At 36.7% G+C, this 144,179-nt stretch overlaps 1 protein-coding gene and 1 long non-coding RNA gene across 10 annotated transcripts; one reads left to right on the forward strand and one right to left on the reverse strand.

The window, feature by feature from the left end:
• Positions 1 to 11,030: 11,030 nt before the first annotated feature.
• LOC146768664 (uncharacterized) lies at positions 11,031 to 21,769 on the reverse strand. Of its 2 annotated transcripts, XR_014954239.1 has the most exons (5): positions 21,528 to 21,769; positions 16,801 to 16,980; positions 15,618 to 15,773; positions 14,079 to 14,172; positions 11,031 to 11,282 (listed from the first exon to the last, which is right to left on the reverse strand). It is a non-coding gene; the product is annotated as an uncharacterized LOC146768664 (long non-coding RNA). The 2 variants fall into 2 exon arrangements; XR_014954240.1 differs by lacking the exon at positions 16,801 to 16,980.
• An 88-nt stretch (positions 21,770 to 21,857) lies between these two features.
• RBM26 (RNA binding motif protein 26) lies at positions 21,858 to 71,844 on the forward strand. 8 transcript variants are annotated; one of them, XM_021529384.4, is made up of 22 exons: positions 21,858 to 22,017; positions 32,798 to 32,916; positions 33,608 to 33,744; positions 34,650 to 34,738; positions 35,311 to 35,549; positions 37,376 to 37,636; positions 39,550 to 39,789; positions 41,263 to 41,430; positions 41,782 to 41,922; positions 42,944 to 43,055; positions 43,852 to 44,011; positions 45,400 to 45,564; positions 49,049 to 49,180; positions 50,176 to 50,247; positions 53,334 to 53,462; positions 55,601 to 55,675; positions 56,320 to 56,490; positions 60,291 to 60,395; positions 62,883 to 63,092; positions 64,755 to 64,841; positions 67,627 to 67,740; positions 71,026 to 71,844. In XM_021529384.4, exons 1-22 carry the CDS (start codon positions 21,947 to 21,949, stop codon positions 71,113 to 71,115), a joined length of 3,087 nt encoding a protein of 1,028 aa, XP_021385059.3. In that variant the 5' UTR covers positions 21,858 to 21,946; the 3' UTR covers positions 71,116 to 71,844. The 8 variants fall into 8 exon arrangements, with proteins under 8 accessions (XP_021385059.3, XP_021385061.3, XP_021385060.3 ...); XM_021529386.4 differs by having other exon boundaries at positions 41,263 to 41,403; XM_021529385.4 differs by having other exon boundaries at positions 35,311 to 35,522.
• Positions 71,845 to 144,179: the final 72,335 nt, after the last annotated feature.

Raw genomic sequence — 144,179 nt, forward strand, 5'->3', positions numbered from 1 at the left:
TCTTTAAAATGAGTACTGAAATTTTTTTTAATAATCAGATAAAATTTTCAGAATATCACAACTACAGAATAGTTCCACCATCTTTTTAGATACGCTAATTATTTGGTTATGAAATAAGATACATAGATTGTGGGGGGGAAAAAAAGAGTTATTGGAGTTGGACAAAATAATTTGAGATTAATACCAATAACAAGAAGAAACTTATTATTGTAAGTTGACAAATTCTATTAGCCACCAGCCTGCAAACATAAATATTAGTAAGTTAAAGCAATTGAAATAACTACAAGCATTAACTAAGAATTATTTGCGGACAGAGTAAATTAAGGCCTGGGGACAATGACGGAATGCTTATAATTATTTTCAGATAACTTCAGTACTCAAAATTAACTGTGAAATACTTTCTCATATACAAGATTCTTAACAGGGCTTTTTTTGTTGTTGTTTTTCCAGATGGAACATTTGAGTACGAAAGACAATTCAATATATTATAAAATTAAGTACCAATTTATATTTTGGTCAGTGAATTTAATTTTTCATAAATTTATAGAACATAATTTTCCTTTAAATTTTCAATCCCATCTTCAAGAATACCTTGAAAGAATAAATAGGTTCAAAAGGAAGGATACACCCAAGTGTCATTTTCATACAAAATAGGATGGTTTTTTCACTTTCCCTGAAAAGTTTTCCACTTTGAGTTTTTAAAGGATCATCACCTCACAAGGACCACTGAAGATTCTGCGTTCTTTAACAGAATTAATTATTTGAGACAGTCATACCAACAGAAAAAAGAAAGTTGAATCATGTAATGCATTGCTGTACAATACCATGCCACTGTTTTTCTTAGTAAAGCAATCTGAGGACTGATGAACATCAAAATACTGAATTATAAGTTATCCCTTTGATATTTTCATGGTTCATTGAAACCAAAAGAAGCTGTGCACTTCAAAGAATGAAATGTCTGTGCAGTGTTTTTTTCTTCCAACTTTGAGCATTTAACATGAGGATTTATTTTACATATTTGCGGCCTGAAATTTGTTAGTTTATCAATTAGTTTTTAGACATGACTTGTTGGAAGATGCATTGCTGTAGCAAAGAAGGCAAAGGAATATAAGCAAATCAAGTCAAGTCATTAGTATTGCTGTTTTATTCACAAGTATTTGCTGACAATAACCTAAGTCTTTTTGTGTGCTTAAATTATAACAAATGGGTAATGGAGGGAGCATTTCTGGGCATTTACTGAGCAGCCAGAGAAGGGGAAAGCCAAGGAGTGATCCAGCTGGCAAGTGGCATCTGGCATGTCTCCTAGACATCAAGTTTCCTCCCACATTAAGGAAGAACTCTTTGCCCTGTACTCATCCAGTTATTCAGGCCAATGTATTTTTTAAAATAGGTCTATAATTAGGCCCTAAATCCATACATTCAACTTAAGCAATTGAACTTTCTAAATTATCAGGCACCTGGAAATTTCCACATCAGCTGGCTGGGCTATATTAAGAAATCATATGTCCCAAGGACTCTTTGCTGACACTAAAGGCAATTGGCATGGAGCAGCCCTCACCCCTATACCTATGTGACTAGGCTGTCCTGAACAGGGTGGCCTGACCTAAATTGCCTGTTGGGGAAGGTCCCTTACCCATGCTGTTCCCCACACCATGCCTAGGAACCATTAGATAGCTGGGCAAAGCCCAGACTTGTCCCAGAGATCATACTTTCCATTTAATGATACAAAGCTTTACATTAAAGTGCCTGAGGATTCTCTCCAGTATTTTGAAATTGCTAGCACAGTCATGGCTAGTAAGCACTCCTAGATGCTCAGGATTTCTAAAAACAGAGCCTCTCATTTGGTTGGGGTTTTTACTATTTCACTGCTCCTGTTTGCTAAAGATTAGCCTAATCCACTTGGTTCACTTATACTAATATCAGTGAGAAAAGACCTTCCCACTATATCCTTCCCACAATATCTTTCCTGCTAGATTAGGATGTTCTTTCCAGCTTTTCAGTACCTCACTTTCTCAGATATGGTGTTAACATATTAACTTGTGAAAGGCAGGCTTTGATTGTGCAGTCCTTTGTGGATTAAGTCTTTTTCCTTGCACTGTATTTTTTAGGCAGGCAGACTATGATCTTCTTGCTTGTATTAAAAAGTATCTTACTCTGAGTAGTCCACTGCTATCAATGTGATTACCTCTGCTGGAAATAAATAACAATAGTAAAAAACACTGGTATATGTAGTTCTTGGGAGTCAATACCCACCTTATTTTCCAGGAGTTTGTGATTTTTTTTCCTGATCTCTGTCATACAGTAGTTGAAACTTGGAGGTTTCACAAGGTAGTTCATCAATAAATAAAAAGAAAACCAGATTGTGATGATGGTTTAAAAGTAAAAAATTTAAGATGTTCATGGTAAGACCAAACCTATTTTAAAAGGAAGAAAGATCAGACAAGTATTTGCATCTCTTCATGCTTGTTCAAGATTTCCAGGAAAAAAAGAAAAAAAAGTAGTTATTTGGTTTGAAAGGCAGAACATAATGAACTTTTCAAAGACAGCTCTTACAGAGTTACTTCGTGAATTGCTCTGTTTCACTGATAAGCAGAAATATGTCCTTAGTTCCTCAATTATCTTCAGGCATTGCCCAGCACAAATGACTGACATGAAATGTACTGATGGGGCTGTGTCACAGAAAGACAGAAGGACTAATCAGAAGGGAAATGCCATCAGGATTATATGAAAGGAAACTTAGAAAGAAGAACATTCCATTAGCTGATGGGCATTAAAGAATAGTATCAGAGTCTAATCACACGTTTTAAGAAAACAATATTCTTTCAGACCTAAGATTGCTTTGAGATTGCTTCTATTCAATAGTTAGAAAGCCTGAGAAAGAGAAGAGTGGTATACCTTACATAAGTCCACCATGGCCCCAAAGCAGCAATGAGGATATGAGTAATTATGTGATAGCTGACAACTACAATCTGAAAGTCGATTCAAACTGAATTAAATAATTTTAAATCAAAATTTAATTATGGAGATTTCTTATCTTCTATTTGAATGAAAACTACAAGGATTCATAAAATGAGCCACTATTCCTCTTGGTTTACTATTAAAAAATGTATTTTGTAAAAAACGTCTACTTCTGGTATGACTTAAGGAGAGAATTATCTACACATGAGATATTGAAACCATGTTTTTGGGATCTACTATAAAAGAGAGGAGGTTAATAGCAAGAAAAGGTAAGATTAAGGTAACAATTTCCTCCATAAGTAAGTAAAAAGGCACAGCTTCCTGTTGAGAAAGCCTTAGGATCTCTCAGAGAAAGGAAAAAAAATCTTAACAAAACTTTGAGGAGAACCTTTTAAGCATCTGGTACAATTATTAGAGTGGCTGCCTACTGTGCTCATGTCTCAATATATCAGCTGTACAAACACAGATAGAACGGGAAATATTTACTGTATTTTTCTCCATTCTTCAGAGAGGTTTTTAGTTAATTTCTTTTATTTTCTTTTTTTTTTTTCTTTTCCTTTTTTCTTTTTTCTTTTCTCCCTGAGATGACATGCAGGGTAAAATTCATCCCTTCATTATGCCAGTGAAATAAGCAGAATTAAACCAGAGATTATTTTTCCCAAATCATAAAAAGATCTCATTTCTATATTTTATATATGTTATATTTATAATATTGAAAACTTCCTTATTTTTTCATCTTCATGTTCAGGCTGTGCACAGGACTCTACACAGATTTTGAGATTCCAAATTCCATTTGAAATATTACGCAATACTCAAAATGAATTTTACTGCTACTGACAGCAGTAACATATTTACAAAAAGAGTAACACCTAGCAAAGTAGAAAGGCATTATTACAAATAGGGCCTAAAATGTTTACATATTCTCATATAACCATAATATATTATTTTTTAATTAGACTCATCAAAACACAAAATCAAATATTGTGTGGCAAACCCAGTCACTAGCATTTGTTTTTCTAAAAAAATGAAACAAGCAAGAATCTAGTATGGGGTTTTTTTTATTCTTCATGAATACACAAAAAATCTAGCTAATTATTCCAGCTTACTGTTTATCAAGTCTTTAGCAAGTCTGAAATTTGTGTTTTTAAATATCTTTTCTCTCTGAAATAGTCACAGGCATTTAAATGAGTATCTTCATCAAAGGTCACTTTCTATTTTATCATAACATATTTTTTGTGTGTGAGGCATAGGCATACTTGCTTGCATATTTGAGCAATTCCTTATTTAATAATAGACATGAATATCAGTTATAACAATCAGGCCTTTAATGTAAAACATAGAAGGCTTATATGAAAGCACATTTTAATAGCATTTATTTTAATTTCTGACATTAAAGTAGCTGGTTGTTCAGCATATATTCACAAAAAAGTACTGGGTGGTTCAATTTAATGTAATGAGAAACTACAGAGTTCCATATCTAGAGACTGCTCAAACTAGACAATTTGATTGAGTTCAGTAAAAATCATTAATAGATACAACAGAAGGCTGATCTGTAAGTATTGACCTTTTTTCTGCAAATGTCTACTGGAAAGACATTCAGTAATTTAGCCTACCACAGTTGCAAGAAAAATACAAAGGAGGAAGTCTTTTAATCCTAAACAGATAATCATAACAACTCCAGCATGAAAAAAAGTAAACTTAGGTTTGCAAGATCTGTCCTAGGCCACTCATGGTCAATTTGGAAGAAAAATTCTGGTGACATATTGGTAATTAATTTTACTGAGTGATAACTACAGTTCCTAAAGAGAAAAATGTGACTCTTCTGCAGTGGCCTTCAGGCAAATAACTGAAGCATGTTAGCAAAGAAAGATTCCTGTGTACAGCAGATGTTCCAATGAAGACCTTGCAACAGCATTAATGTTGTCAAGTAACAATAATAAAAAATATTAGGTTAAGTTAGAGTTTTCTATAACAGACTAGTACAAAATAAATCTATCAATATGTATGAAGTCTACATTTTGCAATAATTATGGAAGAAAACGTACAAATCTGTGAGTGAGACACCAAAATAAAATAATGGTAGCCAGTCCTTATTTCTGTGCTCAGGAATCCTGACTTGGACCCTGTTGTGAATTAGCAATTCAAACAAACTTCAAAAGAAAGTACACATTCCCGAGGTTCAGTCACACATGTGCCTCAGAGTGATAATGTTTGAAGACAAAATATACCACATAGAAGGGGGAGTTGTGTTAGGAAAATGTACATTTTCAAATGCAGGATCATATTCTTGCTTTGAACTATTACGAACAAAGATGAGGTTGCTTGGATCACGAAGGAAGACAGTAATAACATGCAAAGTGATAGAAGAAAAGCAACACAAAGTGCCTTGGTATAATGAATATACATGAAAAATCAAAGGTCATAAAGCACAGAACACTAAGAAGGCATGAAAAACCATGGGTATTATTAAGCTAAAGGCATGGTTTTGAGAAGACTAGAAATCAGAGGAGTATCAACACTACATGAAATTATGGACTCTTTGTAATAAAAATCGACAAGGATGGCAAGGGTACCCTGATAATTTATTGATGTACATAATTGTATCGTTTGTTGCCAACACATTTTTAGCAACATAAATAAATATGCCACTGTTTTTATGTCTATATAGAGAGGTATGAAATGTATTAAAGAGTTCATGCTGAGTTACTATTACACTGGTAAAAAGAACAAGATGCTATGGTAGCATGAATGTTATTTCTCTAGCCTATTGACAAATTACATGAAGAAAAATATTTTTAAATAATTCAATTTTAAAATCAGACCTTGTTCCTTTGCCATAAATCAAAGTCCCAGCAGAAGCACCTAATTCAGCTATTTATATTTTTTCTGGTGCCAACAGAGCTGGCTCTGTGGCTGGTTCAGGAAGAAGCCATGAATCCATGGAAGAGAGGGGCAGAGAGCACAGCCTTGTGCAAGGTGTAAGGGGCCAGAGATGGAAAAGGGGAAAAATCAGACAGAATTAACAGAAAGATGGAAAATTCCATGCTCTACATATTTATTAGTTTGGTATCAAAGAGGTTTGGATCAAAATATAAGGATTTGAAGAATGCAGTCCAGATTTCTGATATCTTTCTTTTGGAGGAAGTGTTTTAACTGCTCTAACACTATACAGAAATAATTTCTTCCTTCCCTCACTGGAATCTAATTGGGCCCTTCATGGAGCACATACACCCAGATGGGATCCACCTGACCTAGTTTTGGACACTTAATATCTTGATAATTAGATCTGAGTTAGCTGTCTGAACTGTTTTCATGATGAAGAAACAATTGTATAGCACCATCCCTCTCAGTTAAAATAAATACTCATAATAAATAGGTCCAAGTAATAATTTCCTAGAAATGTTGTTAATTATAAGGGGAGACCAAGGTGACTAACAGAGACACAGATCATAAACACACAGCATAATTCCTCAATAAGTCTCCAGACCAACCTCCTGCTCACTGAAGTCAGACCAGGTTGCTCAATGTGTGTCCAGCCAAGTCTTGACCACCTTCAAGGTCAGAGATGGCAAAACCTCGCTGGACAGCCTGCTTCTCTGCCTGACTGCCCTCGTGTGGAAAAAATTCTTTCTTAGTCTAGTCTGTCTCACTTTGTGTTTGTCATCTCTTCTCACCATGCACCATTGGGAAGAACAAAACTTCATCTCCTTGCTCACCTCCCCCAGGCACTGTTAGGTGAGGGCTTCTACTAGGTGTCCCCAAATCCATGATTTCTTCAGGCTGAGCAAGCTCTTGTCCACAGCATCTTCTCACAGGCTGCAACCACTCTGATGATTTTCCACTGAACTCACCGCAATGTCCTCTGTCAGGGGGTCCAAAACGGAATGCAGTATTTTCACAACCATAGAATGTTTTGAGTTGGAAGGGACCTTTAAAGGCCATCTGGATCAACTCCCCCTGCTGTGGTCAGGGACAGCTTTCACTGATCATGTTGCTTCAAGCCCCATCAAGCCTGGCTTTGAACTTTTCTGGGGATGGGGCATCATAAATTTTCTGCGTAGCCCACCAATCAGTGTGCGCAGCAGGAAGGGCCTAAATACAGGGAAAAACAAGGGACTTGAGGACGAAGTGGTGGCAGGAAAAACCTCAAATCAAAAAGTGTTTCTGCTTAGGATAAGATTGAAACAGCCATGCAAGTCCCTGTGTCTATGTCTTGTCTGTCTGACCTGCTGAGGTCATGCTGTGCAGTCTTGAACCCCAGACAGAACTGACATGGAGGCACTGCGGGTCTCCAGTTTTTGTCTAGTCTCAGTACCTCTTTCTTTCCCTCACAAATAAATAAGAAATTGATGCCAAAATCTGCCACAATGCCTTGTAGCTGGCTGTGCAACTTCCCTGAGAAATATGAAAATATTCCTGGGTTTGAGAATACAAACATTATTGTTGTGGTCACACACTGGTCAAGTAGTGAAAATTACTCACCCAGTTTTGTCAGAGGAAAGAAATAGCCTAGTACTGACTCCAATTCTGGCCACTTCCAGCTAGGAATACAGAACAACTAGTCACAGCCAGGGAACCTGGACTACTCATCATCCAAATGATGGACAGAAGACTTGTCTTGCACAGAAATTGTGAAACAAGGGTTTAGGTCTTCTTGTATAATTTTGGCTGAGTACTCCTCAGCTAAATTGGGAAAATGGGGCTAATGTTGCTATTTTCTGTTTAGCTTTTAAACCTTTCTACTACAATCTTTAGCTAAGCATTGACATTCTGACTTCTCAGCATCAGCTGTAATATATAGGTATTTCAAAAAATAGGAACAGTCAAATAGAAAAACAGCAACGTAGCATTTTGCCATGTTGCTGGCAACAACTGTGTTTCAATGCTCGAGATGAAATGCAGACTAAAGCAAAAAAAACCAGCCATGTAGTATATCATTATTTTGAATGGCTGCAAGAATCCTTTTCCGATCTCCTTGTCCATTATACCACAACCATGACCTTGTATTTTCCTCACCACTACAGGCTTGCTTGGAGATCACTGGTGGTAGCTGACCTTGATAGTTTGTCACAAACAGAATCCCCATGCACTTCCCTTGACTTCCCAGACCCCTGCCTCATCCCCATAGACATGTCTAGTCACCCGGATTGCTGGCTGACCTGGTTCCCATCATCACCTCTCCTCTTCTCCCCTTTTTTGTGTGGTGGGAATTGCTGTCCCAGCAGCCCCTCCATCCCTTCCAGCTGCCAGCTACACTGGCCTTGTAGAGTATCCCAGGGCTGCTGCATCCTGACAGAGCCCAGCTGTACAGCAGGCAGCAGACAGCTGCATATTGAGCATTAGGAGATGCAGCTGGAAAATTTTATTATAGGTTGTACTACTGATATTCATGGAAGTGCTTGCAATATTTCGAAACAAATAACTGTTCTTTCTCATCCAAGTCTCTCCTTATAACACTGTCTCTCTTCCCCCACGATGGCCTTGTACTTTACTGCTGTGTGTGTGCCCCAAAATATCAGTAGCTAATGTTATGGATAATGTTTAGGCATGAACACAGCTACTTTCTATGTATTTGCACAAACACAAACATGCATTTGAGGATCAATAAATAACAGAGAAATAGAAAATGCCAGAATTACATTGTAAAAAGGCCAAGCTAAGACATTAACAACTTTTTTATTGTCTAACTATATGAAAGTCCTTTGCCTTCTCTGTATGTTCATTATCCTGTAGTAGAACAATTATCCAATATATATTAGATTATTTTGCCTACATAGATATTGGCCTATCTATAGCCCAAATAATCTTGGGCTATAACCTTGAGAAAATCAATAGAAAATGTCTGCAGGGTTTTTCTTAATGCTAAGATGTTACTTCTTTAATTTCACTTATTAAAATAGTTTCTGTGTGTGTGTATGTGTGGGGAGATTAACTATACTCCACTTAAGTTATAGTTTATTAACTTTATAATTTTTGCCCAAAAAAATTTAGATTATCTCTTCCAAAGTCATTTCATGTATTCAGCTGAAACTGCCCACTGACTCCATATAAAAATTTACTTTAGTGGGGTCATACATGAATTAATTTAATCCACTTAAATATGGCTGGACTTCAAAGCCAGCTGGTATTTTCTTTGCATGGCTTAGCTGAGACCTTCTTAGTCAGCAGAGCTTGGTCCTCCTCTTAACTTCTCCTAATTTGACATGGTATCTATCCACAGGCTTTCAACATCCTCCTGAATAAATAGTGAGGAGCACTGTTTTTTAAACCAACAAGATTGTAATAAATGTTGACTGGAGTCAGATTCTGGAGCTGAAAGATATCTCTTTCTATGTTTCTGTGTCTATGTTTCATTGCAAATAAATTTAAAGGAATTATTTCTGTACAAGTCCTGTCGTAACCTGTGACTGCATTATTATCAATATTTTTAAAACTTCTGATAAAATTTTATGTGTGTATTTTGCCAAAGCTCTTTGAACATTAAGGAAACTTCCCTGTCTGACCATCCAGGAGTCACTCTGGCAGTCACACTCCCACCACTTGAGACTGTCACTGGTGGGACAGAGGTCCCTTCACATCGGGTGGCTTCAGAGGGCTGACAGGTGTTGGAACTGTCTTGACATTCCACTCTCACACATCCCATTCTCATACAGTCAGACCAGGTTTCCATACTGGCTCAACCCTTGGATTTCCACAGCAGAATCTCAGACATCTGGATCCCTAAAATAATTTAATCATGGTTCAATCACAGAATAACAGGCCAAGCTGCTGCCCCTGAGGACAGACCCTGAACAAAGGGCTCCCTAGGCTTTCAAACCCTCACAGTCTGTGCATGGTACAGTCTGGGGTCTTCCAGCTGAGTGCTCGGCTCCTGCCGTGTCCCTGAGTCCCCGGTCACCTGGCTGGGCCACAGGACCCTGTGCCCTCTGTCCTGCAAAGGGACAGCAGCTCATGGCCTCTTGGCTGGGGCTCCCACACCCTGAGCTCAGCCTGCACCTCAAACTGCAGCTGCACCGTGAGCTACCGGCACTGAATGTATCCCTCAACATGAATATCAAAGTGACTTCTAACCATGATTTCCTGATTACAGATCAACATGGAAACAGAAAAAGGATACAGAAAACAAATAAATTACTCTTTTAAAAATGTTTTCATATCTCTAACTCCACGGCCTAAATTTTAAAATGCCATCAGTTATTTTGCATGGTTTTTTGGGAATGTCACCTGAATTATAAATGTGCCTGGTTTAGATAAAATGTCACATTTAGAAAACTAAGCAATCACTCTCAGAATTCCTGTCCCTTTTAAAGTATCTCAGGTGGAAAATTTAAATACTTGAAACCACAGGCTGATATTTGTAGGTGTAAGATAAATATAGAAGAGGTCCCACTACTGTTCAGATTCTTCCTAAAGTTGATTGACTTATGTAGGGGCAGTCATGTGCAAGTTCTTAATGTAATAGTTGCACAACATGCAAGAAACTTTTTTGTTGCTTTTTGTTTTTAAACAAGGCATAATATGAAGGAGTTTATCTATCAGATTCCCTTGAACTTGCTTTTCTTTTCATCCTACTTCCTCCATTGAAAGGAAGCCCTCCATTGGTTTGTTTACATATACTTCATTAGATTAAACTAATCCACGTGTATCTTAGTGTATTTATAGTATATATCATTCCCTCATGGATACCCTTTGCTGGTGACAGTAATTTCTATTTTTAGTTGAACAACATATTTACTGAGTGCTGGTGCAAGTGTTTGGCTTCAGATTTGTAACACAGTCAAGGTTTACCGAGCCAACAATTTCGTGGACATATTAATATAGCTGATAATGAAGATCCAAATACTTGTGTACAAATTCTGTTATTCTAACATTTCCAAGAATTATATGTCTAAAATTCTGTCAGCTTCACTCCTCAGAATGTGCATAGAATTGTTGGGTTTTTTTAAAAAATTAAACCCCATAAAATATAGAAGTACCTAACAAGAAAAAAAAAAAAAAAAAAAAAAAAAAAAGAAAGAAAGAAAAAGAGCAAATACCAATATCCGTTTTTGGTTTGTTTTTTTTTTTTATTTCCCCAAGACCTGACAGAAATTTTACTTCTTTACATGTCATTACATATCATTTCATTGCAGGGTAACCCTTACCACTAGACGCAAATATTCCTAAAAACGTTTGTTTAGAGTAGAAGAGTCAGTCAGCGGAACTGTTTCCCACGAGTATTCTGGGAGAGCTCTCCCTCTAGCGGGAAGAGAGGAGAGTTTTTGGAAGAGGTTTTTCTGTCAGTCCACATGATAGATACACGAGATGTACACTGTGGGTCGATGCTGCAATATGGGAAAAGGTAAGAAAGAGGGCATTTAGCTAAGAATCAGAAGTTGGATGCAGGAAACAAACTGTTGTGGACCAGGTCGGAGCGTTTCATGGAACTGTATAAATAGTGATAAACAGTCATCTTCTGCCTTTTCTAAAGGTTAAAAAAAACCAAACAAAACCAACAAAAAACTCCATACAAAACTAATTTTCTTATATCAGAAGTGTTGCATCTTTTATATAAAAATATATCTGAAAATCCTTCAGAACTTTGCATAAACAGCAGGTAGAAAATCCTTGTATACTTATTGATTATTCTAGGAACTAGTCTAGTTTCAGATTAGCTTCCAAGAAAATTCTGTGTTCTTGTATCATCATTTAATAAAACTGTCTTCCCTCCATACACTGTGATTCATCAATTTTGATAAGCTTCATCCATTTTGATAAACTTTACCTTCCTCAGAGGCTGCAGAAGAAAATGTAAACATACTCTGGAATAGGTGTTAAGAATGGGAAACCTTCATTTACTTTGTATTGCTATACCACCTATTCACTACAACACTTTGAGCCCTTGTCACTCAGGCTGTTCTTCACCAAGTGCACCAGGTATTGCTCATCCCACAATTGGACAACTTGTCCAGAAGGATGCTGTGAGGGACAGTATCCAAAGCCTTACTAAAATCAAGAACTCTACATCCACTGCCTTCTCTTCATCCATGAGGTGGATGACCTTGTCAGAGAACTATATCAAATTATAGTTAAATAGTAATTTCTCTTTGTGAGCCCATATAGGATGTGACTGATGATTACTTTCAGTTGTACCCAGTATAATCTTCTACAGTGTTTTTTACAGAAACTGTGGGTAGAATAAAATGTCTCTAAATTCCTGGGTCTTCCCTTGCTCTTTTTGTGGATGGGAATAGCACCGGCCAATTTCCAGTCACTAGGGACCCTCCAAGACATCCAAGACCTTTGGTAGATGGTCAAGAGAGGTCCTGTCATAATATCCATCAGCACCATCAGAACTCTGGGATGAATCTCATCAGGCCCCATGGATTTGTGAACAGTCTGCTGATATATAATTCTGGTGTCCACAAATAGAGAACCACTATTCCTGAAGCCCTGTGACTCAGTGACTCAGCGCCCCAAGGCTTATCAGTAATACTAAAGACTGACTCAAAAAAAGCATTCAATGCCTGTGCCTTTTCTTCATCACCATTTGTCAGGTGACCAGCTTCATCAGGTATTGGTTCAGTATTTTCCGTAAAATACTGCTTTGATATAAACATACTTTAAAAAGCCATTTTTATTGTCTTGACAAAACACTGACTAGTTTCAACTCTTCACCTTTAGTGTTTTCTCCTTACACATGAGAACTACAGCTCTGTGATCTTCCTGCAAAGTCTGATCTTGCTTCCAGAGAACATATAATTTCTTTTTCAACTCAAGCCGCAAAAGGAGTTCCCAGTTCAGCTAACAATACCATGGTATAATCAGCTCCTGGGCTTGCAGAAGGTGGTTCTTCAAAACTGACCTGCTCTCACAGAAAGCCCTACATCATCAAAAGGCAAGGCACTCTAAACTGGCTCCCTCAGCAACTAAAGGCTTGCTTTCTTCTGGTCCAGAGGAGTGACTTCACTGACATTTTCTCTCACTGCACTGCAAATTTTAAACTCCACCATTTTGTGATCAGTGCGGCCAGGTGATTATCATTTGTATTACTACACCTACCATCACTTCTCCTATGAGTCCTCTATACATAGATGAGAGGTGAACATGGTCTTATCTGTGGAGTATATAAGGAGCCATGGGGAGACACATAGAGCTACGACATGACCTGAAATGTTGCTTCATGCAGTCTGAGTGAGAAGCCAACCTCCTGCTCCCTGAGCACCTGGGATTGAGAGTGTGTGGCCCTGAATGACAGAGGTGGCCATCAGGACAACTGGCAGCCTTCACTCGGGCATTGCCTGACTTGTAAGACGTCATCCTTTTAATGCTGTCTATGCTCTTTGGGCACAGATCTCAAACCAAAGACATGAGTGAATATTTTTTCAGTACTACAAAGCCATCTCACAGATTATACATTTTTATTTTATTCAGGGAATTCTTATAAAAGCTTCATCCAAGTCCTGCTACAGGAAAGCAGTGCAACTCTCCTATATAAATTGATTAAGTAGTAGGATGAAACAAGTTTCAGGATGAAACAAGTCACTTTCAGATGGTTTTCTCTCTAAAGTCAGAAATATCTAAGTCATACAAGAAATTAGAACTGAGAAATCGAGGAAATTATGTCAGAAGTGAGATATGGGAAGTTCTAACAATTGCTATTAAAAAGTTGGAGAGAATTTATACAGCCTTCATGTCTTTAAAATAATTTTTTTAATACCTGAAAATTACTGGGTAAACATATGATCTGAAGTTAAACTATAAAAACATACTGAAAGACACTTTCTGATGCAATGAATCAAGTTTTTCTCCTATATTTGGTTCTGGTAAACTTTACCCTCCTCAGTGTCTGCGGAAGAAAATGCAAAAGTACTCCTTAAAAGTTTCTAAAATGTTTAAATACTATACAAACCATTCATAAAAATTGCAGGGGTTTTTTGTTGTGTTTTATTGGTGGGGTTTTTTTGTGGTTTTTTTTGTTTTTTTTTTTTTTTTTTGCTTTATAAGATGAAAATACCAGTTTTAATTTCCTCTAATTAAATATTATTAAAAAACTTGGGAGAATAAAAAAGCAGAAAAAGAGTATACCACAATGCCTCCTCTTAAAGCAAGTTTAGTCCTCTGGAAATAATCCAAGTTACCTCTAAAAGTATGATCAAGAAGCAGCAATGTCTGTGCTCCCTCTCCTGGCTCTGCAGCAACATTGACCTGGGCAAATCCTAAAGAGGACAACATCTGTGCAAATAGAATGAAAAAAAATGTGAAGCACTGCACTGTTTCAGCTTCCTCAATGAGAAAAACTAAAAGTTAATTCAAATGTAAACTAAAATTATTTTTAAAATATTTTAGTTCCAAGCTTCTTGAAAGTTTTCCCTAAGATCTGACAATTAAAAAATATAAAAATGCCACAAGGGACAACAGGAATTTTCTTAGTATTTGTAATACTGCAGGTAATCTTTAAGAATAATTAGTTACAGACATCCTTATCTCCATGGTGGGCAATCTGAAATATTTAAAATAACAGCTTATCTAATGAATTGTTCACATGGAAGATTTAAATATTCTTTTTAATGCTAAAATTAGATCCTTTTAAATTGTGTAATTGTAAACCCAGTAGCTCCCAAAAACCAACAGTACCAGAAACAAAAAGACAGCTTCATGCTCTCAGGAGCAATTTATTTGTTCTTTCTATAGGAAGAACTCATAGAACCAAGATTTTATTGCATCACCATACATGATTATGTATACTCTACTATGAAGAAGAACAGGTGGTGTGAACCATACAACTTCCACCTCAAATATGACAGAGGGTATCCTTTAAAATTCTTTGCAGTGGTTCTACTACATTCAACACAGTGCTCTTTCATCTGCAGGATGAAGCCATCCTTGCTGGATTAGTCATGTGGCTTCTCAGCAGCCTTTAATAATAGCAGGTTATTTCAGTCTTAACTAAGAAAATATATTCATTTATAATTAAAAATAAATTAGTGGTTTCACAATAAATGGATAAAGTACATTCTGGAACTTGAGATTACTTTTTCTAGTTTTATTATGCTCTTAGATAGCTGAGACATCTCAGTGGCAATAAGGCTCATACTGTGACTCAGGAATGCCTTCTCTACAGTGTGGTATACCCCACACAAAAACTAGGGAAAATTTCCTTCTACTCTTGCTCAATTTAATTGGAAAGTGAACTGGGCATGAGGGGTAGCAGGAAGGACAAAATAAAGATCCTGCTTTATTTAATTTATTTAATCCTGCTTTATTTAATCCTGCTTATTAAAAAATAATAAATTTTTTGTATTATTAGTATTTAAAATGGAAAGGATACCTTTTTTTTCCCCACAAGATTTGGGAAGCAAAATAGACTAGACAGCACAAAGTGAAAATCTGCTACTCCAGGAATCAACAGTCCACATACTGTGTAGTGTGACTCAAAACTGGGGCAGAACATTTGACACTGTAGACAGGATTTTGATAATAACATCTAGATGGCCAAGTTAATTACTAGGGAGGCAGCATCTCTTCCCTAGCAGTAAATCCCAGACACAGCATATATTCTTCATGACATGACAGCTGAGACCGCAGCACCATCAGCAGCGTCACAGTTGCCTTCAGTCTCAACCCTTCCTTCACAGCAGTTTGCCCGAGGGAACTGGAGAATGTGGGCAGCCTCTTACCCCACATGCAGGCATAAGTTCAGGTGTGGCTCGTGCAAGCCAGAATGACACAGTAGCTTGAGACTCCATTAACAGGATTTCTGGAAGAAGTTCTGCTGGTTGGTGTCATAGGGGCAGAGTTATGAGCTATGTCTTTCCTTTCCTGCTACTCTGCAACTTGGGAAGAAAATGAAGGCAGTATTAATTACACCCAAGCCCCTTTTTCAGTCAACCTTCCCATAGGCACAAGCAGGGGCTAAGGTTAATTTTGCTGCCATTGACAAAGTGGAGCAATCATGCCTCTGTGCTGGTACAAGTTAATGAGCAAGTCCACAGCAAGTTATCTCTGCATTAGTACAAATAATGAAGCTCTAAACACCAGCATCATGACAACAAAACCAACACTTCCTATGTTTCAAAACACAAGACCATTTAGAGATATACAATACACACTTAGCATAATGTGACTTCAGAAGTGTGATGTATTAACTAAATATCCCACTTCTGGGATATCAACTAAATATCCCACTTATGGTCTCTGTATTTAAACAATAATTAAAACCACAACATTTGTAGGTTTGACTTCTGACAGTAGCAATTTACTGCAACCTTGGCTTTCAAGAAGACCTGTCAAACAACTGTTAGGTCAGTTCAAAAAAGCAATGCTCTATTCTACAACTTGCAATTTCATGTAGCTAAATGCTACATGCACCAGCTATGAATACTTCAAACACTTGTGGCTTTGGGACATTTTGTAAAAAGCCTTTCATAAAATTGTAGGGTGGTTTAGGTTGGAAGGCACCTCTGGAGTCCTCCCCTGCTCAGCAGGGCCATGTAGATCCCTTCTCTCCAGCTATGTCATGTATCTGCTTCCTGCAGCAAGAGAAAGCAGGAGAGATAAATAATCCCAAAGTTTAGGGCTGTTGTATAGAAAGACTATGGACAAGGAAGTTGTCTAATGTCTGGAGCTTATTTAATAATTAAAATTTTGGTTTAAAGGTTAGAGGAAGACATTCTCTTCTTACAGACCATCTGCTCTGAGAACTTCTACAGAGAAGTTCTACTTCTACTTTTTAAGTAGCAATGCCTCCATTTGGTTAAATTCACTATGCAGGAGTCAATAGTAAAAAAGCAAAGGACTAAACATTCCTATAAACATTGATCTTTTTGGACCACAATCAAGTAAAAGTATTACAAAGCTGACCTGCTTTGTTATACTTGTGGAAGCACAAGTAGGTGTATTCATAGGGAAAGGCAAAAGGGCCTCAGATTTCAGATGCTCAAGAGCGAAGAATCATTTTCTGTTTGTGAAGGATGGAAGTGGGGAGTCTTCAGGTCTGGATCAATTCTGTGACTTGATTCTCAAAATTCATATTGATGCCTCCTGAAATGAAACTCACCATAGACAAGGAGCATAGACAAGGAGCATCAGGAGGAATATCATTTGATCCTTTTACAGAGAGTAGTGCATGTACAGATACATATCTAGATAGCAACCAGTGGCAAGCCCCAAAACTCAAGGACAGTACAAACTAAAAATCTGAACAACATACAAAATGGTTTAGTTCCATCAACCCATTTTGGTGCCATCCAGTTTCAGCAGCCCTACTTTTTAGCCTGTGTGTTGATGCTAGGGGTTGTGATAAATTTCAGGGACAAGGAACCCTTTATCTCAGGTCTGATATACCTCAGGTCTATAATGCTGAAATGCTTCTCCTGGGAAAAAACAGGAACCCCTGCTTTCTCACAGAAAAGCTTTTCCTGGGAGAAAACAGACACTAGGAGCCTGAAGTCTGGCATGTTACACCTGCTATGCAAAACCAGAATCACTTTTAACACTAAAAGAAAACCTCCAGTCAGAGATAAATGTTTAAATACAATTGCAAATGCAATTGCATTTTCCTAAATATAAAGGTGAAGTGTTAGAAGCATAGATAGAGGAATTTTTAATGACATAGACCCAACTGGCTTGTCTTCAAAAGAAAATTAATCTCAACTAATAAAGAAAAAAACCCAAGCCAAACCAAAACAACCAAACCATAGCCAAACAAATACAGAAGAAGGTTTGGCAAAAAGATGGATGATGTGCCTAAAAGTTATTTTCTTCTACAGCTACTTTTTTATTTAAACAAAATGGGACAAATCTGAGTTTAAAAGACATCTATGAATAGTTAAGAAAATGTCAGCTTTCAAAAAAAAAATTTAACACTTAAAAATTGCAGCTTTACACACTGACAGAGATTGCTTATGAGCACAAGTTCAATGACTTTGGAGAGGAGTCAGTGAAAATGAAATCTCAAGAAATGTCAGGAAGGATCGATCTCAACTTCACTGGCCAAATTTGGCTCTCACGTTAGCAGGTGATCCAATAAAAATGAGAATAAACATAACCCATTGTTTTTAGACATCAAAGGTCACTACATTGCGTTAGATAAGATTACTGCAAACTAAGTGCACACCAAGCCTATGAACTTTGGGAGTTATTACACATGAAAGCATCTGAAAAACTTAACAAAATTTTCATAAGCCAAAAGGGCTGCTAGGAGTCTATGATGCATGAATTAAGAGAATTAGACTTGTATTACTTTATTTTCACGACAGTTTATTTATATGTAAGGTTTATTGATGTTAAAATGCAACATTAATCCACAGAATATATATATCAATTTTCAAATTTTTGAAATTATTATTTAGTTACTTAGTTCCTAATAAATGTTTGGTATCCATAGGTCATATACATGATAAGGAATATCACTATCATGTATCAGCTGAAACTTATTTCTTAAATGAAAGTGTTAAATTGTTGAAACTAAGGATAGCTGTTCAGCCTGTTCCTTTTTCCTTGTTATCCTCATTCAGAGCTTCTTTTTACAGGTAGGGATGAAATTCAGGTGATTTTTTTTTTTTTTTTTTGCTTAAACAGTTTGTGAATTTTCTATTGAACAGCTACATAAGAAATAAAAACTTATTTGTCTTACAGAATTATGACACTGTAGTAGTTAATTATTACTTTGACCCTTTGTACAGATACTTATGTTGCCTTAAATGAAACATGATCTTTATGATTTTTGTTTTAGTTAATGTACTGATTTTATATGTGAATGAAGTTTGAGTTAAATAAAAACTATTCCTTTTTTGTGTTTGTTTTAAAAACTGCTATTAAGAACCTAAAGGTATTACATCTTAAATAGAAACCACCTTATTATATAGAAGACACTATATTTCAAAGGAAATTATTTCCTCAGATCTAATAAATAATTTTATTTTGTACTCCTGTAATTCCAGCTGTGAGATTAAATGAATATTTCCCAAAAGAAGCTACAAAACATTGCAGTCACTTCTGAAGATGTGGGATGTAAATATTTATAAGGCTTTTAAGATTTCAAGTCACAAACTCTAGAATTGGGAATGTCAGCAGCATTTATTTATTTATTTATTTCAGTTACTCTGAATATTATCACAGAATTGTGACAACATCACACTTTTATAAACACAGAAATGTTCAAAAACTGCCACATGCAGACAAGTCTTATCCAGTGCATAAAATGTATTTGTGAAAACCTTTTTGTGATCATTAATTTCATTTACTTACAGCATTGTGTGCCCAAATGGCTGAAAAAGCAGTTTAGAAAGTGAAGCATCTAAAAAAAAGGAAAGTTGCTACCGTGATTACATCCATAGATTTATGTAGGGATGCCTTAGAGGCTGTGGTTTTTTGATAGCTGTTGTATACCCAAGGATCAAAGGTAGTTGCAGTGAATGCAACTTGAATGCAGTGCTTGTCTAAATTATTTTCACTAGACACTGGCTTTTGCAAAGGATTGAGGGGACAGTTCCAAAACCAAATTAAGATTTTTATCACAATGTCTAATTTCTGTGTGCCTGTCCCTTCAGAGGCCCATCAGAATCCCAAGGTTAGTGATCTTTTTTACAAGTTCATGGGGAGCAAACCTACAAGTCAGTGACTGTCAGTCGAGGACTTTTTACATGTTTATAGAACAGTCTCCAGAAAATTTCAGTCTCTGGCAATTTCCTGTCTACTGACAGGATGTGAGGTTCATTCTTTACTATGCAGGGAGACTGAAGTGTATCTTATAATTGGGAAGTCCTCACCAGAGCACTAACTATGCTGGCAGCTTATTTGGTTGGTTTGCCACACTCTCCAGTCTTCAACAAACTTCCAAGGATGATAATCAAGTCACAAATAATTGTGTGCAGGCAGCCTTAGCCTCCTCCAGCTCTCATTTAGCTGTCTTGGCGAGAGTGAATTACTGAAGTTCCTCTCTCTCTGAGAGCACCAGGCAGGCAGCTCAGGCGTCACCCCAAGAAAGGCAGAGTGAATGATTTCCATGAAACACTTGCCGTTGTGCGCTGCCTGTGCAGAACGCCTGGCATGGGAGCTCAGGCGGGATGCAGATCTTTGAAAAGTGCAGCTCAATCTGACTGAGGGACATCGAGCGGGAGCATTTTCTTTCAGTGCTCGGTTAACTCCAGGTACCAGAGAAAGCAGCACATAACTTTCCACGGGAAGGTGCCACCCTGGTGGGCACAGGTGTGCAGGGGGCCATCCTACGTGCTCCCACCACCGCTGTCCACGGGGTGTCCGAGCAGTGGTGTGGGCTGGGCTCTCACCAGGTGCACCCTGAGGAGGTGGGACTCCCCGTGTCTTCCTCTGCTGCCAGCTCCCATGTTTTCAAACACTTTTTTTTGCTCCTACCTCTTCTTTTAAAAAAAAAAAAGAAAGCCTTAAAAAAATTATATATATATATATATATATATATATATTTGGGTGTTTTCCCTTTTCCTCTTGCAATCATTTATGGGAGTTTGCGTGTGGGGAGCTGAAGGACTACCGGCTGTGCCTCCCTTCCTGCTTGTCCAGGGTACGGTTCTTTATTGCAGCAACTCCTGGCTGCCTGGGACTGGGGAACTGCTCTCTGCTGGGCAGGAGACAACTGTGTCCAGCTGTGGGTTTATTACAAGGAATGATCCCGAGTACCAGTACAGATTGATGGTGATCTGCTGCAAAGCGGCTGTGCTCAGGAAGACCTGGGGTTCCTGATGGACAAGTTCTCCATGAGCCAGCAGTGTGCCCTGGTGGCGAAGAAGGCCAATGGTATCCTTGGGTACATCACTGCCAGTAGGTTGTGGGAGATGATTCTGCTCAGGCCTGGTGAGGCCACATCTGAAGTGCTGAGTCCAGTTCTGGGCTCCCCAGTCAGAGACATGGAGCTCCTGGAGCAGGTCCAGGTGCTGTGGATTAAGGGGCTGGAGCATTTCTCTTACAAAAAAAGGCTGAGAGAGCTGGGCCTGTTCAATCTCAAGATGAGACAACTGAGAGGGGTCTCATCAATGATTATCTGAAGGAAAAGTGCCAAGAGAACGAACCAGGTTCTGCAGTGGTGATGAGCAATAGGACAAGAGGCAACGGGCAGAAACTGATGCACAGGAAGTTGCACCTGAATCTGAGGAAGAACTTCTTGACTGTGCAGGTGACTGTGCTCAAGAACAGAAAGTCCAGAGAGGTTACGTTCCTTAAAGGAGTTTCAAGAACGATCTGGAAGAAACCCTGTTCCGTGCGCTCTAGGATGACCCTGCCAGAGCAGGGGGGCTGGGCCAGGCGACACAATGTGGTCCCTTCCAACCTCACCCGTTCTGTGATCGTGTTAGGTAGGGAAACAGCGTTTCTAAGAAACCAAACAAGTACACGCGCATTTCAAACACCAGTCGGGAACACACAATGGTATTTCCTTCGCCCTGGAGCACCGCTCCGTCCGGCCACCGCGGCACAGGACCCGCGGGCTCTGAAGGGTCCGGGCCCCAGCCCCACACCGCGCCCGCCCCGCCCGGCCCCGCCTCCCGGCAGCCCCCGCGCCCGCCCGGCCTCGCGAGACTCTGCGCTCTCGCGACAGCGGGGCGCCGCCATCTTACCCGCTCACTCGGGCGCTCGCTGTGTCGGGCGCTGCGGCTCAGGGCGGCGGGGGGGCCGCCGGTCCCGCACCGCACCGCACCGCACCGCACCGCACCGCATCTCATCTCATCTCCGCCGCGCTCGGCTGCGCCGCCCTCCGGCGGGGGACACCCGCGCAGCGCCCGGACGCGCTCCCCGGCAGAGGAGCGGCGAGAGCGGGGCCCGCGGGAAGCAGCCGCTGCTCGGCTGGTTCCGCCCCCTCGGTGTCGCTGGGCCTCCGGCCCCTGCCGGGCGGCCTCGGCCGAGCCGGGAGGCGGCGGAGAGTGCGGGGAAGCGCGGCGGGAGCCGGGGCGCCGGCCGGCCGGCCGGCGGGCGGCGCGGACCCCGCCGCCGGGGCTTCTGCTGCTGGCGGGGAGGCGGGGGGCCCGGGCCGCTCTGGATGGTGGTTAAAATGATCATAGAAAACTTCGAGGCGCTGAAATCCTGGCTCAGCAAAACCTTGGAGCCCATGTGAGTAACCGCGACCCCTCCTCGCCCTCTCGCTACCAGAAATAAACCTTCCCCTCGTAGAAGATGGGGATCCGCAGGGGCGGGAAGCGCGGTGCCGCCGAGTCCCGGGAGGGCATCCCGGGAGATGCCCTCTCGGCTCCCACCCTCCTTTCCCGGCCGCCGTGTGTGAGGGGCTGCGCCGTTCTTGCGTTCTCCCGCTCTCCCGTCGCCGTCCTCGGCCGGGAGGTAGGACCATTTTCCTCCGGAGGATGCAGCTTCCCCCCCCTAGCGACCGCTTACCTCTTCCCTTTGTAGCCCAGGGAGAGCGGGAGACGCTGTGTGTGCGTGCGCGGCTCGCGGTGCCCCCGGAGAGGCCGCGTTAGGGAGCACGGCCCGCCGCCCTGTGCAGGGACCTTCTCCGAGAGACCCCGGTGCACTGGGACGTCTTAAGGCATCCTGGGATCTTCCCAGTAGCATTTGCTACAGACTCGTTGCACATCATTCTTGGTTATTTTGGGTATTTGATGCCTTCTGGTTTCCCTTCCCCCAAATAAAAATTACATCAGTAGAGGACTTGGGAGTAGGAGCCCCAGAGAATAATTTGCCTGTTTGTGAATACGTGTGTGCCCTCCGAGGACAGCATCCGCGTGAGTAAAGTGGGGCTCTTCTGCAAGTGCGTCTTCCTTCTCTGAATGATATTTTAGTGGAACTAGAGTGTGAATTTAGTTTTAAAGGTTTATCTTCTGGAAGTAAGGGGTCTACAGGTGAAGGCATGTACTCTTTTTGTCATTCTGAACTACTATTTTGACATGTCTGAATTAAATTTGCTGGAGTTGGATTTGAGTTAAATGAACTAGAACTTCTGAATTCAGCCTGGTGTTAACTTTTGCGCTGAGGTGTTTGCTCACTGTACATTTATCTCTTGACGAGTTCGGATGGGGAAGCAAAATTTGCATTATTGCTTCCATAGCCATTAGTTAAGTATTTGTAGGTACAGATAGAGTTTGTAGGGCTTATGCCAAAATAAATTGAAAAAATTATAAAATGCTGAGACATTTTTAGGAGACCTCCACCTGGGTTGTTCTTTTATTTGTTTGAGGCTTTTTTGTTGTTTTGTTTTGTTTTGGTTTTTTTTTTGAGGTAGTGGGGGGGGGTGGTGGCTCTCCTTTTATTGCATAGGGTCTCATCCAGACTACATTGAAATAGATATGAACTATGAATTTACTTTCAGTGGTCTTTGAATTAGACCTGCAACAAATTACACTGAGTGACTTTGTTAGAAAAGAGGTTTGACATTTAAGAATTTTATTTTCAGGGAAAAAAGGGCATAATCTTGTAAAACTGTAGTTTGGAGGAGGTGAATTACTTTTTATCTTGGGTCATTATAATGCAATATGTTGTGTTCTGGGGTAATAGATTTCCCTAGTCCTCTGCTGCATAATGCTCACTATTAGTTTCTGGGTACTTGTATGTATATTTTGTTAATGGCAATCAGGAGTTTGATGACAGTATTTTAGAGTGTGCTGGTTAAGGGTCTTGGAACAGACTCGGGTTGTTCCACGTTTCTTTGTTTGAATATTAAACCATGAGCTTTCTTAGCAATAGTCAGCCATTAAAGGGTGAAATTGAGATTTTCAGCTTTTTTGATCAGTGCAATTTTCTGCCTTTTTCCACTAAGGAGACCAGCATGTATCTGTTAGGTTAAATGTGGTGTGTGAGCAGATCAAATGTGGTTGTTGTTTAGGAAAACTGTGGAGAGCTAGGAAGATGCTGGTCTGGAGGATGATGAGTTCTCTGCATTTTTAGCTTTGGAGGAAACAAACCGGCAGTTATTCAGTTTCTGCAGTGTCCTGTGTAACCACATTGTTGAGTAGATGTTAGAATTGGTGGAGTTGTATTGTCCTTTCGTAGCAGTCACATACTGGAGGTGCTTTTGGTGTCAGCTATCTGAAGTGTGTGACTACAGCCGTAGCTTCTGGCTGTATGAAAATTTCAGTGTGCAGCTGCTTCTGAAGAAGTAACTGGTGCTCTACTGGTGCAGTGAGGTGCTAACTGCTGATCCTCTGAAGGTTTTGCTGTACCCAAAAATGATTTTTGACTTGTCTTTTCCTGTTAATGAAACAAAAGTGCCAAGTGTTGTCTTGCGGCTCTTTCAGAAACCTTTAGCTGCAAGATACGTGGCTTAACCTCCTAAGTACACTAAGAAAGACACCACTGTATTAGGTAATTTTGGAGGTGGTGTCTTGGTGGTTTTAGGGGGAGAAGTGCATTTAAGAAGAAACATAAATAAATTTTATAAAAACATGTCTAGATTTGTATTTATGTGCTAGTTACCTGGAGCTGAGTAGTTAGAACATGCTGCACTTTCCAAGTTGCTTTTTTCAAGGAGCTAACATTTTTTAATCAGGATGTGTAGCTTGTTCCGAAGGCTATAATGCATATACTTCTAAAACATAATGTTTCAGAATTAATATAGCAATAGCCACAAAAATTGTCTCATTTTATCTTTAAACAGTTCTAAAAATGCTGACTTCTTAATATAATGAAACAAGTGTGTTACATATTATATGGACTGGACAAGATTTAGTTGTTGCACTGTTTTCCAATGGAGTCTCTGGGAAACACTGTTCATAGACAAGAATGTTTGAAGGGGAGAGATGGTGGAGGATTTAAGATTTGGAATTTTGTTAGTGGTAGGTTGTTGGGTTTGTTTGTTTGTTTTGGGCTACTCTAATGCCTTTGGCAAAGCCTTGGTGATCATCCGTACAAAAAGGCCTTATGTGAGTTTTGTCTTGTTGCAGTGAGGCAGAAACTGCAAATGCTGCCATGCTAGAGCATTTGCACAGTCGGGCTCCATTTGAGGGGTAACAGGTCTGTAGGAGCTTTCTACAGCTCAAGAAGAGGCTTGTTTTGGAAATAACTCTTTGTGCAGAATTGCTAAATATACACACAGAATCATTGCAGATAGAGCCATGAAAATGTAATACCAATACAAATAAAGCGGCAAGAGGCTTTTTGTGCTGTGGCTACTGTGTGTTTGACTAGAATGATCTTGTATCTTCAACTCCAGTCAGCCCTGCAAAGAAGGCGTTTTGTTACCAGTCATCCTCCTTGCTTGCGGACAGCAATGAACTGAGTTGCTGGCGTTAACCACTTTCTTGTTCGTGGCATGGTTTCTGTCAAGTGTTGGAAAATGTTAAACTTGGAATATAACCTTCTGCCTGTCACTTCTGATTTCTGTACTAGTGAGGCACTCACTGGGCCTGTCAATTGTGATGGGTTTCTTTCCTGCAAGCCCATTCCTGATACTCCATAAACTGCGTATATAGTCCATGCTGGAATATCCTGATATCTGGCTTGGTGAAGTTCCAAGTAGGGATTTCTGTAACTTTTTTTAAATTTGTTTGCATCTCTACTTGTGAAAAAAATAGCTTTTTGTACTAATGCTACACTCACAATTTTGCTTTTAAGACATTGTAATGTTCTCCCCCTTGCCCTAATTCTCTTCACTGGAAAGTTTCCTTGGTTTTAATTACTTTGTGTAAAATAAATTGAAATATTTGTGGCCTGCTGAATTCTACTTTCAATTTGATTAAGGCTCCCATACCTATTTTTTTTTCCATGTCACTGTATTTACATTTTTGTGAAGGTTTATTCCTGTACCAAATCAAACTTGAAAAAAAGATGAAATGCCTACCACAGCATTTGTGCAGTATTTAGGCATACCTCATTGAAATGGAAAAGTATTTTGCATTGGTGAATTCTGTAAGTGAATGTGGCATTGTAACAGCTTGCATCAGATGGAATAAAATGAAAATTGTTTAAAAAAATATTTTGAGTATATTTATCGTTGGAATGTTTTTTGGCAAGTGACCTGTGTCCTCTGGTGTTATGATATCACTATTCTTTTTGTTTGTCAAGTTTGTCAAGCTTTTTAGCCCTTTTTTTTTTGGCTTTACAGGTTACTGGTACTGACTGGTACTACTGAAAGGTTGCGAATAAAAACAGTTTAACAGTGGTGTAAGCAATATGCTAATAAGCCAGGACATTGAAAGCAGAAATAAGTTAAAATGAAAAACCTTTTTCATTTCATGTGGCACATCATCCTATCAATAACACTCATTGGGCCACCATGAAATTTCCATGAAACTTCCTAAGAAGTTCAGAAGCAATGAGCATTTCTCTTCATTTCACTTACTTTGTTAACACCTTTTGTGAAGCTATTTGTAACTAGGATAAATAAAGCACAAATGCATGTCACTGGTATGTAATGTTTAACACTAGTTATTTTATACACCTGCTATGAAACTTGATAGTGTGTTCACCTGACTCACAGAGAGCGACTGTATTTGAGAAATCAAGGTTCCTATCTTACTTACTGCTAAGCTTCTGTGTAAAAGTATTATGTTAGTATTAAAAAATTGTTATTATTAGGTATAGTTGAAAGCAGAAAATGAAAATAAGAAAATTACTCCTGTTACAGGAAACCTTTTTGGTTGTTGCAGTGAATATCAGCAGTGAAGTGAAACCCCTTTGACTACACTGCAAGTCACAGAGACACTATGATGAGTTTTGCTTTCTGCATTGAATGGGTGTTGGAGAGCCAGCAAGCTGACAGCTGTTCTTCCTCATGAGAGCTGTCTTGAATCTAGGGATGGTATTCTAGGCTGCCAATTACTGGTTGCAGCTGTATGAACATGTCAGATCTGGGTATCAGAATAATTTAGAACTGATTTAATGCCATCATTAGCTTGAATAGCAGCTTTGGAGGCTGCAGCGTTCCTCAATGTGTTTCTATTGCTTTAAGTACTGTTAGAGAGTTAATTAAAGTGAGTAACATAAGAGTGGTCCTTCTCAGCCACGATAGTGTCTCAAGATAAAAGTTGGATCTTGCTGAATGAGTTTGTCATTCATTTTACTTACTGAAGTAAGTTTACACCATAGCTTTTTATAGATTTTTTTTTTCTTAAGTAACAACAGAGTGGTGCAACTGCCTGAATTAGGCTGCCCAGTATGCTGTGCACATCTTTCTGCAACCACTCAGCTCTTCAAGTAGAAAGCATTTCTCTAAGCCTTCAAATACAGCCATGTCCACCTTGCTTAATGTCAAGAGCTGAGCAGTATTTTAGCAGTCGGTCTTCAGGCAACAAAACCAGACTCTGAAATTTAGGTTATTAACTCTCAGGATCAGAGCACAACAAATAGCATGCACCTACATGTTATTTCCTTTACAGCAACACCATTTGCTGCCTGGAGGACTACAGACATGCTTCTGAGGTTTCAGTGTGTTGTGGTAGTTCAAATTTGTCAAGGAACTAGTTTCAGGATTTGCAGCATCATTTTGGTTTGTACATTAATTTTAAAACTGAAGAAGAAAATCCCCTTGTAGTTCCTTTACATCTTAAAAAAGTAGTGTGTGCGTACAGTGTAAGCTGTGTTAATAATGACTTTTGAACATACAGCTACACGACTAATGTGTTCTTGTAAACACCTTTAATATCTATTCCACCTATACTGCATTTCTCAGTTAAGGCTAAACTCTGCAGTTGCCTGGTGATTAAAAAAGTCAAAGTGGGTTCTCAGAGCATATTTTATATTACAAAAATGTGAGTATTGCAAACAGACATGTTAAAAAGTGTTTAATAAATTGCAGAGTATTCAAATAAGAAGAAAATACTGTACTGAGAGGTGGCTCAGCCAGATTACTTTTCCTTTTTCAAATATTATTTACAGCAAAAAAAATTAAGACTTAAATTTACCCTGATAGTTTCAGCTTTTCTGGTTTATCTTTATTTGAAATAGTAATTTCAAATAATGACTGCAAAACAACATGAGGTCAGAAACATGAGGTTTTGAACTTTCCTATGACTTTATTGAACTGTTCCTTCTGTGACTGAGCAGTATATTAGGGAATTGCTTTCCTTTTTGAAGCTTCTATCTGTTGCATAGCAATTGGAGGTATCCGTATAATTCTCGTAAAAACAGGTAGAGATCTAGCAAGAGAATTCTTCCATTGATGCCTGTATATTCAATACTGTTTATTAAAGCAGGATTATATGAGCAATCTCCCTTGTTTAAGAGAGAAAAATAGGTACTATGTATTTTCTGACTTCGAGAGTACAGACTGCAAAAGAGTATTACTAGAGGTAAAAACATTTTTAAAAACATACCATTGCTAGGAACAATGATATATATATATTTCTGAATATATGGTATATATTCAGAACTTGGGTGTAAGAAAACATGGTATGGTGTTTAGTGGTAGCACACACTGGGATGTACTTGCAGCGGTGGAAATTAATTTAGATTACTTATGCCAGCTATTGTTGGTTTGTTTGTTAGAGAAAACACAAAAATGAAAACAGGAGGAGAAATTTGTGATTACAGGTGTGTATTAGTGCTTGCAGCACATGCCTACAAGATGTTGAGGGGATGAAGATAGGGAAATCAGAGTTGAGAAATGTTTTTCAACATGCCTTGATGAATGTGACCATTTTTCTAGTAGCCAGGTGTTATCATAATGAAGTTATGTATAAAATTCTGTCACACTTGTAATGCACAAATTGTATTTATGGTAAGGACTGATGTACCACAGTATATTTGAGTTTAGCTAAGGTTTCAAACCTGTATTTAATAATTGAAAATATATATAATTCAATGAGCAGTAGAATCAAAATATAAACTTTTTGTTTATTTTTAGAGCAAGTTAGAGTATTTGAAATGTGTTGGTGGTATTCTCATTTTTTGAGATGCTAGTTAAAGATCTTTCTCTATTATCTTTCAATCTGCAAGAATATAGCAGGATGCATATGTAGTATGATAAATCCTTGTGCTACACTGTATATTTGCTACCATCAGCATGGATGCCTTTACTGTTTGCTTTATTCTCACATTACTTGTTAACAAAACAAAGTAGATTATAAAAGCGTAAAATGCAAGACAAAGAGGTTTAGAAAAACTGACAAATCTAGCTCAAAATCAGTGAAAAATCCATGTATGCACAATAGAGACAGAGCAAGCATATTGCGTATTATTCGCACACAAAGGCTGCTATTCTCTAAGAAAATACTGTTAAACTAGAGAACATAAGATCTTCTTTATCAGAAAAACTCAAGGCCCCATAATCCAAACCAGCAGATTTTGACTAAACTAGTAGATGGAGAATTTACACAGAACATTTCAGAATTACGTTTGAGTGAAAAAGTAGAAAGGATTTGCTTTTTAAAAACTCTCCCCCCAAACAAAATTATTAAAGATTATGTCTAGAACTCTTGATAGCTATGAAGAAATTTTCAGGCAGACTTCCTTTATTCACAGTTTTGTAAACTTTAATTTTTTGAGACCAGTTAGTCCTCTATTCCACCACTTGAGGTTGCTAGCAATTTAATTTTAGCATAATCTTAAAAAAAGCATTTTATAAGAGTTTGAAAAGCCATAAGAGATCATATTATAGACTTGTTAGATTTATTTAAGATACTATCTGCAGAAACAGTCTTCACCTTAGCATGGAAAAAACAGATCAATTGTGGGTTTTTTCAATCTTTGAAGAAGAGATATAGAAGGGACTTGTGTTTCAAGTCAGTAGCTAAAAAAGGATGTCAGCCTCTATCTGTGTAGAGATCATTTGCAGTTTAATTTTAAGAAATTATGAGAAAGCCCATAAAATCCTAGTGTTGATTTAAAAAAGCATCTTCATCTCTGCCACAAAACTCACTGTATTCATTATTGCTTGATTAGCGTTAATTTGAAATAATTTGCCTGTCAGTATTTTTTTAAAAATAATATTTGTTAAGTAGCCAAAATTGAAAGCATGTAAATTCTTATTGTTGTAGAAATTCCCCTGTACACACTGAATGATAATAATGGTAGAATTCAGTATGATTATTTTGCATTGTTCATATGTGGCCTTACAGGGTGACAAATGTTGAAACGTGCATGAGTGGTGATCCTGTGTTTTGCAAATTATAGTACATTTTCATTGAGAATATTTTCATAAGCATATCTTGGAGTTGGGTGGATGACTTCAAGTCCTTGGGTGGACAGGATTGCTAAGACTTCTGAAGTCATCATGGCAGGGAGAATGAAAGCGTTAACTGTTTATTATTTTTAAACATCATCTGTTTGTTTGGGTTTTGAGGTTTTGTTTATTGGTTTTGTGTGGTTTTGTGGGTTTTTTGGTATTTTTTTTTGGGGGGGATAGTTTATGGTTTGTTGATTTTGTTACAGTCTAGATGGCTTTCCAGAGAAGATTTTCTGGTTTGTATCCTGCTCCTGAAAGGGGAATTGCTTTAAACTGAATATGAGGTTGTATAGTCAGTGCTGTAGGAGCTGGAGAATTAAAACACATTGTAGTAGTTAAGAGCACTAAGTTTTTACCTTCTAGACTGCCTTGGGGCTTTTTTCCCATCCTTTTTCTCCTCCCTACCCCCCCGCCCCCCCCCCCCCACCCCCCCCCCACCCCCCCAAATTTTGAGTCCACATGTCATTTAAATAAGTTGTAGCAGATTTGGAACGACAGCTGACTGTATTATCGAATGAGAACCAAATTTATGGAAACTGAAATTAAAAAGGGAAAACTTTTGAGGATAACCATGTGAAAATTGTCTGCTCCCCACCTGTCATGATGAAAACAGCACATTAATTTTCCATTACACAATTCAACTTGAAACTGGGAAAGTATTGAAAATCTGAAGTGCCTTTGAGGTTGCATGAAGAAACAGTAAAAAAAGCTAATAACTTTTCAATTCAATGTTTGAGAGATTATAAAATGCTGGTCTTTGAGCCTGCTGAAGGCTGTGTGAAAACGCTCAATACAGCCTGTGATGAATACTGTTCCACAGTGGGCTTTTAGAGAATCTGCTTGGCTGATGTGCTCAAGTGCTTTCAGCATTAAAGAGTCCTACTGCTCTCACTGTATGAGGTTGTGTCAAGTTGTACACTGACTTGGTGTTTGGACTTACAGTTTCTTCTGGAAAAAGAATTGCTAGACCTGAATGGGGCAAACTAGATGTGAAACATTTCTGAAGAATTTTAAGTCACTGTGCAGTCTGGTTTTTCATTAGCAGTATATATTCTCATTTTGTTAATTTAGTGTCCGTGGGTCCTTTTTCAATGATTATGAACTCCTGTTTCCTGTATCCATAAATTATGCAGACTAACATGGAATACAGTGGTACATGTACTAGCAGCCCAAGTTGCTTTTTCAGCATGAAATTCTAGTATTGCCTGCTTTTTAAAGGATGCTGGGTTATGTTTGAAGCTCTGACCTTTAACTTCAGGGCTCTCTGTGCTGGGCCCAGCCTCTCCATGAGTGATGCTGACAGATAGGCTTCCTTTGCTCAGCAGATATGTTTGCATGAGGGATGTTGCTTGCTGTGCAGGAGATAAGTTTCTCTGGTGAGAGCAATTAGGTGTTGTGATGTGTTTGTTTAGGGAATTAGGTTCTTTTGCCCAATGTCCAAAATAATGTAAATTCAATTATCAACACTTAGATTAATAATTAAGCTTCAATATTTGTATCTTACTCATTGTAGAAGGGATTTCAAACTTCTTATTCCTTTATTATGACTATTAGACCTCTATGCTAGGGCAGTATTTGTGTAGTGTTCATATTTGGTGCAACTCCCTGACCATGGATTTATTTTTCTTATTGGTCATTTTTTGCTAGACAGAATGTACAGTTAGGATGCACTAATGCAATATTTTCTTCATGTTATTCTTTAAAACATTACCAACTTTGATGACCACCCAAATAAGTTGTCTTTATCACATGATTGGTATGCATCCATTCAGTCTTGTGGTGTTTTGTGGGGCCTGAAGTGTTCCTTTGGTATATGGTAAATAAGGAGATTAAGTTGTTTAAGAAAGTGTCTCACTATTTCATTAGTTACTCTTTTTGAAACATGAATGGTTTTATGCAGTACTCTCACTTGATTTGGCAGGCTTTACAATGCCACCACCAAGTTCATTGTAGATTCCTGTTTGTGAAACATTGTAGGAAAAAAAAAAGATGCCACTTATATTAAATTATGTTCTACTGAATGTGGATACATGGCTTTCTTCATTCTAAGCTCCTTGTTAATGTGCATAAGACCATCAATTTCTACACTAAGGTGCTCTGTATTTAATTGTAGGTTGAATTCTGAATTCAGATGCCAAATGGATAACGATCCCCTAAATTTCCCTCCTTTTTTCAGTTTATCTCTTACAGAAGTCTTTGTTAAAATATATGAATTTAGGCTTTTGAAACTAAATTTGAAAGTGAAAAAATCAGTTTCTGTTTCCATGGTGTTCATATGTAAGTAGTAATAAGAATGTTCAATAGTGTATTTAAGAGAATACTTGAGAGTCTGATTTTTTTCTGTAGCATAGATCACTTCTACTGTATCACTGTATTAATTTGTAATTGGCTAGACTGACTTTTCCCAGATAACAGTTACTCAGTGTTACATTCAGAATTACTGATTCCACCTTTGAGGAGTTAGGGAAGTATTCATTCCGTTTGTTTTTAATACAAACCAGGCAATTGAGGCTGTTTCTTATAAAACAGTTTGTTGTAGTTAGCTCTGATGTTCTCTGGGCAGCGTTGTTCGGAAATATTCTAGGCAATTGTTCTCTTGAAAAGGAAAATAATACTTAGAAATGTTATCTATATGGACTCTATTTTGAAAAATACACCCGAGTATTTTTCAATTGCTTTGGTAGGAAATTATTATGCCCCATATATGTATTGGTCATACTAGTTTCAGACGTTAATTTCTGTAATTAAATTGTTTTTTTTTCCTAACTGATCTATTTGCAGATGTGATGCAGATCCATCTGCCCTAGCTAAATATGTTCTGGCTTTGGTAAAGAAGGATAAAAGTGAAAAGGAGCTGAAGGCATTGTGTGTTGATCAGCTGGATGTATTTCTTCAGAAAGGTATGGACTTTGTCATAACAATTAAGATTGAGTGAAAATTCTGTCTTGTTCAATTTATTCAAGCAGTCATTTACCATAGAATCGGTCTTTGATCTCTTTATTAGCTTTGTTACTTTGTAGAATGTAATTCAATTTTCATAACATAATTTTAAAAGGCCCAGGTGTATAGGTTAGCACGCATATATTAGGTATATGTTTTGTTAGTACTTGCAGAGGCACAGAACGATAGAATGGTTTGGGTTGAAAGGGACTGTAAAAGTCCTGTAGTTCCAGCTCTCTATCCTGGGCAGGGACATCTTGCACTAGACAGGGTTCATCAGGGCCTTGTCTAACCTGGTCTTGAATGCTTCCAGGGCTGGGGCATCCACAACTTCCCTGGGCAAGTATTGAACCTCTGTGTGTATATGACGGAAATATTTTTTCCAGATGCTTTATTAAGAGACATTAAATAATTCAAGAATTGAAAAATTTTGTGAAACATTGCTCATTATTGACATGTCTTTTGACTCTGTAAATGTCCTTTGAAAATATAAATTAGGAACACAGTATTTAAAGAAAATACTCTTTGTTGTTTTGCTGAATGCAGGTTTTGGTTGCTTGTCTGGGTTTATTTGAGTTATTTACTATTTATTTAAAGTAAATGTTAACCATGGTTTTGTATAATGGATATTTGTACACTCTTTACTTTCAGAAACTCAGATATTTGTGGAAAAACTATTTGATGCTGTGAATACAAAAAGCTACCTACCTCCACCAGAACAGCCATCATCAGGAAGCCTGAAAGTAGAATTTTTTCAGCACCAAGAAAAAGAGACAAAAAAGGAAGAGGTGGGAATTGATTTTAATTTACATGTACATATTTTTCGTCATTCATGTAATTTGCTTAGGTGTCCAACGTCATAGTGTTTATTAGTAATAGTTATTGGCAATTTATTATAGTCTATAGCAATAATAGTTTATATTTATTAATAATATTATTAATAACTATACAACAGCATTAAAATAAATAAGATTTGTGCTTGGCATGTTGAGCACTGCTGCACAGTTTTTCTAACACAAGTGGGTGTTTCAAACGTAAACCAAGGTGGTTTTGCCAAGGCAAAGGTAAATGAGATTATTTAGTAGTGTAGGAGCTGCAGTACAACCTGCATTAGTTCTCTGGTCAAGATTTCTGTTGCAGTTGTGCTGCACTTTAATTCTCCATAAATCCAGGCTGCCATTCTAAATTGCAATTCTCATTCCTTCAGCCACTTGGTACAGATAACATCCTTTTGTCACAAGTGTTTATGTTGTTGATTGAGCCAGAAGAGTAAGTTTGTGCTTTTCAGTAGCAGCCCAAGTTTGCTTGCATGAAGGTGTTTTAAGTGTGAACTGAACTAAATAACCTGCAGATGTAAAAAAGACTTTGGTGTTGGTTGTTGAATATCCATGCCTTCTCAAATCCTCCCAAAGCCTTAATATGGTTTTTTTCTACCTACAGTAAAAGTACTATATTTTCAGTGCAGCACTACAAAGATTATTTTATTTTCTCTCAAACAGGGCTTTGAATATTCCTAGAGATAAATAAACATTTTATGAATTTTCTCTTACTATGTTAGAGACTAAAATATTTAATTTCAGTGTTACTGCTAATTGCTCAGTGTTCAGAGTTTTTGGTTTTATTTGGTTATTCAGAAGTCTGCATTTTTAGTGCACTCATGTTTTGATCTACTTTATATATGCTTTGAATTCAGATAGTTAAAGAGGAAGAGCGAGAGAAAAAGTTCTCTAGAAGATTAAATCACAGCCCTCCTCAGTCAAGTTCTCGCTACAGAGACACCAGGTAAAAAATTTTGTTTAACCCCTTGTATTATATCAGTAATCAGATGGATTTGGATTTTTTAGTGAATTAAATACTTTGTTTCTGTGTTGTCATTTAGTAAGCCTAAAATGAAGGCTTCTATTGCTTTTACGCATATGTAGTTAAGTGGTGTGTGTAAGTGTAACCCATCTCTTGAGTTGTACAGACCTATTATCCATAGAGTTTTAGGAGTAATTCTGCTGTTTGATTTGTGGTTTATATTGCAATAGTTATTTTGCTTGATGCTGAGTTTGAATTTTGATTTAGAAGTATTCCCTTCAATAAGTCTTAGTGTTTCCCACTTGGGAAATACGTAGTATCGGTCAGAGACAGAAATTTATATATCTTTTAAAATCTTAGGTATGGTAAAAATAAAACGAATAAGCAAAATTAATTTTAAAATCCTTCTGAGAAGAAAGAAGTAGCCTTAAGCTGCGTACAATTTGTAGCTCTTCTCTAGTTTTCCACTGACATTTCTTTAAGTTTTAAGTAGTTAAGATTTCAAATTATGGTTTAATAATTCTTGTAATTAACCTCTAATATTGCATGTTTAGAAGCCGTGATGAAAGGAAAAAAGATGAACGTTCTCGGAAGAGGGATTATGACCGAAATCCTCCCAGAAGAGATTCCTATAGGGATCGATACAACAGACGGAGAGGGAGGAGTCGGAGCTACAGCAGGAGTCGAAGTAGGAGCTGGAGCAAAGAGAGGTTGAGGGACCGTGATCGAGACCGGAGCAGAAGCCGGAGCAGAACACGAAGCAGAGGTACCAACAGTTGGTCTCTAAAATACGGTGAATGTTTTCTACAAAATTTAGAAATTTTACGTGAAAACTGTGTTCTAAATGTACTAGAATTTCAGCTATTGTTCTTGTTCCTTTGTTCAAATTTATCTTTGTTTTCTGGGGAAATGAGGCTTCTGTGATTGTGTTCTCAGTGCCAGTTTTCTTCTCTTACCCTCTGTTCTTCTTTAATATCTTTGTATTGAGGTGCCTATGCCAGCCACTTTTAAGCATTGTTGCAAGAGAGACAGAAAAATAGTTATTTCCATTTCATTAAGTTTTAGGAAACTCAGAATCTGGTTTAGGGGGATACAGAAATTAATACTGTATTTAATAAAGGTGGAACTGGCAGAGAAATTGCCTGTTTGACAGTAAATGACTTGCCAAGCAGAACAGTACAGCTCAGTTCTTTTGGTCTTGCCCCCTCTTTAGTGTCATAGGTGAAGGGCTGAAATCCTTACAATAAATATTTGCATTTGTGCATCTATCTGTAGGACTTAAAGCTTTAGTACTGTAGTTTGTGGAATTAAACTTCTTTGAAAAGAGGATTGCTTTTTCAGCTGAAAAGAGTGCTTTTTCCCCTCAATACTTTTTAATGGTAAATTGGAAAAGAGCAGTGAAAGTAATTTTATATCTTTGTCCTGTCTTAGACAATGTATGGGTAAAAAACAGTCTGGTAGAACTCTCCTGTGTATTACTTTTCTTTCTGTAAAACAGGCCTTAGTAACCCAGCCTTAAAACTAGGAATGCATATTTCTGAAAATATGAGAGTAAATATTTTCCAGACAACTTATTAACAAGCAAATTAAATAACATACAGCAGTTTAACTAAAAGATTACAACATGATTAAATCTTAATTTAAGGATTATTTGCACAAACTGAAATGACAGTACCTTATGGACAATATTTTACAGTGAAAGCTTTCTTTCTTTTTCTCAGAACATGAAGAAAAGCCTGTTTTACCCACACTGATGAGGCATCTTTAAGATATTTCATAATGTTCCTTTAATGTGGAGTGAAGTCTATTAACCTATGTCAAGACATAACTAGTCTGTCTTAATTGGGACACTTACATTTTATTTGGTGGTAATAGTAGAAAACAGAGAGAATCGTTTGTATGTATTCAGAATAAAAGGTCATTTTACTTACGGTATCTGCCCAGGAGTGTTCCACACCTGTCAAGCATTATTATTTCACCTATTAAGCCAAAGCTTTGCATGGAATAAATACATGCATTTGAGTGCAATAGAAAATGAAGATCAACAAAATGAAGATACAACAATAGCATTGTCTTGAAACATTAAAGATTTGTAACTTTTATAATATTTTCAAGCCATGGTTGCCCTTTTCTTGCTATTGCTTCCCTCTATTCAAAAAAACTTTCCATCTGAAGTTCTTACAGTACATGCTTTACTAAAGAAGATGTACTCTGCCTGAAGTTAAATAGGGTATCTGCTCTACTGTGGATATATGTTATTAAAATAGCCCAGGGCCTGACTATGTACTTCACAGATTATTATTTTTCTGGTTAAACCTTCAAAACATAGAATAATGGAATAGTTGAGGTTAATGAAGACCTCTGGAGGTGGTGTAGTCTAACACCCTTTATCAAAACAAATAAACTGGAGCAGGTTGCTTAGGACCAGCTGGGTTATAAATAACTCCAAGGGTGGAGACTCCACAGGCACTTAGGGCAACCTGTAAAACATTTCAATTATTGTGCATATATATTGAGTTGATGTGGAGTAAAGATATTTAGAGGGTAATGGCTGCTTCTGGTAAAAAGGTGGATAAGGAATGATCCAGTATAATGTTTATTTTTATATTTTTGTTACAGAAAGGGATTTAGGAAAGCCAAAATATGACATGGATAGAACAGATCCATTAGAGAACAATTATACTCCAGTTTCTTCTGTGACAAATATTTCGTCTGGCCACTACCCTGTCCCTACACTGAGCAGTACTATTACTGTTATTGCTCCTGCTCATCATGGAAATAACACTACTGAAAGTTGGTCAGAGTTCCATGAAGAGCAGCTGGACCACAACTCCTATGGACGACCTCCGCTGCCAAAGAAACGCTGTAGAGATTATGATGGTAAGTACATTTTTATTTTTCAATTGCTTCCTGCAGCTATGATTGTCCCCTTTCTGAAAAGACTGAGGTAATTCACCCTTCTTTCTCTGATTTTCCCTAGTATAATGGGGTTTTTCTATTGCACACTTCTTGATTGCAAATTTTACCATGTTACCACTTCTTACTAACTTCAGACATCTTGCTGTTTTAGTGTTTGTCTATTTTTTTTACTTGCTAGGACTATTTTGTATAAATTAAAAATAGTATATTAAAAATTTGTTTAAAAAATCCAGTTTTACCCAGTTTTTTTGTGTTAGGTCATGTTCTAACCAAATACTGTATTTGGTGGTTTTAACAATAGTTAGCACCTTACTGATCTCATCCTATTTTGTTCTATCTTATCTAATAGACAGTTTTTAACTAGAAAGGTCTAGAGCTAAAACTTCCCAGGTTCATTTCATTCTGTATAGGTGTTTCTTAAAACAGGCTAGGTTTTCACTTATCTCTGTCTTATGCTTTTGTTTTAAATGTCTTGTGCCAAAATACGCACAAGAGGCTGTTGCAGCTGGCAGTGCGTTAACTAAACTCAGCCAGTCAACCTGTGAGCTTAGGAGAGTTTAGATCTTCCTGTAAAGTTGCTTCTGAGGGATTTTGTTGTTGTTATTATTGTGTACCACAATGAGGAGTTTAAGTTCTGGGCCAGTTTACATTCAGAACTCTGATTAGAATGTTCTTTAAGTAAAAAAATGGGAAACTGAGCTTCCAAGTGTTGGCAGAGTTGTACTTATGAAGATAGCTTTGCCAGTGTACATCACATCAGTATGGAGTAATTGGAATTGTGAATGTGTCATTTTGTTCTGAAGTTTTCTCTCTTCAGGGGCTATACGTTTCCATCATACTGCTCTTTCAAATTTGACTTTACCCTCTACTGAATTTTTGTTCTTGTTTAACATTTCAATTTAATATTCTCTATAGCTCTTCATGAAGATTAGGCAGTACATACTGTTTCTCCACATCATGACTTGAGGAAGTGGGCACTCCTCTTTCTTCCTATTTTACCAGAGGGTGTTTCAGCCTTTTCCCTGTATTGCACTGACTGGTATTTTGGTGGTGTTTCTGTGGACACTGTTGCTAAATAATAGAACAGTCTAGGATAGAAAGGCCCTATTAAAGTCATCTAGTCTAGCATCCCTACAGTAAGCATGGTTATCTTCAAGGAGATCTTGTTGCTCAGTGCCCAGTCCAATATGACCATGAATGTTTCCAAGGATGGGGCATCCACCACTTTTCTGGCCAACCTCTTCCACTGTTTAATCGCCCTCATTATAGTAATTAATTTTTCTTATATTTGCTTTGAATCTACCATGTTTTACTTTAAAACTATGACCCCTGTCCTATCACTTCAGGTTCCACCAAAAAGTTTGAAATATAAAGGCTGCAGTGAGTACTTAAATTCACTGCTCTGAGCTTTCTTTTCTCCAGTCTGAACAGACCCAACTCTCAGCCCTTCCTCCTAAGACAGGTGGTTCTGATAGTTTTTGTGGCCTGCCTCTGACCTCCTTCTGTGTTTGACTGGTTGTAAAAGAAAAGAAGTGAATGTGTATTCATTTTTATTTATATATATTTAATATTTACAAATGTGTCTGTTATATGTAAACATTAAACTATGGCAAATGGTTATAGTGTTTCCTGAAATAATTGCAAAAGAGGAAAAAATTGAGTGAATTTGCTCATGTTGGAATTTCATAATATTAACTTCTAACTTTTAATAGGGGCTTCTCAAACCTTGCGTCTGTACTTTTTGCTTAGAAACAAATTGATTTTGTTAATGTGGTGACATCTAGACTTCATTTTTTGTTTTCACCACTTGTTATGATACAGTGCAGAATTAGCTCTTCAAGAATAACTAACATCAGTTCTTTTTGATATTTCAGAGAAGGGTTTCTGTATGAGAGGAGACATGTGTCCTTTTGATCATGGAAGCGATCCAGTAGTGGTAGAAGATGTGAATCTTCCTGGCATTCTGCCTTTTCCAGCACAACCCCCTGTTGTCGAAGGACCACCTCCTCCTGGACTTCCTCCCCCTCCTCCAATTCTCAGTCCTCCTCCTGTTAACCTTAGACCTCCAGTACCGCCACCAGGCCCCCTACCACCTAGCCTTCCACCAGTAACAGGTAATTTAAAAAGATAAGCCCCATTTTTTTTAATATAAAAGTCTGGATCTTACTTGAATTATACGCAATGCAAAACGCTGTTTTGAAGAATTACAGCTGTATTATGAAAGTTGAACTGTGCTCTACTGTGGCATAGCTTACCTCAAAATTATTCTGTCTGATGATAATTGTTGCAGAGTTGGTTGTTCTAAAATGCTGCATGCTAAATATGACTCTTTAATATGGAATAATATTTTCATTGTATTTAAGCAAAAGCATGACATGGCAAAATTCAATTCCTTCAGTATTATAGGAGAGGTTGTCCAAAATTGACTACTGTCAAAGAAGGGAAAATCCTGGAAACAACTGATCCTTACTGTTTCATTCATGGTAATAGAAGTAAAGATAATTCATGACCACATCAAATTTATGCCTGAAAATATCATTTGGAATTAATTTTAAAACTAAACTTGTAAAGTAACTAAGAAATAGTCTCAGCTTTGATTACTGTTTCACTGGAAAGTACTTCAGCTGAAGCACTAAAAATTACATGAAAACTTATAAATGACAGCCTGGCTGTCATTTATAAAGTAGTTGAAGTTTAGTGCTCAGTTGCCTTGTGTGTTATGTTAGTTTTATGGGATTATTCCTTTCTCTCTTTTTTTTCTAACTTAGGTGTCCCACTTGGTAAAATTATTCCAGAGTAATTGATATTTGATATTGCTTGGAAGTTTCTTAAACTATTTTAATTTCTATTGATAATATATTTAAGAAATATATGAATGAATGTATTTATTTCAGTTAACATAGAATGTAACTTCCTCTGGTTTGGTCAGTTCTGCGTTACATGCTGTTTTCAAATCCGGTTCACAAGTTCAGATATATCACTTTATAACTTTTTCCAAAACCTGCTCTTGACAATGATTAAACTGAAGATCAGGCTTGACTGCTTAGCTTCGAAAGAGTCGCATTACCTGTTTTAAAAAAAGTCAAACCAACCAAACAAAAAAACTCCCTCAATTTTAAGAACCGTTCCATTGGAGCTGAAGATTTCTTCTTGAGTGTTTGGAAACATAATTTCAGTCAAGTTAGTTATTGTCATCATAGCATATTTTTGTAATATTAAAAAATACTTTTCTACTTCAAAAATAGAATTTGTTTATTTGATCAGCTTTCATTGAGCTTTAAAATGCTTCATTTGGTAAAGATGAATACTGGTCTAGCAATTAAATTTTACTTGTAGAAAGAAGGTGTTTGGTGAAATGTTAAATGATTCAAATGCTTTTCTGTCTAATCCAAGTTCTGAGTCATTTGCTGTTGGGGGTGGTTTTGTGTGATTTTACGGTACAGCATCAAGTCTGCAGCTGTGCCCTCTCAGCCCTTTTTTTCTTAAATGACCTTAAAAGCGTTTCAGATCAGTTTCCTTACGAAGGGAGTATAATGAAAGTGTAGTGGATAATAAATGAATGCAGGATTTTCCTTTGTTTTTGACAGGACCACCCCCTCCCCTTCCACCATTGCAGCCTGCTGGCATGGATGCCCCCCCAAACTCAGCAACCAGCTCAGTTCCCACTGTTGTTACCACGGGTATTCATCACCAGCCGCCTCCTGCTCCACCCTCTCTTTTTACAGCAGGTGTAGTACTGAGGCTTTGCCCACAAGGTTTGCTAAATAGAATAACATTGATTCATATTATACTGTACTTTATAGAGATTATAATGGTCATAGATTGGGAGAATGTTTGTATCTTATAGATTGTGACAGTAAATTAACATCCTTATTTTCAGACTTAGTTCAAGACTGAAGTAAAATTTGCATTTAAATGTGAATTTTGACTGGAGAGTAATATTTTCTCTGTGTTTAACAGAAAACTTGGCATGACCATTTTTATGATAGTGGTTATACAACTTTTTTATTGTAACTCTATCTTGTAATTAAATTAAATTATTATATCTGAAACCTTAAGGGTTTTAACTGCAATTTATTTTAATTAGACAATTTCTTTGTTACCAGAAACGTATGACACAGATGGCTATAATCCAGAAGCTCCAAGTATAACAAATACTTCAAGACCTATGTATAGACATAGAGTACATGCCCAAAGACCAAATTTGATAGGACTCACATCAGGTGATATGGATCTACCACCCAGAGGTATGCTCTCAAAGCTATACTTAGTTAGTTTAGTTGATTTTCTTACATTAATGCAGGTTGAGGAACTTTCCAGAAAATACTGGAAAATACAGCATTTTCCTAAAATCTCCTGGAATTAAGAGATGTTTAGTTGAATAGGGAACTATGTCTATAATTTCTTAGTGTGTGCATTTTTACAGGTAGAATGCAATCTCTCGCTAGAGTATTGCACAGTTTACTGTTAGCTGTAGTAACTGGTCACTTTGTATATCTTTTGGACAGAAAAATGTTAATGTTTCTATAGTAGAATCTCAGGATGATTTTTGCTACAGAGAGGAGGGAGTAATTTTTATCTCTTAGCAGTTTTATGCACGAATAATCTTAACCTCACAGTTCCTGTGGTCCTGAGAAGAAGCAGCAGCACACAAAATAAGAATGGAAAAGGGATAAAACCATTTTAAATGTGGTTTTTATTTGCATTTGTATGTATTTCTATTTAATCTTACTATGTTTTTGTTGGTGTATTTTCAGTGAGGAGTCCCCCAGTGTGATTCCTGTTCTTCAGCAAAAGTGACTCCTTTCCCAGTCCATCCATAAATCTTGCTCCTAGGTGTTACTGCCCTGGAGTACTGTGCATTTCCTATCATGGCCATTTTTGTGTGTGTCATCTAATAGTAGAATGGAGGTGTTAGCTGGAATGGTGTGAGCCTCAGAGTATTGCATGGGACATTGTGAATCATTGTGAATCAGAGCGCAGTCATCTCAAAGCAGATGCCTTCTGTCACACCTCTTTTGTTTTCTGTATGTGTGATGTTACTGTGACAAAATGAGTGCTATTAGCTATTTTGATCTCTCAGAACATCTGTTGATAATTAAGAAGTCTGTGACCAGGGTTTGATTCAGTCAGAACAAGAATCATAGTAATTTCAAAATAAACAATTGTGCTTTTCAGTGCAAATTCAGTGTGAGCAGAATACTTTTTTACAATCAAATGGGCAGAAAATAAATTTTAAAAAAGTAAAATCTTCTCATCTATTTACAGAAAAACCTCCTAATAAAAGTAGTATGAGAATAGTGGTAGATGCTGAATCCAGGAAAAGAACAATTGGTGCAGGGGATGGTGGAGTTCCTACAAAGAAGACTTGGTTTGACAAGTGAGTGACTGTTAACACAGTATTGGCTTAAGGGCTAGAATTTCATTAATTGCTTTACTGTGATCTGAAACATATATATATATATATATATATATATATATATATATATAAAAATTGCAAACAAGTGAAACCGTGAGTGCACTAATGGTACTAAAGTAAATCATAATATAGTGTGAGCTGTATTTATTTGACTGTCTTCTATCAAAGGTAGGATACAGATAGGTGAAATTGCTTTGGATGATGTGAAGATCTCTTCTTTGAAAGTTGGCATGATATAAGAAACAGGGAAGCTGCAGTGTGATAGTTGTTAGAGATGACTGATTTTAGTTGTGAAATGTGAATTTTATTACTGCTATTTTGATTTGAGTTGCCAGGTATGTTACTGAGAAAAAACAGAGTGCAAGCTTGGAAGGGATTTTGAGAAATTGCTGGGAGTGAGGAGAGCCTTGAAGTGATAGTTATTTGAAACACTAGTGGGGAAGTTTCATGGAATAGCTAAGAAACAGGTTTTGGAGAGAAGCAATTAAAAGTTAGGAATTTCCCTGACATGAGCAAATAAATATGAATTATCCCACAGATTTATGTTCTGGGGTATACTGAGAATATAAGTGGGGAAGATAGCAGTTGTATGGGTGTGTGACCTGTACTCACCTTCACTTTTAGAAAATGGTATTATTTTTTAAGTCTGCAGATCTTTGTGTCTCAAACACATATGATTCTGTGTAAGCATATACAATTTAACATTGTGTTTGCTAGTTTTCTATGGATTTCTGGCTTGATTTTTTATTTGTTGCAGGCAAAATTTTAACAGAACAAATAGTCCAGGTTTCCAGAAGAAGGTGCCGTTTGGAAACGAAAATACAAAACTTGAATTGAGAAAAGTTCCCCCAGAACTTAACAACATCAGCAAACTTAATGAGCACTTCAGTAAGTTTGGAAACCTAGTCAATTTGCAGGTAAGAGTCAACAAAGAGAAAGCAGTATGCTTTGATGTAAAGGTAGTGGTAGTTGCTAAAAGAAGAATGGCAATTTTTTTCCTAGTTCCCTGAGACTCTTTATTATTTTCCTAACTTATTTCTTAAAAAAGATCTCATTGTTTCTAATGATTCTGCCATTGAAGAGGCAGAAATGAAATGTTCTAGACTGCTTTTAGATTTTGAACAAACGTGTTCCTCAGTGATAAGACTTTTAAGAGACATTGTTTAAAACATGTAAAATTGATTGCATGTGGATTTTTCTCACCCATTTTATCGAGTTTGGATCTGCTATCATAAACGCTTTGTATATTCAGAGACAAATTGTAAATACAAAAAACCTGCATTTCTTATGCAAAAAGCAGTCCCTGTGACATAATTGGTTTCCATTGTAATGATGATTTGTCCCTTAAAATTACTTTGTGATTTCTTGGAATTACCTAATAAGCAATTGAAGAGAGGGGAAAGCAGTGAAATAACTAGGGGCTGACTTAGGCTGATGTTACATGTTGCAGACTGCACATGTAGTATCAGTATTTCATACTCGGTCTCTAAGCTACTCAATGTGACCTTTCACCATGCTTCATTATCAACAAGTTTCAGATGCTGTCATGCATTTTTCTAAACCCTTTCTTGTTTGCACTGAGGGCTGGAATGAAGTGCAACAATATTATTGTACATACTGATACCATACAGAATAAACACTCTGTGCCTGTCTGAACACCTGAGGGATTTTAAACCTCTCCTAATTGCTATTAAATATTTCTTTAGCTTTTCTGTAGTTTACCTAAGACTATGGGTGTATTAGCAGGCAGTATTATTCATTAAGGCAAGTAAGATGTGGATGTGTATGGAGAGACAGATACGTACACAAAGACTGGAAGCGATGCTCTTCTTGCAAAATGTATAGTCTTGGCTTTTGAAGCAAAAATATTGTGTTAATGCTCAAAGCAGGAAAATCAAAATGAGCTTTGCTGTCTAGCTCTGATATTACATAGGATATTTACTATCTGACCTCTGCATTTTCCATAGTAATTTTCTTTACTTTGCTGATGCTTCCTTTTGTCTTTCAAACCAACTACCAACTGCTCATATTTGCAAACAAAAATACTGGTTGACTGGGGGTTTTGCTTTACTTTGTTTGTGTGAGACTTTTTTAACTATTCTTAAAATTTATTAGCGTAAACTCAAGGTTAATTTTGACAACAGGCCTTTCAAAGGGGCTCATGAATGGAAAGTATTTATCTAATGACACATACTGGGTGTAAACTGTAAGCTTCTAAGCCTAAAAGCTAATGATTTAATGCTAATGTAGACACAAATGAGAATCCTTTGTGTGATAAGTTTTGTTCTTCTGTTTTAAATCTTAGGTTGCATATCAGGGTGATCCAGAAGGTGCCCTGATTCAGTTTGCCACACATGAAGAAGCAAAGAAAGCTATATCAAGTACAGAAGCAGTATTAAATAATCGTTTTATTAAAGTTTATTGGCATCGAGAAGGCAGCACACCACAAATCCAGACTACCACACAGAAGGTAGAGGATCTAAGTCTGTTTTAGTATATTATGTAAAAAAGAATCTTCAAAGCATTTTTGAGATTGTTTATATCAAATAAACTAAGTCCCTTTGAAATAATGACTAGTTACTTCATGTCATTAATTTCCAAAAGTCACTCTTCAGTTGTAAATTCTTTGACCTGATATACGATGTTCAGAAGTTGATTAGCAAAATGAGACCGAAGATATTTAAGGAAAGCCCGCCTGTGATTTTTGGTGTAGTCCACTCTGTTATCATGTCAAGCAAGATTTGATGCAGCTCTCTGCTGAATAATAATTATTTTGATTTAGTTAATATAGGCTTTTTTAATTTCTTCTGGTGAACATAAGAAAGGAAGCAGAGTTATATTTCTTTTCATGAAATATAATGTCCATTTTCTTCCATGAGGTTCTGGTTTTCCCCTTCCCCTCCCCCTTCCCCTCCCCCTTCCCCTCCCCCTTCCCCTCCCCCTTCCCCTTCCCCTTCCTCTCCCCCTCCCCCTTCCCCTCCCCCTTCCCCTTCCCCTTCCCTTTCCCTTCCCTGTTGAGCATACGTACTATATGAAGTAACAGAAGAATTTGTTTTACACATAGGTGCCTCTGTGTATAGACATCTAAGGACTTGCAAACAACAGTGGAAGAAAAGAACTGCATTACAGAGACTAATTTTCTAGGAAGGGATCTGGGATGTTTTTAAGTAGGGGGATAGATGCTGATCTCTATGATATCCAGGGATAGAATGTCTGGGAATGGATTGGAGGTGTATCACAAGAGGTCCAGAGTGGGCATGATGCATTTCATTGCTGAGAGAGTGGTCAGACAGTGAAACTAGTTTTCTAGAGAGGTGGCTGATGGCCCCAAGCCTGTCCCTCTTTAAGAGGTATTTGGACAGTATCCTTAGCAATGTGCTTTATCGTTTGGTCAGCCCTGAAGTGACCAGACAGTTGGACTAGATTATTGTTGCAGGTCCCTTACAACTGAAATGCTCTAATCTACAGTTTTTTTATTGAATTGCAGAGGAACATTTGGAAGTTGTCATGTTTGTAGCAGCATTGGCAACATTTTAAAAAATAAAACAGCAATTACTGTTGTGAAGGGTAGGTCTGTAACCTGTGTCAAGCCAAATCAGAGTTGTCAGCAGTACAGTAGTGGCTGTACTCAAGCAGAAGAGGAATCTTGAGTTCACCATGGCTCTCTGGGTTATTGAGTTGAGTCTTCTCAGTTAGTGGCTGGTGTAGCAAGTCCTTCAAAATATCTGTGTCCTGCTCTATTGGATTTGCCATCAGTGTGGAGCAGTACATTCTGCACTTCAAAAATATGAGACAGACTCTGTAGAAGAAATGGTCACTTAATTATGTATGCTGATGTAATATGTGAATGACTTGTTAGAAGATTCTTTCGGTTGCTGCTCTGAGTTGGGAATTCCTACTTTCTCTTGATAGTGTGTGTTGTCATCAAGTGACCTGGTTTTCCATGGCAATCCTGCTGTACAGCATTTTAACAGTTTTCTTTCTCTCCTTCTTTGTAAGAACTGCCCTGAGCTTTATCTTCAAAAATTCGGTTGTAATGACATCTCACTGTCTTCCCTGTTTTTATCCTTTAGATTTTATCAATATCTTTAGTGCTTTGTCTAAAGTAGTGCTGCTCAAAATGGGTTTTTATTTTCTAAGCTTGATTTTCATCTCAGCCAGAAGAGGGCAGTGGAATACATCATTTACATTCCTACAGCGATTCCCCCTTACTCAAAGGATAGCTTGGAGTATGCTGTCAGCTTGTTTGCCAGTTATGCTATTCAGAGTATTATTGGAGTATTAACTCTATATTTCCAAACAAACATGCAATCTATATATTTGATATTTTTGTATTCCCATAATTTTCAGTGATGTCAACAGCTTCCAATCACACCACCTTTAGCAAGTTAACTTTGCTGGTTTGAGAATGAATTCCCCTTAGTCCTGGGGACAGTTTCAGATCCATTCAGCACATGTCAGCAGACTGCATTTTTAAGTCTGTTATCAGCAACAGAAGGCACACAGTAACAAGAAAAACTTTGAACAGGAAATTAAAATTTTAAGTACAATGCTTCTATGTTCTTCTACTCCAAGACATAACATTTAACAAATTGTTGAGTCAGTAAACAGGTATTTTTTGTTCATAAGTCTTTCAGGAGCATGAATATTTACTTCTCTTTTTGTTGAAATTAATATTTGGTATCATATCTGAGTAGTATGGAAACTTTATACTTCTTCATATACTATAAATATTTGTATTTTTGTCAAGATTTCTGTTATGTTAATTAATTTCACCCATATTTGTAATGGCTTCCAAACAGATTTTGTCTATCAGGCACCAGGACAGGCTTTTGAATTTTCTTTAGTGTAAAGTCAGTTGACTTTAAGTTGTCCCTTCAGTAGTATCTGGTCCAGCACAATTGCTTCACCATTGCTATTTTATCAGCAGGATTACTTTGGAAATTTTCTGCTGTAGAATTTCCAAGAGCGGTGGAAGTACTTAGATAAAGATGTAGGAGCCAACTATAATAAATCACCAAATAAAAGACTTCTGCCAAGAAGCAGAAAATAATAAGCTTTCTACATCTGAGGCAGGAAGTTCTGGGCCTAAAAGGCAGCACAAAGAGATTTAGGTTAAATACTAAGAAAACATTTTCTAATGCCGAAGCATACTGAAGCACTTTTGCCTAGGGAGGTGACAGGACCTGTTTCAACTGAAATCTGTAAGAACGAGATAGATAGATACTGTCAGTAATGGCATAACTGACTTTGCCCTACAGTGGAGAGAAATGGATTAGGTGACCTTCTGAGAGCTATAAATATGACAATAAGCTTGCTTGGAAGCATATTTTTTGGTCTTAACTGTTGAATGTTTTTGTCGAAGGAAAAAAAGGAAAGGTGTTAACTCTCAGGGTATATCTATTGTAGATTCAAAGATTATCTGCTCTCTTTTCTTCAGTCCCATGACTGTATGTTTCTATATCCTTTTTTTTTCTATTTTGACCAAGTAAAACACATAGGAGATAAAAAGTAGGACGTATCACTGTAAAAAGTGAGAGTCTTTGTGGTACAAGTTTGTATTGTCTTTTCATAACTAAATGGTTGATGGTGAAAGAGTTGATGATGTAAGAGAAATCAGAAGACCAATTTATTACATTTTATTTTGTTCTAACAGGCAGAATTAAAGTTAGGCTGAGTAAATGTAATTAATAGAAATAAATCAGTTTTTTGGTCACTTCTGTAAGCTGTAAGTGCAAAATGAATGTTATTGCTACTTGCGCTACACAAATACTCAGTATAACATAATAAATCTCATTAAGTGGTTGTTTATCCCATCAGGTGAATAGTAGAAGGGAAGAAGTGTAAACATAAATTCTGTTGTAATTTCATTGTGTACAACAAAATGACACGTGTGGCAGCCTTCTGTTGTTAATCTTGCTCTGTGCCTTTTGGGGGATGGGGTGGTGTTGCAGGTGATCCAGCCCTTAGTCCAGCAGCCCACTTTGCCTGTAGTGAAGCAGTCAGTGAAGGAGCGGCTCGGCCCCGTACCTGCGAGTAATATTGAACCTGCAGAAGCACAGGGTGCCAACACAGAAGTCGCTCAGGTTTGTATTGTGGTGAGAAATTCAGTTGCCTGTTCTTTCTGAAATAGGTTTTGTAGTGTATGAAGGTACCAGTTAGTTCTGTGGTGCAAGTACACATTTACTACTTCAAAGTGCTTCTGCTTACATTGTTAGTGATGCTTTCCTATTAAAGTGTTCCTCAGTGCAATGATATTTGGCTTTTCTACCTAAGCCTGGTACTTAATTTTTTAGTATTTTAGCTTTTTACATAGTTTAAAAAGAAAAACTGAAAGGATTTCAGACTGTTTCAGGATTGTTGTGTCATATTGCTGGTGATAGATTTCAAAATAAAGTCAGTCTCTATCCAGAGAACTAAAAGCTAATTTTTTTAATGTGTATGTATTTTATCTGTTAAACACCTAAAACCATTAGATAATGAAGCTCTATATCTAGAAGAATTTTTAGAATTTGTTCATCTCCCCTAATAGAAGGAAGAATGTAACCACAGTACCATGTGAATAGTGACAGAACCTGGTGTGTTACTCCCATTAGAAATAGTCTTTAATGTTTTATTATATTTGCAACATTTCCTTATTAGTATTATACTGCTGCTTTGGTTTTACCTCTGGAAAGAAAGACCAGCACAAATCAGAACACATTTCTAGTTTAAATTCCAACAACTTCCAGTATTTGATGCAGATGTAATCTGGAAGTAGCGGATTATAGAACACAAGATCTGTAGTGTATTTAAAAGGGCCTGTGCAGATAATCCTCTGCCAGCTAGCATGTCTTGAACTTCCTGCAAAAAATATGTAGGATAATCTTTGATTCCAAATTTGGCTTTGTAGTTGTCTTACCCAATTATAGACTTATATAAATTACAAAATCAAGTATCTAAAATGAATTTTATCAATTGTTTGACTATTTTTATCTTCTTGTTGCTTAAAAGTCTATGATTTTATTAGTTAAATATTTTTTTCTAAATTGCTAGTGCTTGTAGTGTACATTTGAATTATAATTTTGCTTTGTTTTCTCAGAATGTGACTAAATTATCTGTGAAGGATAGACTGGGTTTTGTGTCAAAGCCAGTTACTCCAACAACTGAAAAGGTAAGAAAATTGTCTCATATTCTCTCCTCTCATATTTATTTTCAGTAGAATTAATTTTTTTATCAAACCCCTTGTGTCAATATTGTTTCATAACTATGAATAAAACAATTTGTGAAGGACTGGTTTTAGGAAGCATAATAAGTCAAAACTCAGTAGATGGGTAAATGATTATAAGAAGGATAAAAGCTGCTATTTTGTGGATTTTGTTTAATCTGTCAGGTTCCTTTTATTCAGTCATAAAAGAAATATGTTCCATAATCCTCACTTGTTTAGATGTATGCAAAAATAAATTTTACAAATAAATAAATTTTGACATTACATATGACACTATAGAAGGCAGTTCTGTAAAATGTTTCTGGTTTTCTGTGCCCCTTAAAAGATGATGCTGTAAACATTTACTGTTTTATTTGGTTTTACAATTTGCAGTACTTGTGAAAAGATAATGGTGAAAATTAATCAGTATAGAAAGGTAAGGGGGAAAAGGTGCATCTGAATTGCAGTTATGAGCTATATATTTTGGCCAATGGTTCCAATTTTCAGAATACAAAGTGGTTGATATGCTTACTATAGTAGCAAAGTTTGTAATGGATGTTTCCAGATCTATTTAGCACTTCAGGGGATAGGCTTCCCCAATGTTTTTAACATTCATTTGAGAAAACTTGTAGAAACACAGAAAGTTTTACCTCATAACAGGATTCCTTTGTCTAGGTATATATCTTTTCTGTAGGGAATTAGCTTGACCTGAAATAAATGAAGCATCTACTGTATTTCCCCACACACATTCCTCTCCCACCCCTTTTCAATATGACAGTTGATGGATTAAGTGGCATCTAACAGGTAAAATTCACTCCAGAGATACTTAACACAGAAAGGCAACAATACTTGAAGTTGGTAATATTAGTTGTCATATTAGAGAATGTGTCTTTGATTCATTTCAAGCCCAGCAGTCCACCTGAATGCACTGATCAAGGTGTCTTGCCTGTATTTTGTTGTTAGTTTGATTAGTTCCATTCTTGGTACTCTAAATTAGTTGCAGATAAATACCTTGCTGTGTATTCCTGATCTACATTTTACATACATAACACGTGCTTACTTTAGAAATAGGAAGTCTGCTTCAGCTTGCTGCTTGAATGGAAATACTTTCTTTTCCTCATTCTGGAAGAGTAGAGTTACCCTGAAATACTTTCCTACAAAGAGTAAATTTTATGCTAGGATGTTTTTCTGTTCTGTTGTCTTACAGTACAGATGTGATTTTGCTGAGTGGCTGGGCTCCTCACTGGATGAGTTGTGGAGCAGCAGTTTCCTTTGGCATTTTTAGTAGGATTCTAAAACCTGATTTGACTTATTTTTACCTACTACTGCCTCTTTACAAGGAAATACCTTGCAGTCATTATATTCTATAACCATTAGAAGTAAAATGATTGACATCCATCAAAAACAGAGGTGTCATGTCCTAGATGTTTTTTTTTTTCACCTGATGGAGTGCATGGTTTGACAAGAACTTTGCAGTGAGAAAGCAGGTAGCTATTCTTCTCAAAGAGCAGGAGGAAAAGGTGCTAAAACAATCATTGTGTATAGGGACTTAAAATTTGTGGGCTTGTGAAGAGATTAATGCTATTCACGCTATTGCTTCTCTTGAATAGTATTAAGCGATTTAGAAGACCTTAGTGTTGCTTTTGACTTGTCTGTGTTGGTGCTGTGGCTTCTCTCCTTACATCTACATAAAAGACATGAGGAGATGTGGTTCACTCTGCCCTGAAGACAGTTCAGGGTGAAAGGAATGTGTTGGTATTTTTTGTCTTTGCTTGATCCTCTGTTTGTTTGTCTTGTAGCCTGTCCTAAAGCTACTTTGTAATAGAAACTGTATGAGTCAGATATGCATACTTAAATGTTCTTTAATAGATTTAGAAAAAAATCCTTCATCTTTGTAATGACCTGCTTAGGGCATTTTGTATCACCTCCTGTAGTACCTCATAACATGTTGATTTCTTTTTGCTGTTGTTTTCTATGCGCTGCATACTCTTGGAAACACTTTACTGTGGGAAGAAATAGTATAAAATACCACACTGAAGTGCAAAGGGTTTATATGAGCCATTCCTGTTGTAAATTCTTCGAAGCTCTTGGTCTTTTCTGCCTTTCTGTTTCTTGTCTGTCTCTTTCTTTCCCTTTCTGTTGGTGGGCATTTTGCTATTGTATGGAGTGCATGGTGACCAATAGAATCTGCATGCATCTTTTAATTTTCCACATAGATAGAAAGTATTTTTAAACTCCTGGAAATCATTCCAATTACATAAATTCTTGTATTTGCTAACAAGGTGGACAAGATCATACCTGTATTATCTCTAGGACTTAGCCATGGATTTTTCAATATTACCATGCCAAATAACACTTTAAGGAACAGGCTAAGAAAACAGAATAGTTGAAATCTTCAGGTATTGTGGAGAGGGAGATTGTAAAGCAGTCCTCAGTGTTCTCAGTAAGTCATGGAGAAATTTCAGACCTCGTTACAAATGTAGGAAAGAGAACAGGGAGACATAGGAGTCTATTCCTGTGCTGTATAATGTTGAAGACTTCCTTGTACTTCAGTTACTTCTTGCTGATTGTGCAAGCTCTACTTTGCACCAACTGCATATGAAAAGAAACTGTTGTCTCTATGTTGGACCTTAGTCTCTAAAATTATGTTGAACTTTTGCTCAGAAAATTCATGCAGACATGAAATACTGTATTTTAGACTTCAAAACACAAAACCAAAAGTTAGTCTTGCAAAAATCTCAATCTTCTGTTTCCTTAGTTATGCTCAAATACATAAATATTTATGTATTTGAAACTTGGAAGTGCATATGAAATCTCAGTGGAGAGGATTTATTATAGCTGATGTTGATAGCTTACATATCTGATGTGGTGCTGCCTCCTCAGAAATTGTTTAACTTCAACAACTCCAAATATAATGGTTACACCAAATTTTTATATTCCATATCATCAAAGGAGACAAAAGAAAAGACAATTACATATTTTGAAGCACTTATGCGGGTTTTTTAAAAGATTGAAATTCACTGGCAAAAAAATAAAATGATTTCCTCCTATAGGTTTTATCTACTTCTACTGGCTTGACAAAAACTGTGTACAACCCTGCTGCTTTGAAGGCAGCACAGAAATCTTTGCCTGTTGTTTCCACTTCCGTGCTAGACTCTAATGAAGCACAGAAGAAAAAACAGGTAAATTAAATATGCTTCTTTTTAAAACGGACCTAAGTTGGGAACTTGTGGCCTAGAGATAGAGCACTATGTATATTCATCTCAAGAACATAGATGAAACTTGTTGCAAGATTAAATTCGCTATAATGTTTTGGTTTTTTTTCCCCCACATATTACAAGACAATTCAGCGTTGTTTTGTTATTTTTCAGTGTATGTTCAGGCAGTGTAAGCAGGTTTAAAACTGTAGAAATTCAAAATGTGAAACACTTTTTCCTGGAATCAGAATCTACACATTGAGGTATGAATTGTCTGTTGTGAGTGAAAGGGAGTATATAGTATAGTTACTGTTCTTCTCTCTTAAACTATTCTGGAACTGGCCTCTATTCTCAGTGCATTTTGTACCTGTGACCAAAATGCTTTCTTCAAGAGAACTGAGAATTTTGCCACTTTGCATTTTGTTGTTTCTAAGCTATAGTTCTTCTGCACCCGCTTTTATTTTTACATAGTGCTAGGCTTTCTCTTTTTTATATATGTTAGAAAGGAAATGTAACAAAAATGTATTTGAACTTATTAGGTCACTCAGTTATAGTTTAGCTTGCCTAGAATTTTCAGGAGAGCACAGCAGAGCTCCTTCTTCAGGTTTATTCTTATCATTTAGAGAAACTAAATACACGACATTATTTGCCTTACTATTTAACCACAAATTATGAATACAATACTAAGGTTATGTCCAAACGTAAGTGTGGAAATCAGTATAATGGTTAAAGATTTTGGTCAAGTACTGCTAAATTTCAGTAATTTATGTCTGATGTAATTTGAACTAGCAATTTGTATCTGCATGTGAGTTTTGCCATTAGTCCAGAATTTATAGAAAGCAGTTCTGATTTTGAGGTTTCATTTCATGTTTGTCCCCTAACACATGTTTTTAGAATTAGAGCCTTTACCTTTCAAGCTAAGATTCTAAATGCCTGTAAAATGGCAGAAAACTTGTAATTAAATTGTTGACTCATCATAACAGCTGTAGAGGTTTTTTGAGAGAAGACACTAACGTTGTCTTCTCTCAGAAGTGATGGGCTCTTTTTCCATGTGATCTTGTGCTCCTTCCTGCCTTCAGAGATTTCTGTTACAATATACTAGTACTTGTGGAAAAACATTTTGTGGGACTGACTCCCTTCTTTTCCTCTTGTCTCCCTAGCTTTTTTTCACATTCATCCCCTTATCTTACTTTTCCTTTCCCTTCAGAAAAATGATTGCACACTGTATTGAAAAACTAACATTCCATGCAACAGAATTTGTCAGTATTTGGGAAGACATACAGAAACTTGACTACTGTTTCTTTTTCTATGGCTGCTGTGCATTTACACTCTTTGTATAGGATATTCCACTTGAAATTGATCCCATTTGATCATCTTCTGCCTCTCCTCTACTATTTCATTAGATATGTTGATATCAAAGTTCTTAAGAATTTTCTGTTGTAGAAGTCTTCTGTATTTGAGAAAAAGAAGCAACTGCTTTCTTACAAGCACCTTTAGTAGGCACTGAGCACAGCAGGGATGGCATCTCCTCCTGCTTCTCCTTTGGAGTGCAATATTGTCACTTACTGATCAGTTTCAGTTCATTTCTATTTGCCTGGTCAAGATTCTGTTGTTGGCAGATGGAGTAGCTGTACTGTTGGTTCCCAGTTAGAGTGCTCAGACACAAAAGAGGTGCTTTTCTTTGAGTGACACTTCAAGTTTAGGGAAAAAAAATCTTTTTACTTGTAACAGTTCTGGAGACTGTTTTAATTGATGGGCTTGATTACAGTTGGTTTCAAAAGTAATTGTGCTCACACATTTAAACTTGCATGCTGTATCTCTTGAGGTAGTGTAATATGTTGCCTTTCAGCTTTCAGTGGAGTTGTGTAAGGTGTTACTTTATATGTGAGCAATAATAAAGTCTTCACAGATCTAACTAAAAAAGATAATTAGATCATTCTTTAATTTGGTGATGTATTATATTCTAAAACATAGTTGGAAATATCAGTACCTCGCATTTCCTGTTACTGATTTTTTTCCCTGTTATTGTAAGTTACTGCTGTGTAGTTGTCAGGTATAGTATATTATTCTGGCATTAATGCTTCAAAGTCTAGAAACTTTCTGTAATCTTTTTATGCTTCTAGGAAGCATTGCGACTTCAGCAAGATGTAAGAAAAAAGAAGCAAGAAATCTTGGAGAAGCACATTGAAACACAGAAGGTAAAATGCTAGCATCAAAGACAGTCATCAATTCAGTTATAAAATCTTACTTCAGTTCAAAATATTTCAGAATTTGTAAGAATGAACAAAAAAAAAGCCTATAAAATAAGCATTCTCTTAGAATGGCATTATCATGCTATTTCAAGTTTATAATTTTAATCTGACTTTTCCTGTTAGTTCAGTTAAATAAAACCCTACAAGCTTATGCAATTTATGTCCAATTTTAATTGATATTGCCTAATTTGGGAGTAATATGCCTGTGTTTGGGAGAAGGGAATGCCTAAGTTCTATGTGACAAGAGCAGGAGAGAATGATGTAGAAAACGATGCATGACTGCACTTACGCTTAGGAAGAGGAAAAAAGCCAAAACTTCATTTAAATTGAATAAAATTTTGAAATAATTCAAGTGTGTTAAGCAAATCTGTCCAAATGAATTGGAAATATCAGATCTTCATTTGTAAACAAGTCAGAGATTCAGACAAATATTTTAATTTATACGTGTTAAAAGTCCTATATGTTGGTTTGTAGGTTAGAGCAAAAGAAATGCAGTATGTTTTTTCCATTAGTTATAAAGACCACAGGAAAACAGATCTGTATCAGTAGTTGCTGAGTAAAAAAGTCTCTTCTTTTTCTGAACTGGACAGATGCTGATTTCAAAGCTGGAGAAGAATAAAGCCATGAAGTCAGAAGACAAAGCAGAAATCATGAAAACACTGGAAATTTTGACTAATAGCATTACCAAGTTAAAGGATGAATTAAAAGGTGTATCACCAGGAGGAGGGGCTCCTTTAAAAAGCATGAAAACTAAAACTCAGGTACTCAAGTTTTGGTCAGCTTTTTAATAGATGAATTCACGTTTGTTTCAGAAGAATAAAAATAAATAATCCCACCAGTAGTATTTAAAACTCAAACTGGCTTAGTTTTTAAGTCCTCTTTGAAGTGAGATTTATTTTGCCTTCTTATCAAAGGAGCATAGTTAATTTTAAAACCATGCTGTTGTCTCAAAGCTGTATCTGCTATTACACAGATACTGCATCATGCAGAAGATGAAAAAAAAACAAATCAAGTCTTAATGATTCTTTCTTTTACTTTGCCCAGTGCTTTGTGTATAGTCTATTGCTTTCATAAATTCTTAATAGAAATTATGAAAACAATATTTCTTAAGCGAAATGATTGTAGTTAGGCACCACAAATATCTTCTGGTCAGGCTTTACAGAATGTACTGGTATGTAATTTCCTGTGACTCTTTGTGTCATGGAAATTTGTCAATATATTAATCTTTTAAGATTGAAGCTTATACTGGTCAGTTTTCCTTTGATCTGTGTGCCTGTATTTGGATTTTACCTGTGAGAAATACTTTTTCCTCTGCTACCATTCTTGTTGATACCTGGATGTTACCGGTTTCCCAGCTGCATAAAGATGCAATTATATTAACTTTTTAAAATGCAGTATTTTGCTTTTTATAGAAGTATTTGTTCCTAAACAGATCACAGCCTTGAAAAGAAATACCAAGAAGGAATACCGAAATTACTTCTATATACTCAAATGTAGCTTCTTATATAGTTTGTCAGGAAGAAGTTGAAGCAACATGTATTTATCCTGAAAATGGGCATAGATTATTAGGGTGGTCAGACAATAGAATAGGTTGCTGAGTGGGGTGGAGGAGTCACCCTCCCTGTGGTGTTTAAGGTGCTTCAGGTGTCTGCATCAGGTGCTGGGTGATGTGGTTTACAGGTTACACTGGTAGTGCTGGGTTGTTGGTTGGTCTTGATGATCTTAAAGATCTCTTCCAACCTCAATGATTCTATGGTTCTTGCTCCAGGCTTTTCCAGTCTCAGGATATGGGATTGATGAAGGCAAGTTTTTCAGTAAGGACTGAGTAGTAGGAAGTATTGAGTACCTCCACTGTTCTCATGTCCTTTGTCAGGTCCTCTTTAATGTCCAGCAATAAGACCACATTTTTCACAGCATGGTGTTCCTCTTGCTGCTGATTGACACATTGAAGCCCTTCTTTTTTCTCACCCCCCCCCTTGCCTGATTCAAAGCCCTCAGTGGGCTTTAGCTTTCCAAACTAGTACCTGCATGCTTAGATAATTTCACTGTGTTCCTTTTGTGCTCCAACTCTTGTACACCTTGGTTTTGGATGTAAGTTTTAGTAAAATCGTCGTGTTCATCCTGGCAATCATCCTGCCAAATTTTTTCCTGCATCTTCTGGAATTTGGGAGGATGCAATTCTTCTTCAAAGGCTAGAAATCATCCTGCCTTTCCAGCAATTACCCAGACCCATGGTATTCAAACAGGTTTTTTCCAGGTGTTTGGAGAAGGCCACATCTACTTTTACATGACTAGATAGTGGTAGTACACACACACACTGCAGTATCACCTGCATGGGTCTGCCATTGGTCCCGACTCAAACTTTCAGCTGGCTCATAATCTCTCCCCAGGCAGAGCTCTCTGTGTTCATACTGTACTCTATAATGCAGAACAGCTCCTACTCCTTCCCATCCTGGCTTATCCTTCCTTAAGAGGCTGTCTGTCCACTGTACCACTCCACTGTGTTTCTTTATGATGTTTCTGTAGTCCCAGGGAGATTGTAGCCCTGTAACTGCACACAGACATCCAGTGTCTTCTCTTTGTTTCACAAGTTTAGTGTATGAATGTAGGCTCTTTAGAGAGGCACTGATTTCCCAGAAAAGGAAGGAGAGCTTGTCCCTGTGATGCTGTTGTGTAGAACCCCCTCATCTGTATGATTGTTAAGTTTATGTTTTAAATGGTTCTTCAACCTAGTTTTGTTTATCTGCAGATCTGCACACATCACCCTTTGCTTGGTAACCTGGTCCACCACTTCTTTGTGTGGTAGTTGTTTTTAGTAAGAAAAAGTGAGGCAATATGCTAATGTTGAAGTTTTAATGAAGTTTTTGAGCTGCTTTTCCATTTCCTTTGTAATACGGAAAATGAAGAAACATTTCAAGTAAACCCACTTCATAGTGGACAAAGTATCCATTATCTGTGTGCAGTTTTGTCAACGTTTGAAATAGCAAAAACAGTCAGCCCCATCTGACTTTCATAGAAGTAAGGATTTTACAGAGCCTTTGGTTAAAATTTACAACTTTGAAAATTTTCTGAAAGGCTTTGATCTTGGCTCTCTTGTATTTTTTAAGTGTTTAAGATCTGGACAGCTCTGAGGAAGATGGTGAAGATCTGGAAGATCAGGCTTACATGACTGTGCCATTATCTTCGCCTATTTTTACTTCTTCCAGTTCATTGAGATTACAAAAAGCTCTTCCCCCTTAAGTGAAAAACCTTTGCTGCCTCTTGGTGTGTCCTGGAGGAGGTATTTTCTTCTTCAGGCTTGGCACAGCTCTGTAACAGAGAAGTCTTCATTAAGACGACTAACAATAAATCTCAAAAGTCTTCATTACACCAGTGTCACTGGCTGCTCTGTGAGTGCTAGCTGCTGGTCATCATTAAATTTCAGAAGCGCTTCTTTTGTCATGTCATTGATGTAGTGCAGCACAGTGGGATTTCAGAGACATTGGTTCCAATTTCAAAAATTTGGAAAAATACTATACAGATAATGGATTTTTTCACCTGGTTGCAGTAGATAATCAGTAAATGGGGATGAATAAACTCAAGGTTGATGTTGCCAGTTGAGTAATCCAGTTTTTTTTTTTCTTTTAAAGATTCCAGGAAAAAAATCAAAAAAATCACCATTCTTTATCAGTGGTGATAGTTGACTTTCAGCTGTTACAAGCACAAAACCTTAATCTTATTATATCCAGCCTTTGCAAACATTTCATGCTGTTGTTTTGAATCAACACATGTAAATGTAAACGGTTTCACAATCCTGTGTAGTTTTTTTTATAGTTAGCCTACATTTGTGATGTCACTGAAATGTTTGAGTCCTACTTCTTCCATTAGAAAAGTTTCACTTTGAATCGGAACTTCAAATTAAATTTTAATCATTCCATAAATCTTTCTCTGCATCTCAGTAGTTGCAGTAACCATGTCCTAATTGGGATTCAGAGAAACTTTTCTGTATTGTATATATTTTATGGTCATTCAGTAATTTTTTTAAGACTTCAATAATTTCAACAATCTGTGTCCTGGAAGGCAACTTTGAGTGCCTCAGAAACGAGTCTTTTGTTAGCATAGGTCTTGTTACTTCCTGTTTTTTCATTGTGGCCTGAACAGAGCTACCATATTTGTGTTTTTGCATTCCAACTTTGTAATAAACTTAGATGCTTTTTCTCAGTACTGATCATAGATTTTGTATTCATTCATAGCTGTACTGCCTTTTTCATCTTTTTTTAGTTCATCTCATCACCATAACATCTTGAATTTTTATTGTATGTATCTTTAGAAAAAATTCCATTAGATTTGGCTTTGCTTGGTAGTCTAAAAGGTTTAACATCACTCAGATGTCAGATAAAGCGCAGATGGAAGCTTTATCTTGACATGAAGGCTCCAAAGCTTGCACATTGTTTGTTTTTGGAGGTGAAAGCCCAGTGTAACAAGCAGTATACCTGCAAAGTTACAGCTTTTTACTGAACAATTGTTTCCTTGTAGAGAATGTGAACTGTAGAACTAATAATTTGCCATAACAATTTTGTAGATGCAGAAGGAATTACTAGATACTGAACTGGATTTATACAAGAAGATGCAAGCTGGGGAAGAAGTTACTGAATTAAGACGAAAATACACAGAACTGCAGCTGGAAGTATGTTTGTGTCTTCTTTTGTAGCAATTAACTTTTAATCAATTATTTTCCTTTATGTTTATTAGCTTGCGTATTGTATAATGAACTATTTTTACCCAGAATGCAGTATCAAGTTGCGTGTAGATGAAGACATTTCGCAATAATGTTTTAAAAAAATCACTTCCTCTACTGCAGTGGAATTGAGAAATAGCATTATCTCTATTTGCAATTGCTAATCTGTTTAAATTCTGTAACTATTTAGATGATATGATATTTTATAGATTTTTGGGTATTAATGCTTTCTTGAAAATCTGGAGTGGTTTTAAATTGTTGCCTGAATGTCATTTTGTGTTTGACACAGAAAAGTTAAGAAATAATGCTTAATCTTTTGTTCTTAAATGTTAACATGCTTTTAATGAGATTAATCAACAAGCCTGAGGATGCCAAAAGTGATATTACTACAGTGTTGGTTTCAAGAGTAGAACTTAAGAAAAGCAAATACAGTGTTTGAAGAAGTATTCAATGTGTAAAAACACAATTTTTTATTCCAGGTACTTGATCTGAAAAAAATTGGGATGGCTGTACAAAATTCTTCATATGTGTGTCTAATTTTGAGAAACTTTGAATACTGTGGATGTTATTCTGTGTTGTGTTGCACTTTCTTGTCTATATGATTGTGTAATATCTACTTGAATTACTTGATAATCTTATTTCTTTTTACTGTTAAGCAGGGCTGCTGTGTCACTTAAATTTCTCTTGTCTTAATGAAGTTTGGTCATGTCTTACATATTACTGCATATTAATACAGCGCACATATGTGTGGCCAAGTTGCATTGTATTCTTACTTTAAAACTAAATTGTTATGCAGCTTTGGTAATTATGAAAATAATTCTGATAATAAATCAAGTCAATTGAATAGAGATGGTACAAAAGCTTATGTTGTTTCTGATAGTGAGTAATACTGTATAAGTGTGCTGAAAGCTTGTTTATAAATTCTGCATCTCAGAAAATAAGTGAATCAAATGAAATGTCAAATAGGAAAAGTAGGTGCACATAAAATTACATCATAGCTGAGTGCACTAATCCTACTCCATTTCTGTTTGTACTTTGAGTTAGGTAAAAAGAGCTCTTTCAGGATGGTAATATTTAAATAAATTTTTTGAAGCCTTTAGCAGATACCAACAGAAGTAGATGGAGAAAAACAGGATCATCAGTAATGCACACTTACATCTTTCAGGGAGCAGCCGCTTGCACAGATTACAAGAGGGATATGCGGTTTATTGCCCTTGATGTTTGTTTGATTCTTCAGTATTCTTAAAAATTCTTTTAAAAATCTTTATTCACACACTGTGTTTGTGACATTAACTTCCACAATATTTAATGTGTTGTTTCTTTGACTCATGACCTGTTTTTCTGTTCCAGGTGAACCTGACTTTACTGAAAGAAAACCCAAATAGTTTACAGCTTGTTTGTTGAGTCAGCATGCCCTGAATTACTCATTTGAACATTTTAAAATGTTTAAAAAACCCCAAAGAAAGAACAAAATTGAAAAAAACCAAAGGTCTCAGGATTATGTTTATAAAACTAAAAAGCAAACTAGATACTATGGTAAAATTATCTGAATAATTTAATGAATAAAGCCATAAGAAAATTATCTCCTCATGGGTGGTATCACTGACATAGATTAAAGTAGTGCCATCACTGCTTGAGTTTGTGAACACTGTAGGATTTATTAAAAGTGTGGTGATTTCATTTAACATTTGATTCCTATGGCAGATATATGTGGGTTCAAAAAGATGTTTTCTTCTTGCTATAAACATTGAAATTTGATACCTGAAAATGGTCTTTCAAAGCTTAAAGTAGCTTTTTGAAATTAGTTTTTAAATGACTGTCATTGTCATCAGCCTTTTAATTGTTTTTGAAAAGCATATGCTAGTTCTTTAGAAGGGATACACAGGTACTGTGGAAATGGAAATTTTTGAGTACCTAGAGCCAAGTGTTCATTGAATATTTTGTCCTTGGAGGTGCCCCTTAGAAGCCTTTGTGTCGCATCTCACAATTCTGTGGCCAAAAGCTCTTAAGCTGCAATAATTCTGGTCAGAATAAAAGCCTTGCCTAGACTTCAGAGGCAAGCAGGTAAAGTAAGGAAACTAATTAACTAGTTAGACACCATATCAAGAAATTTTGATAATGAAATTTCAGTTATGCAGCAGCTTTTTTTCCTATGAGGAGTTAATCTTCACAGATAAGGGGTCTTTTGATACCTGGTTCTTATTTCCTTTTTCTGTCCTATTACTGGTCTGGTAATAATTGACCTCTAGATAATAAGCTTTTGAATATTACTTAACTGTTCACCTTCTGTTATTTTAAAACCTGCAAACTGCTCTGTCTAGGGCTTTCTTGGGGATGTGTTTTTAGGAAACATCAGAATATGTGTTTGTTTATTCTATCTAAATACTTAAGAGTGTGAATTTTAACCTATCAATATGTTATGTGTAAACATCTTAGGCTGCCAAGCGAGGGATTCTCTCTTCAGTTCGCGGCAGAGGGGTTCACGCGAGAGGCCGGGGTGCAGCGCGTAGCAGAGGCAGAGGAATACGGGGCCGGGGGAGAGGCAGAGGAGTTCCTGTGCACGCGGTGGTGGATCATCGGCCCAGGGCACTGGAGATCTCTGCCTTCACCGAAAGTGACAGAGAAGATCTGCTGCCTCATTTTGCGGTATGTCGCAATTGCACACTTTTTTTTCTCTTTGGGTAACAGCCTTCCGCTGAATGATTTGTTTTCTCCTGATTCAGTTAATCTGGAAATATTATGTAGGAATGAATCTAGCATGATATGCAGAGGATGCATTAGGAAAAGATAAAACAGGAAAAATACACTATTGCTTCAGCTAGTTATAGCTGTGATCACATAGCATTTACAAAGCTTTTTTTTTCTTCCAAAGACAAACGGCTTGTAATATTAATTTGCTCAGGACATATGTAAATTTTTTACAGTTTTTTAGGTACAAAAAGATAAAATAACTGAAGGGATGGTGAGAACAAAGATTGATTTACTGCTAACTTTTCAGTACCTGAATTCAGTCTGTCTTTGTTGAAGTACTTTAACAAGTGCTTAATGAAAATTTTCTTCAAATATTTTCAGTGCTTTTGCCTAACTTTATGAATTTAAAAGTCAGAGTGAAAATTATGCAATTATATGTAGATCTTGAAAAGCCATCCAGACATTTCTGTCTAATCATATACTTAAGAATTCAGATATTTTTCTACTTTTTTTCCTATTTTCAGTCTAAAAAATGATAATTCGACATACATAATTTTTAGCAAATTTTTCTTTGCAAATAGTGAAAAATCAACATAAATTTATAAAAACCACTTATATTCCAAATAAAAAAAGAATAGTACAATAAAAGCAAATTTGTTTATTTTGTGGAATAAATGCTAAGAATATCATGTAAATCTCCATCTGTGCAACCCTCCTCTTTATTTGTTTGGGGTTTTTTCCCCAGCATTTAATTGCAGTGGTCCTCTCTGAAGGGAGAAGTCCAGGAGCCAGTTAGTCCACTGAATTCTGCTCCAGTCAGTGTACTTAATATTTTCTGTCAGGCAGTCATACAAGAAGGTTAAAAAGAAAAATAAAAACAACAAAAAAACAAGGACCTGTATCTCTTTTTATAGGAAACTTATATCTTTAACAAGCCAAATATTAATCAAAAATATCTTTAGTAACATGAACAAATACAATTCCATTCACAGTGTCAGTTGGATAACACTGAGAAAAAAAATAAGTAAGTTTGCTGTTTTAAACTTGCTTCAGATTCCATTGGAAATACTCTGAGCTGTATTTCTGGTTTTGTGATGTGATACCACAACTCTGTGCACATCAGTAGTGCAGTCCACTTGCACAGATGTGGTTTTTTATTGGCCTTTGTGGCTTACAGTGATGGCAGCATCAAAGGTAGCAGTACCATCGTGGCCGTTACAGGAATAGATAGGTCATGTTGTTAAGATGCTGAAAAACAGAACCCAGTTGTTTTCAAACTTTTTCTACAGCTCCCGTAGAAATATTTCTGTGGAAGAGTTTTGTAATAGATCCCTTCTTTCTAATCAGAAGAGAAATACTGAAGCAGAACCACCTATTTCTATCATAGTTTTACCTCATACCTGTAGGAATTGGGAAATCCAGAGATGAGAGCACTTCGATGGTTTAGAAATGCAAGTACAAGTAACTGTATTCTTGTCTAGGACAAGTACTCTGGCATTAAGATTGTGATGTATACACTGTTCTAGTTTTCTACTTTTTTTGAGGCTGTTTGATTTAGGACTGCATTTTACTAAACTATTTTACTAAACTTCTTTGTTGTTGTTTATTTATCAAAAGCAATATGGTGAAATTGAAGATTGCCAAATTGATGACTCTTCTCTCCATGCGGTGATTACTTTTAAAACAAGAGCAGAAGCTGAAGCTGTGAGTATAGTCTTTCTTGAAAATACACTGCAGCATTCAAATACTTTGTTTACGTGACACTTTTGTATTTGATTAAATGTAATATTGTTAACTATTTTAAAACTGTTGCCACAAAAGTGTCAATTAAACAAAAATGTCAGAACTGTAGGAAATACTTAGGAAATCCTTAGGAAATTAAGTTTGTAGTAAAGCAAGGTGCAGGATATAAGAGAGAAATTAAGGTAAATACTTTGGAATTGATATTTAGATGTCTTGGGTTATCTTAATTTAATTGCCAGGTTTTTTCACCTGAAGACTTGGTACCCTCATAGTCTACCTGGAACTTCACTGACATCCTGCAGTCAACCTATATATTTACTTGGGGATCAATTTGGTTTACCTTTGTCTGAAAACCTGCGGTAGTGTAAATGGGATTTGATTCTTTTTTTCCACCTTTTTAGCATATTTTTTAAAATTTATGGAATTACAGAAGCATAGAGTTGCAGAAGTAACTTTTAGAAACTAAAATCTGGAGATGACTTACATTATAATTCAGTATCGTTACATATGGATCATTAGAACTTAATACATTTGGCTCAGCAGGACTCCTGCCTTACTTTGTCCATGGTATAGGCATATAATATAGGCTTATTATGTGATACTGAACAAATTCATGAACATAATTGTTCTACAAATGATTTTTACTTTAAAATCATTGTGTCACTGTTGGGATGGAGTATTCCTGAAAATAGTAGGGACTACAGAAAGAATGGATTCGTATTTGCAGTATGGTTGTATGGAGAAATTTCAGTTTGTTTTTATATTTTGCACAAATTTTATCTTGTGGAGTTTACCTGAACACAGTTTTCATACCTGGCCAGACTCTTCTGTTGTTCATCTTGAGACACCAGTGAGGTAATTGACAGAAAAAAACTGCTATTTACAGTGCAAATTAACCGCTGGGGACAATAGTTTTGAACACTTAGAATATAATTTATGGTTAGATATTTTGATAATCCAGCCAAAGATGCTTTACAAAAACACAGAATTCTGTTTTATTTGTGAAACTCTTAGCTATAGTAATGATGAGCACTAACTGTATGGAGATAGTATTTATTCTGTAAAAAAGGAGGTACATGGTATACTGACTGATAGGGGAAAACAGTATTATACAGGTGTATTGAAGGAACACAGTTCAACAGTGAACAAAAGTTCTGTTCAAAGATAAAAGCTGCTGTAATTAGTATACTCATAAATGAATTGAAGTTGGGATTTTAGATCAGGTGCTTCCTTGTATTGGGTACTTCCTTTTGCAGTTTCATATTCTTTGACATTGTGGTTTACATAAGAAATACTCTCAAGTGTGGAGAAAGTTCTGCTTCCCTGTAAAGAAATACAGATCCCCTAGAACAATAATCTGTTTTTCTGGACTATCCAAATAAAGTCTTTACTTCTTCCAGATGGAGTATGATTCTCACTGCAAGAATCAGGATTCATGATCAGTGTTTGAGATGTCCATGTTCTAGTGAGCATTAAACCATTTAATTGTCAACTTTATGTTTTATTAGATTTTGTGTCTAATTTCACCTTCATTTTTAAATGAAGATTTTATGAAAACTGGGTTCAATCAAATCTAGGAAAATTTTTATTTTCTTTCGGATACTCTTATATATTAAGTGTATCACAATATATTTCCATTGGAGTGTCTGTGTTTGCAACCAAAGCATTACGGCTGGCAATTTGAGAAACTGTAGAAGGTAATCATTAAAAGCCTCTGCTGAGGCAAATAGTGAAGTAAATGCTACTAATATTTTACCTTCCTAAATGAAAATAGGCCTAGGCTTTATGATCATATATGTTCTAGCCTAGAAGGAAGAGAAAGATTCCCTGTTGTAAAATGTTCCATTTTTATGTAGTAGTAATTTCTTCCAAAGATTACAAGTTATTTCTGGACCTAGATGTCACTTATAAGTACTTTTAAAAATTCTAGTTGTGTGACATTGTGATGAGACCATGAACAAAAAGCTCCTGAGCTGCATTTTAATAAGCATAGAATCTTTTAAATTTATCATAAATTTATATGTACAGATTTAAAATTTATACCTGGGGACTTTAATATCACACAATTCATGTTCAGATGTCATTGAACATGTAATTGTTTCTACATTTCACATTATGCCGTACTTTCAGATTGTACTATAAATCTTTTGTGACCATGACGGTTATTTCGGAATGTTGCTAACACTGATTTATGTTCATTCATGTTACTTTAATTTGAACATACTATTTCTGAAGTAGCCACTTAATGCAGCTGCTACTTAGAAAGACATGAATATCCCATAAGTTAAAAATTTTTACATTTCAATTACAACAGCTTTACAGGAAGTGGAACGTTTTCCAGTAGACTAAATTGTGATCACAAAAGGGCTTTTTTTCAGTTGTTTGGTTGTTGGGTTTTTAAAAATACGTTAAATCATATGTAGGGATGTCTTACTTCTTCAGTAGGTTATGCATTAACAGTTTTGTGTCTGTCTTGGAAAGGTGACGAGCCCAGAAAAATAATACTTAAAACCAGAAAGGTGTTGGTTCAGTATGTTACCCACATTGCCAAATGATATATGGTTTTCCAAACTTACTTTCTTCTAAACGTATTTTCATCATTTTCCTCAAAGGATGTATGAATTGCATGTGCAGTGAATGAAGTTGTTTCGTTTAACCTAGTAACAGTACTTTAGTATGAATGTATTGCAACTTTGACTTTCTTTTGTAAAGTCATGTGTAACTGAGATAGTCAAACTTGTTTTAGGCTGCAATTCATGGATCTCGTTTCAAAGGACAAGAGCTAAAGCTGGCATGGAACAAGCCTGTTGCTAGTATGTCAGCTGTTGAAACAGAAGAAGCTGAACCTGATGAAGAAGAAGTAAGCTTGCTTTTTCTTTATTTTTTTTTTCTTTTTAAAAATTAAATAATACAGTTTTTTAAAAAAAGATCTATCTGTGAATTCATATTTGTATTTTTTAATCTAACTCACATTTTGATATCAGAAAGTAGATTTCTGTATATTTTTTGGGTTTAGGGTGTTGAAAGTTGAAGTTGCTTTTGCTCGCAGAAATATTTAATTTCTTACATAACAAAAAAATTTAGAGGATTTATCTAGAAAATGGAAGGCAGAGGTTTGAACTTGCATAAGAGAGATTGATGATTTTGTCCAAAACATGGTTTGTGCCATCTAATTTTGGCACTAATTTCTTAGAGGAACATATTTCAGACTCTAATTTTCCTTTATAGATATGGCTCAGAGGATACAGGTGAAGGAGTAATTTAGAGCATTTTCTGACTTCACTCACATATCAAAAGTACCCTTGCTGGGTGTTCGCCATGGTCCATGAGAGATACTAAAGCCTTGTCCAAATAATCTTAATTGGTTAATGTAGGAATAGTGAGACAATATGTATTGATGCAATCTCACTCATTACACTCAAAATACCTATGTTTGTGAATTCAGAAAAATAAATGTCACCTGGGGATAAAGCTAGGCAATCTTTTTCCAAATTTATTTACTAATTGGCATAGAAAAGTTGACATGGAAGTGCACTTCGACTTACTCAATGACAGTATTTTGTTTTCATTATTTTCTTGCGGCATTTTGGTGGATCTACCACAGAAGCAGCTTCACAAGTTTGCTTTGATACAATCAAATTTGGTTAGTTTTCTTACATTGGTGATGTTTGCTTTCTGTTTTTTTCCTGAAGAAAGCCACTTTGTCTGCTGGCTTCCTGTCTCCAAAAATGCCAATTCGTTTTTTGTGTGCCATTTGAAGATAGGTACCTCTCATATTAGACATTTTTGCATTCCAGTTTACTGGGTGCTACTTTCCTCATGTACACAGACCTCAAGTGTTGTCAGATGGTCATGAGCTGTGAGTGAACAAGAGACTATATTATAGAATCTAGAGAGCATCTTAGGTATTTTGTCACATCTCCTCAGGGAAGCATTGTATTGGAAGATCAACAGCAGTGTGTTGATGCAAGGAGTCTGTATTGTGGAGAGGTCTCCTTGAGTAACCACTTCACTGGGACTTCTTGTGTAGTGAAGGAAGGGCATGCAGGGATAGGCAAATATTTCAGCAGAGTAAAGGAAGGAGTCTACAGATTCATTGATAAGTGAACTACAGAGAGATCTATCTTTTAACTGCCTTAGCTAATTACTCCTGTGGAAAATATCTAAGAGTTGAACTTGGATCAAAACCCTTAGCTGTTCATTGGTTTTGTCTGCTTGCCACTTACTTAATTTGTTTTATAGCAGCAGTTGTAAGCACATGAAAAATGTTTTCTTAATTATTCCTTATCTATAATGCCATGCTAGTTCAGCTGAATACGATGCTAGAGAAGGTAGCAGGCTTAAGATTTGAATGAAAGTGAGTACTTTGTCTCAAAAAAAAAAAAAAAAGTGCTATGTAATTCAGCTGAGATTCTTGATAACAAAACTGGGTTCCCAGTCCATTATGCAAATAAGAATCTTTTGGACTTAAGCACTTTAGAAAATCCCTGGTGAGTAGGCAGCTAATTATAAAAGCATCTGGTCTTCCTAGATGTGTTATGTTCTACACCTGGGTGCCTAACAAAAGAGCTGACTCTGCTGAGTCAGCAACTGATCCCTAAGAAGAGTATAAAATGTGTAAGTAGAGACAAGCTTTTAATCATCAGGGATTTGCAGTTGAGGGACTTCTTGAGTCAGAGATGTGGTGTCTTTGTAGTTGAAAGGCCTTGACATGTGTTTATTGTATTAATTTTTCTGGTTTCCTTGGATTCTGAATAGCATCTGTAATGTCTTGTAACAAGGAATGCTACTGTTCAACTATGTCTACTCTGAATAAGTATTGTTCTGTTGGATCTGCCACCTACATGTTCTCTCCACTTTCATTAAGATACTTAATATGCAGGGACACTGTCATAGTTCCCCTCAGTTATTTTCTCTCCGTATAGTTGTGCTCCTGTATGGAAGCCTGTCTTTTTGATCATCTCTGCTACCACTCAGTCTTGTGCTCTGTAGAGTTCTGCATTGTGCACTGCCCAGGACACCTCCTCTTTGACTGTTGCACTGTTGTATTTTAGATCCCTGAACATCAGGGAATACCAGGAATGAATCTTAAGTCCTCAGAAAGCTTCTGTGTTTTAGTCAGGGTCAGACTATGCAGGCATACGTTGATAGGTCAGGTGTCAGCAGAGCTCCTTTTGAAACTCTGCTTCCCATATGCAAGAGTAATAAAGATGGTTTCTCCCTCTTATAAAAGAGTCTGCTGGAAAGAGAGAAGGCTTAGTTCTAGGCTTTGTTCAGCCTAGAGCCCCTTCTCCCTTAGAAGACTTCATATTTTTGCAAATCAACCTTCACACCTCTTGCTGAATTTGGAAATACTGTAGCAAAAAACCTACAATTCCTTTGACACAAAGAATAAGCAAGAAAGAACAAAGCTGCTATCTAACAGCTGGGCAGTTTTGCTAAGAAACTACATCCTTACATTTTAGTCCTTTCTTTAGCTATGACAGAGTTTGCCGTGTTAGGTGTGATCATCAAAAAATTTCCAAGATAGGATAGTTTATATAGATAAACTATATATAGATAGAAATTAAAGCAACTTATATTCAAAGGCTTTGAAGTCTGTCAAGTTACTATGTTGTTATGGAACAGAATTGAAAATATACTAATACAGTTTGTTTGAATTTCTCTAAATACCTGTCTCCCTACCTCATTTAAATTTTTATATTGATTTAAATCCTGATTAAGCTGTCAAAATCAAAAATTCCTAGATTTAGCCTTTTTGATACTGTGGAACATATGGATTAAGATCTTGGATGAAAACAGACATAGATACTGTGAAAATGCAAAAAACCATTAGTTTTCAGTATAGCATGTTAAGTTTCATGGGAATATAGCAGCTTGGACATGAATGATATGCTGTAGAATCAGAAGAGTGGTGCATGTGTCATGGTCATCTTGAAGTCTTAAAAATGTTTCATTTGCCATTTAGTAATATATGTATATAGGAAATACACATCTCCAGTGTACTTTCTTGAAAGCATTAATATTTACCTCTTCACAACCAAATTTTCTTCTTTATTAAAGTTCAAGTGCTAGAAATTTGTATTTTGCCTTTTGATTTTTAACATTTTTTTGATTTAACAGTTACCACATTTTTCTCTTGAAGTTTCAGGAAGAATCTTTGGTGGATGACTCACTGCTCCAAGATGATGATGAAGAGGAAGAAGAGAATGAATCTCGTTCATGGAGAAGATGATTCAACTGATCAACAAAAATGCTAGAACTGCACCTGTGTTGCATTAGTATTACCTAATGTACTTCTGCATCTTTGTATTAAAAGGGGTTTTGTGATGAAATTGGATTCTGATATAGATTAAAAAGCAGCTGGTGGGTTATACATTTTGAGAGATTGATGTTTGAGTTACATTTCAAATGATTGCTGAAGACATCATACTAGGAACATATGCAATGTTTTTATTACATAGTTCTACAGAAAGTTACAGAATTCTTTGGGTTCTTTGTAATTTACTGAATTGGTCAAACACAAATGACCAAAACTTGTTATAACATAGATAATTTTTGTTCTATTCCAGATACGGAATGAAAATTTGCATTTAAAATCTTTGTGAATGTTTTCAGAAATGAATAGATAACAGTACTAAACTGAAGTCTCTAAAGTTATGTATTCATAATATTGCATAGTAGTATGCTTAGGCTTTACTATGTACTAGCCTTTTGTTGGATTTGTGTACGTATTTTACCTATGGGTTTTAATGATAAAAGTGTATGACTGCTTTGCATATAAGTCCTTATGACTTTAAGATGTTAAAAAAATAAAGAAATGGAATGGTCTTAAAAAAAAAAAGAAAAGAAAAAAAAAGCAATAACCAAAAAAGCTAAGGCAATGGTCCTTCATGATAAAAAAAAAAAAAAAAGAAAAAAAAAAAAAAGAGAAAAGACCATTCCAGATGGCAACCCCCACCCCCATGTTCACAAAAGGAGCTTGAATCACTATCACACTAAAATAATACTGAATATAAAAAAACCAATCTCAATCGTGTTTTATCTACATTAATACATGTTGTACTCTTCATAAAAACTTTTGGATGTTCTGAATTTAAAGTGATGCAAGTCAAATCCTAAATAGAATAATACTCTAAACACTAAGGAATTTTTTAATGTATCTTGCACTGTGTCAACTCTAGAAGAAAGTTTGGTGCCACAAAAATAACATATAGTACTGAAATATAATTTAGAAAAATATGTGAGGAGAATCTGAATACTTAGTTAATAGTCTAAAAATCTGAGTACACAAGTAATGCATTTTTTTATATTTCTGTGTTTTTATGATTATATTTTTTCATTTAAAAAGTAACACCTGGAAAAACCTGTGTTCACACTATAGCACATACTAGGCATTCAAAAATATATGAAATGTTAGTGTACTCTACAGAAAATCTTCATTGGCTCTTTCTAGCTGGTCTTTCTGGTTTATGGCGTCTAAAGTTGCTTCTTAGGAAGGGGAACTGCCTACTCTTTTGCAGTAAAGTCTCAGAAAGACTTGGTTTTATTTCTACTTAGTGGCATTTTGCTGGACTGGTTTCAAAAGGAAACCCATTTGTTAAGTATTAAATTATTGATTTTTGTTTTTGTTCTGAAGGGAGTGGGTGGGGTGTTGTTTTAATTTCCTCCTCATTAATTCATTTATGAGTGCATCATAAAACCACTGTCTTACTTACCAAATAGATGGATAGGAGCCTGTACCACCATTCACTTAAGTGTTGGACTCAATGATCTTTGTGGGTCCCTTCCGACTTGGAATATTCTGTGATTTTGTGATAGTACTTCAGTAAATAGGGTGTTTTCTTTAGTCCATGGTTTTGTCTTTTGCTGAAAAGATGGGGAGAACTAGTATAAGTCATATCCCTGTATTTTTTTTTTTTTTTGTTTTTTTCAATTCCAACGTAGAAATGGAGGAAAGTAGAAGTAGTAGCATTCTAGAGAGAAGAGCTCCTGTTGTAGAATTTTTGCTTGTGCTTTTCAATTATTTGAAGGGATTTCAAGAACTGGATCCTGAGTTTTTTTTGTAAAGCTTTTGATTTGGTTAAGCTTTTGCCTCTGTCCTGATGAGTATGTGTATCTTGATGCAAAAAACATGCACTTAAATTTTTGTACAGTCCTAGTTTCACATTGAAATGTCACAATTGACTGCCATGCTTGTTACACTAAGTTCTAAATTTTGCCGTAAGAAATTGTATTTGGGAAATTTATTTCCTTTTACACTGAATTTCAGGCAAAATAAAATATTTTAAGAACCTTTTTATCCAGTGCTCTGAATGAGCTGTTCTAATTCACTGAATTATTTACAAGCTTTCCTACTTTTTAAATTAATTTAGTACATTTGAAGGGTGCCAAATTGATGTGGAGATTTTTTGTGTGTTGTCTTACAGAACAGGTACAGCACAGGAAAACACTGTCCATGCTCCATAAAGTGTGTGACATGCTTTTCTGCTCAAACCTGCCTTTTCATTGCAGTCACTCAACAGAAGCTAACAGCAACTATAAGTGTATTTTTTACATGGATGCTTCTTACAAACCATCTGAAATTGCTGTATCATATAATTTGAAAACTTGGGTTCCAAGTTTGCCTGCTTGTTTTGAATTCAGCCTGGTAATGCATCCGTCCAAGATTCATTTGATTGAAACTTTGCATCCTGCAAAGGAGGCAACCTTTTAAAATTCTTTATTATCACCTTCCTTCTGCAAACTTCCTACTGGTGTGTATTTTATTCCCTGCTATTACCTTGTGACATTCTGAATGGTTGAAAAACACCTGCATCAGAATGGCTTGGTTTATTCTCACTTTAAAACCAACCTCAGTCAAAACCAATCTCTGGTTGTATGTCATTCAACATAAGCAAACAGTGTCCCAGTTTCAGTCTGAATGGATTCAATACAGATTTCTGTCATTATCAAATTATTTTCTTCATATGATTTCTTGTTGGCTTGCTCTGTCTTCCTTGTCTAGCTCTGCTCTCCATCTTTTTGCTACTACCTTAGCCAATGCTTGTCCCTGCAATTCAGTCAGATCCTTATTAACATAGCTTACAGTGAAATCTTTTGTCATCTGGAGCAGCATTCTTGTTTCAGTCAACCAAACATCCTGCTGGCTTGGTTTTCCTCCAGACAGCTTTTCAAAATTTCCATGGAATAAAAGGTAACATTTAAGAAGGTATTTTATTTTCTACTTGGATGTTAAAGGACATGAAGATGTTAGCTGACATGCTGTTCAATGGCAATACTGTTTAAAACTACATTTGGTTCGACTACAAAACATTTGAAGTAAAGAGAATCAGTAATTCAGATTATATTACTATCTCTACAAAACAGTAAATTAACCAGAATGTCTCTTTTAAGGCAATGCTTATGGCCAGTACTATTCATATTTTTCCTTCTCTTAAGACCCGTCATACACTACAGTTGTACAAATGCACAAAGTAATATAAAGGGGTAGAGACTTTCAGTGAAACACCTCATTTTCTCTAATTCAGCTTTAGTTTTTTTTATGTTGCAACTAATGAAGATATAGTCAGATTTAATCCTACATTACTTATCTTTTATTACAACTAAGACAGTAAGTTACAATGAAAAAAAAAATTTAGAACAACTGGAGCAAATAACAGAAATTTGAGGGGTTTCTGGGAAACCAAGTGAAATTTGAAAAAATGTTATTCATCATATTGTCCTGAGTGGAGTTGTATCTTACTGTATTGGTGTTACAGCACTTAGTTACTTTAAAATTAATCTGTTAAGTCAGACAAAGTAAAAGTTCTTGATCAAGATAAAAGAAGAAAGCTTCATCTTTTTCAAATGAGCCAATATAGCTGTAAACTTATCCTTGGGGAAGATGGACCTTTAGTTTTTGTGGACTCTGTAAAGAGGTCATTGTAGACCTTTATAAATGCACTAGTGTGTTTGTTACACAGGTACCTAAATACTGCAGTCTTACAAAATAATTTTTTAAATTTAAATATGCCTCTGCATGTTTTAATCTGAACCATATTTTAACTTGGAGTATATAAAAAATACAACAAAAATAGATTCCAGTGATTCCAGTCTTTATTTGAATTCTCTTGAAATCTAATGGGAGCTCTGATGAGAAGGATTTCAAGAACATACCCCCTATACCACACATACCATCTAATTTTCCTAATAGATAGTTATTTTTTAAATCCTTCTATATGTGTTAATGCTAAAACATATCTGAATAATTGTACTTTGTTGTTGGTTTGAGTGAAGATTAACATTTTTTTCTTCTTCTTGCAGTAAGCTTGTAATCCTGAGACCAGTTGATGTCTTTGAAACTCGCCTCATCTGACCCTCTGGTATAGTGTAGTAATTTTTATATTGTAGTTTTAATTCTTGAATTCCAATATTATTCCTGATTTGTTAGCAGAACAGATTAATTTCGTTTCTCACCTCTCTTTGCCAAAGACTGGAATACTATATTTAGCAAATCTGTCTGGTCTAGTTGATGAACTGGATTTTAATATTTCCTTATTAGCAAATAGAAGAAAAAATTTTGAGTCATATACTCTTCAAAATTCATTTTTCTGAAAAACATCTACAGTAGACCTGTTTGTTTCATTTTGACCTCTTGGGTGCAGAGAGGATAGAATAGCCTTTTTACTCTTTTACACTATTTTATTTTTCTGTAGTGCAGATGCACATAAAATTTTTATGTAGTAACTTGATGGTTAAAATTTTTCTTTAAAAAATCAAATCTTCTAATATCATCTAGTGTGTACTCTTTACCTGCAAAGACAAGGGAGAAAAGTAATTATGTTAGAGTTCCTCCTGACAAGCTGAGATTATTGGAAATCAGAAATGTTGTTTACACGCCCCAAAACTTGAACAGTACAGATGTTCTTTTCCTAGTTGCTGAGGACTGACTTCCATTTCTTAAACCTAGTGTTCTTTTAAATACAAAAGGAAAAGAAATACTAACTTTCAAAAATGTTTATGTGATAATCTGCAGCCAGACAGGATATGTCCCAGCTCTAAGGTGTATAAACTCTTCTCTAACCAATAATTTGCTCTCTAAGGAAATGTCAAAAGTTTCTTAGCTTTTAAAGATCATAATTTATTCTTTGTCTTGCACAAAATTTTGTGCAGTAAAGATACTTGAGCCAAAGAGAAAAGATTTCACAGAAATGTGTGTTGATCTATGCATATCCTTTTGCTAAAGTCACGTGCATGTATAGTGTGGCTGAGATCTCCTGAAGCACAGAAATACCTTTAGGTTAAAGCCTTTCATTTTTATAGAGCTTTCCAGTTCTGCAGAGCTCTGCTGCATAAGAGAAGTGTCCTTTCCATTAAAGTACCTTGTTTTAACACGAAGAAATGGTCTTCCTCTCATTTGCAAACTGTCCTTTCTCTGCCTAAAAACAAAACAGAACAAAACAAAACAAACTACCACAAAACAAAAGAAACCAAAAACCACTTCTGATTTCATGTGTGGGTTTTTTGGGAGTTTTTTTGGGTTTGTTTTCTCGAGAAAAGCCTTGTATTTTCTCTTTCAGCTACCAGAGGGCACTATGGCTACACAAGTGAAACAAAAGCTGTGAAGTGCTCCCATTTTAATGCTTCAGTGATATTTCTCCTGTTTCAGTTCTCATGCTAATATTTGCATTTCTTGCAAAAACCTGTATACATCCCTACTATGTCAGCAGAAATCCTGTGTGTGTGAACTGAAACAAAGTATCTCTCTGGATTTAGGTACCAGTGACAAAACATGACTCCAGGTGTTTAAATCTGAATAAAACAGAAGAATGTTTCTGTGTTGCAAGAGGCATGTATCTGTTGCCTTTTCTGCTTTGGGAGTTGAATTAGGTTTGATAGACTACACTTGAACTTACAGAAAATTTTGGGCATCTTCATCCTGTTTGTCAAAGCTTTTTGTAAGAACTAATCTTTTAAATATGTTCGTGGTCTGGAATAGGAAAAGCTAAAACTTATTGCTGGAAAGTGGAGGTGGACAGAAATGTCACACAACATTGGATTTTCATACAAACTACAACAGAAATCACCAGCCTAACATAGTTTGAATAAATTTGACCACTGTAGCCAGTTATATTTGCTTTATGGCAGACTCGTCTTAAGTACATCAAATAATTACTACTGTAGCTTCTCTAACTGGTGCACTGTAATTACAGAAAACAATTTTTCAGCTATGATGTAGAAATATTTGTTTATCCTTGTACATCCCTTCACTGTCTCTTACTGTCTTGTCTGGGTGGACCAGGAAGCTGCTGGTAGCCCATGCATTGGAACACTGAGTGTGCAGTGGACCACTTGGAACTCTGAGAGTGCAATGCCCATGCACACAAATCATATATAGGCCAACATCATGCAGGACATGTATGTAATTCATTCTGTGTTGTTTTCCCTTTCAGTCATTAGTGCAGTGTCAAAAAGTGCTGAGACACTACAGATTCTTTTTATACTCCTCCTAACTCACAAAATCAGCTATGTGGAGATTATTATATGCTCTCCTTTTTTTTTGAAGGGGGCCGCTGTATCAGTACCTGTGGATAAACATCGCAAAATGCTGCAAGACTTCCAAGGAGTCAGTGTCTTTGAATTCACCTAAAGAAGGAAACTTTACTTGCTGGAAGTGATTGTAAGAAGAGGAATTCTGCTTGTAAAAATGACTTGGTTTTATTTATCGTGATTATTTCTTTGCATTCTGATCTGATAGATTATTAACATTTATCCACTGCTGCTCTCACAGAGGTATTAGGTAATGTTTAAAATTATACATCCCCTGTGTGGTCTTTCTACTCATTAAATAGGAAATCAAAGAGTATTTTTTATGCCGTTTTTAATTATGTTTTTCTATCTACTTTCTCTGTGGTAGTGTTTGGATACTGTTTATTTATTTGCATAGTTCTACAATCTTCAGCTTTTTAATTGGTGCTGTTTTCAAAACTCGCCTATTGGTTGTACCGTCCTTCACATATTAGGCAAAAAAAATGTTGTGTAAGGTTAAGTAGAATTAGAATTTTTATCAAGAACACAGAAATATCCAGTAAGCAGCCAGTGAGCAGGTGTGGAAAACTTCCTGCAGCATAGAATTTTGTACAGATGTTCAGAAAGGTGAACTTCCTATACCCAAGTAATTGAAGTCTTGACCATCTTTCAAACAAGTTCTTACATCGAAGGCAAATGATACCTGCTCATACTTGAAAACTTTGCTTCCATGCATTGCTCTAGTAATGGATTGGACCTGGATATGGAATCATAACTGCTTATGTACTTTAACACATTTTGAATGGGTTAATCTTTCTCTAGAGAGATTAAGAATCTGATTTTGCAGCTACATCCAAAAGTGTATATTCAGTATCTGTGGGGTCATCTGCCTCTTTTTAAAATACTAAGTCAATAATTGGTGAATATTTGTTTCCAATATTCAGAATTTGGACTCTGGTGGTCCTTCAAGTTACTTCTGTTGGATTTTTTCTTTCTTTCTTTTTTTTTTGTTTGTTTGTTTGTTTGTTTGTTTCATTGGAGTTTTGTTTTTTTTTTTTTTGTTGTTGTTGTTGTTGTTGTTGTTTGGGATTTGGACTTCTTTGTTCCCAGAAGCGACATTCTTTGTATTATGTATATAGATGTATTAATGTAATGTAGCCAAATTTATCTTTGAGAATATTCTGTTACTGAAAAATATGAGATTAAAGAGCAAAAAGCATTAGCTGTAAGTCTTTATGGTGGAATAAGCAAAGTGCTGCTCAGCAGACGTACTGCCTGACCTGAATTACAAAATAGGTTTTCTATTAGAAATATTGTATGGATGTTGACAGTACAACAGAATGATATAGAACACTTTTTGCTGTCGATATATAATGAACAATTAAAGAATGTAACTCATATTAGGCTTTGTTAAATTTCAATAGGTTAGTTCTCTCTGTTTCTGCAGTTTTCTCTTGGTGAATTCCCACAACATTATTTGCATGTCTTCACTAAATTTGTGTTCTAATAATGAGAATATAAAAATAATTTAAAATATATTTATTTCTTCAGTTTCTGTGTTGAACAGTCTCCAAACATCCTTTCAAAGGAATTTAAAGTAAGTACTGTTTCTCTTTCATCCTTCTTTTCTATAATCCTTTACTAAAAATACTGAGGTCTTTGCTCCTTACTGGCTCTTCTCTGCAAATCTACTATGTATTGTTTTTTGAAGATAGCTTACCAGGAGAATACAGAATAAATAGAGAGTAAGTTACAGAAATTTGAATCTGAAATAACTAAAAGATTTACCAGGAGAATTCAGTACACTACTATTTTTAAGATGCTACAATATCTGTAGATAAGCTTTTGTTAAAGTTTTAAAGTCATTTGAGTAGGTAATTGCTAATGTTAGTACTCTAAGTCAAGATTGATGGCACCTTGATTGGCTGTAGCAGTTACTAAAGTTCACATTTTATGACCTTCTTAAAAATATTAATTTAGAAGCTTATGAATTACACTCTGGAGTCACCCTGAATTAACAAGTACTGCGCTAGTTTTTAGCATTTGAATCTTTCTGTGAAAGAATTTCTGCCCACTGTTGAACTTCATACTGTTTTTCAAGAATTCATTTTCTAGATAAAGCAGTATTAATGCTTTGATGGCCAGGACTAAGTTGTGAAAAATGTTCTCATAAATAGTCTTGTTATGTGCCAGGATCAGAGAGGACTGTGGCTGGTGACTCCTGCCCATCCCATGTGCTTGACACAGCAGGTATTTGAGTGCTAATGTAGTAATTGAGGAACTGGGCTATGCTTAAAAATGGATAGTACAAATGAACTACCTTCCTAATCTACCAGATGACTGAAAAGATGTTACTGGTGGGGAATGTTGGAACAGGAGTGAGTAGGTGGTATCAATAGAGCTCTTCATCCCATGATTCTGTTTCAAGCCATGCTACATTCACTGAAAAAACCCACACCACTGTGCTTACATGTGTTAGGCTTTAACTCTTGGTTTGTCTCCTCTCTTCCCCTGATTTACAGGAGCCCAGGACAAAATACTTAATAAAACCTTTAGTGAGAAGAATGTGGAAGCTGAAGTGCTTCCACAGAAGATCAGAAGAGCAGTTGAGAACAGAAGCCTTGAACTTTGCACAGGACTCAGGACAAGCACAGAACATGTTGTGCTTCAGCTGTGACCCACTAAATTGAAAGTTGCATGGCCCTGCATTTGAGCTGATTCTCTGGACCCATTTGTGTTCTTAATAGCCTTACAAAGAGGGACTTTGCTGCAGGAGCTTGGACTTGTTTTGGCATATCCTTCAGTGGTTCTGTTGGGGGGAAGGCAGACTCGGATCAGTCAACCATTACCTCCAAAAGAGGTGTGAAAAACCTTGATTTTTGTCTGACTTTTAGGACCTTCGTTTAGCTTATTGTGAGTATGGTAGCTTTGTGTCAAGGGCTGTGTGACTTATACGTTAGTGCAGTGCTAATGCAGCAGCAGCAGGGTTTCCTCCTCTACTTACCATTGTGCAGCAGAACAATTGTGTTTGCACTTGCTTATGCTTGCACTTGCACTTCCTAGAGCTCAGGTTTGCCAGCTGGGTGAAGCAGCCCTGAGGCTAGGTTGGAGCAGGTTGGAGCAGGATGTATTTTCTCTAATGGATCTGTGTAGAAAAGTTAAATCATTGTCAGGGAGCAGAGGCAATTTTGACAGCATTTAGGGACCTTAGTCAGGGAACACAGCAGGTGGGAGGAAAATAGAGTAGGTGTAGGGATGTACTAAGCACTGTAGGACTTGAAATTAGGTTAGATGGTAGAAAGGCTGGCTTTGTTTAAATTTGTTGGGTGTTAGTGAAATAAACTACCAATATTAAAATTCTAGAAGGAGGTGCTGAGGCAGGTGGAAGCTGAAGTTTCAAGTTCTTGGCCAAACAATTATTTACATGCAAGTTTCCTTTTCTGCGGTCTACCCTCTCTCTGCCACACCTGTGGGTAGCCTAGTTCGTTGCAGACAAGCCATGCTGTAAAAGATTCAGGAAATACTGCTAAATCCAGAGAATAGGGCCATGAAATACTGATTCTGACTAGTACTTTCACAGAAGCTTCCATTCGGAACTTTAGAGTATCATCCAAGATACCTAGAAGTAAAGAGAAGCCTCACTTTAGTGATTACTTCTTCATTGCATAGTAATTGCAGAATTTAGTGTTCCTTGTTATGAGTCTCTGTGGAGTATGTTGTGTCAACAGTTTCTCTTTTGAAAGACTACTTGTCCAGTCAATGGGTGTTTGTGTGCTCAAACCTGTTCATCCAAGTTAGGTAGGATAACATAAACTAGTCAGTTAATGGGACTTACTTGTGTATTAAACTGTTTAACGTGTTGGCTGAGTGAACAAATTGTAGGGTGTTGAGTTATTGTCTTGGAACAAGGGAATCCTCTTCCATTATCCTGGCTGTAGAGTACAATGAAAGGTACTGGTCTAAATTCTTGTGGTTACATTAACAGGAGCTTGTGTCAGTTCAACCTTCGAAATGGACACTTTCACAGTGCAAAGACTGCACAAAGAATCAATGGTCTTGTCATGAGGCTGAACTGATTTGTAACTGTTCTGAACCTTAAAACTGTTAGGAGCCATCCCTAGTACTGTCTTATCTGAGAGAGGTTGTGTATGCTTTCATGTCTGCTTTCTAAAATCAGATAATCAAAACCATTTAAAATTAAAATATTTATGTGAAAGGAAAGGTAGACTGTAATCTTTAGTCTTAATCAGAGTCCAAAAATCACTATGAAAAATAATTATCTACTTTTATCTCCATGAATCCACATTCAAATCTCTAAAATATCCCCAAATACTGTATATACTGTTACTTGCAAAAATACCCATTGGCTTTTGAAGAACTCAGTATTTTGTTTGTTTTCCTCCAAATGTCTGAACAAAGAATAGTCTTCTCTAACCATTCTGTTTAGTATTGGTTAGTGGTTATAGGAACAATGGGTTAGGAACCCTCTACATGAATCTTAAATGGTATTTTAGATTGATGATGTGGTATTCTAGGACCTTCTGAACAACCCCAACAACCACATGAATGGTGAGAAAAGCCCATTGATGTACTTGCAACACCAACTTCTGCCTATAGCAACTTGCCTGAAGATCTTGCAAAGTAGTAGACTGTGGTGGCTTCCAAATAATTTCATGTCATACAGTAATGCTGTGGTTTAGTTGCTGCATATCCAGCACTATCACATTTCAGTATGTCTTCATAGCTTTTGCTTTTAGTAGAACTCACTAGAGACATAGGTTATTTCAATGTCTTGTTCCCTGTCAGAATGCTGGTACTCAGACTCCTGGTCTGCATAAATACTAGTAAATTAAACACGGCTGGGATGTTCTCTGATGCTGAGACCAACTGGCATGGAACAAGCCTCACACACACTATTGGGCTTCAAAACAGGACAAATATATCCACGTTCTATACTGGAAATGGTCTGTCTTGGGATAGCTGAGCTGGGTCTCTGAGATGCTATGGCCTAACAGCATAATAGTTGTGGAACCCACAGCAGGGTTCTGGTGCCTGTGATGTATTCTGGACCTGTTCGTTTCACTAATTCAGATGTGTCAAGATTCAGATGTCTGAGTTACCAAGCTTAGTCTAACAGTAGGTACTATGATTTGTTTCTGCTGGTAGATTAAGGGGCCTTAAGGAAAATCGGTTCTTTTCAAAAGCAGTGAAAATTGTCAACAATGTTCTGCAAAGAATTCATCCTCCTCAGAGATAAATGTCATTAAGTGAAAGAGGGAATGGGTACTAAAAAAATAAAAATCCTAGTAGTTCAGCTAATGGACAAATGCAATTAACAATTAATTTTTTTTAGACCACAGTAACTACTTGATTTAATGAAAGGTGTAAAATACATGGTGGTCTTGTGAGATACAGAGTTAGAAGAAACTGTATTAAGGAAAATTAATAGTTATCTTCAAGCTGAAATTTACATAGGTGATTTTATGCAAACTATCCTATCATTAGTAAGGTTTGAAGGTTTCTTGAACAATCTCTGAATACTACCAACAGTCTTGAAAATTAACCTAACAGTAATGCAGTAGTGTAGTTGAAAGGGCAAGTTGCAATACTTTTCTGGCACGCCTTCATCTAGAATTTCCTATATACTGGCAGAGGGGGAGCTCTACAGAGATAATTCATCCTTTACGCCTTCATATGTAAATATGCTTTTGGCACAATACATCACCTTAAGTATTAAACCTTCTGCAGTAGGATAGAGTTCTCTGACCTGATGATTTCTGCTGCCAAATTACTTACAAGTACATTGTGAAAATATTTTCTGTGTCTATGAATGTATTTCATCAGCCATGCTCTCATTTGTCAAAGTAGATTGAATGATTTAATTGCCTAATCAGCTTTCCAAGTCTCCCATGCAAACACAAAAACATCACAGTGAGTTGTAGAGTTACAAGGTTGGTGTATAAGCAATTATTAGAGATACCTATTAGAGTTTTCCCAAGTTCCTTATTGTAGTAGGCAATAAGCATGTTGGATTTAGCTAGATTATAAGTATGGTTATTTACTAGCAGAAGCTGATGTTTTTCTCTTCTCTATTTTTACATTTGAGAATAAAATGCAATTTATATTCTGGGCATCATCTTGTGGAAGTTCTAAATCACTTCATGAGGCTTGCAGCCTGGGTTATGTCATTTATCCATCAGCACTCAGTCCATTTAATCCAGACCTCTCAGCTGTACAGACCTAGCTCCTGTTGTGAGTGATCGGCCTGCTTGAGTGCTCCCAGCTTCTCCTGTCACATCACATTTGCATAAAAGAGGACGGATAACCAAATTTGAGCACACAAATGAAAATGCTAAGCGCTGAACCTGTCACAGTTGTTGTTCAACTAATTGTGAAAAATTTGATTTGCTGGCTTTTCACTGTTTATCATGTGGACCCCCTTCTCAAATTTGCCTTGGCTTCTGCTTCTGTACATGTAGCTTTTAAACTCTCTACACAAGCAGCCCACCCTGGGGATTACTTACCTCTCCTACCAGCTTTTAATGTTGGCTCATCTACTTGACTAAATTAGGCCACCATGGCAAACAAACACATAATTAAAAACCTAGGAAAGACAACTGCAGTTGCACTTCTTAAATTGATTTTGCAGTCTATTACTGGTATATGCCTTTGCATTTTGCCATTTTTATCTTGTCCTTCTGTAAACCTGGAAAATGTCTTTGCTTTTGATTGTATAGAGGAGGGAGATATATTATTTCAAAATGAAAGCTAATATTTTCTCCTGAAATGGAAATAGTTAATAAAAACACATTCTTATTTCTGGGCACTTTGTGGCAGCTTATTACAGAGGTGCTGTATTCATTTGAAATTAAGACCCATTTTTGCACTGCCATTGAAAAATCATGGATGAAGTATTGTTCAAATTATTGTGATTTTTCAAAATTCTGGGGTTTGAGGTTGCTTTCCAAATATACCTACAACTGCTGTATTTCTAATTCAGAATTTATTTTTACTTAGCTGTAAACGCTTCTTTTGATTTATACCAAGGAATCACCAATTAAAACAGTTGAATATCACATTGCTTTTTTGTGAGGGGAGAGGAGGTTCAGCCAAACAATTATCTATTAAAAAATAGAATCATCTACAAAACCATTGGTATTGTTATTAGTTGGTTATACCCTGAATGCCCGTAGCTGTAATAATTTAAGAAGGTGGTTGATAATATGGGCATAGTAAATATAAATTTATCAGGACCATTGAAGGTTTCTAAAAACAACTTGATAAGAAAAACTGATATTTAGATGTAAAACAAAAATCTGTATTTTTCTAGAAGTTCTAAAATATAAAAATAATTGTTTTCAATTGAAAAAAGTATTCATCAGCAGCCATGGCTGAAATACTGTTGAAGAAAATAAAATTGAATGTTTTTATTTTGCTTAAAATCCTTTTTAATTTAATTTAATTGTGTCTGCGAAGGGGTAGGAGTCCCTACAGTGACTTTCACGTGAAGTAAATTTCACTGAAAACAGTTGTAGTAGTAGGATGTAATCTATAACTGATCAAGGATATATCTTAAAACTGTAAAATATTCCCAACTCTCTGGTAAGTTTGTAACTAAACCGATTTTCATCCAGGTTATCTGCAGTTAGGTGTCCTTTGTTTTAAATGGCCTTTCTCCCTTCCTAGTGTTTACTTCCTTGATATGTTCATCAAAAGTTGTCACATTGTCACAGGCTTCATTTCACAAGCCTAAATGGACTGAACTCTTAAAGACCTTTGATGTAGCCTGGTATATTTACCTGCAGCAATATCACATTGTAACATTCATAAGTCAGTATATTGGAGAACACTGTCCTCCTCATTTTTGAGACTGAATTCTATTGTAATTAAAAATGTACCTGGAGAAATAACTTGTGCTGTAGTCTGTGCTCCTACATTTGGCTTATGATCACTAGAATACTGTCAGTTTCCTTTTTCTCAGCTTTCCTCCACATCATACTACTTTATTTCCTTCCTCATTAACAGCTTTTTAAAGTTGACCTCCTTTCCTGCCCTCTTTCTCAAGTTTGCCAATACAAAAATCATATTTGCAAAATAAAATGTTTGGAAAAGAGGGATACAGATGTTTGGAAGACGATATTCATTTGCATGTCAAGCCCACAGCATCAAACTGAGAAACAGCAAAAATTCAAGAAATTAATTTAAATAACAAAAAACTTCATTCTGTACTTGAAAAACTGCAACTATGCAACCAACAGGTTTGATTCTGAAAATCAATGAAGTAACAGTTCCTGATCCAAAACAAAAAGATTACTGGCAAATTTCTAGAATATTGTTGCATCTTTTAAGTTACTCTGAGTAACCTTCAAAAAGATAATTCCAGAGTGAATCTAATATTCCATCCCAGTTTCTCCCATTTACAAAATACATCCCAATAGCTGAAATATCCTGAGATATCTTTGTGACCAAAGAGGCAGATGATTTATCTACTCAAGGGAATAGGTTGTGTTTTCAAAATCAATTTTCTTCATATAAAAAGAATAAAAAATTTTGTTCCCCTATTCCTCAGCAGCGGGGTTAGTGTTTATTGCCAAACTGCTATCTCATGTTACCATACAATTATTTGATCTGAAAATCCCATAGATATGTTAAAACTGGTAGAACTGAATTAAGTATTAAAAAGTATGCATATGGATAAGACTATTTTCTCAGATTTTAACCATAAAACAATACAAAATAATGTCTTGCTTTGTTTCTGATGTAACTTCTTGAAGCATGAAAATTTTATTGCTAAACCCTGTAACTTTTGTGTTCATTTAAAAAATAATCCTCATCTCTTATTTTACCTCCTCTGCCTTTCTCTGAACTTAGTTATGTTTATTATTATATTTATTCTGAAGTAGTGTGAGAATCAGAGAATGGAAGGGAGCAAATGAAACAGCCAGAAAACAAATATCAGCTCTGCGGATGAGTTTTATGGTCAAAAGACCTATGACGGGCTTAAAGGCAGTTTCTGAAAAGGGAAGTTAGGTTCTGAACTTCCTTTATTAAGTTAATCTTCTTCAAAGTAAATGGAAATATGCAGGTCTCCAAACTTGGTTCTTGATGCAAATGTCTGATTTGTCATTTCAGAAACTAATTTACAGAATTTCTTTTAAGTTCTATATCCATCAATATCCTTATTCATACAATGTTTTGCTAGGCAAGTGAGAGAAATGTGAAAGAGTGAGGGAAATAAATGTATTTAAAATTTTGAACAAGTACTAGTGAAAAATGTTTTTCCATATTCCCTCAGCTGTAATAAAATGTGCACTTTTCATTTTTCCTTCTGCTAGGTAGCTATCGTTACTTGATTAAAAACTCTCCCCTTCTCTAAATACCTTCATGTAATTCATGGGCATTTTCTCATTTTTCAGGTCTGCTTGGGTAAATAAAGGTTTCTCCTTGGCTCAGTCTCTTCAGTTGAATGTTAGAGTATACAAACTTCTATTAATTTGCTTTTTGTTTTGTTTTAGATTGCAAGTAACTTAATCAGCATGTAAGAGAAACAACTGATCCATCTTTCCCTATATATCTTATATACAAGTATGACCTCCCTCCTATGAGCTCAGCTCCTGACCATAGTTAAATGCAAAAGAATAAACACACACAGACATGATTAGCAAGTTACACGTCTGTGTGGTCTGGGGTACATACAAGGAAAGACATACATTAAATTGCCATTTCTTTTTATATAAAGAAGTAAACTTATTACCCTATGGCTAAAGTGTGTGTTGACCTACTGCATTACAGAATAAGCATGAACAAGGTTACTTTTTCCCCCTTTCTGCTAAATAATAAGGCAACTCATGCTGAGGGTGCACTTAAACTAGACCTATAACTCTTGGAAATTCATAGATCGTAAGGCCAAATGGGACCATTATGATCATCTTGCCTGACCTCCTCTATAGCACAAGCCATAGGGTTTCGACAACATAACAGTATTTGTAATTTCATATCCATTAGAGTGCTATTTATAGAATATATATTGTATTGAAATGGCAGAATATTCATTGCTCTGAAATTCTGCTGGATAATTTTCCTTCTGTAGTGTTATCTACAGAGTTCTCTGTTGGTACATAGTAAGAACAAAAAAAATCATACAAAATTTTGAGCAATTTGCTAAAAATATGACCTCATCCAATAAGAAAATTGCTTGTGACAATGGCTGCAAAACCATATATTTAATGTAAAAACGAAGCTGATATAAGTTAATTGCCAAGTACTGTAAAATCTGAAGTCTAACATTAAGAAAAGAAAAATAATGACTGACTGGTCCATTGCACAAACAGGAGTATTTTAGCAAAAATAGAGAAAACGAGGCCTAAATCTGTGTAGCTTTCACCAGGCTTCTCTTGTCTTTTGTTGAAAATCTTTTTTCTTTGGAATGATATCAAGAACTCTAGTGCATAATTTTAATTTTCATGGAACACCTTTTATAAAATGTCTGTTACAAATTAAATATGATTTTAAATGGTGAGTAGGGCAGAAGTAGGCACTGTATGTAAAGAAAACTGAACTAAATTCTCTGCCTTGCTTTGTAAAGCTATCATTATTAGCTCTCAGTTTCATTTCCTATCTATCTGAAAAATGAGAAAATTTCTCTGCCTTTTCTATAGGAGTCAGTAACGAAATATACTATATTGAGCAGTTCTAGAGGTCCTCAACAAACTAAACCAGCTTCACTGCTCAAATCTTTGAAACAGCAAATAGGCCTTCTTTTTAAAGATAAGAATCCAGATATCACACAGACTTGTATTTGCTGCTGGGAAGAGAGTAATGAAAAAGCAATTAGCGTTTCTACTGATCATTGGTAAAAATGATTTAGCCAATCTTTTGGCAAACTAGTAAAGGTTCTCGAAGTAAATATCATTTTGTTAAATGCTAAGAATGATGAGATAAAACAGCTTGAATGCTGTTGGTCAAAGATGTTTATCTTGTGTGTATTAAAGGATTTTAAACATTATCTTCTAGAAAAGCCTGTGCCATTCAGATCAATCCCTTCCTCTTCCAGTCTTCTCTAAAACTATACAGATTTAAAGGCATGCAAACAAGTATGCCTTAGAAAACCGAGTAGATCACTAAATGTATCTAATGTAACAGAAACCTCCAGAAATTCAGTAAAATAATCAGTAAAATAACCAGATTTTGTAAAGTCTGAAATGCTTTGTTCAAAGAGTCTCCTTGCTATGCAGGAGCTTTGAAAGTCTTGTGACAAGTGCAGAAAGGCTGTCTCTCAATGTTTGCATTGTGATTGTGATCCGTTCACTAGTAAATTCTACAAAAGCATAAATAATGACAATATTTAGCTAACAAAGGTTAGTTTAAAAGCAATTTTAAAATATATTTCAATGGAGGAAAAAAGAGAAAGGATGAAGAGACCAATTAACCAATTTTTCTTGGCCTTTCTCTCACATGCAGACACATTCTGTACAAACCCCAGTTTTGATATATTATTTTAATTAATCCCAGGCTTTTGATTTTTACAAAAAAGAAGGTTAGCAAATGTAACAATGCTCGAGAGTTTCTTTATCGTAAAAGACACATAATTTCAAGCATTTAATAAGGTAGATTTATTCTGGGTAGTTTAGTTTGCACATTCACTCAAACAGCCCTCCCCAAAGACAACATTAAAAATGTGATTAGTTAGCTGCCATCAATAACACAAAATAGGAAAACACTCTCTGAAGGGACAGCTTTGTGGAGGGCACTGCACAGTGTGTAGTAAAAATATATGGCCTAATAAGTTTACATTTGCAGGCTCATTTGTTAAAACTCTTGAATTTCTAATTTGTGTCGGAAAGATAAATGGATGGGGCCTCAGTAAAGTGTGAGATTAATACTGATGGATGGGGGATTCAGATTTTTGCTAGCCTCTTACTTCTGTACAACCCAGTAGGCAGTTTATGGGGAAAACCAAATGTAAATAAAAAAAGAGGACATTATTTACCTTGGTCAAGGCCAATTACCAGTTATATTGTTCTTTTCAACTTTATTGTTTGGATGTAAATTATCCTTATCTAATTATTGTTTAATGCATTTTGGTAATCAAGACCTTACAAAGTGTAATTAGATGCTAAAAAGGACAGGCACCCCATGGTTACTTTGAAACACTGCAAATAGTCAAATGGTAGAAATTGAGGCCTCTGGGACCTTTCAGGGTGTAAGGTAGAAGAATAATAATAAAACATATTATATAATAAAAAATTTCTTTATACCTGAATCAAAACTCTCACATAAAATTAAAATGAACTGAGGTTAATATGAATAATAAAATAGGTGGGATCTGCGTATGCTGTACACAGCTGATTTCAACAGCTTTCCTTCCACATGCAGTGCCACCACCGTGCTGTGAAGACACCAGCAGTGACAGTGGAATTTCTTACCTGTCTGGCAAAAGATACCTCTGAACTTGGATGAGCTTTACCAACATAGAGAAAGAAGTTCCTCTACTCTTAGACAGTAAATTGAGTAAGATAACTTTTCAAAGTAAAATACATAGATATGGCAGAAGGGTATGCATTAGTAAAGGAATAAATTAAAAGGAACCCTAACATGAACAAAACAAAGGTGACTGCTCCTATGCTTCTGTATGTGTAGTATCTTTAAATCAAAGTTAATCCAGAAGTTTTCATATTTCTAAAACGCACATCAAAATGTCAGTAGAGGTTCATAGAGGTTGCCAGATCTGAGGTTCCCAAAGAGACACAACTTCAGGAGCCCAGCTCTGACCAGTGATGAGGCTGGAATATATTCCCAGTAGGCAGATGCACAAATGTGTGTGTACAATACACGTGTATAAATAAACATATCTCTCCTACCACACAGATCAACACAGGCAGACACACATGAATACAAATGGCACTTATGACTTCATCCTGTTCTCTGGCTGATCAAGTTGAAGGCTTGGTTATGGGAAAAATAGATATGTATGTAACATGCATGTCTCCAGTAGCTGGGCTTGAACATACCAGTAAATTGCCCTTGGATCCTCTTTTCTCCAGGCATCCACACTCTCAGCCAACCCACAAGATCTGTCCAGCAGTTGGATAGGATTTTTGTGGTGCTTCCAGTAGCCAGCTTTTCCTATGGTCTTATCCTTAGATACCCCCTGGCTCCTGGGCCATTTTGCCTACTCACCAGCACCCTGACCATCCCACAGCAGGTCATGTGAAAGAAATCCCAAACCACTCTTCTTTTGCATCCCATAACATACCCCATGTCCCTAGGAAGTGATCTCCCTTAGTCCACAAGATGTTCTGGAGATCTGCTTCTCTTGACTGGTTGTGATGGGCTTCATCCCTGGGGCCAACATCTTTTCTGTGATGGGGCTGGAGGTTGTTAGGCAAGGCTTTAGTCTTGTTACCCCAGTTTACCATTGCTCATTTGTGTACCTTTGTGTCTGTAGAGATGAGATTTTTATCACATAACCTAGCACAGACTAGTACCTTGATAAGCCGTATAGTTAATTAACGGACATTTTTAAGGAAGCGGGCAGAGATAGAGACAGTAATTCACTGTTATATGGCATTCTTAAATTAATATTTGATGTCTTCTTAAGAACAAGGCTGAGCCAGCTCTCTGTTGAGTGAATGTCTGTGTCCATGCTCCTCTCTTCCACACAGGCATTTTCAGCTCCTTAGCCTGCAGCTTTGGAATAACCTGCCTCATTTCCTGTTTTGCATTGAGAACATAAAGGGGCAGGATGCATCCTCTTCCTGCAACTCTTTCCTAAGTGCTGCACTCCAATTCAACCATAAATTACTATACATGATGCAGAAACTACTGACTGAAATTCTACAGCTGGTGTTAATATAGAGGTCAGAATAGATACACTCATGCCACTCCTTACTAGCTTTGCAAACTCTGAATTTTTAAAAATGGATACTTATGTCTCATACTTAAATAATAACTGAAGAAAACTGATGGCTGTTATTACTATACAAGTTTAGCTCTAGTTTCTCTATTACTCATGCATTGATATGAGTGCATACTTAAACATGTGTTTATTTGAAAAGGTCACACAATAATCATAGCACTAATGCCAGAACAACCCTTTTGCTGTGAATAAAGATATTGCCTTATTTGTAACTGGCTGCAACTCTATATTCTGACTAGATAAAGAATCCATTTGTATACAGAAGCTCACAGCCTGAAATTTGAATTTCATCACTGGAAGCAATTACAGTATCAGTGCAGTCTCTGCACGTAATCCCTTATTTAGTAATTTAATTAAAAACAAGTAGTACCATAAGTACCAGAACTAATGAAGCTTAATTTCCAATAGAACTGTGTTATGTGGTTGATTGACTTTCAGCTGAGCTGTGAGGAAGGTTCTGTGTGAGTGCTTCTGTTTCCGTAATTCAGGAAAAATTCGTTTTTCTAGTTTAACAGCATTAAACGTTTTTTATGTCTATTGCTCCTGACATAATTCAGCATTGCAGAAAGGAGGCAAGTTTGGCTGGGGCAGCTATAGCAATAAAAGGATTGTGAACTGAGCATACAAAACCCAAACAACCACTGCTTCAAGTATAACAAGCTTGCTTCCTTCTTGCAACTCTGAACCATGGGTTCTGTACAGCATGAGCCTGGGCAAGAAAACCCGTAACAATCAGTCGTTCAAAAAATTACATTTAGAAGTAACAGTTTCTACAGAGCTCATATGCTGGGCTGCATATTCCCAGAGTTCATTAGTTTCCCAGCACTTGTGTACACAGAACTGGTGAGCATGCTTGCCTTATTTGTAAGGTTCTCTGGCTGCAGAAGCTCAGCTCTTTTAGGGAACTCAAATGTAGCTCTAGAAAACCCAGTTTAGGCCCCTGCTTTAAAAATGTATTACCATGCAAAGCTTCAGAAATGTAACATAAAAAAATTGACCTGCTAAAATGAGTCCAGAAAAGGCTGCTAAGTTGATTAGAGGGCTGGAGCACTTCAGCTATGAAGACAGGCTGAGAGACTTGGGGCTTTTAAGCCTGGAGAAGAGTAGTCTCCAGGAAGACCTTGGAGCACATTCCAGTACCTGAATGTGGCTTACAAGAAGGCCACAGAGGGTCTTTTCACAAGGGCATGTAGTGTCATGACAAGAGGGAATGGAAAGTAAAAGAGAGCAAGTTTAGATTAGATATTGGGAAGAAATTCTTCACTGTGAGGGTGCTGAGATACTAAAACAAGTTTTCCAGAGAAGCTGTAGATGCCCCATCCCTGGAGATGTTCAAGGCCAAGTTGGATGGGGCTTGGAGCAGTCTGGTCTAGTGGGAAGGTATACCTGCCTATGTCAAGGGGATTGAACTAGATGACCTTTAGAGTCCCTTCCAATACAAAACTTTTTATGATTCTATGATTCTAAATGTGAGATGAGGGAAGTATGCTCAAAAGTTTTAGCAACAAAAGGGTCAGGAGGGGGCAGGTACAATGATCTTGCCTTTACTGCATACCTGAATCAATGTTACCTAAAAAGTGTGTATTCTTCTCAGAAGTTAAACAATTAAATAGCAGATCTGGGCCTGGTTGGTTACATTGTTCTTCATGAATTTTATGCAGAACAGGTATAAGTTCTGTAGTGAATCCATGTGCAATTGCTTTCAACTCTTCTCCAGGTGCATGACAGTGCTGTGTATGTTCATCTACAATTGCAGCTTAGATAGATCACTATGTTTGACATTTCAAAGACTAAAAATGATCTTAAAAATAAACACACTGCAATAATTTTGAAGGCTGATCAGCCTTTTAATGTGGTGTCAGTTGACTGTATTTTGTAAATTAGAAAGTGATTTGATTTGTTATCAATTTTAGTGGTGTTTAACATCCCCTAACTCATGAACAAGGCAGCACTGGTAGCCTGAAATGTAATGATGCTTTAATCTACTTGAAAAACAATGACAAGTCTTTGAAAAATTTGGGATGACTTAAGAACTCATGAAAGAGATGCTAACACAGATACCATGCCAGGGTGCCTTGTGAGCTTCCAGGCAGTGCTCTGACAAGTCCCCCTCCATCTGCCAGCAGCAGTTTTAGAAAGGGGTATCTGCTTCAGCAGTGAATCTTGTTGAAAGAGGGGGAATTCAAACCCAAAAAGGTGATAGTTCGTTCTCCTGGATTTAGCACTTACTTGTTTCATGTCTCCAGCAATGGAAAGTAAGCACACTCCCAAAACCACTTAACAGAGAACTTTGGTGGTTTCAGTAGAGGGGAACTCCTTAAACCTCAGTTTTGAGAAATGAATATAGTTTTATTAATGTGATTCAGCCAACATTACTGGTAATCAGAATTGAAAGAGGTATTTTTTAATTGGGTTGAGGTTGTTTTGGGTTTTTTTTTTTTTTTTTTTATGATTTACATATGCCACAGATTTTTAAGAGGATTTTTAATTTAATTTTTGAGGGATTCCAGATCCTAACACAAAAATATAAGAGGCATCATGCTGTAGGATGTATCTACAGAAAGGAATTTTGCTTAAAAGAGATGTCTGAATCATATAATCATAGGATATTCCGAGTATAAAGGGATCTACAAGGATCACCAAGTCTAGCTCCTAGCCCTGCAAATGACCACCCCAAGAATCACACCATGTGCCTGAAAACATTGGCCAAACACTTATGGAACTCTGTCAAGTTTGTGATCTGACCACTTTCCCAGGAAGTTATTCTAGAATCTTTTCCTGATGGCCAGCCTAAACCTCTCCTGACAAAACTTCAGGCCATTCCTTTGTGTCCTGTCACTGCTCACCACAGAGAAGTTAACAGTGCCTCCTCCCCCTCTTCCCCTCACAAGGTAGTTATAACTTCAATGAGGTCTCCCCTTGGTCTCATTTTCTCCAGGCTGAACAGACCAAGTGACCTCAAGCATTCCTCATATGGCTTCACCTCTAGGCCCTTCACCATCTCTGTAGCCCTCCTTTGGATGTGATTACTAAACAAATAAGATATTGTAAAAACTTCTGCAGAAGACCATTGCTCACAGAGATATTGAATGCTCCAGTCAAGGCCACCCTTGAAATTACCTTGTTTACTTCTAAGTGATTTTGTCAGAGACAAAAACAACTTCCTGAATAGCTTTCAGGACAGTACATTAACAGTGAAATTGCTGTCTAGGTATTTTTCTTTCCAGTCTTGCCTTCATGGAGGTAAAGAGTGTGTTTTGGATTAATTTATTTACTGTTAAATTTGTCATTTAAATGACTTGACTGCAAGAGAAGAGTTCTGTATGTGCAGACAGATCTGTGGTAGTGTGGAAAGAATTTGAGTTGCCTGGATTGACTATAATCTGAAAGAGAAGCAGTGGATTTGAGGTCTCTGAAGTGGAAAAGTAAATAGAATATGGATTTGATTAGAAATAAAATGCAGTCTACTCTGCATGTAGGTTTTAGGTGATGATGTGGTTAGTTATGATCCAGTAAAATTATTAACACCAGCCATCACCAAGTGAGTTAGGCTTTTCTAAAAAAGCAAGTTGACAAGCCTCCTTTTTTTTTTTTACAATATTTTCCAAAAAATAGGGAGTTTAAACTCTTTATACGTGTGCCATCAAAATGGCTTCATGACCTGTCATTCAATCTCTGAGTTCTACTTTAAGACAGAAAATTTTGTCTTGTGTGAGTTCTTAACATATCAAGGAAGAGAGACAGTCTGACTGAAGAAGTCAGCTGCGCCAGAACAGATTTTATGAACCAAAAACCTCACAGATGTTTAATGGAGACATAGGTGCACTTAGGACAAAAATTCTGGCCTTTCTTACACCTACCTGTGTGAACCCAGAGTAAATGGAATGAGATACATCAGGGATGAGGAAGCAATGCCATGCGGGTAAGGATTCTTCTAGATTGCAATGCTGGGACAATGGCTTGCTCATTGTGTGTACTGCTCCTAAAAGTGATAGCTAATAGCTTCAAATCTACTGTCTCTTTGAAATGGTGAAATAATTACCTGTGGGTAGTGACTATTAGGAAGTATATGAGCAGCAAATAATTTACTGCAGGCATTATCTAATAATTGTCTCTAGATGAAATTGCAAGACTGCAGTGGGTTTAGAGCCCATTTGTGACCCATAAAATATGGGTTAAAACCTCACATTCCAACACTTGCTTTTGCAATTATTACTGCAAATGGTGGGAAAGTACAAAGCAATCACCAGTAGAAGAGCTCTTTTAACTGCTATAATTTCAAACTATTAAAAAAGATAGAACTTACTCAAAAATTTGATAGCTGATCTCATTATACTAACTAGTGAGACAACATAAATGTAACTTGTATTAGTTTAGATAACTTTCCATATTAATCTTCTTCTAAGTGATAATATAATTTTTTCTTTCATAAGGGACAATTAGGCAGTCTAAGCCAACATTTAGAATGGAAATTAAGGTAGTAAAGCAAGGTCCAGAAGCCTATCAGGCCACTTATGGGGGAAATCAGAGAGTTTCAGCCATGTCATAAATTAAGTTTTTCTCATAATAAATGTATGTGACAGATGACAATAGTTTTTTCTATTGATTACAACAACAGTAAGAAAGCTTTCCCACATGAAAAAATGGGAACAAAACTCCTGAAGGAGCAGTTTTAATGCAGAGTTTGTCAAATTCATGAGAAGAGACAATATATTCTATCCAGTCATCATCAGTAATATTGAATTGGAGTTCTAAATTTTTGTAATGAAAATAAAACCTATAGTCAGGGAATATTATGCAAGGAAAACCTATCACAAGCAGTGCCTCCTACAAGGCATATTCATGCTCTTGGAAAGCTCACAAAATGTAAAGTTTAGAGAATGTATCTTGGGACTCAAGATACAATCAAGAAAAATTTAGGAGCCCAGTTCTTGTGCCCTAGTTCTGAGGCTAATTTTCACTTTATTAGATCAGATTCAACAAGCTACATCTCACGTCCAAAGACAACTTTAAACACAAAATAGGCTGCAGGCAAAGCATGAGAGAGAGATGTCTGAAACGTTGTAGAGGATGTGTAATTATACAAGTGAAATGCTTTAACCTTAGAGGCATGTTGACTTCAACCAGTAATAACCTTATAAACTCTGATGACTAGAAGCAAAAAGTTATTTCCAAACTATCTGTGCAAAAAGACAAACTAAATCCAGTTGAAACCAAAACAAACCCCCACCCCCAGCAGAGAGAAAATAAAGGAGCAGGTTTATGGCAGATGTCTGCCCTTTCATGGAATCTGGGTTCCTCTCCCTCGCCATGCTGCATCCCTATCACTGAGTGGCACTGTGTTAAAGCAGATCCACGGGCACGCCACAAGTGTGTGCTTGCAAAGATCCATAATCCAAAATGGTTACATGCCAAGGTCAACTTTCCCTGACTCTACAGAAAAATACTGACCTATAGATGTAAGAAAAAGTTTCCCATGTCTCCACCTCTTGAGATCAAAAGTATTTAGAAGAAACTGGCTAAGAAGCACAGTGACTTCGCAAATGGATTCATGCTTATTTCAAAGGAAATTTTGGAAGAGGTGTCACTGGGAAGTACTGAAACAGTAGAAGTGTTGAAATTACTTCTTGGAAGTAACTGCTACTGACCTCACTGGGAGCATATTTTATGATAGCATCCCAAGCTACTCAGGTAGGATAAGCCAAGCAGACTCAGCAGGGACCAACATAATCTGTGTGGCTGTGCAAGAGTCTTCTGCCAACCCATGGTAGAGACTATCTCCTCCAGACTCAAAGGAAAACATGTTAGCACACAGCCAGTGTTTCACTGGTGAAATGTACTGGGATAGATACAAGCTGAGTCACACACTGTGGATTTGGACTTTTATATATTTTTTGAAAGGTACCTGACCCTCTCTATTAAGAAAGGAGCCCAGTTCTAATTGAGACATCCTTGAGTTTTCCACAATTTCTCATTTGATCATTATTGCTACATCTTTTCTTGAACCTCTTTGACTTGAGTCATAGCTCAAAAGAAAAGGACTTTTGTTATACAGTTTAGCGCATGAAAGTTTGACAGAGTAATGACCACCTGCAGCATAGATACCAGAAACAGTGGATACAGTGTTTTCAACAAGGAATTTTGCTAGGCAGCAAGGAAGAGGGAGGTAGGAAGGAGAAGGAAGGAATTGGGTGGGATCCCACAGTTTTGTCTAAGCCATTGATGAATCATGAGCAGGAATCTCAGGCATGTCACCTGTAGCATCACACATGCTTTACGAAGACCCGTGTTGGTATAGACCTGTCCAAAATACATTACAATAGATGCTGTCTCTAGTGTCATCAATTACTCCATTTCTCTTAAAAACATGAAAGGACTGTGAGTGATATGAGGTCAGGTATCCCTTATCTCTGACACTGTTATGATGAGTGCAATGATAACACAATATCACCATCCATGCATCATATTCCTTGACTGATGATTCTCAAAAGACAATTTCTGGTGCCTCATGCTTTAAAAATTACTTCATAGTGTCAATTTGCTATAATTTTTGAACTTTCCCATCTATAGGTTCAATAAGATAGGAAAAACTCCCATTTAAGCTATGTGAATAAAATACAAACCTTTAAATGCAACATAACCCAAGCACTGCTGAAACCTGAAACAGTGCAACACAAGAGAAAACTGATGCTCTCTCTTTGCAAGTGAAAGTGACACTTGACTAAACATATTTCCATGGAGGAGAGAGGAAAGGTAGAACTGACCCTGACATATATGACAGGTGCTTAGTAGTCTCCTATTCCATCCTCATATCCTGCAATGCTTTTTTGTCTTTCCCTGTCCAGTCTAGCTCTCACAGAAGAGTGCGTTCTAGGATCTGTGTAACAGTTTCAAGAGCTCCCACAGCTATTGGGCACAAATTCCCACAGATGCTGTTTGTCTCCACACTCACTTTGGGGAAGGGAAATGGGGAAAATCCTTTCTCCAGAAATGATGCTGCCTTGTCCATCTAATTGAGAGGATATTGGAAGGCTGCATCATCCATTTTACCTCTCAACAGAAAGACATCCTGATCTCCCAGAGAATCTAAGTGCCACAGCTTAGAATGGGAAAGAGAAAATATTGTCTGGAAACCTGCATCCATAAGGTTCTTTTGCTTTTTTCCTTTTTTTCACTAGGGAGGGTTTGGGGTGTGTGTTTTTTCAGATTCACATTTAATTTTTACACTAGAATTTTGGAATGGACTGAGAATACAAAGTTGGCAATCCTAAGGTAATCTTGCGAATACTTTGGAGCAAAAAGAAAGTCTGAAAATATTAAAATATCTAGTTAATTTCCAAAATTCTTCATTTATTACAATTTTATTGCTACTTTTCGAACAGCTAGAACTCTCAGCCTTTCAAATCAACATACATCATTATTTCTTTGGAATGAAATACTATAATTCATCTGATGTCTCAAGGATATGAAACTCACATGATTGTGCTCTGTTATCATTTGTGTATGTTCACATTGTCAGGCATGTGTGCATACTTATCTGCACTCTTCATGATAATAGTTTACAAATATGTTACCCAATTTTAATGCTATTTGATAAGTTGCTATATTTTTGTAAGTGTTGTAGAATGAAATGGTTATAGAAATTGGCAGGAGTTCTATTCCTTCCTGAGAGGGCTGAAAGGCTGCAATGCAAGTACTAATACTACAGGTAATTCACACAGGACCTGAACTTGAAGATGTAAATTCTTAGCAAATGAGATATCATCTACTCTGCTGGTGTTGGAATGACAAGAAAACCAGTTGATAACTTCTTTGAGAAACAAGTCTCTGCTATAAAGTGTCTTGAGACCATTTTGTCTTTCCTGAATCTGATTATCTTTTCCATCCAGAATCCTGAAAGGCACTTGGGTTTGGCTTCCTTTTAGAGCTAGTAACACATCCTTTAACATAGGACAAAAAAATCCCATTAGTAATGCTGAAGGGCTCACTCCTTCCATATTCCCCCAAAACCCTGTCCCTTATTCCAGTTCAACCCCGAGATGAACTTCTTGTGGGGCAGGGTTACTACTTTGCCAAATGGTAGCATCAAAGCATATTAGCTCCTGGTGGAGTTCTAGGTTGAAGCTCTGCCTCCTACTTTGGTTCCCCCTTTATCTGTAGCATTGGTTTAAATATGCTTGCTCAATAGCAATATTTTCACACTGTGCACGTGCATGAACATCACAACATTGACTGCATTTTCCTTTGGCCACATCTCAGAAGAAAGCAGCTAATGCTCCAGACTAAGGAGTCCTTGAGGGGAGAAAGTTGATTTGTGGTACTGAAATAAGCAGTTTATCTGGGGTACAAGGGTTAGTGTTGACTACAGATCTCTGTCTGAAAGGTTTCAGCACATTGTCTAGAGAGAGAAATTTTCTACCCTTGTATTTCTGAGATTTCTACCAATTCCAATACTTCACATGCTGTTCTCACCTTCTAACAGTTGACCTTTTCCTATTCACCTCCCTATTTAACAAGTCTCTCTCCCTCCCTCTTGCCATCGAAGGATGTACTGCCGCTTGGCAAACTGCCTGACATCAAAGCTGTGTGTGTGACTTAGGGAGGTCTGATTTCTGGCTCCGTTAGGTCAGCCCAGACCCCTTCAGTATTCTTCAGATACCGAGCTGGCTCACTCTTCTGCACAGAGCTGGCAAAGAAATGTTCCCTCCCTCTCCTCTTCATTTTATGTGCACATTAAAAGTATCCATGACCAAATCAAAAATTGTGCAGCTGTTTCAATAGCTGCAAAACTGCTTAGAACAGAGAGCCCAGAGTATAGAGAAAGAGACCTTTGTGAATTGAACACTCTCTGAACTAACTTGTTTGTGAAAACCCATGTATAATTAAAGCCTCTCTTGTTAGTGAAACTGAGCCATACTTAAATACACACAATGTATATCTTTATTTCCAGCTCAAATTTTTTTATGGGACATTTTCCAGCAATGTGTATTATGTGGCTTTGGCAACTGCAGTGCATCATCATCATCATCATTCAAACAGTGGAGCTCCCTGCTTCATTATGAGCATCTTTCCCCTAAAATACTTTTTGATGGACTGCAGTATAGGCAGTCTAGACCTGAACTGCATAATAAATGGATCCTATGATTCCTCTAATGGCAAGGTCCTTTTTCCCACTGCAAATGGAGATGTAATTCAGATGCACACTATCTCACCCTTTGCATGCTGAGAGACAAAATAAACAGCAACATTCATTTGTCTGTTTCCATTTCCCTTACCAAAAAGTCAACTTCCAAAGAAAATGTTTACCAAAACATTTCCCTGAACAATCTGAATAATATTTTAATGGACCACTTACTTAGTTAGTATCTAATTAAATTTTGCTTCATGAAGAGCATAGTGAAGTCACTGTGGTATTGTGAATAAGGTTTCAATAAAAAATACAGAATAAAAGAAATCTGCAAAATAACCACCATTAAACTAATGAGTAAAAATTCAGCAGCTATAATAAAATCCACCAGAGAGCAAATAAACTGCAAACAACCATATTACCAAACAATATTAGTCAGGTTTCATCTTGTTCCCTCATGCATCCCAGCACAGAACAGGGAAAAAAAGAAATACTCGGAGGAGAACATTTTGATGGAAGGGCCAAACACACATACACAGGGAGAAGCAGTAAACCCTAGCAGCTGCATGGCTTAAGGTACAAAATAGTATAACATCTCTTAATTAAAAAATGAATTAATTGTTGTGAGTATATTTCTCTTGACAAAGCACAATTTCTCTTTTGTAGAATGCAATTGTTAACACATTAAAAAAATAAACTCATTTATTTAGACAGTTGTAATGCAAGGGCATAAAATTAAGGAAGAAAGCAATCAGTCTTCCTCTTGCACTTGAACTTGGACTTTATCACACCCCACCTGGATCTTATAAATATTTTCCTAAAGGTTGCTCGGTTTCTGCACCTCTCCACAACCCAATTCAGCAATAGACATCCATAATACTAAGCTTGAGCTGCAACACTGAAATCGATCCTCTCGTGCCTTAGTGCTTTGCTGTGAAGGGGACTGCTATAAGACCATTGCCCTGTCACTCCATGTAGAGTGATTTCCCTGCTGTGCAGTATAACTCTGTAAATGTAATCTGTTCAGTGCTCCAAATAAATACCTCCATTGGAACATTCACCTAGGGCTTATTTGTGATGTGTGTGGATGTTATTTATTAGAAAATGTAAACATTATTGCAGCCAATTAGAAAAACACTTTTTATTACTTTCAGCCTTTGCTGCTGCCAGCGCCCCACGTCCTCCCCCTTGACACAACCATTATATACTGGCTCACTTAAAAGGCACAGCCAGCAAGTGTGCCCAGCTCTGCAAAGGACTTCTGTCACCTGAGCCCCAGGCGTGCTGGTGGGCTGATTTCAGTGGTGCTGCTGGCACTCAAAATCAAGAAGGCAAGAGAAAAAGTGTTTGCAGGATCCAAATTTCTACAGATTTGTAAATTAGGAGTTCAACCAGCATAAGGGTGGCGTTGCCTCCTCTGATCTGTAGTTCCAAATACAGAACATATTTCTGAAAGAGTTATGTCCTATACTCCATGTTCCAAATTTTTGGGATGCTTTCCAGTCCACTTCCTCTTGGTCCATGTTTGGGCAAAATCCAAACTACAGATATCAGAAACACTGGATATCAGATATATTGGTTTTCTGCAGATAAAGAAGTACTTGCAGGTAAAGCAGTACTTCCTGAAGAATTTCACTTTTATTGCTGTTTGCCTGAACTTTTTTTAGATGTCTGCTCATTGAGGAGGTAGGGGATGCTGCCAGTTTGTAAAATCACTGTTGCAAAGTCCTATAAAGAATGGCAGATCATCCCTAAAATTTAAATACACAAAGCGTATATTTTCTTCTTCTATAACATCCTTAGTTGAATAAACAAAAAAGTGGATTTACATGGTAGATTTCTGAGAACAAAATCTCAAAATCAAGTAATTTGGATGAATGTTTGACCTAAAGAAGATAATTTTCATGCCATCTTCATGCATACTTATGGTCTTCTCTGAAAGGTATCATGATAGCAAAATGCAGACAGCTTTAACTTCAGCTGTCAGCCCACAAAATCAAAAGTAATTATGTGGTAAAATTGTGTATATTTGTATACCAGACTCTACCTGTAGAAGCTGTAGAGACAAAACATTAAAAAGAATCTGCTTAACATAGATACTTTGCCTGAAACCTTAGTATGAGTGGCTTAATTCTATAGCCAAGGCAGCTTCATTTCTCAGTAATGTCAGTGGAAGGCTGGAGATATTTTCAAAGGATTCCAAAGGAAGGAACCCTAAATTTATCCAAATTTGGACATAATCTCCTGCTCTTTGAGACCTTGCAATACATCCACTGTTTTCCACTGAGTAAACAGTGCACCTAACTGCTTCAACAGGCTGGGAATTTCTACCTAACTTAAGGGGACTGCTGTCTCTGCACCTTACAATTAAGTCAAGGCTGGGTGATTTCTGCCTCAGGATCTGAGTGAGGTTCTGCGCAGGTTTATCCTGTTTGGTTTTGAAGTCTCTGTCTAGAATTGACCAAGCAGTCAAATTTAGTTTAGGGAGGTAGAAAGTAGGAAAAGGATTGCTGTGGATACACAAACCAATCGATCATGTCTGTTTGTTTGTAACTCTAAATATGTACATTAATTTGTTGTTCATTAACAATTCTGCTTGATAATACAGAATATGCTGCATATAAGAGAAAGACATTGGTGAAAAACTTAATGGAAAAAGGAAAATAAGCATAGCTAAAAGCATATATATGCCATAAAATGCATATAAATATATACATATAGGTACTATTTATACAAATGAATGGATGAATACTTATCATTCTTAAATTATGAATTAATACTGTCCTTGGTTATTTTGCCTGTATTCTGTCTAGCTGGGTTTTTTAAAGAGATTTATTTAAATTTAACTGAGAGCTTTCCAACTCTTTCAACTCATTTTCCATGAAACATACAGTAATAACTTGAATCCTAATGGTGTTATTTTTGTTATAATATGTCTACACACCTCTGAAACCACTCCCTAGCTTTACTGAGCAATGGCATAAGCAATGTTATAAAGCTTGTATATTATTTTCCGTTAATTCTTTGTCAGATGTGTAGGTCTCATTCTTCAAGCATTCTCCTGACCTGTTACCTTGCAGTAAACAAGGGTGAAGAAAGAAAGGAGAGTTGATAAACTTTGGTGGGATATATCAGCAGAAAAGATGTTCCTCCTTTACTCAGTAACCTGACATTTAGGACCTGCCAGGGTATAAGAGCCCTAGGTTCAACTCACTCTTCTGTGTGGCAATATTGGTCTGTCAGTCTCCCATTGCCCCAGGGTCTGTCTTGCCGCTGCAATCGTGCCAGGTTCTTAATTTCTCTTTAGCTGCTTTTTCCTTCTGTATAATTATTAAATATTAATGGGAGAAGGAGCTGGTGTCCAGATCTCTCACACTCTGGATGCATGCCCTAATCAATAGGTTACCACAAAAAAGGACAGACTCTTTCTCTGCAAATGTATCTTTTCATGTCCTTGTTTTACTCCTAAGCTCCTAAAATCAAGGTATTTTATTGTATTCAGCATAAAATCAAGTTCTTACACTATTCTTTAATAGAAAACTTAAACTTCAAGCTTAGTTTAATTTAAACTTTTATTCTTGCCACCACAAAGTACCTCACCTTCCCCCATACCTCAAGTCAAGGTCAACTCAACACGAGAGAGTAAACACAAACAGAATGGGAAATGAGGGGCAGCAGCATAAACGAAGCAGCCATGAACAGAGCTCCTGCCCAGACTTGTGTCTGCATGTATGATATTTCCTAATTAAAAAGTACAGTTTCTATCATCTCTGCCAGTCACAGTAAGAGAAATGTTATTCTGCAATTGGCTAACAGGAACTGACAGAAGGATTGCTGTCACTGTCACAAGAGTGAGACATCCTTTGAGGAGCTCTACAGCCTCAGCTGAATACTCTTCTCAAGTAAACTCTGCTCCCAGGCTGGAATATATCCCTTTGACAACATGGCTGTTCCAATTTAACAAAACAACCCATTTACTCTTTAAACCAAAAATCAAGCACAAATAGTATCTGCCACAAGCAGGTGGAAAGACTCCTGGACAACAGTAAAAGCGGCAGAACTGCCACCAAACTAACTTTGCCATTAGCATGTTAGATTTTTTATATGCATATATAACTGTTAGATTAGTGATTCTTTCTGGGTTATTTCTTTATTTGCTGTTCCATTGCTTTATGTTTTCGTGTATTCAGCTAAAGAATTTTTCCACAAGGTATGCCCTTGAGCATGTCACCCATCTTTACTGGATAGTAATCCCTGCAAAGACAAAATGATAATTACAATATGGATGGTGGAATCTAAGTCTTATAGAAAATCTGAAATTTTTGGAATGCCAAAGCAGGTGAGTGGTAACAAGGTGTCTTAAATAGAAATCACTCTTACTGTACAACCGCCATTAGAAATTCAACTCTAATTAGCTGTTTGAGATATAAGCTATTGAGAGGAGGATGCCACACAGTCCAACACAGTTTCAAAGTTCTATTTATTATCTTTGTGAGGGAGAGAAAACAGAATTTTCAGACTCTCTCAGATTTGACTACACTAGCCCCAGCTGAAATCTTTTCCCTATTCTGGGTAAAACTCTGCCAGTGTCTTTAAGGCCTGGGTCGTTTCTCCTCATCCATTCTGTCCCCAGTAGCTACACAGTCCAATCCAGTAGTAGAAACCCTGTACCTCAACAATACTGAAACTGGCAAGAAAGGTATTTGGGGTCTTTTTCTGCCCTAATAATGGCTTAAAGTGTATTCACTCATGGCTGAAGATATTTTGGCATTTATTCCAAATCATATAAAGTTTAATTTGCAATATAAATTGATATAATACACAAGCAGCAGAAAAACTGAAGAGTTAACATAATTTTTGCTCAATACAATTTTTTAGGGACAAGTGTATGGATTGTTTCCTCAGAAAGGTGTTTCAGTGGGAAGACATAAAATGTAGTGGATCTATATGAGCCCTTACAGTTTCTCTCATGCAAAAAAAGAGAGTATCAGCTTTAATGTGTATCAACACAAGATCCTACTTTTTACTTCCACTTAGCAACCATATTGTAATTAGAATGATGTAAATTCCTAATAAAGATAAAAAAGAGAGCTTGCCATTTTCACATAGTAGCAGATAAAACCTTTTTGGAATATGGTTAGTTTATATCAGGGTACTCAAAGACCAGAGAAGCTAACATCTTGTCCTGAACCAATAATGTATTTTATAAATAAAAGCATATATTCTACTAGAGTTGAAAATAAATTGTGTTGATCAGTCATGGATTTGCATTGCTTCACACAGAAGGAAAGAGCACTAAGAATTTTTTTCCCCACTTGGGACATTTTCTATCCTAGTCACTGAAGGGAGCTAGTACCACTCGGTAAGCAAAACTGTATTAAGAGCAATTGATGAAAATGCTTGCTCTCCATTTTCAAAGATGTACTAATATCCATCAAAAATAAACCCAGTTTTATGCTATATATGCTCAACTGATGCATTTTTGTAGCCAGATGACATGTATATGCTTTGCAGCATTAAATTTAAAATATTCTCACCCTAATGGTGGGAAGAAGGCCCTAATTTATAGAAGGACCTCCAGGGGGTACTTGATTGTTCAGCTAAAGAAGTGAATTCAACTACCGACTGCTTTAGAAGGAACCTCAAAATATTGAATTGATTAGAAAAAAATGGAACCACCTATAAAATAGTATTTAGCTATGTGAAGAAAAATTCTGGCAACTGACAAAGAAATATTGAAATACTCATGAGTTAAAACATTTTATTTTAAAATGGCTCTTCAGAAGATTTCATATTGCATCAGAATATTTTGTTCTACAATTATTTTAACACAAAAATATACATATACACACACACAAATCAGCCATCACAGTAAACCGCTGAATTATTGCTTACTTGGTAAGATCTAATTCTTCTTCCTTCCTAGCCACCCCAGTGGATAAAGGTAACTTTTCCTTGGTTCTTTATAAGCATTAGAAAGATTGGAAAATTATTTTCAAATGGAGCATTTTCAAGAACAACTTGTCATAACGGCCTGGCTTTGGAACTTGCCTCACCCTTTTAACATCACTTTATATGACAATTTGCACAGAGGTTTGCTTCCTCCCTTTAATATGTCCATGCTTTTACTAACCATGTAAAAGCTGTAATAATTATTCATGCTGCCATCACACCTTCTCTTCTCTTACTGCACAAGGAGAGACCTAAGGAATCCAGCTTAGAAAATTGCTTCTGCGGTTCATGATAATCAAAGGGACCAGCTCATGTGTCAAGATGAATTATCTACAATGAAAAAAACCCCCTCAAACTCAGAAAAATCCTCCCCCAATGTATATAGGTGGCAATAATAGTATGAAATTAGAAAATAATAATGTGCAGGATATTTAAAATAAGGTGGTAAAACTTGCTTTGATAAACTTCCACCACCCAGTCTTCATCATGAATTTGCTAGGTTGGGATCCATTTTGTCTAAAAACTGAAAACTTATAAAGTAATACTAATGTACTCCAACCCAGATTGATATTTTTAAACACTGAAAGGAGTTCAAAGCTATTGAAAAACAAATAACAGTTCAGGAGCTGAGAAGATGCTTGGTTTTCTGCAGAAATAGGTCTCTTTTGAAATGGGTAAAAACCTTATAGACAAGATTGACTTTGCAGTACTTAACAGTGTGCATATTCCAAGAAAAGAAAGAATTTAAAGAATTTTTATGATTTATTAGTTACTTTGTGAACACTATAATGAAAATGTATCCAGTGAGATCTTTTGAATCTTATCAATCTTTGTTACAAATTATTAGATTTTTTAGAATAACATATATGCCTCACATAATCTATAATTAAATGAATTCCATTAGTTAAATGAAATTTCATGCATAAATTGAATTTGAAAAATTATGAGCCAATTATAATGAAACAGTTACTAATACCCACTCTATTAAGTGGTTACAATCACCAGATTCAGGTAAGTCAAAAGTGAATCTTTTGAGACATGAACAGTAGAACAATAAAATATTGTCTTCACTTGTAATTAACATAGAATTATTTTACTAAACTCAGTCAGCACAGACTCAACTTATTTACTCAGTAGCTTCATTTTCTCTCCTCTTTCTGCTCTTGAAATGATCTGTTTACAGGGCTACTGGCAATTAAAGACACATTTAGGGCACCTGTGGGCTCTCTGGTTGTTTTTTCCCAGGAAACAGCACAGGTGGGCGAAAAGAGAAAGAGCCAAAAACAGTCAATGTGAAAAAAATAGCATTTTTTCAGCCTCTCCTTTCTAAGACTATAGGGTTTGGAATGTTTTCTCCCAGAAAAAAAGTAGTACAGTGAAAAGTGAAGCCTAGAGGTTTTACTTTTTTTGGCAGATTGCACCAATGCAGTGTAACAGGTGCTTTTTAACTCCAGATGCTCATTGATGATATTTTGAGATCCAAAAGTATCCTTTAAAGCACTTCTTGTTTCCCAGACCTCTGAGTTCTCAAGCTAAAGTGTGAGGTGTAATTTTTGTTGTGATCTCTCAGAAAAATCCAACTGCAAAAAAAGGTCTTGCAACCAGAAATAGGAAGACACTGCTGTACATTCAGGAATTACCAAAATCATGAGGCAATAATTTCAGAAAATGCTTCCTTAACACTGTATGGTGTGCCTCACTCACACTGTCACTGTCACTATCTCACGGTGCTCCTATGCATTAACTGTACACTCATCCTCTATATTTAGGAAAAGTTCTCTAGGAGTTTTCCTCACATATATTTTTGGCTGCTTTTCCCACAGTTCTTAGATTCACCTATATAACTACAGTAGAGTCAAGATTAAAAGTTATGTGCAAGGCTTCCCTGATGAAAGGTTGTCATTTCCCCCACATCTCTGAACCCACAGTGTGAAAGGTCCTTCCTTCCATTCCGAAATTTATACAGATCCTCACCAGAGACCCTGGCTCAAAAGCATCAATAGTGCATTCAGATAGGAAGGGGGAACTTAGTTCACTAATTTTGATCAAGTGGATCATAATCTTTTCTTCCTTCAGAAGAGTTTTTGATCGCTGTGGAAACTCCCACAGCAACTTTCAACACTTGATTGTGATCCACTGACTGCAGTGGATAGGTTTGCAAGGAAAAGAAAATTCACTAGTTATTTATTTCCAAACTTAAAGGGGAGTTTTCCTTTTGCATTTTACTTTCTGTAAGGTGAGGACTCATGTAGTAGTGAGCTGTGCAGGCTCACAGAGTTGAAACGCCTCGCAAGGATGGAGGGGGAACCTGCACACGTCTGTCTCTTCCTCCTGTTGCTGCTGCAGCCAGGCGTGTGCTGATTTATTCAAATTACAGCAGACGATCAGCAGTGAGCCACTAATGGAGTAATTTACGTCTCCCTTCATTCCCCTGATGTTTGTAGCAGGAAAAAGCATTGAGACAGTGCAACAAAAAAGAAAAGAAAAGAAGAAAAGCAAGGCAGAAGGAGAAAAGCAAATGAAAAGTGAAATCCTGACTGAGGAACAGACTGACTCCTCTAGTATGTGTACCAAAACTTCTGATATATTTGCTGGGCTTCTGAGAGGAACAGAATGGTATGTTGTTCCTAATGCAAACATCATTCCGAGGCTGTTCGTTTTCATATTTAGTCATATCACAGCAAAGCTAAGGGGGTGTCAATCACACTCGGTACATCTGACTGGGAGAGCGCTCCCTTCACAGCTGCATCTGGCAGAATACACTCCATATTTATTATATTTTTAGTAAGGCATGCTATCTTGTTCATGTGTGAGAAACTGTAATGCATCTTTCACATTTAAAGTGCCCTCTGAAGCTTTCTGCCTCACAACCTCCTGCCTACTTTCACTGTTACCACTAAATTTTTTATATTGTCTTGAGCATCTCTGAAAGAATTGCAAATTCCAGCTACAACATGATTAATTTAGTGCTATCGTCTCCTACAATATAGTGTACAGCCGTCCATCCTGCTTCTGTGCGGCTGTGTCTTATCTCGGCTCTTAGTGAGAAACTAAATTAAGGCAAAGGCTGAAGTCACTCATGTGTACTACTTTTAAAATTAATTTTTGCTGACAGCACCACAGAGTCAAAAGCATGTAGTTGCATTATGAAAGCCAGAAGAGAGATTAAAATATATGTGTATTTTTGTTATTCCAGGAAAGAGAGTCTTTTGCTCCTTCTACATTAGTTGTTTTCCCAAAGGACTCTACATCCTTCCTTATTTGGGGAGTAAAAGTTGAAACATCACTCTTCTTTCCATTTGCTAAAGATTTTGCTTTTTATTGTGTTTAACTCCTTATACTTGCTATGTTCTTTGTAAGATGTGAGTGAAGTTTTATGATGGGCAATTTGGGTGAGGGGGATGAAGGACAATTTGAAGATACTAACATTGTTTGCAATGTGGCTCATTTTCAAAAAATGATTTAATTTGAGAGGAATCCTCCTTGGTCTCTAAAAGCTTAAAATGTTCAGTTCAGTGCACTTGAAACCATTTTCTCCCTAAAATTGACTTTTATTTTAACTTTAAAGTTGTAAAATGTTCCAAAATGAAACATTGACTTTCTAACTGAACATTACATTTTCTCAACTTTTTGACTATCTGGGAATACAATAGTCTCTCTTATCTTGTCCTAAAGAAAGTCCAGCATTGTAGTTTGCAAAACTATGTCAAACCCCAAATCTGTATTTATCTAGATTTATTCCTTTTTCTTCCCTGATATTATTTTTCCCCACTGTGGAGCCACTTTTCACCTCTGTGATGCAGAGATGAAACTGAAAGAAAAGCAATGGGGAAGCTAATATGTTTTCTATGCTGCATCTGCTTCCCCGAGCCTACATCATCCCTGTTGCAGCTGATACAAAGTGCAGCACAGGCAGACTCTGCTGTTCCTTGTTTACTGCCCTCTGAAGCACGTATGTTCACTATTTTCCAGATTACCAGTGAGGTTTAGTTGATGCTTCTTACTCAGATCAAAGATGGAGAGAATTGAGACAAGCTCAGCAGCAGCCTTGCTCATCCAGCACTCCCTTTCAACACAGCTAACGTCAGGCAACAGTGTGGCTTTTCTCACGGTGACCACACTTACAAGAAGCCTTTGCAACAGCTCTGAAGAATGTCTCTTCCAGGATGGTACAGCAGGAACAGCCCCTTTGAGAACGTGTTTGAAAGCAGAGTGATGTGCCACCAAGCTGAGCTCCTCACAATACAGCCAATCAAAGGGAGCAGTTAGGGCAGCAAGAAGACAGCGTTGTGAAGGCTTAACATGCCTGCATGGCCTGACTCCCCACACTGCAGTTGCACTTGTCAAAGGATATTAAAAATTGTATCCTGGTATAGGAGACCCTGTGTGTGACTCTACTGCAGAAAAAATCTTTCAGGAATGAGTAAGGAATCAGAATTATTTTGATGAATAAGAGCAACATTCTGCATAAGACCTAGAAAACTACATATAAACTAGGATCACAAACTAAATGTGATTGAATATATCTTTCAGAGAGCCAAACTCACAATATGATATATCAATAAGAACACAGCTTTCAACACACTTCAGTACATCCTTCTGGTCTTGACAGCCTTGATAAGGCCTCTACTGTAAAATTTTCAAACTTCCAGATATTGTATTGCAAGGCAGATGTGGGCTAAGGCAAGAAGTGCAGTCAGTTTCAAGAATTAGAAGAGATTTAGAGAGCTTTTTAACTTCTATAATTGGGATTGTTCTATAAGGAACAGCAATTCAAGTGGGGACATGGTAGGAATTTCCAAGAACGTGAATTTTATTCTCATATAATTATTTTTCAGGAATTAAAAAGAGACTTGTTTTCATGTTCATGTGACCCGGAAAAGAAGGAATGCAATGCATTCATATCAGAAGAAGCTTTTAATGGCAAGGGATTTTGAAGCACTAGGATAATCTGTGTGCCTCTGTGTGGATTATTTCTCATTGCAGAGCATATTAGAGAAAAAGTGGTCAGGAGGGATGTGAACAGAGATGATCCTGTACTGCAACAATGCAGTGGACAAGATAAAGTCTCCAGGTCCTTTTCCTATCTTTTTCCTATATACTTTTTATTATATTAGTCCCTGAGAGACAGACTGTGAATATTAGGGTTTAATATTACATTGAACCATTTCCAGTGGGTACATGTACAGGTCAAAAGTGACTGGGAAAAGTCTGCTGACAGAAAGCTTATAGTGGTATTTTGGATGAGATCCGTTTGCACTTTGTTCTAAAATGCATATCAGATTATGTCCTGGCCTCTAATGGATAAAACCATTATCCTTGGATAACAGATGGATAAAAAGCTTCCCTGAGAAAGGAAATTTCGTCCATATATTAGAACAGTAAGACATTAGCTAACACATGCAGAGAGGCACAGATCAGTGACAAAGGCCTAGATTTTCCTTTTAATAAAACCCAGAAAGCCTTGAGCAAAGCATGCAGGTAGCTTGAAGCAACCAAGACACAAAAGGCCCTGTGTGACAAAGGGCTCATCCTGGCAGGTGCCTATCCCTGCACAGCCACTTGGTTTCTGCTGAAGTCCATGAATGGATGTCTTCCAGACCTAGACATAAAGGAAAGAAACAACTCAATCCAGAATTATTAAGGCTGAAACCTTGCATTGAGTAGGTATGGGTAAGAAGTGCTCAACTCCTGTTGATCTCTGTGGCAACTGAAATATATTGGGAATACACAGGAATCAAAACAAGACAGAATACTATTTTGAAAAAAACCCTAAACTTTTTACTAATTAATCTTTTAGAAATCCCTAAAGATTACTCTTTTTTGACTTCTAATATCTCAGTGGAAGACTAAAAATACTGAAATAAATAGAATATCAGAACTTTCACTAAACTAATTCCATTAAAAGTATGATCTGGAACTGTAGCACTTTTTTTGTGGACATTTTTCTTCCATTAAAAATTATCCACAAAAATAAGTTGGATTGTTTTGCAATAATTGGACAATTTTGCCAAGATACCTACATGATTTAGGAGTCAAACTCTTATCTTCAAATGCAGTGAAGCAATAATTTAAAAAAAATAGTCTCAGCTTCTTATTAGCTCATAAGGTCATACTTTATATCTACTTGATTAAGACTCAGAGGGGTGATCAAGTACTTTGCTTATGGAAAGGAATTTGGTATTGTAGTTAGGATTTAGGAGACCTGTTTCAGCTCTTAATTTTACCTCCAAATTGACAGTAAGACAAGAAGTACATAATGAAACTTCAGGGCCCACAGTTAACTTTTACATGCCTAAGGGGTCATTTTTCATGAGGAAACAGACTCACATAATTACTTAGAATAACCGTGTTGCTGCAGTGATTATAGTTTCAACATTGAATGTACAAATATTGGGAAAAAAGAGAAGTGATTTAGAAAATAAAATCATAGCAAAATTAATGGAATAAGTATGAATTACAGGGTTTTAGCATGCCAGATAAGTGGGGAGTGGGTGGACAAAGAGATAACAAACTTCTTATTTTTCTTCAGGCTGAAAAATAAAACCAAGCCATTTCCTTACAGGTAGACTTGAAAAGATTTTTCATTAAAAAGATTCAAATTAAGAAACCAAAATATTTCATCCTAAAAAACACTGAAATGAAAACTTCTCACTCGATAATTTATTTACTGACTGCCTCATTTTTCTGTTTATGTACATCACAGCTATTTGTCAAATTCACAGGCGCTATACTGTCTATTGAACTACATCTTTTGTTGGTGTTTTACAAAGCCACAAATTAAGGTAACTTATTCCTAAATTTCTGGACATATATTTGTTAGCTCTAATGTGCACAGCTTTCATTACCTTCCAAAAAAACCCTTTATCCATCAATTTCCTTGGGAAAAAATAGCTTAAAATATAGCTCCCCTGAAAGTCAATAAGACTTAAAGGGTCTATGTCACTTCATCATTTTAGTAAATTGCCCTCCAAACTCCTGCACATACATGTGTGTACAGATTTCTCTATACTGAATTTATTATAAATGTATTAATATTAAAACATTATGGGGAAAAAACAAATTAGAAGAAAATGTTGAGATTTACCTGTCATACATATGAGTTTTAAAAGGAATTAAATATGCAAATGAGAGGAAAATGCTACCATAAGTACCTCAATGTTAACTTTTAAGGTTCCAGATAATTTTTAATTATCTCACTACAACCCCCTGCCCATGTTCCCATTCTCCTCCCCGGGCAAGCAACTAAACAAGAGAAATAGCAGCAGTTTACCCACCATGTTTGTGATTTCACAGACTCTAAAGAAAATATTATAAACGACAAATTGTCAAGAGTGAATTAAGAGTAGTATTTGCACATTTTTCTGCTTGGCTGAGCTCATACTGTTTCTTTGGGAATAAGCTATCAGTTTTTAACATTTCCTTTGCCTTATTCCCCTAGCACAGCATCACTCGCCTTTTACATTTTCTGCTGTTTTATCTCTGTGAGAAAGAGGTGTAAGTTAATTTTGCTCTTGGGATAGAGATGTGTAAGAAGCAAAATTTCCAAACTTCTGATTAATGGCTGGAGGCAACCAAAGGATCGTCTTTGTCCCGAGATTAAAGGACTGTTTCATGCTGAGTGGGGCTTTCAGGCACTTGGAGTTTGCACCCAAAGCCTATAATTTAAATTACTGGCACCAAATAGGTTGCTAGAAAGAGAAAGGCCTGCACTGCTTCCCCACCCTTCACTTAAATTTGTAAAGAAATCCTTCAGTGTCTGCAGAAAAGTGTTGTGCCACTGGTATCACTGTTCTGATCTTCTGTGTATGAGAGTAAGAACATTCAATCCTCTTAGTGTGTGAAATCTGTTTGGTACCTGCTAAATTTACAGAATCCTTTCATGTCTGTCTTCCTTTCCACTCATAATGGTGGTTTTTGGATGACACTGGCACAGAGGAAATTGTAGCACACATGGGTCAAATGGGGAGTCTTCCCACTATAGGGCATGAGAGGAGATGTATTATTCTTCCATAAATGCGATAATCTCCACAAAGCAGAGGATCACTTGGGAAGAACACAATGCCTTTTTGCTTCTCTGCCTATAGAATCAAGCACTTTCCTAAGGTGTTTTTGTTTTTGGAAGATTCACATGACTCATGCAGCAAGTCGTGAAATGTTTCCCAAGTTCAAGCATGAGTTATTTCCCAAGTTCTTTCTTTCAGCACACCTTTTGTTTGAAGTGAGGGATGAAAGGGTCCAAAGTCTTTGTGTTCTTCCTCCATTCTCACACCAGCAAAAGCATCCAGCCTTTTCAGGCCCAGGGTAGGCAGCAGAAACATTAAGGTAAAGACACATCAAGTCTTGGTGTGTTTCTAGTACAGCCAATGTCAGAGGAGGACTTCTGTGTTGAATTTCAATCACAGGGACTGCAACTCTCATGCAAGACACCTTCCTGAGCAACAGGAAGATAGCACACAGAGAAGATTTTGCTCAGCTCATGTTTTAAAAATTAACCTGTATGTAATAGCTTTCAATTTACTGCTGGAGGAAATGCAGGGTCCTTGGCTGGATAGGCAGAAGAAGTTAAACCCACAACGAAATTGAGGCGCTGTGCCAGAGAGGGTGCCCTCTCTCAGTACGGGTCCATTATCAACACAGCAGGCTCTGAAAGCCCTTGTTCAAGTCCAAGCAGCAAAATGTGAAGTAGTTTAAGGACTTCAGTCTGTCCTGTGCTGCAGGAACAGCCTGTGCCTTTTGGCCCTTTAGCGCAGTTTGTGGGTGACAATGTCAGGATTTTGGTTGAGGGTCCCTGTGAGAAACATGCTAGAAAAGCAACCCCCTCATACCTGGGTAGCTCCCCTTGTCACTCACCAGTTTCTCAATATTTTATGCCTCAGAAGTCTTCCATGTAACAGGAAGTCTTCTGTAACAGGACCTTTGTGATAACAATATTTAAAAAATCCTCTGCAAAATCACACAAAAGCAATTGGTGCTATGAAAAGTTTACTCTTCAGCTTAATGACAAAGCAACGGGTGTTTGAGACAGAAAGCTACATATAAGAATGACGACAAAACTACAGCTCCCACAATAACAAACAGACATTTGTGTGCAGGTTACCCCAAAAGAAACTCCAGAAGCCTGAGACTGTGTAAGTGAAAATGCTAATGGAATTTTTTCAATGCCTTTCAATGGGATGTACATAGAAAATTCAGAAATACATATGTGATATTTAGGTCAGTGGGCAGTATAGGATGAGCATTCAGTTGTGCTGCCTGTGAGGTTGTGGTAGTTATTATAAATTGTGACACGGCAATTTGAAGTGTCTTAATTCAATAAAGCAATTTTATTTAAAACAGCAAGCGAGTAAGGCAGGCAAAGCACAGCGCTGGGTGGCCGGGGAGTCTCCTGCTCCACCAACAGCGCGCAAAAATGTTCTGTCCCAACCTTCCTTTTATCCCCCCCCTTCTCCTTGCAGGCGTGACTCTCCAGATGTAGTCTGAGTCTGGTCGTTGTGATATCTTCTAAGTCTCTTCTTTTGAGATGCAGCAAGCAGACCAGATACACATACCCAGGACTCTAATCTCAACCTCCTTATCACCTTGTAAGCAAATAAGCATTTCAAAGACACACCAGTACATTCTTATGCAAACCAAGGTAATCGAGCATATCACAGTGAACAAATGATCTTCCACTTATCTCAGTAGTGGCCAATAAAAATCCATCACATTAAAACTTACAGTTTTCATATGAACATATACTTAAAAATTTTAGGAAAGAAGTCAAGAAAAATAAGTATATTCCTGTCACATAAACTGACACTACAAGGCACTTTCTATAAGGTTTAATGTTTGCTGAAACACTGTTTTAATTTTACATGGTTATGTGTCTTTTTAAGAGAAAAAGAAATCTGTCTCTCTTTGATGTAAAGAAAACCATTTCAGTTACTGCAAACACTGAGTTGTACTTTCAATACAGATACTACCAGATGTAAAACTGCTTGGTGCACATAGTGGGAGTTTACTACAGTTAAAGTTAATATGTACTGTTTAATTTGCCTAGTAAAAGTTTGTGCAATTGAGGATGCTGTGTAGTAGTGACTAATGTGATAATACAAAGGAATTTTATTATCTGTTTAAAATGGTCTGTAGGAAGATGATAAAAAAAAGATGTAAGAAAAAAGTAGAGTTGTCTGTGAGCAACCAACTTTTCCACAGATGTTCTCCTCTGGCAAGGTCTGGCAAACCAGAGTCTTCTTTGTATATAGCTTCTTGAAGGCTATGCAGCAAAAGGAAGCCTGTTACACCCCCATCTAATCCCACCTTGCCCCTAGGATCTACAGATTAAAAGCTAATGGTTTCAGAAAACCGAAACTGTGCAATCCCCAAAATAAGTTTGGCCTCTTTGAAATGAAGGAGTTTGTTCAGAAATTTCTTCCCCAAGCTTTGAAATTGTGATACGATTTTTGTGTTACAAATGCATTCACAAAAGGAAATAATTAATGACATGTTATACAGAAGACACGTTCTTTCAGCCTGAGAAGTTCAAGTCATCTTGTTTGAGCTGGCTGTAGGTTCCCAGAAGGAAGTGTAGAGCTTTAACTGTACAGGGATTTGATAAGACTTTTTAAAATCAGTCTCTCCATAGGAGGAAGTATAGTGCTGCCTGTTTGACTAGAGGGGACAGATGTAGAAAGATTCTCCTTATTGTTACAAGGAAGAAGTTGTTGCCTTAGCTGCACCTCGTGTGTTCAGCTTGGGGGTCACAGCACAAGAAAGACATGGACCTGATGGAGTGAGTCCAGAGAAGGACCACCAAGATGATTAGAGGGATGGAGTACTTCTCATAAGACAGAGAGAACTGGGATTGTTCAGCCTGGAAAACAGAAGACTTCAGGGACACCTAATTGCAGCCTTGCAGTACCTGAAGAGATTCCACAGGAAGATAGAGAGGCACTTATTACAAGAGCCTGTAGTGACAAGAAAAGGGGCAATGGATTCAAATTAAAAGAAAGTAGGTTTGGATTAGGAGGAAGTTCTTTACTGTGAGGGTGGTGAGACACTTCTCTGGAGAAGTTGTGGATGCCCATCCCCCAAGGTGTTTGTCCAAGGCCAGGCTGGATAGATCTCTGAGCAACCTGGTCTAGTGAAAGGTGTTCCTGCCCATGTCAAGGAGGTTGGAACTAGACAATCCTTAAGGTCACCCCCAAATCAAACCATTCTACGATTCCGTGATTCTATGATCTATACATCAGATGCTGCTAAGATGCACAGTGTTGTTGTCCCCCAAAAAGTGGGTGAACTGGGGCCTTCTACATGAATACACATTTAGCTTGGGCACTAAAGGTTAGTTCTCTTTGTGGAATTTTCAGAAGCATTCTTGCATGGACTACATATGGAACTTTATCTCTGAAGTCCTGCTTCCCTGAGTAGGGACAACTGAGATGCAAATCGGGTATCCTGGTTCATCCAGAGGGACCAGGTCATGTACTTTGCCTCTTGCAGCATGTATGAAACATTTTGGGACCTGTCACTGCCAAGTGCAGTAAAGGAGACCTTAACAGGATTGACTGCCAATCCAAATGTCATCTGTGCTGGAAACCTGCTGATTCTTCTTTGATTTGAGGACAGCCTTCCAAGGCCAGTTTCTCCAGTTAAGCAGAAATCCCAGTCTAGCATTCTAGCTAAATTAAATTTCTTTCAAAAAAGGTTGCCTTTACAACCCAATTAAAATGCTATTCAAACACCACTTATGCATTATGTTATACTTTTGAGGCAGCTAATCATCATTCCTTGAGTCAGGTGATTCACGAAAGAGCAGATGGATCAGTTGTCTAACATTTCTCACTGAGTGTCATAACCTTGATTACACCCCAGAGCTTGTAACCTCACAGCTGCCAACATTTAGCATCTTAGTGCCCACTCTCCTATCACTCGTACTGTATCATACTCATATGCATCACATGCACTTGGCTTTACAACCTTACAAAAGACCAGCCAACAGTGAGAAAATTTTAAAATCGGGTTATATTTAGCAAAATACTTGAAATCAAATCTCTGCCCTATATGGTAGCAAGCCTGGCTTTCTTTTTAAGGAGTCCCCATAGAAAAGATGATTATTTTTTCTTTAAAATAAGTTTAAAAATTAATTGACTGATTATGCTTGCAAATAAAAGTTTGAAGAACTAAGGCTGAAAGCTAAAAAGCCATGAAGGAAAGAAACAAAAAGACACTTTTTTTTTTCTTTTGTGTGAAAAGCCTTACAATCTGTGTGCCTGTGTTACAGTTTTATCTGCTTGCTTGAAAAACTTGGACTGCCAGCACAATGTCATTGATCATTTCTCATGCTACTTCTTAATTAGATTAAATGAAAGACAAAGCAATTTGCTTTGCCACTGTTGCATTACTGAGGACTTTTATGCATCTTCATTGAGAAAAGGTACAGATAATCCTCAGTTTTTTTCCCTGAAACCTAAAGTTCAAAGTTTTTCTAGCATATTTCTAGACCAGGCTCTAACTTCTGAGGAAATTAAAAATATTTGGATGTCTCAGGAAGTCTCTTGCAATTTTTAAATGCATTTTCATCTCTACAAGTAAAATGATTTTAGGTATGAGTAAGATTAAGATATGGCTCTCTGTATATGCCAGTAATTTCAGAGTGTTAAAAAAGTTTCTGTTCTCAATTTATAATACTCAGGGCTGGAAACAAAAGAGAGAGAGCTAAGGGCATTACAATTTTAAAAGTAAAAAACTGCCAAACTACTTTGTAACAAAGTTATATAGTATCGGAACTAACTACTCAGCAGGCATGTCAAGTCCACAATGATTTTTACCTCAGAGTGATCCCCCACAGACTTCTTATCTATTTATCTTTAAATGCTTAAAGAAATTTTGCACAGAGTTTTGCACTCTTTCCACTGTGAAATGTCTCACCAGTGGTCATAACTTTACCCTAACATGTGAGGTCCCACTGCAATAACCATGGCAAATTTTTTTTAGAACATGTTATTACTATATCCTAGAAGTATTTTGTTGATCAAGCACCTTTCAGAATACTGTTTTGCAGGGAAAAAAAGAATCAGAACAACTTAGGCTAGTTTTGGAAAAAAAAAATATCACCAATGACCACATGGCTTTTATGTAACATTTGGATTCCTCAGAAATCAAATTAACAAGCAAAAGATATGCAAGTCTCAAAATTAATTATTTTAGGAAATCCTTGCATTGCAGCCATTGTTAGTTCTGGCTCAGCAGAATTGATTTCAAACTAAATGTTCAGTTTGCTTTTATTGGTATTGCTTTTGTGCTGACAATAAGTATTTGATTTCAGTTGTCTTTTCTCTTGTTTTGGTTCATGAATACCTGTCACAAGTAACTCCCCAGGCACTTTGTTTATCTGTCTTCTGCTGATTAAATGTACCATTACTCTAGATTTTAAAAGATCACTTTCCAAGCAGAGGTCAGCAGCAAGACAGAGAATTGTCTTCTAGCTTCTTTCTGCCTCTTTTACATATCAGAGCTGGATGTCTTCATAAGGGATGTGCTATCCCCCACAGGAGTCATCTACTCTTTATAGAGTTTTATGAGTAAAGCACTCAAGCCTGTATTAATCCAAATTCCATTACATGCTTATAATAGTCTTTTTTTTAATTTTAAAAGTGTGCAGTTTAATTTTCCGTAGCAAAGAAAGATCTCTCAGTCTTTACTCTCAGGATGATTTTGCCTCAGTTTCACCAAAAGAAATCCAGCAGCACAATCTGCAGCAGCAGGTGTATCTAGACCACAACTTTTCCTCCTTAGATGAATGTCCATCACTCAATAATAAATGAAAGTGACCCTAGAAAGGTGTTGCCAAATATTTAATGTACGGTTATTTCCTCTATGTAATGCAAAATTACTTAAAATGTCTGAATTTCTACATCTGATTTGAATCTCAATAGACAGGGATGAAGAGTTTAGTAGATAAAAGAGCATTTACCTGGATGGTTATTTAACTTTTCAGGCTCATTAATCAAGTAGGACAAACCTCATTCAACAAACAGGTGTTTAATTGAATAGGTTTTTTCATCCATCCAATTTATGTTAAAATACCCTGTGCTAATTAGTTCACAGTTACTTCCACGTTGATCCACAATCAATTCATGTTATTCACATTGTTGCTGGTTTTAGGTGAGAAGCAGTATTTTGAACAGACCTAAGATATTGCCAGGGTGCTGGAAATGTTGAGGCAAAATGCTATTTTCATAGTGACCACAGAGAGTCAAACCAGGCAGAATGAAAAATACAGATTTAATTGCAGAGGGAGAACATGTCCTGCTTCACTGATACCTCTCAAAAACCATGTGGGCTTTGTAGCAGTGAGCAAGGAAATTAATTTGAATGGTCTATGAGAAGAAAGGGAATGAACAGGGATTTTGAGACAAAGGATAAGACAAAATCATAGTCTTCAGTAAGTAAGTCCCAGACTGGTTGTGAGAAGACAGAAGCATTATGGAAGACCCTGTAAAGACTGAACTTTAGTAATCAAAGGACAAAGAAAAAAAGCCTGGCATGTGTAGAAAGGACATATAAGTGACTGGCTTGTAGGCATTTGTATTGCAGGTGAGGATACCCAGTATTCCTGCCGCCTCCTCCAAACCACCTTCACGCAAATTCCGTTCTTTGTTTTTGGTTTTGGGAAGGTTGCTACAAGTTCTGCTGTGAAAAATATTCCTGGTATTGGCATATCTGTCACATCTTAGAGTTTTTAGAGGACAATCAATCAGCTCTTCAGAGAAAGGCCAGCTGCTACTGTGTTCTGATTTTGAGGGTCTGGAGGGTGATAGCTCACTGCTAATGGTTTCTGGCTGAACACAGCAAAACTCACAATACTTCCTTTCAAAATGGTTTTGAGTGCAAGCTTGTGGAAAGATGATGTTTTTGGACTTTGATTCCTTTTGGCTTTTAAGATGCCAGCCTCTGATTTAACCATGGTAGAAAAATGTGTAGGTGTAGAATGTGTCAGTTTCCTACTTGTGGGAATGACATCAGAATCCTAAGTACATAACCACTCTTTAGAGGTGAACTGTATAGCAACTGCATACTAAAGAACACTGTGTAAAAATAAGGAATATGAAAGCTTGGTGTGGTGGATGGGGAGGATCTGGAACATCAGAAGGCTTTTAGCTTGATTTTAATTTAATTTATTTTAATAACTATGATTTAAATACTTTGAGATCTCAGCTGCCTTAGAGAGTTAAGTGAGCAGAGAAGGGAAACCAAGAAGTTGGGTTTTCAATGTCAGCTTTACCTTAAGTTGTTTGTGACACAGCCCTTCAAGAGTAAGAATACACAATGAAGATTTCTGAACTCTAAAATGGAAAATAAAACTGAGAGGTGTTGTTTTAAGACACTAAAGTCCTCAGCTTAACACAGGCTTTTGGAGCAGCTTTTTCAGCTCTGTAAATAAGAAATTATCTATGCTAAGAGACAAGGAGACAGCTCTTCTTTTCAAAGGAGCAGATGGCAGAAGCATTGGAGGCATCCTACTTCTTTCTTCTTCTGTGCAAATAAATAAATTTTAAAATGCTGAACCTGATATGAAGTTTATTTCAATAATTAATGTAAGTGGTATGCACTTGGAGTCTAGGAATTCCCATCACTTCTGGGCAGTGTCCACAGAGAGATCTTAGAACAGAAGAATCCTGTGTCCTTCAAACTGTCACAGATGTTTTTTTCATACAGAATGCATTCATTTGTTCTATCAGCATATTTGTGGAGATGTTAGAAAAATGTATAATATAAAACAAAAATCTATAAAAGCAACTTTTTCTATTTTGAAACCTAAGAATCCCCTCAAGTTTTGGCTGTTGCTTTACTCCCTGCACCCCACCCCACAACCCAGCTGCTCTTTGATCTGTCTCTTCCTAAGCTGATAAATATATTTTAAATTATTGCTAGCCCCAGGGGACCCAAGCCAGTGTGTTAGCTAGCAACGAGATGCTTTTAGGAAATGTCACTAATGTAGGTGGCAAAACTGGCAAGGAACTGTTCAGGAGTACAACATCTCATCTAGTTGTGAGCCAAACTTAGGCTGAAATAAATGAGTGCAATGTTCAGTGTCTTCTTTGGGATATTCAGCCACTAAACATCTCTGAAATTTACTGATTGTTCTGTCTTCTCCTTAGGAATTGAAGAACGGGACCTTCTAAAGAGAGCAGCTTACTCTCATATTCAACTTTTGCTTAAAATACACCAGGCTTACTGAAAGCTGGGGTCTGTGGAAATACACACACTTGGAGCATCATTTTTTACTGCCTTTTGTCACCCATAAAATAGCAGTAAGCTGTGATCATTATAATTTGTTGACTACTCCCATCAATTAGGTTAGTCATGCCTAATTATTGCCAAAGTTTTAAAAGAAATCCAACACCTTCTTTGTTTAGAGGCAGAGGGACATCTTCAGTGATCTGTGTAGGAATATATGCACAACATGACAAATATCAAGAGTGGATTTTTGGTCTTACTGATTAAGACCTCCTGAATGAAAAGTCTAGGTAGCTTACAGGGTTAAAAAGGTAGCTTACGGGGTTAATGTTTCTGAAAACTAGTTAAGGGGCAGCAAGCCAGAACTCTACTCCTTTGCATCAACCACAGAGGGATGCAAAGCACCTCTGTAAGAGGGACTCAGTGTCAGGGCACTGAGTCTGGAACAGCCTGGGCGTAACTTTCAGGTGTGAGTAGATCAAAGGCCGAGCTGGATACATCTCACAGAGGCATTCTCATCTGCTGGGTTGCAGAAAGTTGATGGAAGATGCCTCTCAAGATGAAGAGGTTCCTTCCTCCACAAAAAATGTATTCCCAGAAAATAGGCTTGTTTCTCCTGCTTCATTTTTTGATTCTAGAAGCAGTGGCCAGCTCAGTGCTCTTTGAAGAAGTCACTTGCTTATTAAACTATAGTCTCTCTCTTTTTGGTCTTCTCATCTACCTTTGTAAATCCTATATGCTGTTCTACACATCAGAATGAGAATGAAGAATAACGATACAGCCATCTAAGGTGACATTCCTCTTGTCCTGTAGTTGTGTGCAGCTTGGTGAGTAAGGTATAGTCCTAGTATGCAGAGACAAGGTCTGAAAAAATCCCCTGGACAAGAACAGAAAATGAACCATAGCACTGGTTGCACTTTTTAAGATCAACATAATGCTATTTCACTATTTTACACAGAATCTGATTGCACTGAATGAATCAAATCCTCCTGTAAAGTGATGTTTCCCTCCTCTCAACCACAGGCATTAGTGAGAATGCACAACTTTTTTCAACAATATGTAAAAATTCTTAAAATGATTTAAAATACAAGGTGAACAATGCTGTTCATTTTTCTTCCAGTTCTGCCCTCAGTACTAGCAAAATGTCAACAGCTTTAACCTGCCCTAGTTTCCCTGCGGGAAGATATCACATAGATTGAGGCTGGCAGTGTGTAGGACTGCTTATTTGATATACAAAATGTTCTATGATACTGACAGCTGTGCCACAATTCTGGAGAACTGCTGTAGCAGTTGCTGTTGCTGTAGCTTTTTGCTAAAAACAAATTATTTATCTCCCTTGCAAATCTTATTTTGGCTATATGAAGGGCTTTCTAATGCTCTATCAAGTACTTCACTGGTTTTCTTGAAAATATATGTGGTTGGTGGTGATTAATCTTGCAGAGAATAATTAATTGGCATCTTCGAGTGATCAATCTAGAGTGATGTGATTGGGATTATTTTCTTAAAATAGTATTTCACTTATTGACAGTGTGTGGTTTCTATCATTATTTTGATTTGTAGTGGTAGAATGCTCAAAATAAATACAGGTGAAGCTGCCTGTTACAGACAACAGGAAAAGATCTGTATTCTTTTGAAAATATGGGATGGTTTTCATTGAGTTCAGGCAATGGACTCTTGGACATAATTAAACAACATGTGGAATTCATAAGCTCACAAAGCCCCCTTCACAAAGCTATTGCCCTAAAATGTGTAGTCTTAAACCTCTTTAATGAAATCCTCAGAGCAACAAGTAACTCCCTCTCCCTACAAGTGGATTATTACAGTCTTCACAGCCTTGTGGAAGTTTTAATTGAAGGGCACTACTTAAAGAGCTGGTGTGGGATGACTCTAAGGTAAGATTGATCAGTACAGGCAGAATTTTATTACAAGTGTCAATTAGATTGAAAAGTGTTATAAAAAAAGATCATTTGCATAGCTTTAGGGGACAAGAAGACACATTATTCTGAAATCTCCTTTGCTGATTGTTTAGTGATTCTCTAAGGGTAACAGGGAGGAAATATTCCCTCCTGCAAGTGGAGATAGTAGCCACTTTCTGACTGGCTTTGATTTAAAGCTCATTAATGAGATATGTGCAGCTAATTAAGAGCAGGGAGAATTTAGCTATATACCACAGTGGAGAAGAGCATTTATCAGAGAGGATTGGACTATTGCCCTATGGAAGTTCAGTGCTGTGCTACCGGGAACAATTCAGTTCCAGTGCTGCAGAGAAGGGCAATATAGCAAATAGCTAAAACTGGTTGAAGATGTGTTTTTCCCCCTAGAAAAATAAAGTTGCACTGACAATACATTCTTTTAGTGAAAACCCTCATTTTTATTAATTCAACACAGTAAGGACAAGATCTTTCTTTTCATTTTCACCCTTTTTTACCTCTGGAGGGAAGGGACAAGTTAGAAGACAGAAAGCCTTTGGTTGCTACAAGTACATCTATTTTGGAACTTGAGATAGATAATTTGAGTATCTACAGTAACATTTTAGTTGGACCATCCTACCAAACTAAAGCTTGCTGCAGCCCCTGACTTTCTATACTTCTCTTTCATCACAAAAAATGAAAATGTAATCACAGAAATGACTGTGCATGAATTAGATTTCTTTTTGGACATCCTGAGCACCTACCTGGCCTCCAGGACACCTGTTGTGCCAGCTAGTAGATGTGGTGTAGAGATCACACGTGGTGTAGGGTAACTGAAGGTGCTGAATTCTACACTGGCACAGTAGAGCCAGTGGAGCCTGGAGAGCCGTTCAGTTCACCTGAAAGTGGATGTGTGACGGGCTGGGAGGAGCCAAGGCCTGTGTTTAGCAAAACAAGAGCAAACTGTCTGTTTCACAGACAGTGCAGCACACTGTGGAAACAAGGATAATATATTTTGTCATTTGTTCTGTCACTTCCCACTTCACTCCAAATCCAATCATACAAAATTTTCCTCATTTTGGGAAAGGTAGTGAATACTTATTGCCAGATGGAAATAATGAGAAAGTGAAATATTCTAGGGAAAATATTCACAACAAAATAGCAAACTTCTGCCTTCAGGTCATTTTCTTTCTGTGTGTTTTCCAACAGATGACTTCTCATCAAGACCAAAATGTATGTTAAGAAAAGTAAGTTTTTCAGTATTGTGTGACTTTAGAACTCCTCTATGCAAGGGAGAGCTGGGCATATCACATATTCCCAGCCTAGAATATGAATACCATTTCCTGGCTGTATTTTTGTCCACAGATTGGGTAGAGTGTTTCTTTAGGAGGATGAGACCATCTTCTTGAAGGAAATTAAAACTAAAGGTCTATATTAAATTTTTTCCAATGTAGTGCATATTCGATTTATTAAATTTAATTTCTTTAAATACTGTTTTGTGTGGTAATATTGTAGTTTATGGTAAATACATTTATTGTCAGAAGAAACTTATTTTTTATTAATAGCTGCAGTTTCTAAATTATAGTTTTGGCTGCTTACCTAATCTCAGTCATTCCTTTGAAACTCTAAAACCTCTTTAAAAATAAACAAAGGTTAGTTTGAAATAGTGCATTTGATATTTGTAGGTAATAGAGTGATATAGCCACAATGTGGGCAGTTGGTACATACAGGTGTCTCACTTCTGCCATTTCTAGCTTGCAAACATACCTGTTACAGTAATTCTTGGTATTCACCTCTGAGCGCATCACTTTGAACTTTGTAAAATTAATTTTTAAACAATATTCTTTATTAAAATCTCCATAGTAATTTACCTGTTTCTAGAAAATATGTCAACACTTCTTTATATTGATGTGTGATGCAACTTCATGTCACCAGCAAATGTCTTCTCAATGCAGATAAATCTTTTGCCTAACTCAGACATTAAAATATTAAATAAGTTTGGTCTCAGAATTTTTGGAAAGCCTAGAAAGATCCCCCTTCTATTCCAGTAAATGTCCTTGTAGCACAATCCTAGAGTTGTCAGTATTTTATCATATTTTTTTGTTTTCTATGAAGACTTACTCTTTTTGTCAATTTTTTTCCCCTAGAAATGGACATAGTAAAAAATAAACAGCTACTCAATGACATATTTGCCTCTTAAAATGCAAAAATTTTTATTGCTTCTCTCTCAAACATGGCAACTTCTTCAGTTGAGAAATTAATGGAAAAATATTGTTCTGATGGCACAGCTTATGCAGGTATCTTGTCAGCTCAGAGTGACTTGCTAGTGGTCAAACTAAGTGTGCTGTTCTGAGAAACTTAGCTATGCATATTCCCTTGCTGTTGGCTTTGATCATTGACTAGAATGTAACATAGAGATCGGTGCTGGGTTTTGTGGATGTGGATTTGCATACTTTTTTGTGTGGAAATCAGCTTCAGAACCACAGAATCATGCAACCATAAAGATGTTGGTTGGAAGACAATCTGGGCCATCTCCCTGCTTGAAATGGGAATATGGTCAGTGCTGGATTGGGTCAGACATGTCTCTGCCTGGTCTTTGGTGGATACAATTTCACATGTATTTGCTTGAGTGCTTTAACGTTCAAGGAAAGCAAAAACAAATGGGTCATAGGAAAGGGTGATGTGAAATTCAAATTTGCATTTGAATTAATATTCTTAGATCTCTTTCATATTATTCCCTTGGGCCATGAAAAGTACAGACACAGATTGCTGAGAAGTCTCTCGACTGACTGATTGATATGGTTTGTATTTGCCATGTAAATGTATAATGTTTAATACTGTATCTATACAAATATAATGCTGATTGACAAACTTTCCCAGAAACAGTCATCTCCTAGGAGGAGGAAGTCATTAACATTTTAAAAAGCAAAATCCTAAAGGAAGGCTGTTCAGGCACTGCAAAGCAAGGTGCTACTTTGAAATGTGAAAAGGTATGAGCAGTCAATATTAAGGATTCTTTTGTTTTTATTGGAACAAAATTCAAGGATTTTTTTTCCAGTAGGAGAAACACTTGATATGCTAACTAGAAGAATTCAAAAAGGATTGTGGAATAATTAATTTTATGATATATATTGGAACATAAAAACAGAATTGTAAATTGCATATTTAAATTTTTAAAAATGAGAAAATGTACATCATGGTAAAGAAGTCTTTAGCATTCAAGCTCCACAGAGGACTTCTAAAGGGGAAGGACACTAGCTCTAAACATAGCCTACTTGCTCACAAGTTTCCAGAGAGCAATCCTCTAAGTCAAACAGTATGCTGGTGCTCAGGGGAAAAAATTAGGCACAATCATTATGAAAGGCTTTTTTTGGCCAACTTACAGCACATGAGTAAAATACCAGTTGAGACAGTCACCATTTATTGTAGCAACCTGCCTTGAAAAATGGGAAAGTAGTCTCCATGATAATGAGCAGTGGTAAAGGAGGATGTTAGTTCATACAGCATCAGGGACAGAATTGCCGATGCCATAAGCAAGAAGTATAATGAGTTTTGCCTTTATCAGCAAAGTTTGCTGTATCCTTCAATTTCCTTTTCAGTCCTCAGTGCATCATCTTTTCAGAAAGGGTTATGGGACTTGTCTGGATGTCCACAATCTCCCTTGGCCCTGTTGATCCTATATACCCTCGTTTTGCTTTGGCTTTTTGACTCCCTTCAACCTTTGCCTTTTTGCTGTTTGCCTTCCCACTCACTGCTTCCTCTCCTGATGGCTAAAATGGGAGGTGTCTTCTCCAAGGGCATCCCAGACACCACAAATTTTAAAACAATAGAGTTTGTGAACATCTTTCCTGAGTTTTGCAAGTCAAAACAGAGCACAAGTCTTATGACAAAGCAGAAGTCTTATGATGAGTGGCTGAGGGAGTTGGGGTTGTTTACCCTGGAGAAAAGGAGGCTCAGGGGAGACATTATTGCTCTTTGTTATAGTGAGGTGAGGACTGGTCTTTTCTCCTGGGTAACAAGTTATAGGACAAGAAGAACTGACCCCATCATGCACCAGTGGGCATTTACACTGGATATTAGGAAGAAATTCTTCACTGAATTGGTGGTCAAGCACTGGAACAGGCTGCACAGAGAAGTGGTGAAATCACAACCCCTGGAAGTGTTCAAAAGGTGTGTGCTTTCATAGTTTCATGGCAGACCTGTCAGTGTGAGGTTAATTGTCAGATCCTATGATCTTAAAGGTTTTTTACAACTTTAATGAGTCTATAATTCTATGAAAATGAAAAGACTAATCCAACTGTTTCGATCAACTGTACAGAACACTTTCATCTTCCTCAAAACACTGAGGAGGATGATCAATAGCACATCAAAAGCTGTGCTTGATTTAATCTGTTGCATGATTACACAAACCTATAACACACATCATTTATTGCAGGACTTGTAATTAGCTTTTAAAATTGTAACTTTGTGAGACTGCATAAGCCAGACATGGAGCTCCAACAGTGGTACAAAGCTGATAAAGGGATGTGAGCATCTCTTTTAAGAGGAAACGCTAGAGGGAATTGAGCCTGTTGAGCCTCACGAGGGGATGACTGAGAGAGGACCTCATCAATTTATGCAAGTATTTGAAGAGAGGGTGCTAAGACAATGGATCCAGGCTCTTCTCAGTGGTGTCAAGCAAAAGGACAAGCAACAGGATAAGCAACAGAGAGAAACTGGAACACAGGAAGTTCCACCTGGATGAGAGGAGGAACTTTACAGTGCAGTTGAACCTGCTCTGGAAGACTTGCCCACAGTGGTTGTGGAGTCTCCCTCACTAGAGACATTCAAGAACCCTCTGGACACAATCCTGTGACTTGTGCTCTAGGGTGGCCCTCCTTGAGCAGAGACCTCCTTGAGCAGTGGAACCAGATGTCCCACTGTGGTCGCTTCCAACCTCACTCATTCTGTGGTTCTGTGATGAGTCAGTTCCTCACTTTGCTGTAGCACATCTGAAACAGAACACAAATGCCATGCAACAGGCCTGCAACATATGATGCCTGCAAGACTCATTTCCTTTCCAAAAGCAGGAGATGATCCTGTGAGCCTTGCACACTAGCCCTCTGCATGGTGGCCAGCAACAAGTAACACATGACATCAAAGGTCACATAGGCTGTGCTTGAAGGTAAGCTGCTGTCCTTGCAGTTCAGTAGCAACTAAACATAGTCTTGAAATGTGCCTACACAGGAAACTGGAAATGCAATGTCTAGAAGGCAACATCATCACTTTTTCTTTCTAGAAACAGTAGCATTTTTTTGTAACACAAGGACTTCTTTATTTTCATTGTAATCAATGTGTTGATTTGTAGATAAGGTTGATAATTCTGCTTCTCAGTCAATAAATTTCCCAAAAATTTCAGCCTTCTTACCAGGAAATCACTGAAGGTGCAGTTTTGCTTCTTGATTTTTCTGGTAGGCACTGACTTTTCAGAGGCAATCTATTTGCTCTTCTGTATTTGCTATGAGTTATGGCATAAGTAGTAGTCTTTTTTCAGCTGCTTGTGCAGTTATGACCTAAAATGTGTCACTGTAGTGAACACATGTTTTACAAGCCTTCCAGAAGAATGGGGCATGATGCCAAAAATGATTTCTCAGCACTGGTGACTAGCACATTTATTCAAAGCCCATTCATTCCATATTATTTGATACTTGGAATATTCTAGGCTTAATGCCAGCCAGCTGCTTGCCAGTTCTAGACTCATAAAGTTTTCTGCTCCACTCCTGCTTAATCCTTTAGTCTCCCCCCATTATCTTCTTATCTTATGCTCTTCTTCTTATCTTCTCATCTTTTATACACATATTACCTCTCCTTCTTGAATTTCAGATCCTCTACTTTACATTCTTTGGCCACTTATATAAGGCTGGCACGGGAAAAAGCAAGCAAAATGTTTTCCTGTAGGCAAGGCTGAACTCACAAAGAAGAGCGCAACTGCTTTTTCCACCAGGATATTGGTCCTTGACAGCTGATAGATCTACTCATTTCTTACAAATGGCAGACTTTTTTTTAAGAGTGGCATTTATTGTTACATGTAGAGCAATTGATAAGGATGCAAATCAATTAAATATCCCACTGGTTTAAGACAGACAGAGCTCCCCAGTGATCTGTGGGCAGGAACACAAGGTTTCTCCAAAGACCACTTCATACCTGACTCTAAGTCCACTGGAGGCAGCTGGGATCTTTCTAGAGGCGTGGGACTAGTTATGGCAGAGGACAAGCCTTTGCTCCTCTTGGTCTATCTGCTCTACTTACACATACAATTTCAGAAACAAAGGGGTAGCCTTGCACTGTTTGATTACTTATTGCAAATACAGGTATTATAAATCTATGGGTGAAAAGCATTAATCTCATACCAGGTAATCTTGTTTATTGTGATTCAAAATTAGAGAAATTAAAAAGAAATAAGTAATTAAGTTCATATTAATTCTGCAATAATGAACTACCTAGAGACAGAAGTTTTCTTAGGATCTATTTGCTGCAAGAAGCTTAGTGTAGCAGGTCTAATGCTGTTTAATGGGACTTACACCCACAGATATACCCAATAGATTTTAAATACAAAATGAGTACCAACTGAAATATGAAATCTATTTCTTCTCCCTTGCAATTTCAATTAATCATATAATTGAATCTCAATATCTGCATTGTGGGTTTTCTCTCAGTTCCTCCCTAAGAGTACTTTGTATTTTTGTTTTGAAACAAAAAAAAATCTTAATAGATTTTGATGGCATCAATAGATATCATTGACTTTTGCAAAAAAATAAATTAATATTTACCTTATTTAAGTGAGCTCCCAATGAGTTTTATTTGTTGTGAGCAGAACACACATTTGTTTATATGCTAGAATCATCACATTTTGCAAGGGTGAAAAGAGTTTAACAAATAATTTTAATCATTTTTAAAGAAAAAATTTATTTTTCATTTTTGCTTGCTGTCTTAGAATATCATGCTCATTTCTATGAGGCAGATATTCCAACAGCTCTTCCCTAATAAGGTGAAAGTTGTAAAAAACATGCATTTGAGATTTTGTAATTAAGTACTCAATTTGAGCACACTTGCAAGTGCCAGAGGTAATGATTCTTTGAAGTTTATTGTTCATAGTAATCTTTTCATACTACAAAAAAGGCAAGTAACACTGTGACCAAACAAAATTAGAACCATAAATCAGATTAGCCCCTTGCTTAGTTTTTCACCAAACAACCAGTTCAATAAATCACTCTGCATGGTCTATACATTATGCTTACTGCTTTTCCTGTATCTACATCAGCGCAACAGTGGGCCACAGTTATTTGATATCTGCAAAGTCAGTTAATGGGTATTTTTAAGAGAAAAAAAACATAAAAGAGAGACTATTTTTTACTATTTTAAAAGCAGCACTGTTTTCAGATGATATTGGGTTGGAGAATATGAACTAGCTGTAGCTGTGCAGCAGGAGCATGCAGTAAATCTCTTCACTGTCATGCTTCTACAGATATGGTCAATGACTGGCTGCTACCCTAAGCAACAGGACCAACTTCACCTGTCTATGAAGGTTAAACTCTGTGATTCCTATAGGTACACCTAGAATGAACCATCTACAAATTCCTTTGGAAATTTTTGTATGTGGAATGTTCTTGTTGATCTCTAGTTCCACTGGTAGAGCCTGTCCATGACTATACTCCCCCTCTTCCATTCTGTAGTCTTTCACAAATTATTATCATACTTGCATTTCCCTGTCCTTTGAACACAGCCCTGCATAAAATCCTGCATGTTTCAGCTCACACTTTTTACAAAACGCAATACATTTGTACATGTGTTTTCCTGTTATGGTCCAGAGACAGCAGTAGTGATCTGCAATGCTCAGTGAAAGAGAGAGGTTAGATAGTGTTGGAAATGGTAGTTGGTAGTGACAGTCAAAATCAAAGATCCATTTTCTATTCTCCAGGCTTCTAACAGTAAGCAAATTGCAAAGTCCTCAAATTTAACTGGCAGTAAGGAGAGTTGAAAAATTACTGTCCTTCAACCATCCCAAGGTAATAATAATGGATAAACAAATAAATAAAGAAATAAGAATTAGTCCTTGATGCAGTGTTGATTAGATTCCTTGTCTCCTGACTATTTCTATGCTTTTTATGTTATCTAGTTGGCATCTCTAAATGGTTAGAAACAACAGCAGGCACAACCTAAGTCCAAACTGAACTGATGAATACCTTGGTGTTGTAAATTAACATTCCTGCTTTTTGAAGCTGAGTCATTAAAGCTGCTTAGCATAGAATATTTTTATTTATAAGCACTGATTTTTATATGTGTATTTTTCTGAAATCAAAACTGTGACATGGCTTTTTTTGGAAGGGTACCAAGATGGAGCTTGAGACTATGCAGCAGCTTAGCACTAGTAAATATGAACGATATGAGCTATAACTCACCATAAACTATCAATCACCACTAAGGACAATGGTAAATTGTTTATTTAGATCACAGGAGATCCTTAATCTGCATTTATCAAAGCAGGGACTTACATGGTGATTTTGCATGTCTTGGCTTAAGGTCTTTGGGTTACAGAGGATTTTTTTGTCTTATGTGTTTTCAGAAATTTTTGTGAACAGATCTAGATTTCACTCTGGATAATTTTTTAAACATTTAATTATAGAAATACTTCACAAAATTCAGCTTATGTTTTCCTGTTACATTTATCTGTAAAGTGTCTCAAGAAAGAGACATTATAGACACTGAGAAAATGGAACATATTCTCCTCTCTAATATGTATATTACTTATTGAAGATATTTATAACCAGAGATTAGAGTATCAAACATCTTGACCATCCATTCTTTTGTAAAATGTTTTTTTGTTAACTATGCTACTTTTATAACTAAGCCTTTTTATTAACTACTCAGTTGTCTTCCCTTTCTTTTAGAAATGAGGCAGCCAGGAAGTCACTTTTGGTTTGGTCCTGGCTGGAAATAGAAGCCAAAACTGTGAAAGAGCTGATCTGTGTTTCATAATGAATCTTCTGTTATACTGGTTATGCTAAATCTTAATATTATTGATAATCATTTTTTAACCTTAAACTTCAGAATGCTTAGGGTGAAACCTAAGCAGATACTTCTTCTGTCTCACAGCAGTTTCCCCATAAACTGATTTCTTAAAAACTGCGTGATCCCAGTCAACAGCTGTCCTGTGGTATTCTTTGCTAAATGGAAGAGCTGAACCTATCAACAATTATCTCTTGCATTACATTATTTTAGTCTTTTTAATATATTTTAATAAATATAAATGTTTATTTATAAATCTGCTTTTTGGTGCTTACTTGGCAAACATGGATTTGTTGACATTTACTGATTAATGCAAACTAATTTTTACAGTCCTTTTGTTCCTTCATTACCAGAAGGTAACTCAGTCATTTGAGATTTGAAATTAATCATTTCTAGTGAGACTTTGATCACTGTGACCTCTTCAGGAAAAAATTTGCTGGCTTCAGATTTTAGATCTGTGTCCTATATCTTGCTGTGGCTAAGATGTTTGGCGCAGTGCTGCTCCATATAAAACCAATCAAGTTTGTTTACCAGGGTGTCAGCCTCACCTCTTTCTCTAGTGTTAGACTTTTTCTTTAAATAGCAGATGTTTATTGGTGGGTTTTTTAAAATATAGTAAAGTATTTAACAAAGGGAGCCCCAAAATATGTGAACCATGAGAATGAACAAATCACAAATTTACAGTGTAGCAAATTCTTAGTGACATGGTATATCCCTGCTAGGATTATAATGTACTAGGTGGTTTGGGCATAAAAATGTCTCAATATGTAAAGAATTCTTTATCCTTATTTTCATTTTTTCATCTATTTGTATAAGGCAAAATACTACCAATTATATAATAATTGGAATATATATATATATATATGTATATATATATATATATATATATATATATATATATATGTATATGAATGGTAGTGAAATAACTTTAAAAACAAGAGATTTTGTTGTCTAATACTGCCTAGATTCCTAGGTACTTGACTTTTTATCTCCCAGTCAGTCAACATGAGCCAAAAGTGGCCTAAAGGCTTAGATGTTCCAGTGGTTACTCCAGCACAATCTAATCTGTGACCTCTCTCCCTTTGGTTTTTATAATGTCCTTATAAAAACATAATACATTTAAGTATGCTTAAAGTGCTACTGGCTATAATTAAAGTTCTGTCAGCCTTTCCATTATAAATCCCTCTTTTCAAGGTTTAATATCTCAGCGGTTTCAATTCCCACTGGGCTAAACTTGATACAGAAGCTGTCAGCATGAATGCAAATCCCTCCTACCTTCAAAAATATTTTCAATTCATAAAGTTGCTGGTTTTTATTGTTACAATCCTACAGATTGCAAGAGCATTTATGATAAGATCCCCTCCCAAAATCTCTCACACTGCCCTGTCTCATCTCACACAAATCAAGACAGAAATGTGTCGTAACTTTGAAATGCACAAACAGAATGATGGAGTTTCCTTTTTCCATGCTTAGGCTATAGGTTCAGTGCAGCTTCAGGTTAGACCCCTAGACTCCTCCAGACTGGCTCTGCTAGGATGTGGAAAGCAAAGTTGATCACCTTAGCCTTAAAGCAATATATCACATATCTAGCATTCCCATCTTTATTTCTAAATACTATACTTCATTTGCTAAACCATTAATTAAAGGGAAATAGGTGGCTCTTGAAGAAATTAACAGATATCCTCTTTGATTAATTCCTCAGTCTGGAGATAAGTCTAGATTTCAGCACCACTCTGCCATACTATCTTCAACATTATATTGCAAGTTGAATTTCTAGATAAGAATCACAATTCTTGATCTTCAGTATCTTTGAAACTGAAGTGCCTCATGAAGAGTACCTTGGAACTGGCCTAGACCAGAAATAAAATAATTGATAACAGTTTAATGATCTTTCAATTTTATTGATGTCCGTTTGTCAAGTCATTGTAGAACATTAGAAATAAAAAGCATTGGATTTCCCAGTTTCTTGGAGATGAAGCATGTTCATTCTCTTTTAGGCTTGAGCTTCTTCACAGACTCTCAAACAATTGATGCTGTAATCAAAAAATATTGCATCATGATTTCTTGTTCTCTTCCATTTTGGGTCCGTGAATATTACATTTCTGAACAGCAAATATACTTTTGCTTCTCTCCTTCTCCACTGTAGGCTTGTGACTAGAGTATATTTCTGGAAGCAGAGGTGATTTATGAGATTAAAGACCTCAGAAATAGGAGGACTTTGGTCATGCCATTCTGGGTGACTGCTTAAACTTTGGGGTCTCAAAAGAACAGACCTGTCAGTGTGGAGGAGATCAGGGCTTCACAACCAGAAATCTCTCACTGAATCTGCAATATGTTATCACATAAACAAATTTTGAAACTGTGTTTTTATCTGGTCTTTAATTGGCTTCTCTTGGCATACCAGTCATCATGAGCTCTGCTGCTTTGAACATCATTCTAGGCAGTGTGTCCAAAGACATATCAATTAACAGGATTCATGGCTGTTTCAACTTAAATTTTAACATTGTAAAAGAAAGAAAAATGCCCTTTTTTTGGTGTGTGTGTGTGTGCGTGTGCGTGTGCGTGTGCGTGTGTGTGTGTGTGTGTGTATACGTGCTTACATGCTTATACGGACGTACTTTGGAGAATACTTTGCCTTAGAGTTTGCTTACACTGTGGCAGATTTGAAAAGGGAAAACTCAGTCAAAACAACTCAAATGTTGTCATGTTTCTTTTTTATGACTGTCTTAAATCTAATCAGGACCCGCAATTTTGACTAAAACTGTGGACTAAATAGAAAAGACTACTTGTTTGCAAAAGAACCCCTAAATTTTCTTGCATTGCAAGTCAGGATTCGCCAATTATAATTTACTGGACAAAGTCATGTACATTACGTGTTGTAGTGAAAATTATCTCTGAAAAATAATAGACTATTCTGTTAGAACCCAAAGATACCTGACATTCCTGAATAAGAACTTGAACTAGGCTCATATGTGGAGCCCAAATTAGCTGGGGAGTAGCAGTGGTAAGAGAAAAGATGCAAGAGATGAAAAGGCATGCACCATAAAATAGTAAGGAGAGAAAATGAGTCAGAGAGACGGTCAGGCCAGTTAGAAGTAATGCTTGTTAAATCTCAAATAAAATATGCAATCAAGAAAGTTCAGCGTCCTACTTTTTGTGAAAGAAAAGTTGAATGCAAAGTGTTGCTTTTGGTCGAGCACAGCCCAGTGCCAGAATACATAGGCACATTGTCTGCTCAGAAGCCTACAGCTGTTGTGCTTTTCACTTTGGTTCACTTGAGTTCCTTTGTCATTCAGGTGCATTGCCTTATTGAACTAAATCCCCATGTATTTGAAAGTCACTGAAAAGAGGCTACATTTGTAGGCATTCTAACTGTACTTGTTATTGTTTGTGACTTGAAATGGGTTCATAAGATGGTGGAATAAAATATTAATGAAAATGCATTGGAAATGTGTTAAAGCAACCATTTCTGAAATATCTAAAAAGAGAGCTTTTTTTTGAGGGGAAGGAAGCAATTTAGTTTCAGTTTTTAAATATATTTATATAGATATAAATATAAATATAAACACATACAAACAAATGCACAGCTTTCTAAACAATTATACTTTTGAATGTATCCTTAGAAATCCAGCTGCAATCATAAATATTTTTTAAAAACTATATAATCTTATTTGATGGATAGATTAATTTTGTGATCTGAAAATAATTTAATAATCGTCATAGTAGTGTAAGGAATATAGTACAACAAACACATTGGATTTTTGTAAATCTCTTTCATATTGGCAAGATCTAACAAAGATGCATGCTCCTATTACAGGATTTACACAATGCTAAATATTTTTAGATTGATTTCAGTACAAGTACTCAGAGACAACTCTTGAAAAAGTCCCAAGAGGATCTAGTTTAGCAGTAATTCTAAACAAGTGAAAAAATACAAGAAATGTAATAGAATTTGAGGATTTAATCTGTTTGCCTTTTAACCTTAATGATATGTTAGACCTTGCATTTTCAGTGTGTAATAAATTATTTGAAGGAATGTAAATCTAATGTAAATCTAATATTTTTTCATAACAATTGATTCTGCTTTAGTAATTTTGAATCCTTCTCATACAAATGGTGGAAAGAGGAGTAACATGAAGGAAATTTTCAAATGTTTGTGCATGTATTATTGTTGCAACTAGTTTTTCTGTTACTTGCAAATATAAGTGTGTTAAACTAAAATAATGCACATCAAAGTGACCCAGAGCTCAGCTCTATCCAGCCTTTTTGCTTCAGCAAAGATCTAAACATTTGTCTCCTATGAGATGAAATACACAGTAAGACAAGGACATGCCAGCTCATACAAAACCTTGCAGGAGAAGCTCTCTTTTATTTTATGAGGCTTTTATATTTGAAGGAAAGTAGCTGGTAGCCAGTAAATGTTATATTTCTCCCATGCTGTCTTTTCTCATATCTGTATTTTCACAGTGCAGTCTTCATTTACTAGAAAATACAATAGAAAGTTGTTTTGCACAGACCAGGCAATGAGGCTAAGAATTTAATTTTTGAACTTGGATCTAAACTCAAATGTGTTCCCCAATTCAGCTCTTACCTACATTAATAAATGTCTTTGCCAAGGCTATGTGATGCCCATCTGGGCTCGTAGCCCTCCTGTGTGTGGAGAAGAACTGGGCTAAAGTTGTGACTGTTAAATTTATTCTTTCTGTAGCATAATTAGATCAATGTGAAGTCAAGGGCTCTGGTATTTCAAGAAATAGGAAAAGGAATAAAGTTTTTAGTTCTCCTGTTTCAGCTCTCTTTGAACTGTTGGGGACAGATGAATTAGCTCAATTGCTGAGAAGATAAAATCACCAACTGAGATAAAATCTGTTTGCTCAAAGCCCTTCACTCAGCTGTGTAATTTCTGTGGGTCACTCTGCTAAGTATCTTAGCCCCTTTAGACCTTTAGAGCTGTACTTTATGTGGCTGAAGAGACTCTGATCTTAGAACATTTCTATAAGTAAACCTGTCACATTAGGGTATGAGTTTACATAGTCTATATAGGAATTTATTGTGATTAGGATTTTTCTAGAGAATACAGTTTGTAGGACTGTGCTTCTAATATTTCATTTTTGCTGATCCTCTGCAGTGTGAGAAACTTGAATGCAACTTTATTCCCAATAAATCTGAAAGTGTATCCAGGGCTCTTAAATCTTGCAGCTGTTCATGGCTTATGTGCAATCATTTACATTGTGTTTATCACCATGATGGCAAGTGTCTTACCAGTGTGTGTGCCCAGAAGATCACTGCATTCATAATTCTGGATCAGATGTTTAGTAGTTACCAAGGTTTTTGAGATTTTCCAGATAAGACAAGGTAAGAGAAAATAAACTTTCTTTATATATCCTCTGAAGGCAATCTGCTTTTTCAAATTACTTTTATGATAACAATGAACAGAAAAGGACACAATGAATTTTAGCACTGTTACTAGAAATAATAAAAAATTTATTTGTTCGAACTCTATGATGGAAAAGAATCAGCCAGCTTGTTTTGTTTGCCCTTAGGTCATGGTAAAGTGTTTTAAGGCTCACAATATAAAATCAGCAATGAGTAAGCAACTGAGGAGTTTCTTTCGTGTTTCCAGAAATTAAAAGTGGTTTATTTTCACCAACCTAATGTTTACCCTCCATTTGTTCACTTAAATTACTCTCTGACAGAGAGTGCTTCATAGCTTCATAGATGTGGCTGCGTTTTCTGAGACTATAGAAAACTGCATCTGCAATTTTTATTGTAAACTGTGGTGAAGCATAAGGTTTGGCTTACTAATGAGACTGCTCACAGTTTGCTAAGACATAAAGAGGCAAAAAACACAAGGAAAAACAAAGTTGTCTGGAGAAAGACTCTGCCTGGATTGAAAAAAAGGAGTAATACAAGAGTAAGAGAATGTTTTCAAGAGAAAACTAATGAAAAAGCATAAAAATTCAAAGGAAAATGTAAGGCATAAGTTAGCATACAGAAGAGAAGGGCTCAGGTCATTTTTTTCAAACAAGTAAAGACTTTATAGACTGGAATCAGCTGTCATCACACAAAATTTTTCTCAAAACAAAAGATATTTTTCCTTAAACCAAAAGATAGACTGCTCCACGTGAAAGTCGTCTCTTATGATTCTGTTGGATTCCAGAGTGCAAAAAGAACAAGGATTTAATGTAAAACTACACAGATATAATTAAATAAGACCTTACTTATAAATTTGCATTTCAGTTAGGAATATCACACTGATGTTATTTGGTCACCAAAATGGTACAACTTTACATTGCATTTCACAACAGAATAATTTAAAGATACGGTAGTGTAAAATCAGATTTCTTGGGTTTTTTATAAAATATTTTGCAGCTTCTTTCAAGTCTATATTAAATGCTTAATGTCAGTTGTACATGGTATGAAAATTAGGAAAAATATTTTGTTGGCATAAAATTCCTTATTCTCCAAAAATCACACTGAAAATCACAGCAATAATGAGAGATACGATGCCTTGAATACAAATTTCTCATCACATCATTTCACATCCTTCTGCACAGCCTTGATGTAACACCTAGACTCACCAATTCCATTCTCTCTAGACCAACTGATCTTCCTCAGAGGAAGCAGCAGTAGACAGCAGAATTCAAGCTTTTTTTTTTTTTTTTGCATTTAATGTTCATACCTTGACCTTGCTACAGTTTTGAGGGTATGAACAGAAAAGCAAATTATCACAGTGTTACAAATGCATTTATGAGACCTCCACTTTCCCATGGTGCACAGGTTATGTATATTCTATCATGGATAAGGTGCTATACCTTTTGCTCACTAAGCTGTGCTTGCTGTTGAGAGAAGGTACAAGCACAAAAAGTTACCATGAAGTAGCTGATGCATGGAGAAGCATTTGCATTCTGTCATTTTTTACTGGTTTGTTATGTGTAAGCACTTACAATGGAGGCATCTGTGTCACTGCTCCTTTGAAAGGGACTAACCAAAGATCCAGGGTCTTTCATGTTGCTCTTGTAAGAAGGCTGCTAATCCTAGAGTTTTGTTTCTCTGTTATCTTTCTATTCTTTCAACTTTTAAAGTGGAAAGAAACAGCAAACCCAGGCTCATAACTTTCAATTTATTTTGGTTAGCAGACTCCAGATTTTTTTCTCTGTAGGCTTTTTCTTCTAGGGTTTCCTCCAACTTGCTCTGGACCCATGCTCTCTTTCACCACCTGAATCAAGCTCTTCATGTGTGTTTCAATAGCTGACTCCCAGTACAATTTCACACACTGGGAGATTGAATTCTTGAGCAGGCCTGGTGAAATGGAGTGTGGGCAGGTGAGAGAGAGAAAGGGAAATAATCAGTGATATGAATCTGTCTCTAGTAGTTGTGTTCAAGGAAGCTTGGTCTGCCTGACCTCAGAATGCTGGAGTGGGAGCTGGTCAATGGAGAGGCCAGCAGATCCTCTAGCCCCTGACTAAAGCGATGCACAGATGTCCTCCTGACCTAAAGGCAAACACATCCATTGCCACGGGGAATTTGGAGCAGCAGCAGATGTTAGCCATGGACTAGTGAGGCACCACTTCAGCTCCTTTGGATTCCAGGTGTGTAAATCTGTGGGTTTAGTGAGGAAGGACAGAATTTCCTTCTCTTGCTGTGCAGACCTAAGGAGAATTGGATTTTGCATTTAAAAAACAGGGAAGGAATTATGAGTTTTAGCATACTTTTGACCATTCTGTTCAAAATGAGTTAATTAAACTCCAGAGATGAGGAAGACCTATTGAAATGTTGGGAACATTGACCTTTTCCTTTGACTGTCACCTTATTTAAATAATTCCAGGTTTAATTAACTGACTTGGAATGAATTGATAAAGGGTTACTGTCACTTAAAATTTCTCCTCTTTGAAATGCAACAGTTCTGTAGAATTACTGTAGCCTCTTATAGTAACCCTAATTATTAAAGTGAATAGTTTTAGAAGCTGCAATTTTACTTTTAAATATCTAATAACTGGCTTAGCAATACTGCTGGAAACATTTAATGGGGTAAATAATACTTAACGTATACATAAACACACATACACCTCCAATACATGATGGTCTAAAACTTTTATCTAGATCAGTCACTCTTAAAATTTAGGATTTTTGTTGAAGATGTAGATATACAGAAGAGATGTTGGCCTTTTGGAATTTTAGTAACACTTAACAAAGATGAAAAAGTCCCAGCTTCTCCATCTAGGTAAGAATCCTAGCTTGAGATCCTGTGAGTTGAGAAATGCCGTTAAAATACTTAAGGAAACAATTCAGATACATTGATCAAAATAGTCCATATGTTGAAATTACAATTTTATCTGAAAAAACAAATGTTTTTCTTTTTAACTTTCTCATTTTGATATATTCACAGTAATTTTTAGCTGGTAATCCAAGGAATGACAAAGAAAAATTCTTTACTTTTGAGAACTGGAGGAATATCTTTCCAGAACCAATGAATGATGCACTGAGATTGGCACAGCTCTGCTGGCAAAGACCTCTAGGGTAGTAGTAGCAGCACAATTGCCCTTATTCCAGTTTGATGTAGTTCACTTTCTTAATGCAAGACTAAACTGCTGTTAAGCTGATTTCACTGGTATAAAAAATATTCACAGGCCAAATCTTCCCAGGTAGGGATCCTGTTACTGTGCACTGTCAAAAAAACCTTAATGCAGACTTGGCCTAAGGTACCCAACTAAAACATACATAATTAGGTCATATGCTACTGCAATCCACTCTATAAACTCTGTAGTCTTTGTCTGAGTCTCTGACGTCAAGCTGTATAGTAATTTTGTGGGTCATAGATAACACCATTGCAAAAGATTTAGCCAGAAGCAAGATGTGAAAAGGATCCAAAATACGTAGCCACTTTTAAAGCTGGTTGGTCCATGCAGGGTGGAACTCTGTGGCCTTGTGTGAAATGGGACAGCACACACCTCTTCCATACTTACAGGAGACATATCAATGGGATGCTTGTCAACTCAGGGGCATTCAAGCTAGCAAAAAATGGTTCTTATGCATATGCAAGTAATTTACAGAAAGCAACATCTGAATTTGTCAAACCTATTGCATTTGTACTGAGTACACTGCTAGTGCAGAGACATGAACTGGGTTCTTTTGGTGCACATTCAGTAAAAACTTGTCTAAATATCCTTCTGTGATTTGTATATCCTGCTAAAAAACCCCCTCACACACAAAAACTAACCAACCAACCAACAAAACAAAAAAAACCCAAAAAACAACAAACCTCTCCCTGGCTCTAAAGCCAAGTGGCAGGAGCTGGACATCATTCATAATGCTGAGAGCTAGATATTAGAAGTGAATGCCACTCACAGGATTCACCAATAACACCCTCTAGATCAGTCTGGCCATGGCCACATTATACCTACCTGTGTTTTCCCTTGGCTTTACATACTACCCCTTGGGCCATAAACCAGAATATTTTGTTTATGTCTTGATTTCTAGATAACTATTTCCCAAATTGTGGTTGGAAGAGAGGTAGTTGAAAATGTTGCTGGGTGGCAGACAGCTAAACTAGACAATTACTGGGAGGTGACGCTTAAGCTGTGTGGTCAACTAAAATAAAGCGCCCTCATCCCTCTGTTCCTGTGGCCTCTTTTATTTTGCTGTACAGCAAAGCTTATCAGCACAGTAGTCAAGATTTCTGAAAACAAATATGCAATTCTCCTCACTTTCTTTCACTCTCTTACTCTCTTTGAGTATACATACATGACAGTGTGTGAACATGTATGTATATAACAATGTTTTATGCTATTTATAAAGAATAACATCTATGTGCATGTTACCGTGTAAGTGTTGATGTAGATGCATGCACACATGTGTAATTTGCTAGATTACTTTGAACTGTCAAATAAAGGTGCCTGTGTTTATTATTCATGACTCAGAAAGGCAAAGAAATAGCCTAAGGAAGAGCAAAGAGAAATGCAGAGCTTACAGAAAACACATCTCAATTTTATAGATGGGAATTTCAAAACATGCTACTTTCTTTATAGTATATCCATATCATGAACCATCAATTACAATAGTCAGGAAAGTGATACTGCAGCTTAATGACATAGCACATTATTATCTGACCTAAAGAGCTGTGAGACATAACCTCCATCAAATCTGCTATTATTATCACTTTGTACTTTCTGATCATGTGGAATGGATTCTCTGCCTCCTTATATATCTTGAAGGGATTCATTTGTAATTTTCTGGTGTCATTTGTTGTACCTCATCATTTGCTTCATGAAAGAAAACAGAAAACCAACTTCATTAAACAGTAAATAAAACCCAGGATGAAGACAGAACATCTAGGATGGATGCTGATAATTAGTTTCTTGGTGCAAATTAATGTTTTGAAGGAATGGCTTGATAGTTATGTTTTGGGTTGTGGGGTTTTTTTCCTTCCTCTCTAATATTTTTCTGGATTTGAACAATGATGGGGTTTGAGGTTATTAGAACTTCCATTCTGCATATTTGGACTATGTTGCAAATAATAATATTATGATTTTTTTTTCCTGCGATGCTTACCATCTTTGTTTACAACACATCACATCACAGAATGTCTTTGTGCACAATAAAAATTAAGTTCT

Source organism: Lonchura striata, chromosome 1 (assembly GCF_050655825.1).
Source record: "Lonchura striata isolate lonStrDom1 chromosome 1, ASM5065582v1, whole genome shotgun sequence".
NCBI lineage: Eukaryota > Metazoa > Chordata > Aves > Passeriformes > Estrildidae > Lonchura > Lonchura striata.

Coding starts and splice junctions, on each gene's coding strand:
- RBM26 (XM_021529384.4), top strand. CDS start 21,947: ATGGTGGTTAAAATGATCATAGAAAACTTCGAGGCGCTGAAATCCTGG. Junction 41,923..42,943: donor TATGGATCTACCACCCAGAG/GTATGCTCTCAA, acceptor ATCTATTTACAG/AAAAACCTCCTAATAAAAGT. Junction 49,181..50,175: donor CCAACACAGAAGTCGCTCAG/GTTTGTATTGTG, acceptor TTGTTTTCTCAG/AATGTGACTAAATTATCTGT.